This window comes from Pseudopipra pipra, chromosome 10 (assembly GCF_036250125.1).
Source record: "Pseudopipra pipra isolate bDixPip1 chromosome 10, bDixPip1.hap1, whole genome shotgun sequence".
Lineage (NCBI taxonomy): Eukaryota > Metazoa > Chordata > Aves > Passeriformes > Pipridae > Pseudopipra > Pseudopipra pipra.
Window position 1 is genome coordinate 21,763,017 of NC_087558.1, and position 119,163 is coordinate 21,882,179.

General features: G+C 49.8%; 2 long non-coding RNA genes across 12 annotated transcripts; both read right to left on the reverse strand.

The window, feature by feature from the left end:
* Positions 1 to 6,453: 6,453 nt before the first annotated feature.
* LOC135419816 (uncharacterized) lies at positions 6,454 to 68,432 on the reverse strand. Of its 11 annotated transcripts, none has more exons than XR_010433172.1 (8): positions 58,613 to 60,519; positions 32,932 to 34,449; positions 32,543 to 32,730; positions 28,931 to 29,025; positions 28,672 to 28,805; positions 19,514 to 19,734; positions 7,772 to 9,195; positions 6,454 to 6,669 (listed from the first exon to the last, which is right to left on the reverse strand). It is a non-coding gene; the product is annotated as an uncharacterized LOC135419816 (long non-coding RNA). The 11 variants fall into 11 exon arrangements; XR_010433170.1 differs by having other exon boundaries at positions 32,543 to 32,744; XR_010433171.1 differs by having other exon boundaries at positions 32,543 to 33,661; positions 34,294 to 34,449; positions 58,613 to 60,518.
* A 9,069-nt stretch (positions 68,433 to 77,501) lies between these two features.
* Positions 77,502 to 83,166, reverse strand: LOC135419817 (uncharacterized). The gene is made up of 3 exons (XR_010433176.1): positions 82,807 to 83,166; positions 81,512 to 82,683; positions 77,502 to 77,804 (listed from the first exon to the last, which is right to left on the reverse strand). It is a non-coding gene; the product is annotated as an uncharacterized LOC135419817 (long non-coding RNA).
* Between the last annotated feature and the right edge of the window lie 35,997 nt (positions 83,167 to 119,163).

Sequence of the window (119,163 nt, forward strand, 5' to 3'; positions counted from 1 at the left end):
GTTGATAAGGGTTCAGTTTTTTGTTTCACAGAATCACAGATTGTTTGGGTTGGAAGGGACCTTAAAGCCCATCCAGTGCCACCCTCTGCCATGGGCAGGAACACCTTCCACTAGCCCAGGTTGCTCCAAGCCCCATCCAACCTGGCCTTGGACACTTCCAGGGATCCAGGGGCAGCCACAGCTTCCCTGAGCAACCTGTGCCAGGGCCTCCCCACCCTCCCAGCCAAGAATTCCATCCCAATATCCCACCTAATCCTGCCCTCTGGCAGTGGGAAGCCATTCCCCTTTGCCCTGGCCTTGGAAATAATCTCCCCCCATCTTTCTTTCAGGCTTCTCTCAGGCACTGGAAGGCCTCTCCAGGCTGAACAATCCCAACTCTCCAGCCTTTCCTCCCAGCAGAGCTGCTCCAGCCCTCTGACCACCCTGGGGCCTCCTCTGGACTCTCTCCAGCAGCTCCATGTCCTCCCTGTGCTGTTCCCCAGGGCTGGAGCAGCTCTGCAGGGGGGTCTCCCCTGAGGGGCACAATCCCCCCCTGCCCTGCTGCCCACGCTGGGGGATCAGCCCAGGGCACGGGGGGTTCTGGGCCGGGCCATGTCCAGCCTCTCCCCCACCAGCCCCCCAGGCCCTTCTCCCAGGGCTGCTCCATCTGCTCCTCCCCAGCCTGGAGTGATCCCAGGGCTGCCCCGACCCAGGTGCAGCACCAGCCCTTGGCCTTGTTAAACCTGAGGAGATTCCCAAGGGCCACTTCTGGAGCCTGTCCAGGTCCCTCTGGATGGCCCCGTCCCCCAGGTGTGTCCCTGCACCCTCAGCTCGGGGTCAGCTCGTGGTGCAAATCCATTGAGGGTGCCCCCAACCCTCTGTCTGTGTCATTAATGCAGATATTTAATTACCCCCAGTCCCAACCCAGTCCCCTGTGGGGCACAACGAGCCCTGGGCTGAGGATGAGCTGGGAGCAGCCCCTGCCCACACTGCCCAGCCTGGCCCCAGCACCCCCTGTGCTTCTGTGCTCTCCTGGCACAGACAGGTGTGAAAAATCTGGCAATCACAGGTGGGAAATGGGCTGTGGGAAAGGCTGTCACTGCTTGGAGGACAATGGGAGGAATGACAGGCAGCACTGCAGCTGCTGAGAGCTGGAGCAAGCTTGGGAAGGCAAAGGGGTTGCGTGGTGATAAAGCCAAAGTCGTGGGTTCAGTCCCCATATGGGCCATTCACTGAAGAGTTGGACTTGATGATCTTTGTGGGTCCCTTCCAACTCAGAATATTCTGTGAATATCTGTGGATCCACAGCAGACTGTGCTGAGCTCTGTGGAAAGGGCTCCAAAGAAAGGTGGGAGCATCTTCCCCAAAAAGCCAGGAAGAGCCAGGGCCATGCCTGGGAAGGAATAGAGCTGGGACAATGAAACCAGGGGACAATTGCAGCCAGGTTCTCCCAGCTGTGAGCTCCATGCAGGCACAGCCTTGCTGCTCCTGTGCTGGCAGAGCCACACAGGGCTGGGCTGAGTCCCAGCCAGCCCCCAAAGGTATCCAGTGCCTCCCCTTGTGCAGCACAGGCGTTCCAGCAGGATGGAGTGGTGACTAACCATGCCTGGCACCCTGGCAGACCCCAGGAAACCTTGGGGAGCAGAGGGAACCTGCAAAACAACAGCATGCATGAGCAGCTGAGGGGCGGTCAGAGGTGCTTTTGGTTTCCAATGATGATTTATTTGCTTTACACCTGGTTACCACCACTAATAAAACACAATTTGCAGCAGCGTTTTTCACTCCCCCTTTTTTTTCCAGGCAGAATTAAAAAAAATTCTCCACTTCAAGAGAGATTTCCCTATCCCTGTCATTGCAAAAAGCTCCTTAGGAAACCTTTTTCACAGAATCCCAGGATGGTTTGGGTCAGAAGGGACCTTGTTTCATCCCCTGCCATGGGCAGGGACACCTTCCACTAGCCCAGGTTGCTCCAAGCTCTGTCCAACCTGGCCTGGAATACTTCCAGGGATCCAGGGGCAGCCACAGCTTCTCTGGGCAACCTCTTCCCCACCCTCTGAGTAAAGAATATCACCCTTATATACATTTTATTTACATTCAGACAAACATTAAGGTGGAAAATTCCTGCTGGGTATGTCTTCTCTTCTGATGGCCTCTCTGCTGTCCCTGCCTGTGGCTATTTCTTGTCCTGCTTCCAGCTTTTCCCTGTCTCGTTTTGCAGGGACACACAGGAGTCCCAGCAGTGCAGCCCTGGGAAACTCAGACCTGGAAGGGATTGATTCCAGGGGCCATGTGTGCTTGGAAAATGGTGTGTGGGTGGGAGAGGGTTAAGCCCCACACAGGCAGCACTGGGCTGGCTGGGAAGTCTCTCCAGAGGGAGCAGATGCCCAAGCTGCAGGTTGGAAGGAAGGGCTGGGAGGAATCTGCAAAGCCAGGGAAGGACCCAGCCTGGCCCAGGGCACTGCCAAGGCTGAGCTGCCAGAGCACCCATGGCACACACTCAGTGCCAAAGGTGCCTTCAGGCTCCTCATCCTCCTCCCAGCCCCTCCAGACAATGGATCCCAGGGGCTGCAGGGCAGGGGCAGAGCAGGCTTGGGGTGTGGGGGGATGAGGATCCAGGTGATCACAGCATCCCTGTGTTGCTCCAGAAGTGGGATCACAGCATCCACGAGCTGCTGGAGGAGTAGGATCACAGCATCCCTGTGTTGCTCCATCAGTGGGATCACAGCATCCATGGGCTGCTCCAGGAGCAGGATCACAGCATCCCTTGTGCTGCTCCAGGAGTAGGATTACAGCATCCCTGTGTTGCTCCAGGAGTGGAATCACAGCATCCACGGGCTGCTGGAGGAGTGGGATCACAGCATCCCTGTGTTGCTCCAGCAGTGGGATCACAGAATCCCTTGTGCTGCTGGAGGAATGGGAAGCTCCCAAGATGACACATTAGGCATTTCTGAAGGTCTCCTGCCCCCCTTCCCTCTCCTCCAGCTGTGCCCCGGGATCACAGACACTGGGATAATCTCTAACACATCTCTCTCCAGACATCCACACCTTCCCAGGACAAACTTCCTCTGCTCTGGAAGGTTGGTACCAACCACCCCCTTCCCCATTTTCTACCTCCTTCCAGGGATAGGCTTGGAAACCTGTGTGTGATGAGTGGCCTCCAGCTGCTGCCCAGCAAGCACAGGGCTGTGTTTCTCCTTTGCCTGGATCGGGGGGATGCCGAGATGGTTTTGCACGTGGTCGCAGAATCAGGAAGCTCCAGCCAAAGAGGTTTTCCCCTAAAATCCCCACGCTGTTCCAAGACACCCCCTTCTCCCCTTCTTTTTTTCCACGGGCTGCTCCGAGGCTGCAGAGATGCCACAGACCACGAGAGGACACCCTCCTACCTCCGACGTCCCCGGCGCTGAACGGCTGGGTAAAAATATCCGTAATAATATTACAGGGACCGACTGGAACACACACGTCGGAGAGAGCAGCGAGAGCGAAACAATATGTTTATCCTCCTGCTCTATCCAGCCATTTATTTATGCAGCAAGTAGCCCTTTAAATATCCAAATGGCAGATCAGGCTGGAATAGGCAGAGCAGGGATTAGGGCCCTGCCTTTGGGGATTTGTGAGTGTGAGAGGGTTCGTGTGTGCGTGTGTGCCTTGTGTGTGTGTGTGTGTTGGGCGACTTTAAAATGGAATAAACCACATTTAGCAGCTAGGTAGCTATGGAAACATCACCAAAATTGTTCTCCCACCTTTCTGCCGCACTGCTTTCCGCAGCCCTGCAAATACTGTCAAGGGAGGACTGAACATTGTTTCTTATAAATAATGGAATGTAAAGAGCTACGGAAAGAATCATTAAATCAGGATCTTGAAGTGGGGATAGTTCAGGGAAAAAATTGTCCAGTAGCTCTAATATTAGTTTCTGATGACTTGGCAGTGATAAGGGATTTCATTTTAATATTTTGTCTGGTTTTTTGCAGTTTATGGAGCGATGCAGGCTGAGCAAATACATGGATCCTGGTGTGTGCACCTGCGGGGAGGGAAGTGTGTGTGTGTGTGTGTGTGTGTGTGTGTGTGTATAAATACATCTGCACAAACACACTCCAAAACGGGTAAGCACAAACAGAAATGTATCCACAGCATTTCCATGGTTAAAAAGCAAAGGACTTCACCTGCTTCCCAGCTTTTCCCACACGCTGCAGCCACAACCGGAGGCAATTCCAGCTCTGCCCCAGCCGGGCTCCCCAGTTTCTCTGCTGACCTCTGGATTTGCTGGTAATCCTGCCCATGGCCCTCCTGGAGCACTGCCAATCTTGTTGAGGTATTTGGAGGCTGAGAAGGCTGGTTATATATCACAGCTGATTTTTAAAGAGCCTTTAAAACTGGGAATTAAATCTCAGCCCACCGGACTCAGCCGGAAAACGCTCGCTTGTTTTCGCTGGGGTCAGGATTTAATCCCTGAGATGCACGGAGATTTTCCAGGGCTGAGGAGGCAGGTTGAGTCCATTTAAGCCTTGTAGGGCTGCAGTTTGTCCCCAGGGTGACAGAATGATGTACAATGGCACGTTCCTGCTACCTGGCTTGAAGGACCCTGAGCCGGAGGGGCTGGCAGGGAATGGCCAGGACAAGGACAGGGAACACTGGGGGCCTTGCTGTCTTACAGTGGCCACGGGAGTCTGGTCAGGTATGCCCTGACGCCCCCAAATTGATCTACTTTTTGGGTGCAAACTGTCAAATGCAGAGCCCCAAGGCTGGGGTGTCTCTACAGCATCAGCCCTGGTCGAAACAAAGGTCCCTCCAGCCCCACCTCCACCTCCTCCAAGCCACCCACGACTTTCTGCCTCTCTTTTGCTCCTTCAGCCCTCTTAGATCAAGGTCTCCTGGTCACTTGAGGTCCTGCTGCCACCACAGGCAGCTGTGGTTTCCTCTCACACCTCACCTTGTGCCTGAGACACTCCCAGCACCTGAGCCCTGTGGGGTGCTCTGGGGACTGACCATTCCCATCCCACCAGCTCTGCTTCCCCCCTCCGTTCCTTCCTCTGTAACTCCCTGGCCTCTGTCCCCAGCCTCTCCTGGCACTCTGGATTCAGAGACTGGGAGCAGATCCCTCTCCAGCCCAAAGTGCTGTTGCTTTGACAAACCAGAAGGATGGAAAAACAAAACCCTTTATTGTCTATTGTTAAACTTTACTGTCCAATGTTTTAATAAACAGCCGAGTTCTTCCTCCGCTCATTAAACCCGCAGTAAAGCAGGATGGAGGCCGGTTTATGAGATTCTATCTGCACCACCAACATACAAATGGGAGGGCTTGGCAGCTGCAAACAGCTACTCCCAGTTCCATGGCTTCCTGCCCACTCCAAGGGCTGGATCTGCTGCTGCTTTGGAAGCACAGCTCATTCCTGCTCCTGGGAGGGACCTCTCCAGGGCCCTCCTCAGTCAGTCCTCCACTGAACTCCATATCCACATAGTGCCAATATGTGGATATTCCTACTCATTCTGCTCCCAAGAATGAGTAGGAACTCCTCCTGGAGAGGACCAATGGCACACAGCACCCCAGGATGGTTTCAGACAGGTGAGCTGAGCGCTGCTGTTCACTCCTGATTCTCTGGCAACTCCTGGCAGTGTTTTAATGCCCACGTTGGGTGGGCAGGGGCACACTAGAAACTTTAATTCCCCCCCCTCCCAGCTCCTGTTGTCCCCACAGCAATATAGGGGGTTCATGAGGAGCCTCAATAATTCACTGCATGGGAACCAAACCAGCTACAGAGAGAGTTTAAAAATAGTGACCCCCCCGGGTCTGGGGGGACAGGGATGGGACAGGTCTCACCCAGGTGGGTGCAGTCTGATGCTCCCCCTGCAGCAGCAGGTTCTGCCTCAGCTCTGCAGCACCAACCCTGGGACACTGCTTGGTGGACTCAAGTGCCTGGAGAAACTTAATCCCTCTGTTATCTCTGGGATGACTCATGTTTGCTGGAAAGCATTAGCACCCTTTAATCTTTGTTTTCCCAGGCCTTCAGCTGTTGGTCTTGTGGACTTGAACATGAGCAGTCATGGTGGTCCATCACATTCCCTCTGAGTAGCACCGACTTCTAAACACCTTCCAAAAAGCTTTCAGCCACTTTTGCTCTGAAAGAAATAATGATCATCCAGCCCCCCATCCCCAAAGTAATTTTAATAGCTCACAGTTGTTACACCAGCTTTGATTATCAGCAGTGAGGGTCTCTCTCCTCTGCTGGCAATACATCCCAGGTTTCCTTCTCACCACCATTTGGGGGCTGTTCCAACCCTTTGTCCAGTCATAAAATTATTAGCACATTATCCCTGGGCAATGACTTGTAATTGTCTATTTTTATTACTCAATAAACAGTTTGAAAACCAACCCCCAGAGTGAGAATAGAAACCAGCTTACTACTTACACATTCAGAACCGATGCTGCAAGTAGAGAGGGTGAAGGAACACTGAAAGGTACCAAAAAAGCCAGAAAGGTGAGGATTTTGTAATTTATTTTTTTTTAATAATTAATGGAAAACGTGGTGTAGGACATTTGCAGGAGAATGGGAGAGAAGAGGGAAAACCTTGAGAAAACCTGCAGGGGAAAGTTGCTGGAACAAATTTCCTTGATAACATTTTCATGTTGGAACATCACACCATCATACCTGGCTCCCAAATGTCAATATTCCCACGTGAACACACCTGGAAAGCCTTGGAAAAGAAAAACACAGCAGTTACCTGACACAGTACAGCCATAGTCATTCCAGCTCTATTACAGCTCTGTATTCCCAGCTAGAGCCATATATTCCCAGCTATAGCTGGGAGAAGGGGCTTTGCTGGAGGAAGGAGATTGTTCTAAATGAAATAGAGATGCAGTTTACTGAGAGCAAAAACTAGTCCTCAGTCTCAGCCTTAATTGCATTATAAATAGCCTGGATGCTTTCCTTCCATCCACAAGCTCGTTAAACCTCCAAATATATGTATGTACAACCTCACGTTCTCTAAACATTTCTATTCAGCTTCCTGTTTCAGTGTGACATTTTCTATTTCAAAGTTGACCTATTTTGAGGAGTAGGAAAATTAACTGAATTCCCCCAAATCAACACGCTTCACTAGGGGTTGAATAAAATGGTGGGAGGGGTTTTTTTTTTTCCTCCTTTTTCCAAAGAAATATACTTCTCTCTGGGAACTACCAGAATGGATTTTATTCATTCATTTGAATTCTAGTTCAGCCATGGAACAGAAAAAAAAAAAGCCCACCCCCTACACAATTTCCACAGCAATGATTTCCAGCCTGCTTTCACATTTCAAATTAAGCTGATCTAATCTATCCCATGGATTTGGGATACAGGAATCTGAAGTGTGACTAGGGATTGATAAATCGAGCATTGGGTTTTGTCTGAAACAAAGGTTTCTTGGGGAAATGTCCTCAGCCAAAGAACTGTCCCCAGCCTGCTCTGTCCTGCTGGCCATGGATTTCTCTGGATCTCCATCTCTGTGTTCATTGGCAGCTCTGGAGATGAAGGGGAGTAGAGAGTTTGTAGCACAGGCCAGTCTGACAGGCCAGTCTCTGGGTGAATTAGGTTGAAATTGGATATTGGGAAGAAATCCTTCCCTTGGGAGGGTGGGGAGGCCCTGGCACAGGTTGCCCAGAGAAGCTGTGGCTGCCCCTGGATCCCTGGGAGTGTCCAAGGCCAGGTTGGAGCAACCTGGACTGGTGGAAGGTGTCCCTGCCCATGGAGGAGGTGGAACAAAATTATCTTTAAGGTCTCTCCCACCCCAAACCATCCTGTAACTCTGTGAATTCACTCACAAGCTCTCATTGGAAGGTCAGGGCAAGAAGACACAGCAGGAGGTTTTCAGGGTTTTTTTTGAGCTATCCCAGTGCCATTCTCCTATTCTGCAACAATGGGCTGGAAGGGGAAAAAAAATCCGTTTGGATTCCTATTTGCACATCTCAGAGCTTTTGCTCCAGGCTGCCTGAAGGCTGTCGGACAACTCCGTGCTCTCACCAGGTTTCCTTGACAATGCCTACAAGATTTTGTTTCTAAAGCCAGCCTCCAAGCACAGATCTCCCCTGCACAGCAGCCCCTGCAAACCAGCCCTCGTCTGAAGCCTCACTCGCCAGGGCGTGTGAGGAGCGAGATCTGTGCAGCTTCCCGAGCGCAGAGCTCTGAACTCGCCCAAACTTTTCACAAAAGGTTGTGTTGGGATCGCTCGGCAATCAGTGCATGAGCTGCTAATGTGCAGCTCGTGATTGCCGGGAGCAATCACGGGGGCCGGGAACAGCGGGATTCAAAGGGAGATCAGCCACTCGCACAAGGTAACAAGGACATCTCCAAACGAGCAGCTATTGAATTGGGACCGGGAGCTAATTTCTCCCGAGGGAAGGTTATTTGTTAACGGCCTCTTGAGGAGTTTCTGATAGAGCCGAAGGAAGGGCGACGATTCCTCCTGCCACCAGCCCCCGAGGATTATTCATTCTCCTTTGGAATGAAAACTAAAGCTCCTTACAGGAGAGGGACAAGGACCACAGGCAGCAGCACAGATCACAGAACAGGCTGAGCTGGAAGGGACCCACAAGGATCACGAGTCCAACTCCCAGCCCTGCCCAGGGCCACCCCCAGATGCTTCAGGTTCAAACCCCTGTTGCCTGAGTGAGACAGAGGTTCTCCAGCCTCAGACCAGGGCTGACCCCTCCCTGTTTGGGCTGTCCCAGGGTTGTCCCCCACCTTGCTGCCAACCCAGACCCTGAAGGAAGCTCCATCCCACCTGCAGCTGCTGTACAGGTGCTCAGTGCCAGTCACTGGTACCCACCACCACCTCCATTCCCACTCAAAAATGGCTCCAGCCAAGCAGTAGGAGTTTCAGAGACAGAAAATCCTCTTATTCAGGCAAAGGTGCTGCTTCTCACTCCACTGCCACTCACACCCCTTGTTTTGATAGACAGCTCTGTCACTGGGGACTTGCCAGACCCTTGGTTGGCCAATTCCCAAGACCAGAAACATCACAAATAAGTCAGTCTTTACTTCTTTCCCTTTCCCAGTCCTTCTCTAAATACCTCTGTGAGACCATCAGGCTGAGACTCACCCAGGCCCTGCTCACCTTCGGGCACTTCCATGGGCAAAGTGAGTTTACACATGGACACTGTTCCACTACCTTGGGAAAAGAGTCTCCTTGAAGCCTCCTGGAAGCCTGAGGACATGGCACAGCTGGTCAAATGGAGTGAGTCAAGTCCTGTAAAAGATCAATGACACGAGGTTGAGATGGAGAGGTTCGATTTGGCTGCAAAATGTCCACATCTGTGACTGAGGAGCAGAGTTTTTCCCCCTGGGAAGTCTGATGGGTCACCTCCTCTCCCAAACCACGAGGCCACTCACTGCCCAGGCAGAGCTGGTCAGCCCCCAAATGCAGGATGGAGAGAGTTTAACCCCCGAAAGCCCCAGGTGAGGGGAGCAGAGCCCTACTCTCCACAGGCATCACAACAGGAGCATCCAACCCTGGGGCTCTGCTCCAGACACAGAGAACACGAGCAAAGGCAAGAAGGAAGCTCAGACAGAGCAGTAAAATAAATCAGTGACAGAATCTCAAAAAGAGACAAATGAAGTTGAAATTCGTCCTTGTTTATTTTAATGTTTGGAACGTTTTCCAGGTGATTTATGCCCCCGCTTCAATGTGCTTCTCTCTCTCTTTGTCTCTCTCTTTCTCTCCCCTCACTCTTTTTTTTCTTTTTTTTTTTCCCCTAAAACAGGAAAAAAAAATATTTGGGGAGTTAATTGGATTTCCAGGCTTCGCAGCCAGACACTGTAATTGATCTCTGAAGAGATGGATTTGCTGGTTAGCTGGGCATGAATTTGACAACAGGAGAGGGAAAGGAAGAAAAATTTCCCCCTGCACACAGAGCAAAAAGGGGTCACATTGGCAGGGCCAAGTCTCCCCTTTTCCCAGATTTCCAAGTTAAATAGTGCTTGTTACTTTGGGCCCCTTCCAGTAGGAGGGCTGGGAGATCTGAGCTGGCTGGGAAAACCCCCTTGTTTAGAGCTGCGTCTCAGAGGAAATGGTTTGGCTCTTATTTTATCCCATGTTTTTGAAGTTACACATGGAAAAATGCCTGTTTGCCTTTAATCTGTGTCATGGGACACTCCTTGCCTTTCCATACCCCCTGTTTTTGTGTCCTGCCTTGGAAGTCTATTATCTCTGGATGCCTCAAGGAAGATTCCCTGTACCTGCAGCTCCTGCCACTCCACACACACCCCAGTCAGTGTTGCTCCTCACCCTAGACCAACCTTCACCCCAAACCTACATCTTTCACCCCTACTCTCCCTAAAAGGCAGGTGCCAACTTAAACCTCCTGGAGTTTCCTGTCGGATGGTTCACACTGTGAGGGGAAGAGGAGACACTGAGCTGGGGGGTACAGAGATCCACCTGACCCCTCAGATTCATCTTGCCCCCATCAAACCAAGTCCACACTGCTGGGCAGGAGGCCCATGGGCAGCACAACAAACCCTGACCCTGCAACAGAGGCTCCTCCTGCCTTGTACAGAGCAAAGAAATTTATATTCACAGACTCACAGCGTGTGCTGAGCTGGAAGGGACCCACCAGGACCATCCAGTCCAACCCTCAGCCCTGCACAGGAACACCCCAAAGAGTCACCCCTGTGCCCCAGAGGATCAGCCAAACCCTCCTGGAGCTCTGGCAGCCTTGGGGCTGTGCCCACTGCCCTGGGGAGCCTGGGCAGTGCCCAACCAGCCTCTGGGGGAAGAACCTTTGCCTGAGATCCAACCTGAGCCTGCCCTGGCACAGCTCCAGCCATTCCCTGGGTGCTGTCCCTGGTCCCCCCAGAGCAGAGCTCAGTCCCTGCCCCTCCTCTGCCCCTGCCCAGGCAGTTGGAACTGCAGTGAGGTCTCCCCTCAGGCTCCTCTGCTCCAGCTGAACACACCAAGTGCCCTCAGTGTCCTCACCTGGCTTCAAATCAAGGCCCTTCCCCATCCTTGTTGCCTCCTTTGGACACTCTCCAATGGCTTCAGATCTCTCCCATATTGTGTCCCCACAAACTGCCCCAATATTGCAGGTGAGGCCACTCTGGTCTCAGTTTAGCTGCTGCAAGAGGCTGGATCCTGCTGTGCTGGATGGAGCCATCCTGGAGGATGCTATGCCTGGAGGTCCCTCCCTGCAGCCTGTCCTGGTCCCAGCTCCACAGCAGATGGGAAGCAGCCGTTCCCGACAGACGGCCGCGCTCCGGCAGCGCCCGCAGGGAATCCAGGCTCCCACACATCTCTGCAGGTAAACCCACCTGGGAATTTGGTGCAAAATGCACATAGCAACAGATTTCCAAGAGTCATCACTGTGGTTTAGCACTGTCTGTCTCCAGAGGGGGTGAACAAGGCGTTTTTGGGAATGTGGCCACACGGTGCAGCAGGGCAAGATCTGCTTTCCCACCTGGAGCATCCTCCTCCCCCCACAGAGCTGCCCCCGTCCCTCCCTCCCAAAGCTTCCTAAAGACTTTGGTTGTTTTGGAGAGTGCCACATCCCAGGAAACAGCACTCTGCAAAATTCCTCTCTTCATCATGAGGCTCTTCTTGGCTTGTTTCACTTTTTGGTGCACATTTATTCCAAAGACCAGCCTGAGGATTCACTGGTACAGCTCTCGAAGAGCCAAGAAAAATCCACAGCCTTTCTGAGACAGACCCCCCTTCCCCTCAAGGGTAACTCAAAGGATGGTATCACATTCCCATACACCTGCCAACCTGCCCAGGAGACGTGGAATTGCAGTCCTTTTATCCATTAGAGACCTCTTGGAAAAGCCAAGCACAACCCAAGCCTGTGTTAGTAAAGCCGTGGTGATGTTTTCCTGCTCAGAATCTACCCTATAACAACTGACCCAGCATTTTAGGGCTGCTGACACCACCCTGGCACAGCCCTGCAGCAGGAAACGTGGGGTTTGCACAATGAATAATTAAAGCCTGGAGCCAACTTCCACGGGAAGTCGTCGTGGCCAAGAATTTGTGACATTTCGGAGAGGAAGCCGGCGTGTACACGGGGAACAAGAATAGCTGGAGTTACAACAGCTAAATACCAACATCTCTGCTGAAAGTGATATTAATATTGCAGGCAACCTCCAGCTATTGGAGATGATGAGCAGATCTAACACGAGGCAGCTTCGCCTTCTGCTGCATTTCCCTTTGCAGCACCCGCTCCCGGCCACCCCTCGGAGCGGATACGGAGTCACGTGGATCCCATCCAGCTCCTGCAGCTCTTATCTTCCACTTTATTTTTTCCACAGCCTGTGTCAAAAATACTAAACAGCCTCATTTTGCCGTGGTTTGCTCTGGGTATAAAGCTCCGTGTAACGGGAGACTCCCGGAATTGCAAAGCAGGTTTGCGGCGGGAACGCTGCTCCTGCAGGTGGGAGATATCACTCACTGCCGAGCTCTACAGCTACTCCAGCCTGTGACAGGGAAGCAGCTCACAAATGGCCACGAGAAGGAAAACATCTGTTAGGAACTAGCAGGTACACAGATCATGTGCAAATTGCACAGCTTGGGCCCGGGTCTGCCGTGCCTCGCTCAGCAGCTGGCGGAGGCGCGAAGGCAGAAGGGACCTCCACGGAGCAGGGAGGCAAGGCAGGATCAGGCACAGCATCCCACCGAGCCTGCAGGTCGTGCTGCAGGCATTAGTGACCTCGGGATCGCTCCAGAGAGTCATAGAATCAAAGAATCTTAGAATCATAGAATCATAGAATCATAGTATCATAGAATCATAGAATCATGGAATCAGCTGGGTTGGAAGGGACCTCCGAGATCATCAAGTCCAACCCTTGATCCAACCCCGCTGTGGTTCCCAGCCCATGGCACTGATGCCACATCCAGTCTCTTCCTAAAAACCTCCAGGGACGGAGAATCCACCACTTCCCTGGGCAGCCCATTCCAAGGGCTGATTTCCCTCTCTGTAAAGAAATTCTTTCTAATATCCAACCTAAACCTCCCCTGGCACAACTTGAGACCACATACCCTCTTGTCTTTCTGAAAGTTGCCTGGGAAAAGAGACCCCCCCCTGGCTCCCCCCTCCTGTCAGGGAGTTGCAGAGAGTGAGGAGGTCTCCCCTGAGCCTCCTCTTCTCCAGGCTGAACAGCCCCAGCTCCCTCAGCCTCTCCTCACAGCACTTGTGCTCCAGTCCCTTCCCCAGCCTCGTTGCTCTCCTCTGGACCTGCTCCAGGACCTCAATATCCTCCCTGAAGTCAGGTTATGCTTCACAGCAGCACAGTGCCCCTGCCCCACAAAGCCAGGTCTCTCCCGCCCGGAGGATCCCGCTGTCCCTCCCACGGGCTCCTGGCGCTGGCAGCGCTGCCCTTCGCCTCCACCTCACACACAAAAGAGTTCCTGGTCTCTGCTAGACCTTTACATCTGCTTTGTGTTATGGGGCTCAGATCAGGAAACAGAAGGATTCTGTTTCCATCAGGCAGGATCTCTGGTTGGTCTCCAGCCAGCCTCGGGACTCGGTCGCAGTTCCCAACTCCATGTGCTGTGGCTGGAGAGAAGAAGCACAGAATCCTACAATGGCTTGGGTTGGAAGGGACCTTCAAAGGTCATCTATTTCAACCCCCCTGCCATGAGCAGGGACATCTTCCACTGATCAGGCTGCTCAGAATCCTCCTCCCTGTGTTCCCACCTCTGTAAAAGGGTTCAGACACCTCAGATGCAAAGCAAAGCACCAGCTGTGTCCAAAATCCTGCTCAGGATTGGCCTCTGGAGCCCTTCCCAGCCTTACACAAGCTCTGCCCCAAGGAGCCAAGGGCACGATTTCGCCTTATTCTTTCTCCTTCTTTAAAAAGAAAAAAAAAGAAATTACATTATTTATATGCTCTTTATTCCTTGAGAGAAGCAAAAGGAGCAGGAGAAGGGGATCCATCCCTGGCACTGCACTTCCATCACCTCCTCTGAGCTCCTGCTGCCCTCAGCTCCCTGTCAGACACATCAACGCCTCTGGCACGGGATTTATCATGTCAAGAGGAGTTCACCACTTCTGGCACTGAGCAACAAGGTTTATTAAGTCCAGGACACACACCTCAGCAATCAATGGGAATTTCAGCTGCGACTTCACTGAGAAAGGGATCAAAGCTTTTAAAATCACATTCCTCAAACACAGAAGTCTTTTGCACAGAGGCATTTTGCAGAACTACAAGTAAACTCGTGCTTCAGGTGGGCCAAGAGTTGCTGTAGGGAGTCTGGTGACAGTGCATGTGAAGCACCGTGCAAGCCTTGTCACCCAAAATTGGGGTCAAGGACAGTGAGCTCAGCCTGGGACTGGCTCCAAGGATCATCAGAGCAAAGGTGGCCTTTTTGCAAGAGACAGCTGCTGGGAAAACCTGACTTGTTAGTCAAAGAAAATGAAGGTGCAGAGGTGGTAAAATTGTTCTCTCTCCGTGTATCAGGAGGTTTAACATGAAGGAAGAGAAAGTGCTGTTTGAGGTGAAAGGACAACATCAGCAAAAGGTCACAACTCACTCATGAATAAATTTAGGTGAGAAACTAGAATAAGGCTCCTGGCTGTCCAAGCAATTAGGGGGAAAGGCAATGCAACAGGAATGGTTTTGCAGCCTGGGAGAGGGATGAGTTGTTTCAGGGGCTGCATTAGAAGAGAGCAGGACCTGGGGTCCTGGTGGTCCTGCCCCAGCCCTGTTTTGGTTGTAAAGCAGCATCTCCACAACCCTGCAGACAGAGCATGTCAGAGCCAAGGGGTGCTGGGACAGACAGCTGAGTCAATTGGAAAAAAACCATGACAAGTCTGAGGTTTGAGTCTGAGACAGAGCAGTACAACCAAGGGAGATAGAAATCAGAAATCTCCACTCGTGCTCAGAAAGCAGCTGCCCAGCCTCTGGGACGAGAGGGTGAAGCACGAGCAGATGCTCTCTGCTGACAAACCAGCCCTGCCTGTCCTGCAGCCCACACGGAAATCCATATAGAAAATCATTAAACAATTACAAGCTCCATCGAAAGGAGATCATCCTTTGAAGACATTTCCCCAGAAAGCTCCGTTTGCAGTTTTCACACAACCCCCTGCTCATCAGAATAATTGCCAGGAGTAAATGCTTTGTACATCAGCAAACACTGAGCAGAAGGAGAGAGAAGCAAAATGTGCCCCAGCAACCCCACGAGTTCTGCCTCTGTGCAAAGTCACAGCCCTCAGACCAAGAGCCCCATGGAGATGTCACCAGCAGAGCATCCACCCTCACCAGCCCCAGTGGTCTCCAGGGAAATGGGCTGTTCCCAGCAGAGAGAAAGGGCTTTTTTCCTAAAATAATCCCTCTGTGCCAGCTCAGCGGTTTGCCAGAGGAAATGATCCACCTGAAAAAATTACCCAGCCAAAAAAAAAAAAAGTGAGTTCTAATACATTACCTGATTTAACAGACAATATTATCACTCCCCACAGACAGGTGCTTAAGCACCTGATTTCAGTTAGGCCTGAATACTGCTCAAAAATTTGGCCTTTCATGCAGAACCAAGATAATCTTTGAAGACACAGCAACTCAACTGGCTTTGCTAAATCAATCTCACTGTTATTTTACTCAGCGCAAAAGAAGTTCCCAGGGATCCCATTTCCACTAGAACTTGTTAACAATTTAGAACTATCACCTTGATCATTAAAAACAAACAATGGGAAAGAAAAAGAAATCATTAAATTAATCCTTGAACTGGAATCCCAGAAGAGAAAAGGAATTATTTTTCAAGACTGCAAGAATTAGGGGCCGGATTGGGTAAAAACCACAGAGAGCAAATGCATGGATACAGTGCCAGGCAGCATCCAGGGCTGCTGGGGGTCACAGGGGGGGCTGCTTTGCTTCAGAGCTCTTGGATTTTGTTCTCTACAGAGCTTGGCAACCACACTGTGTCACAGCAAGGCGACATTCAAGGCAGGATGAGCCTTTGCAGCTCCCAGAGTGATTCCTGGTGGAGCATGGGCTGTGCTGGGGGGGGACTGGGAGCAGCTCAGCCTCAGCAAGGAGAGCCAAGCCCTGCAGGAGCCCCACGAGGACCGGGACCACAGCCTGTCACCCCTGGGCTTCTGGGGAAAGCACATCAGGCCTTGGGAGCTCTGACTGTGCTGCCTCAGTCAGAATTCCCATCCCTCCCACCCAGTCGTGTTCCTGCAGCCCAGTGGGCTCCTCGTCCCAGTCCAAACTCTTAAATTAAGGCAGGAAGGCCTGGAGGAAACATTGGGAGCTTTTCTTAGAGCAGCTGATAGAGACAGAAACAAGGACACTTCTTGGATGCAGAGGCTGCTCCTGTCTCCCAAGATTCCAAGCCCACACACTTGCCAGGTTTGGGTTGGATTTTTTGGGGAGAAAGGATTTTTGGACTAAGAAAAGCATTAATTATCCTGTAAAAGCCATAGCTAACCACACTTACAACCCCACCACCACCGAAAACAAATGCCTATATTAAATGCAGAATAAGCAGCGTGGAGGCAGGAGAGGGAAGCCTCTTTCCATGGGAAGGCCAGGCGATAGGATCCTGGCTTCAATCCCATGCCAAGGGAATGCCAACGTGCACTTCATGTCCTGCATGTCACAGACTAATTGTAGGTGATAATGGGAAGGGATGAACTGGAAGGAGAAAACGTTCCCCAGTTACCTGCATTCATTGCAGCCACAGAATCCCAGAGTGGCTGGGGTTGGAAGGGACCTCTGGAGATCATCCAGTCCAACCCCCCTGCCAAGGCAGGGTCACCTGGAGCAGGTGACACAGAGGAACACATTCAGGTGGGTTTGAAATCACAGTGTGCTGAGTTGGAAGGACCCACAAGGACCATCCAGCCCAAGCCTCAGCCCTGCACAGGAACATCCCCAAGAGTCACCCCCTGTGCCCCAGAGGATCATCCAAACCCTCCTGGAGCTCTGGCAGCCTTGGGGCTGTGCCCACTGCCCTGGGGAGCCTGGTCAGTGCCCAACCAGCCTCTGGGGGAAGAACCTTTTGCTGAGATCCAACCTGAGCCTGCCCTGGCACAGCTCCAGCCATTCCCTGGGTGCTGTCCCTGGTCCCCCCAGAGCAGAGCTCAGTCCCTGCCCCTCCTCTGCCCCTGCCCAGGCAGTTGGAACTGCACTGAGATCTCCAGAGAAGGAAACCCTGTGCCCTCCCCGGGCAGCTGCTCCAATGCTCTGCCATCCTCGAGTGAAGTTCTTCCTCATGTCCAGGTCCCCAGTGCTGGACCCGGGTCATGAAAAGCTTGGGAAATTGAGGATTTTTTTCCCGCTTGGCTGAGGGAAACATCTTTCCTCACCGGGGCAACCTGTCCCGGCTGAGCGGGCTGGTCCACCCCCCGAGGGCAGTGCCACCCTGGCCACGGGCCACCAGCCTGCCCTCTGCACCGCTGGCGACCAGCCCGCTGTCGGGTGCCCTGGCAGGGGCTGCCACGTCCCCACCCAACACAAATCACTGGGGCGTCACCTCCGCGGGGCCGGGACGGGAAGGGACCGTCCCAGCGCCGGGACAAACCGACTTCCTCCATGGAAAAGGGGCTGTCGCGGGGAACGGCGGTGGAAAAACCTGGATGGGGGCGGTGGGGAAGCGGGGGGCCTTCGTTTTTTCAGGCTGTTAACTGTAATTAGCCTGGTTTCTCAGATGTAATTATCCCGCGAGCTCAAAGCAAACACCCTGGAGGAAATTGCACAGTTAAAGACGGCGTGGCATTAAAAATAAATTATGAGAGTCCTGCTCGCTCTCGCTGCGGATCTGTCAGCGTTTTCCCTCGAAAAGCCCCGGCTTGGGGGAGCTGGAATCACCCAGCTGTGACTTTCCCTGCCAAACTGTCTGCCTAGACACGGGATCGCCGCGGCTCTCAGGATGCAGAATTCCAAACAACCCCCCCCCCCCCCCCCCCCGCTCCCGGCTCGGGAGACGTTCGGCTTTGTCACAGCCCAATTACGGCATCGCTGCACTTTGGGGGTGGGGAGCCTGTTTTGTTTGGGGTTTTTTCCCAGAGGAATTAAATTCTGCAGGCTACTTAATCCAGCGCACGAACAAAGCGTGTGAGGTGTTTGGAAACAAGGCAGCCGAGAGCAGATCACAATATTCCTTCCTCTGGCACAAGGAGCTCCCGAGCCTCCTCGCCACTGCCCTTTTTGTTGCTGCTTGAGCGGTTCCCGTAATGAGGGCCGTGCTTTATCCCAAATTTCTATCCCGGGAGGTGGAGGAAGCCAGGCAGTTCAAGAGTTGGAGTCAACAGGGAGCTGGATCAGCCCGGAGGCTCGTGGCTCATCTTTTTGTTGGCTCCCACACACGGAGCTTTGCTCAGCCTCCTGCTCCGTGGCCACTGCTCTGAGATGTGCAACCAAATCACGGGGGAAGGAAGGAAGGAAGGGGGAACTGGGGAGCAGCTCTGAGCTCCTCACACAGCATGTGATGAGGCCACCAGGGAAGACTCAAAGCTTTCTGTTGGCTGACTTCTGATTTTGGAGTGTCTTTTCCATCCGCTGCTGTAAGACAACACCAGCCCAGACTCAGCCAGACACTTGAAGCCAGCAGAGCTGTGCTGGCTCAGCTCAGCAGGAGACCTCCCAATGTCATCCCAAAGTGCCTTCCCTCACAGCACTCCTGTCCCGTGGCAAGTCCCTTCACACGGACAAAACCTCAGATCCCAAGAAGATGTGGGTGACCTTGAGGGAGGAGGTGGTGAAATAAAAACAGGGTGGTGAAATAAAAACAGCCCAGGAAAAAAGTGGCACCTCAATGGCTTAAAAAGCTGTAAGAGACATTCACACACCTTCTGAACACCTGCAGAGAGCTGGGATATGGAACCACCCCCAAACCTTCCCTTTCATCACCAAACACCACTTCATTCATCCTGCCACAGCTGAGGTGGGTGAGACACTCCCAGGAGCCCTGGGTAAGATACTTTCTCTACAAGAGACAACCCATTAAAGATCAGCACCGTGCCTTTCATCAGAAAAACAGCTTCCCTCAGGAGTCCTGCAAATGGGCTTCTCCAGAGCAGCCCCTTGCCCTGTGTTGTGGGTAATTAGTGGCTGTTTCTGGAGAATGAGATACAACCTCCAGCAACACCAAGCCCCACTTAGTTAAAACCCTAATACTTCTTAGAGAATGAATCAATCCCAGTGACTCTGCTCTCCACAGATCCAGTCACTCACAGGATGCAGAGAACACGTCTGGAGAGCCCATTAAAAGCCACTCGACTGGAAAATAGTTTCTGGCCTAATTCTAGCGCCGGGGTCTGGGTCGGGGAGAGGAGTCTGACAGTGAGAGCGTGTCTGCAGGGAGGAGAGGCAGGGCTGGCAACTGCTCCACCAATCTAATGTATGGCGCTCTCCAGGAGTAATTAATAATTAATATTGGGAGCCCGCTGAAATCTGTTGACTCTGTAAACCACAGCCTCTCACTTAAAGGCCTCTGGGCGTGCTGAGACAAACTGCAGAACATCCCCCACGGAGGGACTCGGCACAGCCCAGAGCAGCAGCAAGTCCCAGCTGCTCAGCCCCAGTTTTTATCCCTCTGCTTCTCCTGCCCTCCTTGTCCTGTTGAATTTAGCACCATTCCTTACCTCTGAGCAGAGGTGGATGCAGATGTGATGCTCTCTGGTCACTACAACGCTGCTGCTGGTGCTTTGGTGGGAGCAGGAGGATCCTGGGTTAGCACAGGACACTGAAGTCACCAAGTCCAACCTCCTCAGAGGGTCTGCTCAGATGTTCTCAGGCCATGGACCATGTGTTCCATGCCAGAGGATATGCAGGACAGCAGTGGAGGGTCCCCAGGACATAAATGCTGCCAAAAAAACAGTGGTCTTGTCTCCTTTCAAGCACTTGGGGTTGATTGGAATGGTAGTTAACTCAATTCCTTTCCCCAGGTCGAGCCTGTTTTGCCCATGATGATACCTGGTGAGTGATCTCCCTGCCCTTACCTCAACCCACAAGACTTTCTGTTTTCCCTGCAGTTGAGGAGAGGAGTGATGGAGCAGCTTTGGTGGGCACCAATCCAGCCAAGGTCACCCCAGCACAGTCCAGGAGAGATTATCGGATTTATAGATAGATTTGTCCAATTCAGGAGCTGGGTTTGTTGCCCCAAAGATCAATTAGAGCTTTCTGAAGGCTGAAATGCATCATCAGGGCACTGCAGGTTGCTGCCTTCGCTCCAACCAGCCCTCCTTCCTAGGGATCCAGGCAGCCCTCATTCCAAGCTGTGGGTATCATTCCCAGTCTCCCTGTTTTCCCCACTTCCCATCCCTGTCACCATCTCAATCTGAGTTTCAGCCACCAGAAAATGCCTGATCTCTGGGCACTGTGGTCACAGGATCTGTGGGATCAGCATTCTGTGAGTTAATAATAACACAGGGCTGAGGATCAGCAGCATTCCCAAATCCAGCTGTGAGGCTTCACAACCCACTTTGGGTTACACCCTGAAGGGTGGAACGGGGCAGGACAGGTTTTCTGGATGGGAACCACAACTCCCAAGGAACAGGATCTTCTCCTCTAAATGTCACAAACCAGAAGAACTTGAGGGTCTGGGCCAACAGTTTGTGAATCTGGGCTGTGGGATCACCCAAATCTCTGCAGCATCAGCTCCAGGGACAGTCTGACTACCCCAGAGATCACCTTTTCTTTTGACTTTACTCAGGATTCAAAGACAACCCTTAATAACTTTTAAGTATCACACGGTGGGATAATTGGATACACACAGGTTGGGGTCATTCGTTATATGTGTCTATTATTACTTCTGCTGTGTTCCAAGTTTGGTAGAAGACAGGAAATGCACTTTTCATTATAAAAGACATTATTCTATCCCCTGCATTACGAGTTATATTTTATCACGGCTACAATTTAATGGTGATGATAGTCTGCTAAGATACAGCAAATACTTTAACTCAGTAGGTCACATTTTATACCTTATTCCCCATGTAAATTTTAAATTCTGTTCAGTTCCTTTCATCAGTATTCAACAAATACGATCCCATTGAAATTTGTTTTTCTTTCCAAAGGGTAATGGAAAAAGGCCTGCTCGTAGCATTCAGATGGGAGCACACCTAAAAATACCTAATATCAGGAAACAATTATACATCTTCACTTGAATTAAGAATTTGCATTTAGAAAGGAGGCAAATATGCCCATAAATAATTTTTCCCCAGCTTCCTGTAAAAAACAAGGGCAACCAATGTGAAGCTGGAGTTAAAAAGTACCGAGGATGTGGTTGTCCTGCAAGGGTGTAAATTTGTTTTAAACACTGAGAAACCAAACCTTGTGAGAAGGAAACATGGGAGAATGTGGCAATTCCTGCACCGTGGTGCAAAAGACCAATATTTTGGGGGGAAAAAAGCCAAACAAACAAACCTTGTTTCTTACTTTCCTCTGTTTTTGTGACTATTGTGTTTATATTCCAAGCCATTAAGTCTTTCCTTCTGGAATCCCTCAGTGAGACGGAGACTTAACAGTTCTGGTTCCCCAAAAGTTCAAAACCTGAAGGAAAACGGAAAAATTAAGAAACATTTTTCTCTTTTTTCCTTTTTACTATAATGAGAAAAACAATCACTTAGGTTTGAATTAAACCTATTACTGAACTTCAACAAAAACACTTCATTTGGTCTCCAGGTCTGTAAAGAGTTTGGTAAAATTTCCAGAAAAACGCAAGTGAGGTTTGAAATGTGAAGTTCAGCATTTTCCTTAGGAAAGGTGACCAGAGGGCAGGTTTTTTTGGGGAGCACAACTTCCCTCCCATATCCCATAGTCAAACTATTTGCTACCTTTGCTGCACCCCTGAAATGTGGGAAATCCAAAGGAATTTCCAACTGTGTCAGGGTTGCCAAAGGCTGGGAGGGGATGGCACGTTAAAAAAAATACTCTTGTGGAAAAACATAATCTACCCATCCATCTTTTTTTGTGGTTTGTTTGTCAGGGGAGACCCAGCGGGTCCAGAGTCTCTGCTGGGGCTTCCAGATACTGAGATGGGCATCACTGTGCAGGGAATGGGAGAGACCCAGTTGTGGTGGTTTGAGACCCCTCAAAAATCCAATTTCCAAATCCAAGCCCCCCCTCCCACAATTTGCTTCAGTGTGAGAGGGTTTTCAGACAAAACACAGCTACTCAGCATTGGGGGAAGGGCAAAATACTTACGAGGTTTATTTACATGCATATATATATATATAGGTAACAACTTGACTATCCTTCTACGGTGAAATATTATATTTACATTACATCAAATCTATATTTACATTACATCAAGTCCCTTTGTCACTTTTCAGGTCACAGTTCCTTCAAATTAGTTTCTGTGGTATTAGTTAGTGTCTTTTATTTTTTAAGGCAGCAGGTTTGAGTGTTGCAGTCAGAATTTTTCTGTTCTTACTTTGTGAAAATCCCAGTCCCTCGAGCCCGAGCCTGTCCCAGGACACCAGTGGATCCCTGCTAGCTGGTACCACCAGGGCTGCACATTAACAGCAGCTGCCAGCTGAATTCCAGCCTTTTCCCCTTCATCCACGGATCTCCAGCACCAGAGGAAAAGCATCTCTTCAGGTCCAAGCAAGATGGATTTAAGGGGAGAGGCATCAGGCTGGACTGCCAGAAACAGAGCTGAGGCACACAGAGCACAGAAGGAATGCAGGGAAGTGGCTGTTTTGCTCTGATTTCCATGGATGTTGCCATGAGCAGCATCCCTGAGTCCCCCCTGCTGACCCTGCCACCCACCAGCACTCCCTCAAAACGAGTCTCTCCGTAACCTCCATTCCCTCTTCTCCCCCTCAGGTTCAACCCTGCTGAGCACAACAACATCCCCCTGGAAGAAGGATGGAGCGTGGGAGGTTGGAGAGCATGAGCCTCCTCCCAGCAGCAATCCCACAGCCAGCAGCTCCAGACAACAACCTGCATCTTGCTAATGACTGGAGTAATGCTGGCATTCCCGTTGGGAACTGTGGAGACAACAAGGCAAACTCTGGTCCTAACTGTTGTAAAAATGCACAGGAGGCAGTTTAGGGTAATAAATGTTTGGAATGCAGAGAGCACACCCTCACACACAGGGGAGCCTGCTGGGAGCTGCATCTCCCTGTGCTGAACAAAGTCCCTCCTGATTGCTCTGTCTGGAGCAACATCTCCTGTAGTGATGCCCAAGTTGAACAATTCCAAGTTCCCCCTGAGTGATGGGTCCTCTGCCTGCAAGGATCCTGCTGCCTTTCCAGCCAAACCACACCATATAAAGCTCCCAGGGAAGGGAGGATGAAGTTTGTACTCACAGAATCATCAGACTGAAAAGACCTCCAAGGTCATCAACGTTCCTTCATGGGAAGGACAAGCCCAGAACTGCCAGTGTTGTGTTGGCAGTGGCCTTCCTGCCACCCCTTAATCTCTGGGATGCTTAAGCTCTGATTGAATCTGCACAAAGGGAAATACAAACCTCCTGCCCTGCTCAGGCTTCCAGCATTCCACTGCCTCCACCCAAGTCTGCACTCTCCCTCTGAGCCTCGTTGGGAGCAGTGCTGCCAGCATGAGTTCAATTCCTTAGAAATGGGATCCAGTCATTCTGGATCAGCACTCTGCCTGTACCTATTCCATAGAACTCTACCATTTAAACCTGGAGAACAACCTGCAAACAACCTGTATTTTCAAATTTGAGCAAGAATAGCTGGTAATAAGCATATATGTCAGTACAAACCCAGGAAAGCTCAGCTGCCTTTTCCGTAGTCACTGGTTTGTAAAGATTTTAAAATACTTATTATGCTGTTCTTTAATTCTCCATCTTGACCACTTGTTATCCGGAATTTTATCAAAGCCAACAGTGAGAAAAATAACCTCTAAATGGACATTGCCCAAGAAAGAAAAGCACGAAAACTCCCATCATCTTTACCTTGTTTACCTTCCTGGAGCTGACAGTGCAGCTCCACAGGTAACCCTGATAGTGTTTTCAGCACAGGAAAATTCAGATTTAATAACAGGAATAACAATAACTATGAAAGAGACACTCATTAAATAACAAATGGATACGTGTGGCTCCTCAAGACATAGATATTTATTCATATGAATAAGAATGCCTTTGAACAAAAGGTTTCCATGCATCCAGCTCCCATGTTCAACAAGTCTGCTGTGGGACAGGGACATCCCATCCTGGTGGGAGAAGGGTGGTTGCCCAGGTGGTTCCTTGCTCAATCTTTGCTCTTAATCACATCAGCATTTGAGGTGCAGCATGATCACAGGCAGCAACAGGAGATGAGAGGCCAGGAAAGATACCCAAGGGAGCAGCAGGAGGATGGAGAAAGAGGAGGGGTCCAGAGGAGGAGCAAGTGCCAAATGCTGGGTCCTGCACTTTGGCCACAACAACCCCATGCAGCCCCTCAGGCTGAGACAGAGTGGCTGGAGAGCAGCCAGGCAGGAAGGGACCTGGGAGTGTGGATGGACAGGAAGCTGAACAGGAGCCAGAGTGTGCCCAGGTGGCCAAGAAGGCCAATGGATCCTGGCCTGGATCAGGAACAGTGTGGCAGCAGGTCCAGGGAAGTGATTCTTGCCCTGGACTCAGCACTGGTGAGGCCACCCCTGGAGTGCTGTGTCCAGTTCTGGGCCCCTCAGTTCAGGAAGGACATTGAGGGGCTGGAGCAGGTCCAGAGAAGAGAAATGAGGCTGGGGAAGGGACTGGAGCACAAGTCCCATGAGGAGAGGCTGAGGGAGCTGGGGCTGTTCAGCCTGGAGAAGAGGAGGCTCAGGGGAGACCTCCTCACTCTCTACAACTCCCTGACAGGAGGGGGGAGACAGCTGGGGGTTGGTCTCTTTTCCCAGGCAACTTTCAGCAAGACAAGAGGGTCTTAAGCTGTGCCAGGGGAGGTTTAGGTTAGATGTCAGAAAGAACTTCTTCACAGAGAGGGTGATCAGCCCTTGGAATGGGCTGCCCAGGGAAGTGGTGGATTCTCTGTCCCTGGAGGTTTTTAAGACAAGACTGGATGTGGCATCAGTGCCATGGGTTGGGAACCACAGGGTTAGTGGATCAAGGGTTGGACTTGATGATCTCGGAGATCCCTTCCAACCCAGCTGATTCTATGAAAGGGGCTGAGGAAAGCCAAGGAGGAGAAGAGGGTGCCTGGGAGACTCTCACTGAACAGCCACGGCTCCCTGCCAAAGCAAACAGTTGGACATGGAGGGCTCTACATGGCTCTGCTTCGCTTTGACCATCTGGCATTTAGTGAAATTGCCTCCCTTTGTGTTTTCTCCAATGAAGTGGTTTTACATTTCTGCTTTTTCTCCCTCCTTTCTCCTCTCCCAGGCCAACATGGAGCTCCTCTCCTGCCCTTCATCTCACATGTCCTTAACAAGAGCTGCCGAGCGAAGGACACCACCCTGGGGAGCGAATCCCAGGAGGATGGCAGGGATGGGCAGCCACCAGCTCTGCCTGCCCTGCTACCCCTTTCCTGACACACTCTCCTTCCCTGGGCTCTCAGTCTGGGAAAGCAACAGACTGAGGGCAAAGACGGAAAGAGAAACCGGAGCAGAAGTTACACGGGAGAACAGAAAAGCAGGGAGAAAAAAACCCTTCAAAAAGGTGCAACTGCAAAGTGATGACAGGCTGGTGGAAGGGAATTAGCAGAGAGGAGGGCTCAGTTCACCTCCTCCTCTCCCTGTGATTAGGAAGAAGCCAGCAGAGCCATTTTGTGGGGAACTTTGGCACCCACCACTCTCCCGCTCCGAGGGCGAGAGACTGAAATAATCAACATTTCCCGCGGAACAGAAATGCAAACGCTCAAACTCACATCTGAACTGACAGTTCCAGTCAAAATACATCACCCTGACGTTCTTCAATTAGAAAAGATTCACAGGCTCATTTCATGGCCTAGCCTGCAGTCCCAGGCCACATTACACAGCCACACTGCCAGAGTCTCTGTTTCCTGTAAGCCAGAAAGGCTTGGGATGCATTTCCAAGCCCAGCGCACAGAGGAACTTTCGCAGTGGTTTTTCAGGAAGCTTGTCCCAGTGGGGAGAAAATGAAAAAAGGAACACAAGAACGAGGGTGTGGAGAAGTTTCCTTTGCCCTGTTCAGCCTCTGAAACCTCCATCATTCAGCACAAGACCTCACCCAGCAAATTCCCACCCCCGTCACTCCGTGCTCTTCCACGATGCTGGAGGTCCGTGTGGACTCCAAGGACTGCAGGAAGGAGCTCAGCAGCTCTGCTGGCACAAATTAGTGGAGCTGAAACTTTAGATCAGCGACAGAGAGTTTTCCTCCTGGGAGCAGTAAATTGCTACGCCGGTCCCTAAAGACCCTCCTTGCCATTAAGTGATTAATGAATTCATTAACACCTCTGAGAACGCAGGAAATATGACATGGACAGGCTGCCCAGGCTTTGCAAAGGAGGTTTTTAAGGAACAGCAGTGAATAGGGACTAATTAAGCTATATGGCCCATGGCAGCACTACTTCATTTATCCAGAGGGGATGAGCAGAGTGGTGAGATTCCCTGTCTCATTCTCTGACCAGCTTTGATTTGACCCATAAGGAGATGTTAAAATCAAGGGTTTATTGCTATTATAAACCTTTCATTTAAAAGGAGGGTGTGGGGGGAAAGACTTTTTACTGTAATAGCTTTAATGACTTTCCCAGTGTTCCCAGTCCAGGGGTGGAATGGTCCCAGGGTAACTGGGGAAATTGTGCAATGGTCTCTTCCAGCCCTACAGAGAGCCTTAATTCTTGCCCTAAAGCCACGGTCACATGCTCAAGACTGTTTCACTGACAGTTTTATTTACCAAATGTAACATAAGCAAGGGACTAAACACTTGGGGTGAAGTGTGAGCCGGGCTCAGTGTGTGACATCCGCACTAAATCAAGGCACGGGATCACCTCCCACTGTACATCAGCAGGACACTCCTGCTGCTCCCACGGCTCCAGCCAAGCAGTGACAGGAGCCCATCCATCCATCCCTGACAAGTGCATCCCACCCCACGTGTCCCAGGCCTGGCTCCCCGCTGAGCCTGAGATTTGACCCCACCAGCCATGGTTGAGGGTGCCCCAGTGCCTCACTCGGGGGGGGGATGCCAGTTACCCTCTATGGCTCAGGGTGGGATGCCCAGTTATCCCCTGTGGCTCAGGGTGGAATGCCAGTTACTCCCTGTGGCTCAGGAGGGGATGCCCAGTTATCCCCTGGGGCTCAGGGGGGGATGCCAGTTATCCCCTGTGGCTCAGGAGGGGATGTCCAGTTATCCCCTGGGGCTCAGGGGGGGATGCCCAGTTACCCACCCTGAAGGGACAAATAGCTGCTCCCTGCAGCTCATTTCTCTTCACTCATCTTGGTCCTTGTACTCGTGTCACATATTTCACAGAATCCCAAAATAGTTTGGGTTGGGAGGGATTTTAAAGCCTCCCCCACCCCGTGCCAGGGGCAGGGACACCTTCTACTAGCCCAGGTTGCTCCAAGCCCTGTCCAGCCTGACCTTGGACACTTCCAGGGCTGGGGCAGCCACAGCTCCTCTGGGCATTTGCTGAATTGTTGCAGACAATGTTGGGTCCATCTCCACAGCCACCGATTACTGCGGGAATTCCTTTCTATAACCCAAGTGGGACAAGCATCCTTCACCCCAAAATGGCACAGCCTGGCTTGTGCCTTGGTTTTCAGTGTCCTGTAAGACCTTCCCTGGGAAAAGGAGCTTGGGCTGCATCGCTGTTCACTTCCAGAACAGGCTGACAAGGCTTGTGAAGAGCCACAGCAGCCCAAGGAGACAAGAGATGCTCTGCACGTAACACTTGGTACCACTTGAAGGGAAATGGAGGTGGCAAGGAGCCACCACGATTTCCTGCAGGTGCTGGGGCTTCAGGAAATCTGAAAATTGTGGGGAATCAGGCTGAAAAGACAACTCACTTTTAAAGACAGGTGGTAAATTGGAGAGAGCTCAGAGAAAGCCCCTACAAAGATGAAAGGGCGGGAGGTATTGATTTACGTAGGAAGATCAAAAGAGCTATATTTGTATATAGTAGTTTAGCTAAGTGATGACTAAGTGTTTAAAGGGAAGAGTTTGAAGGACATAAACCGAGGGAGGGACCATCAGGGTGAGTGCAGTGAAGAGAGCTTAACAGGAGCAGTGCAGGGAAAGGAAAGGAAGGGAGAAGAGGGAAATCTCAGCTGCCTGCCCACAGCTGCCTTTGGCAGGGAGATGTCAGCGGCCCCACCGACACCACACATTTGGCAACCCAGCTTCCCAAAGCTTCCCAATCCCCCTCCTGAGCTTTGCTCGCTCCAGCTCCACCTCCAGAGCAGCTCATGCCCTCCCACAGCATCCAGGAGCACATGGGAAGGTCCTCAAGAGGAGCCAGGGTGCCAGCACAGCCCTGTGACTGCCCCCACTCACACAGTACCCCACACAGGAACAGCAACAAGGCAACTGCATATCTCAAATCCACTTCTGAGGACCCCACTGTCCTGCTCCATCCGCTCCAAAGCCTAAGGAATGCATCCCCAGTCTTTAAACTTATTTAAACCTGTTTGGAACTATCAGTTCTTGCCTGGAAATAGCATTTGCAAAGCGTTAACCTGAGTATGGCACAAAAGCTAATCCCTCTGCATGGTCCAGTGACATCCCAGACTGCAGGGGACCTTCTGCTTGATTGTGCTCTGCCTTGGCTGGGTTACTCAGGATTTGCAGGGCGAGGGCTGGGACCACAGCCAGCTTAGCCAAGGCTATTCTGTTCCTCCAGATAATTCAGACCCAAGTGACAAAAAGGCAGTTAAGGTGACTTTTTAAGAAGTGACTTACCCTCAGCCTCCCTCTGTGGGCTCAGGTTGGCAGATGTCTCCCTGGTGACAAGGGACTGACTCCTCTCCAAGAAGAGCAGCAGCCAGGAGCATTTCAGAGGCTGGTGCCTTGGAAATCCTCCATGGAGAAGAATGCTGTGTGCATAAAACACATATTTCCCATGCTGGGGTGAGCCCCAAGGCATGAGGGTGTGCAGGGCTGGGGCTGGGAAGGATCTGGAGGCCACATGCTTCATTAACCAGCTGAATTCTTAAGTTACCTCATAGTCTGGTATCTGCTTACTCTGCTAAAGGCTGCAGCTCTCCACCCCAGTAGTGCCAGTCCAGCCTTTCAGAGAAGGCATTTCCTACCCTGCTGGAGAAGGGAAAGGAAAGATAAGTGAGAATCTGATAAGAGAGCCTGATTGAATCACTCTGCCACTGCCTGGGATACCCTGAAAACTTTATGGCCTCACTTAGCCTGAAAACATCCACAAAAAGCTTTTGCTCCAGGATGAGCAGGGACATCCAGGCAGTTTAGATCAATTCCAATGCTCTGCTCTCTGGCCACATCATTCAGCATTTTATCCACCATTTGCTGGAGTGATTCTCTTAGCTGGGAACATTTATAGACAGCAGAAAGGGAGGTCACACAGTAAGTAAGGATGAGAACAGGGCGGGTTGCACCGGAGGTTAAACGAGATCAGATACCAGGGGCAGGATTCACGGCCCTTATAGAGCCACTAAATACATTTTTCTCACCCCATCCTATCAGGTGTCAACAGGGTCTACCCCAATCGAGGGCCCCCTGATCCATGTGGCCAAGCACGGATTCGGGAGGATAAACATTCCTACGTGGTTGGAAAGGATGACACAACACAAGGGGTGTTTTGCTCAGCCACACGTGGTCCCCTGACCACGAGCTGCTCACCCTGATCTGCACTGCCTGGGCACAGCACTGTGCAAAAATGAAGCCTGATGCAACCAGATGCAAGATAACACCCCTGGGAAGCAGGAATGCAAATTACAGCTACTTACAACGTGAGAGATTACCTCAGAAAGCACCACTGCAACAGGACTAAAGATGCTGCAGTAAGTGAACATTCATCCAAGCAGGGACAGGAACTGGGTTTTCCCTGACCCTTTGCATTTGCTGCCTCTCTTACCTTCCATTTTCCTCCTTCTTTTACCCACATTTACATGACTTCATGTGAAGAAACCCAACCCCCTCCAACATTTTACAGGGAGGCTCAGAGAGCCCTTGTGCAGAGCTCACCACAGCTCTGCATTTGCAGAGCTTTTCCAGGAGATCTGGCGTGTCCACACAGGGAGGGGACACACCAGGGAGCATTCCAAAGGATTCCATATACTCAGCTGGGGGCTGGAAAAACTCCTAACTCAGCTCAGCTTGTTCAGTTTGTCAAAGAGTTGCTTCAGAGATCCCAAGATGTCTAGACACCTCCAACATGGAAACATCCTGGGTTACAGGGGACTTCCCAGGGTTTTGACAGTGACACGAAGAGATTCAATGCCTGGAAGTTCAGGTCAGATAAGTCCCAAAATACAGTGCAACTTCCCAGCAGGGAGGGCAAGTGAACACTGGAGGAGCTCTCAAGGGTGTGGATCCTCCTCCTTTGACACCACTGGCCCAGCAGGAGACAACTTTAGGACAGTCAGGCTTTAATCCAGCTCCTGGGAGACAGGATCCAGGCTCAGGGGAGTGGAGCTGGATGGTGCAGGGCACCCCCCCCCCTCCATGGGAGCCCCTGCTCCCTCACTTGTCCCCTAAACCACGACAAGAACAGGAAATTCTGTGTAATCTGCTGCTCAGCCTTGGACTCCTCATTAAGCCACTTGCTCTCATCCAGTCTCACTCCCCCAGAGCTCAGCTGGTTGCTGCAGACATCGGGAAGGAACTCATTTGTTTGTTCTCCTCCTCCAAGCTCATTTGGCCGGACAGATGTTGCTCGCTGTTTCTTTTCTTTAATCTCCTCACCTTCCTCTCAATTGCCAGAGATTGGCTGTGGCTGGAGGCACAGCCAGGGTTTGTGGATGTGCCAGGAGTGGGGGGTCACTTTTTCTGTGCCCTTTGGGCTCAGTCAGTGCCACCTCCCCCAGTCCCCAGTGCCGTGGGTCACACGGAGCTTCCACGAGGTTTGGTTACAATGGTCGGTACCACACACAGAGTTCATAACCTGGACATCACATGCTTTAGCCTGTCAAGTGACACCTCTATTTAGAACCTTCCAGGACTGCCTAAATAAACATATGTAAGAGTTTAAATTCAATCTCTCCCCTGCCCTGTCCCCTGTAAAACTCTTTGATGACTAAGCCCATTAGGGGAGGAGCAAATGGCTTGGAAATGTCACAGCTGATCTCTGCTGACCTTATCAAAGTGCAGGATCAATACACTGACCCCTTCGGAGCAGGAAACCTTAAGCAAGAGCCAAAGAGAAGCAATTAAAGCAGAATTTCAAGAATGGGAGTGAAGGAGATAGAAATACCCCCCTGTTCTGGCTCTAGAGAGTGAAAAACAAGTGAGCCAAAAGTAACGGTGATGCTCAGAATTATCATATACATAATTAGTATGTGATAAAGCAGCAAATAAAACATAACATCCATTCATCATGCTGACAGCTGCAAAGCCACACTGCCAGGCCCTCAGGAGTTAGTGGGGAGGGGGTGCCTTCAGCACTGCAGGTACTAATCCTCACTGCCAGCTCAGGGAGCCCAGCGTGCCCGCGGCTCCACAGGATGCTGGCACATCCCAGGGACTGGTTCCGAGCAGGCAAGGCAGGATCATGTGCTCCTGCCTGCCTGGATTTGAAGGATGGAGAGGTATCAGTCTTGGTAGCAGCTCAGGAGTGTCCTGTGTGTCTGTGACTTGAGGCAAAGGGACCTTCAGACCTCCTGGGGAGCTAAAGTGGCTTTCCTGACATCTGGAACTGGAGCAGCTCCACCATCCCCTGCCTGCAGCAGTCCCTGCCATGGCCTTGAACAGGCAAGTTATCACCACTCAGAACAACACCTCATCCCATCCTGGGAGACAGCAAAGCCAATTCAAAGAGCCTGCAGCCACAGGGCACTTGGTGTGTTCAGCTGGAGCAGAGGAGCCTGAGGGGAGACCTCACTGCAGTTCCAACTGCCTGGGCAGGGGCAGAGGAGGGGAAGGGACTGAGCTCTGCCCTGGGGGCAACAGGGACAGCACCCAGGGAATGGCTGGAGCTGTGCCAGGGCAGGCTCAGGTTGGATCTCAGCAAAAGGTTCTTCCCCCAGAGGGTGGTTGGGCACTGCCCAGGCTCCCCAGGGCAGTGGGCACAGCCCCAAGGCTGCCAGAGCTCCAGGAGGGTTTGGCTGATCCTCTGGGGCACAGGGGGTGACTCTGGGGGATGTTCCTGTGCAGGGCTGAGGGTTGGACTGGATGATTCATGTGGGTCCTTTTCCAGCTCAGCACATTCTGGGATTCTGAGTGATACTTTGGAGGAGGAGCATGGAACAGTCCTGGCTACCCAAAGAGGTGCAGCCAAAGGGTTTATGGTCAAACACAACCCACCTCGGCCCCTCTAGACCATAAAGCAGCACCTCCACCACCTAATTCCTGGGTCCTGTGATTCTCCATAGGATGGAAAAGTATTTTCAGATAAATTTGCTATTTACTTTCCCATCCAGAGGGCAGTCCACGGGGTAGAGGAGCAAAGAGGAGTTATGGTTCCCATGAAGGAGAGTTTAAAGGAGCAGGTGACAGAGAAAACACCCATCAAAATCAAAGAGAGGGGGATTAAAAGGTGAATAACTTGTAGGACTGGGGAGTCCATTCAGAGCAGCTCTCTTTACAAGGTTTGGCCAAAAGAGAGATATTTTTCCTTCTTTTTGCAGCTATTGTTCAAATTTACCTTTCCTCACCAGGGTGAACACGAGCCATTTGAAAGCAACTTGGTGACAAAACAAGAAGGAATCAACTTCTGCCTCTCCAACAGAAATATCTGAGTTCCTGCTGCCAGAGCCACACCTTGTCCTTGTTGTGCCATGATTTCCAGCTTGGGACAGCTCCCTGTCCATCCAGGGGCACAGGATCATTTCACTGGAAAAAAAACACTAAAAAAATTCCCTGGATTGCTGCAACTGCCCCAATTCCCACGTGATCCATCTCATCATCAACCACAAGCTGGTGGGAGGAACAGGAAGAGCTCCAGTCCCAGCCCTTCCTCCTTCCCTCCCTTTTTATTCATGATCCCTTCTAATTCCACCAAGTTTTTTTATGGCTGGTTCTTCATAAACTCACCTTGTTAACCCAGCAAAAGGCAGGATCCTTGGCTCTCCAGCTGACCACCTTTTCCCAGCACCGTGAACCATCTCTTTCAGGGGTTATAAAAAAAAAAATTATACAAATAAAGCAATCAAAAAAAGTCTCTGCTGTCCTGGGAAATTCTCTGTGCACTGGGAAGCTCATCAAACCAGGGGAAAGAAAGCAATAGCAACTTTAACAGTGCCATCCACAGCAGCCACAGATGGCTGCAGTTCCTAAATAAGCATTACATTAGTGCAAAAGGAGAGGGGAAAAAAAAAAGATAAAGGGAGAAAGGAAAATATAACAGCTGTATCTTAAGCCTGGAGGCTGATGCTAAATCTCTGTTTGTAGATGCTTTCAGCACTGGCAATAAATGTCAAGTTGCTTGCCTGGTAAAGGGGCACTGCTGAGTGTTTTATGCACCATCCTGGACCTGCTAATCATTTGGTGGGAATATCCTCCAGCTGTCCAGCAGCACGGGCAAAACAAGAGATGGGGGCAGAGAGGGAAAGCAGTGGGGAAAAGCATTAATATTTAAAGAGTATTTTACACTGCTTTGAATGGAGTCTTCTGCTAAGCAAACAAAAAAAAAAAAATAAAAAAAAATCAATAGTGCACAGTGGCCTCCACTGCACTGACAGAAAGATCATTCGTCCCCTTGGCACTGCTGTCATCCCAAAACCACAGCTCGAATCATCTCCCCACCACACAGCCTGGAATTCTGCTGGATGGACAAAACAGAGGTCAGTGAATTGAGGGCCTTGACTTGAAATCTTGACCCTTCCAAAAGAGAGGAAATCTCACTCTGCAGGGAGCCAGGAGAGAAGGTAGGGTTCATAAAATGAATCATGGAATGCTTTGGGATGGAAGGGACATTAAAGCTCATCTAATCCCACCCCCTGCCACGGGCAGGGACACCTCCCACTAGCCCAGGTTGCTCCAAGCCCCATCCAACCTGGCCTTGGACAATTCCAGGGATCCAGGGGCAGCCACAGCTTCTCTGGGCAACCTGTGCCAGGGCCTCCCCACCCTCCCAGGGAACAATTTCTTCCCAATATCCCATCTAGCCCTGCCCTCTGGCCATGGGAAGCCATTCCCCTTTGTCCTGTCACTCCAGGCCCTTGTCCAAAGTCCCTCTCCAGCTCTCTTGGAGCCCCTTTAGGCCCTGGAAGGAGCTCTAAGGTCTCCAGCTTTCCCAGCCTGTCTCCAGAGCAGAGGGGCTCCAGCCCTTGGAGCATCTCCATGGCTGCCTCTGGACTTACTCCATGTCCTCCTGATGTTGTTCCCCAGGGCTGGAGGCAGCTCTGCAGGTGGGGTCTCACCTGAGCAGGGCAGAAGGGCACAATCCCCCCTCACCTGTTGCCCACCCTTCCCTGGGCACAGCCCAGCACACGGGGGGGGTTCTGGGTCCCAGCAGCCATGGCCATGTCTTGTTGAGCTTCTCCTCCAGCAGGGCTGTGCAGGGACAGCTCTGCTCTCAGCTGGGGGCTGCTGGAGGATTTTCTCCACGATCTGGAAGGGAAAACATGAGTTTGCTGCCAGGAAAGATCACAGTTGACACAAATATTGGAGGAGCAGCAAGTGATGCCATGGCTGGGTTGGTTACAGCAGACAAGCTGTGCTGGCACAGAGGCAGTGGGCTCTCAAATACCCACGTGCCAGGCTGGGCTGGAGAAAATTATGGGTGCACTTAAAAGTGCAGGCAGTTTGGGGAGAACCTCCTGGGGCTCGGGGATAACCCCACTCTGGAGGTGCAAAGAGATGCCGTGAGGAAGGAGCCACCCCAGCACTAGGCAAGAGCAGCACCACGGTCCTGAGTCATCCTGCTCTCCACACTGGGGACCATGTCCAACCTGCAGCCAACTGAGCACTTGAGAGGAGCGTTCTCCTGAGCCAGAACCTCTCCTGCAGGGATGGGGAGTGCCAAGGCCCAGCCTCTGGAGTGGTGCACAGGCAGCTCCCCAGGGATGGAGCTGCTCTTCATAAACAGAGACAACCTAAAGCACTTCAGATCCCCAAACACCGAGCTCAGAGGACACACCTGTGCTGGCCTCCAGGGGAAGGGCTTTCTTGCAATCCCTCACCTCCCTTTTCCTCTCCTTTTCCTTCTAAAAGGGAGGTTTCTCCTCACATTTCCATTAGTCTACGACAAGGTGCAAAATCTCCCAAGCTGTGGAACCTTCTGCCTCTTTTTGACCCGGTCACCATTTGTTATCATATCCATTTATTTTTTTTTTACACTTCATTATAACATTCATGTCCTCTAAGACACCTGGGTTCTTCAGCAAACCATGGGTGCCCTCTGTGGCTGCCCCATCACTCACAAACACGGAGGATTATTACTGTTTTACCATCCTATTCCCACTCCATCCATGAATTAGCTACGCCAATTAATTACGAGCCTTTGGGATTCCTCCTCGAGCACAAGCCTTGAGGCTGAGGAGTGAAAGGGATGGTATTACACAAGTGAGCAGGGTTTGGCTGCTCCTCTCTGAGCTCCTTGGGGATTTTCCATCAGAATGTTGATTTCTTGCAAAAGGAACAACTCACCTGGGTGTGTCAATACCAACACAGCCTTGTTTCCAGACAAAACAATGACCCGAGTGTTTTGACAACATCAAAACATCATGTTTCATTATTCGGAGGGCACAGAAAACCTTGATTTTAATTCTAAAACAACTTTTCGCTTAGAAGTTTCTCTTACCTTCCAACTGCTTTGAAATGCCAGAATCGACTCAAAACATGTAAACAATTTTTAATGGTTTCACAGGGACATTTCGAAACAAAAAGTACATTTAAATTAAACTCCATAATGGGAAATGCACTTCTTGCTCAGCTCTGAACTCAGCATAACACCTGGATGGGCTTCAACGTGGCTGAGAGAACCCGCCCGGGCTGGATGGAGAACTGGGGGGTGTTGGAGGGCATGGAAAAATGCAGGCTGAGCCAGGAGAGGAAAGAGGCAGAAGGATGAGCTTGGAATAACACTGTAGGTCAGGGAAATGGGAATTGGTGATGCCAGGTGGGGTATCTGCACATGGGCCAGCTTTCAGACAGCTTGGGGGATGTGAATGGAGAAGCTGCCAAAGGAGGACATTTCAGAGCACTCGTTCCTAGAACAATCCACTTTAAATCCCACCAATAAGTGAAACAACCCCCTCAAATTCCCTTTGTTCCCCTCCAAAGCAGACTCCCTGCTGTGCCCAGGCAGAGCTGCACTGGGTGCTCGTGGTGGCACCGAGGGGGAGATCAGGGAGGATCATCTCCACCAGCCCTCTGAGCGTCAGGGAAAGTGGATCAGTGCTGAGTGGGTGGCTGGGAGAAAAGCTACAGCCATGCTCTGAAGCACATTAATTGCTTATTAATTACCCCATTAATCATGGTGACACCTTTGTCTGCATTCCCAGTGGCACACTTGCTGTTAGCTGGGACTGTCACACTGCTTTGGGCAAACTGAGAGACTTTTACTGCCTCCCTCCACACCCTCCTGGGTCCCAAAGGGTGAAAAACAACTCCAAAAACCCCCACACCTCGGTGAGAATCCCAAAGGTGACGTGGCAGGTTGGCAACTTACCCCTCACTGGCAACAGGCAGGCCAGGAAAATGCAGATGAGAGAGGACTTGTAGGCCAAGGATGCTCTGGAGCCCTCAAAAGTTTGAGATTTGTGCTACAGTTTACAAAGCATCAGCTTACAGGGCCCATCCAGGGCTTTGTGCAGCTTCCCACAGGCAACTGCACATTCCCATTAAATCACAGGAAGCTGTAAACCAATCACCGGGGAAAATTTCTGTTCCATCACCGGTGCTTTTTCTTTATTTCATTATTTATAGCACTCTCTGATTTCCAGCAACTTTTTTATTATAAAAGAAAAAAAAACCCCAAAATTATTTTCTTTGTCTGAAAATTGATAGAAAAAGAAATCCATCTCTCAGCCGTCATTTCTCCTAATGATGTTTACATCAGCAGATGGGGAAAAAATCACTTTTTAAACAGAATTTATTACCCGCTGACCCAAAGCTTTCCCATACATCACTGTGGTTTCACAAAGTTAGTTTCCACAGCAACATGATGTAACTCTCCAGCGTGTTTGGGAGCTGCTGGTGTTAACTCTTCCATTCCTACCCCTATTTCTTTGGGAGGGGGTATCTGGGCCATGTGGAGACCTCAAAGTTAGATCATGGAATCTCTCCTGAGTTGGAAGGAACCCACAAGGATCATCCAGTCCAACTCCTGGGCCTGCACAGACACCCAATAATCCCATCATGTGCTTGAGAGCATTGTCCAAATGCTCCTTGAGGTCTGGCTCAGGAAAAATCCTGGCTCTGGGAAAGCTCAGGCTCAGGAAGCCTGTGCAAAGAGGGACATCTTCAAGTTGCCTCATTTAATGGGACCCAACAGCTTAAAGCAAGAGTGGAATCCTGCAGGTGTCCCAGGCAGAGGGACCAGCAGCAGCTGGGGAGAGGCAGGGAGAAGATGGATGTCTGAGATGCCAACCATAGAATCATGGAATGGTTCAGGTTGGAAGGGACCTTAAAGCCCATCCAGTGCCACCCCCTGCCATGGGCAGGGACACCTCCCACTAGCCCAGGTTGCTCCTAGCCCTGTCCAACCTGACCTTTTCACCAGTGCAGCTGGAAGCAAGTTCATCAATCCCCACAGCCCTGTAAGTGTTCCTCCTCCATGCCCACCTCCAGCAGCAAGCTCAGGATGCCAAGAGAATCAGGGAACAAGCTGTAATACAGGCACTGGGCTTCTTCAGAAAGACAGAGAGGACTCCAGGGGCTTGGTGAAGGTGGACAAACAGACAATTCAGACTTCAAAATAGGGGTGAGGACAGACACCTCGCCCTGGGGGTCATCTCTGCACAGTGTCTTGGTGCCCAGACACTCCCTGGCTGCTGAGTGACCCCTGTGGGAGCATCTCCAGAGCCCTCTCAATCTGCAGAGACTGACAGAGCAGGGACAGTGAGCCCAGAGCACCGATCAGCACCATCCCGAGGAGGGGAAGGGCTCAGGACAGCACAAGACAGCTCTCTGCTCCTCCAAAGATCAGCTCCAGGCTTTGGCCCCACAGACACAGCCAAGCCTCAGGCCCAGGTGGCTTTGGCAGCAAATGTGGCTCCTTAGCAATCAAGGTTCAGCTCTGAGAGAGACAGTTGCACCTATCACTGCATTTATTGATTGCTGGGATGTTGATAAACAATTGATTTTTTTTCTTTTCTGCAAATGTCACCTGGAAGGAGTTTTATACTTCCCTCTACGGGGAGCGAGAGCCTAAGAAACACAAAGAAAGCAAACTCTCTTCTGCTCAGGCAGATAATTCCTGCTAGAAAGTGGCTGAGTAATAGGAATAAGTTGCTTCTTCGGGGATTTGGGAGACTACCATGGCAGGAGATGGGAAAAGCATTTACTCAGTGCTTTGGCTCAGATATCAGAATGTCACTTTGGCACCTTATCAAAGCAATCCAACATCTCCAGCCCCGTGGCTTGAGCCAGTTACAGAGCAATCATTGATCCACCTGAGCAGAGATGGGAATCAGCTCTCAGCACATGCCTGTGACAGATCACAGGCCAAGGAGAATAAAGGTTGTTGGGATCATGGGAGGTGTGTGACAATCCACAAACTGGGCAGAGGAGAAAGCAGCCCCACATAAGCCCTGTTGGGAGAACTCCATACAGAGAGCTCTTGAGGAAAAAAAAAAAACAGCCAGCCTTTTAGAGAGGACAAGAAAAATGCAAATTACCTGGGTCTATGACCACCTGAAAATTGATGCTACATATATCACATTACAGACCAGAAATCAGGGAGCAAAATGTGAGACAGGCATTGGGGTTCTTCAGAAGAAGAGGATCTTGTAGTACCCTAACTTGGGAAAATTTTAAGTAGCAAAGCAACTGGGCACACTGGAAACCAGGCCCTGCCAGCTCCGATCTCCCCAGAAATCCTCAGGTGCTGCAGAGCTCTGCTGGGAGAGTCCTCTAAGGAATTCCAAACATGCTCTGTGGATCTGGGCACTTCTCTCTGGACACCAGCCCTGTATGTGCTGTCAGGACCTACAGAGAAAGAGCTTCTTTCTGCTCTCCCTTGAGCATTCCCCAAAAAACACACAATGGCCAGAAAACATCTCCAACACATACAGCTTCAAAATCCATTGCCCACAGACTGGAGGGATGTGGTGAATCCCTGTGCTGAACCACCTCCCACCTTTTCCAAAGCACAGCTTCCTCAGTAGCTCCAAAAGAGGGAAGTCCTGGTCCTTCTCTGCCTCAATAAAAGGATTTGTAGGATTTGAAGATGTTTGCTGAAACAAGAGCCTCCATCCATAAATGCCCCTTGGCCTCTGTGTCAACTGTGTTCTCATCACTACAATAATTCATCAGCAAACACCTGACAGGTTTGGGAAAGCTGACTCAGGAGACTGAGACCAGATTTAGCCAAAAACACTTGCTCTGATTGATTTTCTTCCTAAAAAAACAATTTAAGCTTCCTTTTCTGCATTCTGTGTGGCAGCTCTTGCACAAGTTAAAGTCTCCAGGAAAGCTGCTCTGTGCTAAGAGGCATCACTTCTGCCAAAAAGGATACCAGCCCCATTTTCAGTGAGATGAGGAGTTCACTGATGGGGTTACTATCATTATGAAAGATCAGAGCCAGGATTAGTATCATTATCAAAATCAGCCTACCAATGCCATTTCCTCCACTTATCTTCAAATCCTCGACTCTATCAGAGGATGTTGACCTTTATATCAAAAAATGTCGAGCAGCCTATTTATTAGAAAGCTCCAAATTAGATGACCTAGAAGGAGAAGCTTTTCCAGCAGCACTTCCCGCCCCCTCAGCAGGCTCCAGGCACTGCAAAGTGCACAGGCAGGTTGGAGCCCAGGGCTCAGGGACCCAGCTCCAGGCTCCTCACACCAGCCTGGCTGGTTGAAGGAGATGTGCTAATCGATGGGGCAGCACAGCCAGGAGGGGTTGGACAGTTCCTACCGAGGATTGAGGGATACATCCATCATCCCAGTGGGCTGTGATGGGCGGGAACTGCGAAACCTCGGCCTTGCTGACAATGAGGGAGGGATTGGGATTGAGTTTGGAGCAGAGGAAGCCTCAGCAGCACCTCCCCAGGCAGCACAACAACCCCTGACCCTGCAACAGAGGTTCCTCCTCCGTTGTACAAAGCAAAGAAATTTATATTCACAGACTCACGGCGTGTGCTGAGCTGGAAGGGACCCACAAGGACCATCCAGTCCAACCCTCAGCCCTGCACAGAAACATCCCCAACAGTCACCCCCTGTGCCCCAGAGGATCAGCCAAACCCTCCTGGAGCTCTGGCAGCCTTGGGGCTGTGCCCACTGCCCTGGGGAGCCTGGGCAGTGCCCAACCACCCTCTAGGGGAAGAACCTTTGCCTGAGATCCAACCTGAGCCTGCCCTGGCACAGCTCCAGCCATTCCCTGGGTGCTGTCCCTGGTCCCCCCAGAGCAGAGCTCAGTCCCTGCCCCTCCTCTGCCCCTGCCCAGGCAGTTGGAACTGCAGTGAGGTCTCCCCTCAGTCTCCTCTGCTCCAGCTGAACACACCAAGTGCCCTCAGTGTCCTCATACGGCTCCAAATCAAGGCCCTTCCCCATCCTCACGGACTCCTCTGGGCACTTTAACAGCTTAATATCTTTCTTATATTGTGGTGCCCAACACTGCCACGATATTCAGGGTGAGGCTGCAATGGCTGCAGGACTCTGGACCAGGATGTGGATGTGCATCCCACAGTCTTTTCCCAGAGCTTTCCATATCCATTGTTTGGGTCAGGCTAAAGCTCATCCCCAGCTCTGACAGCAATATAAGGAAAAAATGAATCTGTTGGAAAGAGAAGAGCGGGATACAAAAAGCATGCCCACAGCAGGTGACAAGTAGGAATGGGTCCCAAATCTTTGGGATTCCAGCACCCACCTACCACAGCTTGGCAAACATCTGGGCAGGATCTAGCCCTGGTCATCTGTCCATCTTCACACCCAACATCCCATTTCCAGCAATCCTGAGGTCTCACAACTCACCCACACTGGGGCCACTTTGGACCTTATCACTTCACACCAAGAGCTGCTCCTTCCCAGCCTTTCTGCCCCATATTTTTGCCAGAGGGATCTGTCATTGAACTCAGCCCCAAAGTCCCACACTGCTCATGCAAAACTCCCACTGGAATCCAAAGGAACATAAAATAAAACCAGCTGCTCTTGGCTGTCACAGCCTAAGTGCATTAATGTCTTTTTATCTTCGTGGGGGCACTGCGGCCGACCCCTGTTTCCATGCAATTGGTGTTAATAAAATCTCTCTCTGCAGAAGTGACAAGGGAAAGATACACTTCAATTGGCATGTTTTATCTGAATTGAAATTCGAGTGCAAGTCTCGTGTTTCATGAAAACCTCCGTTGATGGCTCTCATCTGCCACCCTCCTCCGAGACCGGCCTTCGGGCTCATTATTCCCCAAGAAAACATCTATATAAGGCCTCCCCCAGCTTTGGCTTGCAATCAACAAGTCGGCTTTGAAACACTTATTTCAACCAGCTCGGATAATTCTCGCTGCAAAATCAAAAGGAAAAAAATTGTCCGGAGGCAAAGCATTACCCAGAGCACGTGGGAAATAAGATACGGAAGAGATCTGGAGCCTTGGCCAAAAACTGGTTAGTTTGGAGTTAGGGAAGAGTCCTTGGAGCTGAGAGGCAGTACCTGAAGGGAGATCTGAGGAAATGAAAGCAGCTGTTGCGGCCTCCTCAGCGAGGGAGGACAGGAGCTGTGGGCTGGAGCTGAGCACAGGTGTCCAACAGCTCCACAGGAGGAAATAATGCTGCAGAAATAGGAGGGAAAGAGGAGGAGAACCAGCTGAGCAAGAAACACACCTGACTGCAAAGCCAGCAAGGGTTCCTGGCTAACTTCAAAAGCAGGAGGTGGGAGGAATAACTCCCAGGCATAAAGGGCTGGATTGCCACATTCCTGAGCCGTGCAGAAAGCCACCGGCGTGGAAGGGAAGCCAAGGGATGCTGAGGAGAGCCAGGGAGCAGCGTCCTCTCGTGAGGCTGTGGCCATTGATCCCTATTCCCTGCCATCCCAACAGCCAGGGGTACAACACGTGTGTCTCTCTGTCTGTTGGAGTGTTGGTGAGCTGAGGGTGATGCTCCCACGTGCCACCTTCTAGTTCAGCCTGGATGGCCACATGAAACCCTTAAGCCACGGAGAAATTCATGGAGGTCTTTCACTGGAGCCTTGGTGGCCTAAGAACAACACTGTCCCACTGGCTTCTCCAACCTCCCCAGCTATCCCTTTTTCCAGCCCAACCTTTTCCCTTCCCTATCTACAAAATAATTTCATCCTGCTTAGATTTTGCTCTTGAAACCAGAGATTCAGGCAGGGTTTTCTTTGGTTTCACGCTGCCTCTTCCCTGCAAATCACTCCTTCTCTCCTCAGTTGATATTAACCATTTCACCAGCAGCTCCTTATCTACACAAGCTGCTATTGAGACCAACTCTATCTGTCCACGCCAAATGCAAAGAAATTATGAATGTGCTCCATCAGTCAAGGCAGGAAAAGTGACAGCAATGCACAGAGACAGTAAATAAGCAAAACATCCACAGAGCATTTCAGACGTAAATCAAGTTACGGAAACAATTAAAGGAAATAGAGATTTTGTCTGCAATTACCATTCCTATTGCTGCTCCCATCCATACAGACAGTTCTGCAGCAGCAAAATGAAGAAGTGACTTGCATTTTTAAAGTTTCAACGTTCCATCAGCAATGGAACATTATTTTTTTTCCAATTGGGAGAACAGGTGTAAATCTCCCTCTCTGCTTTCCCATTTATCCAGCTCTGCTGAGAGGGAACTCAGCTGGAACTTGAATATTAGAGTCAAAATCACGGCAGAACTGAGGATAGTGATGAAACCCTGCCAAGGCCACCCCACCCAGAGGTCCAGCAAAACTTTCTGCAGGAGGTTTTGACCAAAGAGCCAATGACTGCAGCCTAAAAGCCCCCTCTGCTCAGCAAACCACAACTGAATGAATTGATTAACCATTTTCTTGGTGCATTTTTCATCATTTCAAGTAGCAGCAGGTGAAGCCCACTCTCCCCAGTCCATGTGCAAGCAATGACAACAATGATTTCTTAGTCTATGCCATTCCAGTACTGCTGCCTTGGTATTGGAAAAGGATAAAATATTGACTGGCCCTGTCTAATTGGTCATGGAAGGCAAGTGATTATAGACTGGGACAGGGAAGGTGGCGATTGGTGTAAGTTTTACAATTAATTTAATTAATAATCCACAATTAATTTATTGCTGCGTCTCAATAGGCAAAAAGGAGAAGTGTGACTGCTGGGGATCAAGGCACAGCCCAGCAGCTCTGCCAAGCACTTGGTGACAGCTCGACCTTGGGAGGTCCCAGGAACTCACCACTTCCAAATCTCAACCCCCCTCGGAGATAATCCCTGACAACGAGTCCTGATGTGCTCAGACACGTGGGGACAGACGCTGGGACAGAAGGACACGTCTCCCTGCAAGGCACTGGAGCGGAGCAGCCCAGCAGGGTCTTGCCTTCAGCCAGGAAGATGCCCTGGGAACGTTCTGCTTGTGAAAATCTTGCACGATCTCAGCTGCCTGCAACTCCTTCCATCCCGGGCAAGCCACTTCCAAAAGTCAAATCCTGTGGCAGAGATACACAAATTACAGGAAATAGAGATTTTGCCCTCAGTGTGGAGTTTGTGCAGGGTTTGTTGGACATTTCCACCTGTCTGAATGGATTTTTCCATGAAGTCTTTGTTGCAGATCCGAGGAGAATCCTCGCCCGGCCCAGCCTGCGGGAAGGGTCTCGCTCCCCACAAGACCCCAGTCCCTTCCCTCTCAGGGCAGGATTTTCAGGAGCAGGAGCAAATGGAGTTCCTTTCCCTGCAGCCAGGATGGAAACAATGATCTGCACAAGGTGGAAGCTGCCTCAAGAGGAGCCCAAGCCCGGGCTCAGTTAAGACCTTCCTCCCCTCCACAATCCCACCCTCCCCTTTCCTACCTCACTGCAACCTCCCGTGTGCTCACCTCGGGGGAAGACCCAGGTGGGGAAACACAGGGTTTCACATCCCTGCCTCATTATCCTGATCATTTAATCACCTCATTAGGCACCTCACATTTACTCCAGCATTGCTTGAGGACAGAGATGAGGTGCCTTTCTCACCATCAGGCTCATCTCACCTCTCCTGCCCTGGGGCAGAACAGGGACAGAGTCCTTCTGGATATGCAAAGAGAGCCTCTAAAAGGCAGAAATAGAAGCCAAAAGTGGCTAAAAATCAGGGATATTGCAGCAAATTATGTGGGATGCTGTTGGACACACATGGCAGTACCAGGCTCTGCCTGCAGCTCCCCTATCAGAGGTTTCCTTCCTACTCAAAGAAATGTGTCAAATTAAAACAGGGATTAAAATTAAAATTAAAATATAATTGCTGTCCTGCGAAAGTGGAGGGGAGTTTTTATGTCTTTCACTCTCAAAAGTCAGACAAAAGGTCAGCAATTCCTACAATTTGCAAAAACACACAATGAAGAAAACAATAGAGAAGAAATTTGATTATGGTGCTCCAGTCTGAACCAGGGCAAACTGGAGCTTTAATTTAAAGAGAATATTTTAAACACCTCAGATTTTATGCCTCTTTTTTTTTTTTTTTGGTTTAATCAAATGAGAAAATTAATTTTTAAAACTGCTCCCCTGAAAAAAAAAAAAAGCAGGTTTTCAGTGGAAAGCAGCTGAGATGAAAAATTCTTTTGCAGGTTTCCCCCTGAAGAGGAAAAGGCATTTTTTCATTGAAATGGATGGGATCTGCTTTCTTTCCTGATGAAAGGGAATGGTGCTTCTGCACAAACCCCTGCAAAGAGGACAGTCCATGCCAGGGCACTGAGCATTTCCATGGCAGTTCCTCCAAACCAGCCCTGGCAGCTGCTCTCCACTGTTGCATTGGCTCCTGACTGCAGGTTTCATTTAAAGCAAAGAATTTGCCTCAACTCAAAACAAAGCTCTTCAATTTGGACTTTTCCCAGTGGTTTTGTTGTGGTTTTGAAAGCGGAGCTAAAATCAACAATTACAGAAATTGCTGGGCCTGTGTAACGAGCAAGGCAGTGGAAAATTCCCATCCAGCTCTGGACCCAAACTCAGAGCAGACCCTGCACACAGGACTCGCTTTGAATTTTCCTCTGAGTTATCAGGAAGCACCAACGAAATATCCTCTCCTGGAATAAAACCCACTCTGCTAACTTCCAGCAAAATCCCAGTTAAAAGGGTTCACTAACGAAGCAAAACTTGCCCTGCCAGACAAGAGCAGTGGTGCCCTCCTAATGCAGAGCCTTGTCCCTGGAAGTGCTTAATTCCATATGCTTCAGAGAATGGAAGGGAAAAAAAAATAATTAAAAGGCTCTTAATGCATCTGGCCAATTAAATAAAGCTGTAAATGGTGAGGAAATAATTCCTTCCTGACCCCTGCAGCAATCAGCTGCTGACCTGAAGCATGAGAATTGATTAGCCTTATCTTACCATAGCATGTAGGACTACAAATGTTATTATTGGCCATAAAATCAGCCAGCCCTTCATGGAACCCACTGGTGGCATTTGGCTCCGTGACCTCCCTAACTATGAATTTTGCTGGCTGGAAGGAGCACCCTCGGGGTGGGAAAAGCCTCCTCTGTGGAATTAGGACTGGAGGAGCTGTTTTCAGAGGGTGGGCAGCCCTGTCCCAGTATGCCCCAGTCCAGCCCTCAATAAATTTGGTGCTGTGAGGGGTTAAATGCTCAGAATAAAATAAAACTTGCAGCTCTGAGCTGCTGGTCTCATCCTTCACCGTGGGGGCAAGAGGAGAGCCCAGGCCCCTCTCACTCCATTAATAACTTGGCTGTCAGCACCAGGATAAGGGAAATCTGCACCTTTTCCTCGGAGACAGCAAAGCCTGGGGTGAGATCTACCCTTGTCTCCCTCCCCAAAACAATCCCACCCTGTTGATGCTCACTCAGACCTGCCCTGGAGCGGAGCCCCCCCAGCCAAAAGCCGCTTGCAAACGTTGGGACTTCACCTCTGGGGCTAATCCATAAGGAATTCCTGGCTCTCCCACAGCACAGAGCACTCTCTCCATCTGCCATGCCTCTTTCCTCTTCCTTTGTGCTGGACTAGACCCACAGGGAAGCACGTTTGGTCTCCAGGTCTGGGAAGCAAAGTGCCAGGTGACACTGGGAACAGGGAACAACTCATCTCCTGTAGGAGCAGGAGCTGTGTTACCTGCTGACCTCAGTGAGGGATGAAAACACTGACTGGGCTGCATGGGATGTCCACAGACTCTGGATAAACAACAGCACGTGGTGACTTCGGTACCCAAAGGGTGTGGAGGGGATCTCAGTAGAGTTTTGGCCCCAAATCTGCTGTCCATGGTGATTTTTTGTCCAGTTCAACCCCCCAGGTCCATCAGGGTGCAGATATTTCCTGTGTCCCAGACAAACCTACAACACACAGGTGTCTGGAAAGGGGTTGCTCCGTGGCAGGACACAGAAGGCCCCAGCAAACTCCAACCATCACTCCAGCCCTGGAAGAAGGAGAGGATGCTCTGAGGACATTATTACGTTTGCACTGCACTGACAAGGGAATGGGAAAGAGGAATGACCAGCCCTGAGCACTCCAGGGCAGCAGCAAAGCCCAGCCCAGTGCTGAAAAATTACTGAGATGGTACAAATGATCCATGCACAGCTTTGAGGATGCCTCTGAGGACCAGTGGCAGGGGCCAAGCAGGAGCAGCCCATCCTGTTTGGGGCACAGCACCACAGAGTGTCTTCAAACGAGGAGTCAAAGGTTATCCAAAGGGATGCTGAGACACAGACTGGAAGAGCTGGTAATTGCACCACGTTTCCAGCCTTTTCAAAGGGATTCCCAGCCTTTTGTAGAGGGCTGCTGTGGAGAGGGGATGCTCCATGCTGAGGAACATGCCCCCCACCCCCTCTTCCTGACAGTGGTGTCATACTGTCCCCTCCAGAGCCCAGCACTGCCCGTGTGCCTCTCCAGAGTCACTTGGAGCCTGAGAGACACCCCCCCACACACACACACACACACTCAGGGGAGCACATTCCCATTCACAACCTCCAAACAAAGCCTTTCTTTCCAAAAGGAAAAGAAACAGAAGGGAGAGAGAAGAAAAAAGAAAGGCAGGAGGGGAAGGGGGACAAAAGGGACCGGGCAGCTGCACACTTCAGAGCCAGACCTGCCTGAACTCAGCTCGCCTGGAAACTCATTTCTTTTGATGACAGCCCCAATTAGTGTGTGCTGGCAACCCAGGCAGCAGGGAGCTGGTCTCTATGGAGAGCTGGAGAGGGAGGGAAGGTTTCATTCACCTGGATGGCTGAAATCTTTTAGAAAGCTGCCTGTGTGTTAATATTTAATGTGTTCACATGACTCGAGCTGAGAGGTATCTTGAGTCGGTGTGAATATGCAGCATCCCATCCCATCCCAGAAGGCTCCTGCTCCAGCTCTTCCCTCACCAGCCTGTGTTGTGTCATGGGGTGACACAGATTTACAACAGAAGGCAGGACCTGCATGAGCCCTGTGCTTTTATGTGATTTTTCCAGGGATGTCCCTGTGATGGCCAAGACTGATCCTCCAGAGCCTCACTCGTCCCCTTCCCCTAAATAAAGGGAAAGAGGAGCAGAAACAGTCAGAGCTGATAGTCAACCTGGTTGACTATTAAAAGCCTGAAATAAAAAATAACTAGTATTTTGTTGGCTGCATCTTCCCTCCCCAGCACCAAACCTTCCCAGTTTTTGGGCAGGGCCACGTTCCACGGGGATTGTGGCAGATGGGGACCCTGCAATCTGGGTGGCAGGTGCCAGAAACACAGGAGTGAGAGGGAAATGGAATAAAGACAGCAAAGAAATGGCAACAAGGAGAAAGGCAGCAAAATAAAGAGGTGAGTGGGCACAAGAGCATGAGGCTGAATCCATTAGAGGAACAACTCAGCAGCTGCTCCCAGCCCTCACCCTGAGCTTTGCAGGAGCTTTGCAGTTAAGTCCAACAACAAATACCCACCGTAGCAGGGAGATTATCAACATTTAAACAAGCTGGAGGGGAGGGAGGCCTGAACAGAGAAACAAGCAGCATTCCTGAGGGCAGAGCAGGGCATTCCAGCTCCTGGATGCTGCTCTTTGCTGCACATCCCATCCCTGGGAGCACCATCCCTGGGCAGCCCCAGCCCAAGGCTCTCCCCCCTCTCAGGTTTGGGTGGCAGGACCAGGATGGTGCAGCCTAATGCAGGACCTGGCCAAAACTGGTTGATCACCTCCACAAGCTCTTCATTCCAGCTTGTTTTACCCACACGTGGCTGTGCCTGAGAGCTTTGACATGTGTTGGTCACTGCGGTGAAAAGAAGCATCATTTTGGTTCACATCCATATCACAGAATCCTGGAATGGTTTGGGTTGGAAGGGACCTTAAAGATCATCTCATTCCACTTCCTGCCATGGGCAGGGACACCTTCCACTAGCCCAGGTTGCTCCAAGCCCCGTCCAACCTGGTCTTGGACACTTCCAGGGATCCAGGGGCAGCCACAGCTGCTCTGGAATTCAACCTGTGCCAGGGCCTCACCACCCCCACAGGGAAGAATTTCTTCCCAATATCCAACCTAAATTTATTCTCTTTCTAAGCTGAAAACATCTCCCAAAGCCTTATCCTGTCAAAAAAAGTCCCTCTCCAGCTCTCCTGGAGCCCCTTTAGGCCCTGGAAGGGGCTCTCAGGTCTCCCTGGAGTCTTCTCCTCTCCAGGCTGAACAGCCCCAGCTCTCCCAGCCTGTCACATGCCCAGATGAATGCTCTATAAATACCTTCAGCTGCCTAAAAGAGATCCTTAGAAGAGCAGCACACGTAGAAAACCAGAAAATTCAGTAATGAGGTGGTGCTGAAAAACCCCTGGAGGAGTCAGGACAACAAATGAGATGCTACAGTCAGAGTTAAATATCATAAATAACCCTGGCTCTGCCTTCCCTTGTCAAGCAAAAAATCAAAACTCAAGACAGGCCTACAAGTACACTGAGATGTTTGCAGGAAGCATGAAAGCTTGGAAAAGTGGCATATGGATAACAGCACCATTGAACCAAAAATAATGGATCTCCCTTATTAAATCTCTGCCTGCAAAATCCATTGTACAAAACACATGGCCAGCCCTTCTTATTCAGTCTCTCTTCAGCTTAAATACATCATCCACACCAAGGCAAGGCTCCAGCATATAGATTTCAGATAAATTTAAGTGGGTTTGGAGTTTGCCAGCCAAGCAGCTTTTAGGATTCTGAATTACAAACCAAGTTAGGAATATTTCCCAGAGATTAATTAAAATCCTTTGCTAGACTCCTTAATAACATGCACCTCAAAATAAAAAAAAAAACCAAAAAAACACCAAACAAATAGAGGAAAAGGAAAAAAAATGAAAGCACTGTTGCTGCATAAGCAGGTACAACTGGATGGGATGAGTATGTTCAAATACAGTAATTATTTGAAGTTCTGTTCATGTTTCTGTGTCTCCTCATCCTCACCGTTGCCATGTGAGCATCAGACAACACAACTTCCCTCTCATCCTCCTCTTCCAACCTCCCCTTTCCACCTTTCCCCGCACACAGAGGAGGAAAACTGTGCAGTGTAGTGTGTTCTTTCAGTGGATTTTTGATTTGGTAAAAGACTTTTTACTCTTCTAATCTGCTACTTGACTGAGAAGAGGGGCAAGGTATCCCACTCCTGGTGGAGGAAGAGCCAAAACATAGCACTCCCCTTCTGAACACGTGATTTTTTGCACAATGCCATCTTGAGTCATTCTCTTCTTGTCCTCTCAGTAAACACCAGAAGGGAATAGAAACACCTGAGGCTGAACAAAAGGGCTCCAAACTAACACATAACAATCTGCTTTTCAGAAGAGTTGTGTGAGCCCTTGGAAAGAATCCAGCAGTCACTTGACTTAATGCTGGAATCCACTAAACCAAATGTTTTGGATGTACCCGTGCGTGTTTCCAAGCAGGAGGGTGGAAATACGAACACAGGCACAGGAAAGCCCTCACAGGCACTGTTTGATGGGACTGTCAGTCCTGTCCTAGTGCCCCTTGTACAGGACACAAAGCACTGGCCAAGTCCAGGCTCTCCCTGGTGGCCCAGATCTGCTCAGGTGGTGTCAGAACATGTTTTATGCCGAGTTTCAGCAAACATAACCCATTTCAGGAGATCTGGATAATTCCACAGAGGTGTGCCCATGTGCCACCCTCTGTTCTGAATCACATGTAAAGGTCACCCGAAAGTTCCCAGATCATAGAATCATAGAATCAGCAGGGTTGGAAGGGAACTCAGAGATCATCAAGTCCAACCCTTGATCCAACCCCACCGTGGTTCCCAGTCCATGGCACTGATGCCACATCCAGTCTGTCCTTAAACACCTCCAGGGACGGAGAATCCACCACTTCCCTGGGCAGCCCATTCCAAGGGCTGATTACCCTCTCTGGAAAGAAATTCTTTCTAATATCCAACCTAAACCTCCCCTGGCACAGCTTAAGACCACATGAAACCACAGCTCCCAAATTCTCCTGAGCCTTAACCCCTTGCACTTTGCTGAACTTCCAAGAGGTAAAGAGAATAAATGGCACATCATGGAATCGCTGAGGGTGGAAAAGATCTCCAAGATCAACAAGTCCAGCCAGTACCTGATCCCCACCTAGTCCCCCAGCCCAGAGCACTCAGTGCCATGGCCAGGCCTTCCTGGGACACCTCCAGGGGTGGGGACTCCAAACCTCCCTGGGCAGCCCCTGCCAAGGCCTGACCACCCTTTCCAGGAAGAAATTCCGCCTCATGTCCAACCTGAGCCTCCCCTGGCACAGCCTGAGGCTGTTCCCTCTCCTCCTGTCCCTTGTTCCCTGGGAGTAGAGCCTGACTCCCCCCTGCCTCCCCCCTCCTGTCAGGGAGTTGCAGAACCAGAACGTCCCCCCTGAGCCTCCTTTTCTCCAGGCTGAGCCCCCCCAGCTCCCTCAGCCCCTTCCCAGCTCCGTTCCCTTCCCTGGACACACTCCAGCCCCTCAGTGTCTCTCTTGCCATGAGGGGCCCAGAGCTGGACACGGGATCCAATCAGCTCATCTGAACTCAATTATCAGCATAAACATGGGATGTACTGAGCACTTTTAGGAGATTCCTCAGAGCAGACCCAGCTTGATCACTCATCTCTCCTGTTTCAAAGGCCAACAGAGACACACCAAATCAGTCTGGGGTGCAGCAGAACTTACAGAGCAGCACCCTGGCACCACAGCCAGGTACTTGGGTTTCCTTTCCCTCCAGTGGCCAACATACAGCAACCTATTCATTTTATTTTCGTTAAAACTAATTGATTCTAAGCAGGAAGCCCTTTTTAATTTCCTTTAGCATTCGGAATAACGTGAGCCACCACAAATGAAATGAAAGACACCCCCCAAAACGCATTTTCAAATGCACCCTAAATAGCAAACGACATTGAAATCAGCTGCAGCCAGAACTGTAATTGGAAGCTGCAGAGAGTCCTCTTTCAAGACTCATAATAATTGGCATTTTGCTGAAAAGGTTCGTGTAATAGAAGTGTTTGCAAATAAGGGCCAGCTTCTCCAAAACATTCAGCTCACTCTGGTCACTCAAGCAACACAAAGTACCCCAAAACTGGTTTTGGCAGCCAGCCACAACTCCATGGATGGTGACCCTGCAGAGCTACAGGGGTGCAAAGGAGAAGGAATACAGCAGGAAAGGTTCATGGAAGGACAAAATGTATGATATGAGGTCTGGAATGACTTCTCCATGAAAAAGAGCTCAATGGGTTCGGATTCTTCAGCCTAGAAAAGAGGCAGGTGAGGGGAATCGAAAAATCTTGAGTCCACTGGAGGAGTGGGTCAGAATCCCAGAATCCATCAGGTTGGGAAAGACCTCCAGGATCACTGAGTCCAGCCTGTGTCCCATCCCCACCTTGTCCCCCAGCCCAGAGCACTCAGTGCCACATCCAGGCCTTCCTTGGACACCTCCAGGGGTGGGGACTCCACCACCTCCCTGGGCAGCCCCTGCCAATGCTTAACAACCTTTTCAGTGAAGAAATTCCTCCTCATGTCCAACCTCAACCTCCCCTGGCACAGCCTGAGGCCGTTCCTTCTTTTCCTGTCCCTTGTTGCCTGGGAGAAGAGGCCAAGCCCCACCTGGCCACAACCTCCCATCAGGTAGAAAATTACTTGTTAATCATCTTGTCCAACCCAAGAACCAGGAGTGGCAGAGGAAATGAATCAAAGAGATCCACAGCAAATGATATAAAATGCTTCTGAGAAGAAGGGGGTGTGGAAAGTTTACAGGGGGTTCAAGGTAGGGCTGGGCAAGTACTTAGAAGTGAGATCCAGCAAGGATCATTAGACAGATGAGTCCTACCAGACAGAAAATATCCTAAGCTGGAAATAATTAGGGCCCAAGAGAGTACTCAAGGAAAAGTATCATGACTTTACCTCTTCCTCCTGTTCTCCAGGAAAGCAATTATGGCCACTGGGTCTCTGCAGAGGGTTGTTTTCTTTTTAAAAACTGCCTTTCCTGGGTCCTCCCTGCAGTGCCAGGGGTCACCCTGACCAAGGCAAACCTCAACACTCTCCTGGGGCAGGGGAAAGCTATGCAGAGAGAGGAAAATGCAGAGAGAACTGCTGTCAGGGGACAAGAACTGCAAAAATGTGGGGCAGAGCGAGACAAACACAGATGTAGGTGGTTGTATGGGCTGCTCCTGTGACTCTGATCCTGGTCCTTCCCACTTCAAGTGAGAGGGAGGAGAGGGCTGAGCTGCTGGACTTGGGGGGGCTGGAGCTGGGCTGGTTTTAGGAGAAGAGGAAGGTGAAGTTTAGAGGGGAAAGCAGCATCAAGTAAGGCAGGTGCTCAGGTGGGGAGAGCAGTCTGGAGATGCAATCACGAGCCTCTGAAGAGACCTGTAGTGGTGCTTGTGCATCCCAAAAGTTCACCTCCTTCACTGCCACTCAACCACATCACACTCAACCCAATGAAAGATCCGACCCTCCCTCCAAATGTGGGCTCCCCAGGCCTCTCACAAAGACAGATGATACCCAACTAAGAATCAATAACCAGGCTGGGAATAAGGCAAGATGTACGACCCAGGGAATGGGGACTGAAAAGGGCAAGGCCAGGGGAGGGCTGATGATTGAAAGAGGGGCTGCAGTGGAGCAGAGGAAATCACACTGCTCAGCTCCTCATGCTTCAGGAAGGGAGGGCTTTGGAAGAAGAGATGTATCCAAAGGAATCCAGATGCCAGTGAAAATCTGTTGGCACTTCCAGAATCCTTCCCAGTGTTACAGGGTTTAGGTGGCAGGAGGGACAGATTCAGAAACCAAGAAGGAGGTAGCAAGTTACAGAAACAGGGATGTTTCACCAAGGTAGAGGTTTGTGCTACTAACAGCTCAAGAAGGGATTGGGAAAAAACCCAATCCACTCACCTCAAAGCTCCTCTCTACCTCTCCTATAACACCACACTCTCATTTCCTTCAGTTCTCATCTCCTTCCAGCTCACAGCCCTGTGCCCAGCCAGGCAACCCTCACACTCAGAAACCCATTCCTTCAGTCTTGTGTCTCCCCCAGGATGTGGAGGGAGGCAATAAACACACCTTTTCCAAGAGCAGCTGCACAGCTTGCACCGAGCACGGGGTGCTCAGAGCAGCGTTACCCCCGAGGAAATTATTAAAAGAATCGGCTGATTTTGTAATTCACACCTGGGCTGCAAATGTGAAACAGCCTGCAATAATCTCTAATGAAATATTACATTGTTTAAAGAGTTCCCAGTGAAATTCGCCCTTAATTGATTTTTGATCTGTGAAAAAACACTGTGGAGAGAGAGAGAAGGTATTAGTCATACTCCTATCACTCCTGCGAGCACTTCCCTCCCTTTGTTTCCTTTGTCCCCAAGGAATCAACGTGACAGTGAAGAAAACAGCCTGGAAGATACTGCAAAACTAATAAATAACACTCGAGTGGGAATCCTGAACAGCACATGCTCTTAAATCATCCTGAAAAAGGTGAAGGAGTCTCCTAGGACAGCTCAAAAATTTGAGAATATGGGTTCGCAGCAAGCACTGTCCTGGGCAAACCCCACGGGCTGAGGGCTTCTCCACCCTTCAGGAACCTCCCCAGCAGGCCCAGGCTGACCACTTGTGCAGATTCATGTTCCACCTCACTCTCAGGAGAGCCTGCAATATGAATGACATGTAGCAATAGCCAAAAATGTTGACAGCAAAAAGCTGACAGAGGATTCATTGCAGCGTGAGCGTCCGGCTCGGGATGCGCCAGGGCAGGAGCAGCTGCTGAGGCCAAGGAAGCAGGTCAGCATTAAATCCCGAGATAACTCACTGAAAAGCTCTTCCAAAACCCAGCAGCAAAGTATCATAAAGCAAATGTAAAATATAGCTGGAAGAGATGAGAGGAAATGCATCTATAAACATCACTGGGGACCAAAATAAACTGCTGAACCAGGCGGCTGTAAAACACCAGCCACTCAATAAGGTTTTAACTAACATTTACAACAGCCACTTCAGACAAACCAAAGCTAAGAACAGAAAAAGGAAAAAGAAAAAAAAAAATAAAATTAAGAAAGTGATGTGCAAAGGTTTTCCCAAGAGCTGCTGCGAGGAGCCACAGCACAGACTGGCCAAGAGAACCAGCACAGTAACACCTTCCACAGCAAACAGGCTGTGAGGGCTGTGACAGCAGGCTGAAAAACCTGGGAGGCTGCCAAGTGAAGTGGAAATCCCTGGACATGCTGAACATCATCAACAATAAAACCTCTGATAAAATAAAGAGGATATTTATGAAGGAATTAAGGGGAGAAGAAGAGCCCTCCCAGTTGCCATGCTCAGATCAGCTGCTGCTCAATAACGTGTTTCTGTGTCTGAACCTGGGATAACAGACAGTGCATTGCCTTCATTTCATAGCACTAATAAAAGTTTTATAGCATAACCTGGCACAGGTTGCCCAGAGCAGCTGTGGCTACCCCATCCCTGGAAGTGTCCAAGGCCAGGTTGGATGGGGCTTGGAGCAACCTGGGCTAGTGGGAGGTGTCCCTGCCCATGGCAGGGGGTGGCACTGGATGGTCTTTAAGGTCCTTTCCAACCTAAACCATTCTATGATTTTATTATTATGATTCTATGGTTCTTATGGGAGCAATCAGATCAATTTTGCATTCTGTAAAGCATGTGTTGGTTTATACCCCCAGCAAGGGGTTGTGCTTTTCAGCTGCTGCTGGAGAACTTCCCTCATCATTCAATCAATATCTCTGTAAGATCCAGTGAAATGGGGGAATCAGCCAGATGGGACTTGAATGGAGTGGTTCACCTGTGACTGTGAGCTTTATCCTCAAGCAGGACTCAACTGGGACCAGCCTCTGCTCTCCAGGAGTGGACAGGCAGAAGCACCAACGGGAGGCTCTGTGTGGAACTTGTCCATCTGAAGGGCTTTTCTTGTCTGTACCTGTCAGAGGAACTTCCTCCAGCATCTCTCCCTGGGCTGCCTTGTCTAGACTATCATGCTGAGAATCTGGGACATTTCATAACCTCCTTAAGAATTGTCACCTTCAGTTCTGTGTTACAGAGTGACCTGAAAGACTGTCCAAGAAAAACATGAGCTTGACTTCTCAAATACACAAATTCCTCCAGCTCAGCCGTTCCTAGGCTGGTCCAAACCCATGCCACAGTTTCTCACATCTGCCAAGAGCTGCTGTGTGTGAACTGTATTTCTTTCACCACAGTTTTTTTTGGGTGTAATCACGCACAGTTACTTTTTAAAAACTCAACAGGAGCAAAATAATTTCACACTTTGCCTTCGGGGAAAAAAATAAGCAAAAAACCAGCTGCATGCAATAGGTATCAGTGATACGCCTGGAAGATGACAGGGGCCAAGGCAGTCCATGCAGAAACCTCCTGCTTGCTCTTTTGGAGCTGGTCACATCTGCAGATCTTAAAAAGCACCTTGCCTTGGCTCACAACACAGAAGCTGATGCACAAGGACCTAAAGTGATCTGGGCAACAACATCCAGTGGCAAGGACACAACTGGGAGCCAGGACTCCCATGTCTATCCACTCTCCTGGAGGTGGAGGTGCTTGTTTTGTTGTTTAAGGCACAATTTCGTGCACTTCTTACCTGCTTCCTTTGAATCTAATGATCTATGCTCTCGGTTTGATTTTTCTGCCTTCGAAGTCTGCTCCTTGCTAATTCACATTCATCCATCTCGTTTTCCTTGTTCCCTGCACACTGACATTTTTCTGACTGCGACGTGTTCAGCTACATCATCCCAGGCATTTTATTTGTGTGGTTCTGCTCTAACAGCCACCGTGGCTGCTTCAAATTATGCCTTGCTTTCAGTTTTGCTCGAGTGTAAAAACGTCGTGTAAAAATGAACTGCCCTCTGATGAAGGCTTTCAGACTTCCCATCTGAGGAACAGCATGCAGCTCTATAATTTTTTTTTTTTTCCTGGGAGCAATGGGAGAAGGATCAATCCAGCTTTTGTTTTACAGATTGCTGCAATAGGTGGCTTCCCTGTAGGAAGTGCTGCAGCACTATATTATGCTTATGTAAAGGGTAATCACTGGGGACTTGGAGAACTCCACTTTTAGGAAGTGCCTGACGAGTGAGAACAGCAGGTGTGGAGGAAGAAGAAAGCTTAAATGCTTTCTGTCCTGACTTTCTCTTCTTTTATGTTTGGAGACTGAACTCGGTGTCAGAAGCAAGTCGGCTCCTGCAGGTACATGAAAGTGGAAAGGTGTGAACGTGGCAAGACAGAAAACCCAAACAAACAGTTTGGGCTGAAGCCCAGCCCTGGTCCCTGAGCAGGTGGCAATGGAAGGGGCTGTTCCCAGCAATAGGAGGCTCTTTAGCTCACTGTGGGAAAAGTGGGAAACTACAAGAGGGGCTGGATAAAGGAGAGAACAAAGCGGCAGCAAAAACGCTGCTGAAGTGTGGGGGGGAAAGGCTGCAAAGGCAACACAGTCCGTCACACCAGCTGAGAAAAACACACTGAAACCCTGGATAGGCTCCACAAAGCCGTTTTTGATCCATGTGAACCTCAAATGCTAAAGGTGCCCCTCTCTGCCCCCGCAGACCTGATGTTAAATGCACCTTCGTGCTGCTGAACAGCACAATGAGCCACTGCAGGGAACAAACCTGCAAAGAGGGATCCTTTGCTTTGTGTGTTACAGGCACAAAAGGTGCCAAAGTCCAAAGGGGAGACCCAGAAAACGCCCCCAGGATGCAGGATCTGCTCAAGTCTGAGCTGCAGGGGCCTGCAGTGGGCAAAGGGAAGCACTCGAGGGTCCTGTGTGACAGCAAAGATGAGATCTCATCCAGAGGGAGAAATGAGAGGCAGAAACTGCTCCAAACCATGCCATGAGCAGCTCTCTGCACTGAAGGGGAAAATACAATTTACCTGGTTTACTCCTCATCTAGAAGGTCTCCCTCCTCTTGTCCTGAGCCTTTGGGCATCTCAGAGGCTGAGTCAGAGTTGCCAGGGGGGCTTTCCCAGTTTTGGGGGTCACGTCTGTCTGGGTCACATCCATTCCTTCCCCTGGTGCGTGTCCAGCTCTGTGAAGTCCAACTCCTGGGTGGCCTTTGAGAACAACTGGAATAAACACAATGGAGTAAAAAGCAGCAGGAAATTCCCTGAGTGGAGACTCGTGTGAAATAGCTGAGGAAGGAGAAAACCCCTCTGCACTACCCTCAACACTGAGAGCTTTGCTAAAAGCAGCCTAACAAAGGGGCAAGAAGCTGCTGGGCCAACACAGCAGTGCACGTGTGCTCCGAGTACGGATCAGGACAGCCCAAGGATATGATTTGCATCCCTCTCCAGGCTGAGCTTTATGAAAGGAGCAGCTCACAAACAAGCAGGCAGAGGGCTGGTGACGCATAACAGCAGTGAATGTGCTGGACAGCAAAGACCTCCCCGATGCTCTGCGAGGGAGGAAACAAAGCTGAGACAAAATAGAGCCAAATTAAAATGACTCTGCCAGTCACAACAGCACAAAGACAATACGAGTTCCGAGCTGAAAGCCAAGGGAAAGTGCAGACTGAAATACTAAGTGGCACAGTCAGCACAGAAGATGCTATGTGAGCCTAAAATACAACTTCATCCACGAGGCTGTGGTGCAGAAGCTGCAGGAGATGAATATACAGCACACACACAACGAGAAATGGAGAGAGGGAGTGACCTCCACAATCCCCACATCACCTCTGCAAGAGAAAACATCCAACAGGGTTTGAAGGAATGGGATGGCTCTCGAGCACACAGCAACCAGGACTGGGGGAGAGGAGAGGGATACAGCAATGTATTCCACCAGCAATATATCCTGGGAATGCACTGTATAAGAAGAATAGCATTCTGAGAGCAATAGACATTTCTGAGGCAGAAATGTCCCCATCACAAGGGAAGGTGTAAGGCAGAGGAGCCTTACAATAAAATCAAACATTTACATGCCACTGAGGGAATTCCCTCCTTCAGAGAGCACACATCCAAATACAAGCAACAGAGGAGACACTAATTCCCTTGGCAAAAGCAAAAGGAAGCAGCAAACTCTAGCTCTGGCAGCAGGACACACACAGAACACACCCTTTGGAGCCAGGGAAGTGGCAGCCTTACCGTAATCTCGATGCTGGCTCTCAGTGGTGCAGGAATGGGAACGTTCCCTGGGATCCAGGCTGCGGGGAAAGGTCTCCAGTGCCACCAGCCAGCTCCACAAACAAGCAGGTAGGATCCTCTCTGAAGCTGCTAAGCTGTGTTTGAACTCCCCCAACATGGTTTTAGGTCTGGAATACAAGGACTAACCCCTCTTTGGCCACTGGAAGCAGCCAGGAGGGGAGAGGTAACACCGAGACGAGGCAGAGAAGGGATCACACACAAGTGATTTCCCATCTTCAGGTTCCAACCCCATCCCACGAAGCAAAAGCAGCACAGCTGATATCCACAGATCCTAGAGAGACTCAGAGATTATCAGGGCTTGGAAATGATCTCATAAAACATCTTCCTAGTCCTGCTGTGCCCCAACGGCAGCACCTGGACAAACACACATTACAGCTGCACTAAGACAACACAGCTGCTCTGCAGCTTTCTCTGAGATGCCACGATGGGAAGGAAGGTGAAATCAACCCACAGGATGGCAGGGAATGGGGGCCTAAGCCATCCCATCTACAAAAGGAACAGCTGATACCTGAGGCACAACAATCCCTGGAACAGGTCTGTCTTGCTGGAGAGCCCGCTCACAAAAACAGACGCAATGTATATTCAAAGTCAGAAAGGCTTTGAGAAGAAAGCCTCAAATCACTGCTGAGTGGGTTTTTTTAAAGCCACAGTTTGCAGTCCAAAATACCTCCTGTGCCTCCCACTGAATGTGAAATCCAGGAGCTTTGCCATGTGCTGCTGAAGGGAGGGTTGTTTTCAGGGATGGTTCCCTCCCAGAGCGTCCTCCCAGCAGCAGCTGAGGTGCTGGGATATCACCCCAAAATAAACACAGAAAACTGCTCAAAGGCATAAAAACCATCAAAACAAGTCAGACACTTGGCCAACTTCAAAGCCAGGCTTGGAAAGCCTCCAAGAGCTGTCCAAGACCAAGCTCTCCTCTGCAGGAGCTGCCATCCCTCACCCCAGCAGGATGGGAGACCCCAGTGCCAGTGCCACCCTGCCCTCCCTGCTGCTGGGAAAGGCTGAGCAGGAGCTCAATGCTGGCAATGCAGGCACAGCACCGGGGATAGGACACAAAGGGGCTCTTGGATTAGGTCAGGGTGTCTTGGAGGAGCTGGGAAGCCAAAAAGCTGCAGGAGATAGTGCAGGAGGCTGATCTTCTACCTGCAGTATTCCCAAGAGCTGCTTTCCTACAGGTTAAGCTGGACAGGAGTAGGGATGCCAGAGGTCTGGCAAGTGCCAAACACATGCAGAAATGCTGATCAGGCAGCAGAGAGAGACATACATGAAATACATGCTGTCCTTCAGAGACCTTACAGCAAAGTTGGAAGGAGCCTGACACAGAGAACAACTTCTCCTTCTCGTTGACCTTTGCTTTCCAGCCTCCTGGAAAACCATCCCACAGGGCTGCAGGAGGCACCACAGGGAACACAGCAAAGCCAAGGACAGTGGCTTGATCCCAACACACAGGTTGTGTTCATTCTCTGTGCTTTTGTACCATTTTCCTGGGAAAGGAAATGGAGCCAGGTTGTCAAGCACGAGCCACTGCAACAGCGAGAGCAGGCCCAGCAACTCAAAGAGCTGGGAATTGGCTCCAGAAAAGCTGCAGGAAAAGAACAGGGGAGCAAGGCACTGTCACAGGGACAAACAGCCCTCCTGGGCAATGCCAGATGTCTACATCCAGCATCTCCCATTCCCCTGTGACTCCAGAGAGCTGTGGTGGGAAGAGGAACAACAGGTAAAGGGAGAAAGGCCTTAAACTTAACAGAGGAGAGATTTAAATGGGATATCAGGAAGAAATTGTTCCCTGTGAGGTCGGTGAGGCCCTGGCACAGGTTGTCCAGAGAAGCTGTGGCTGCCCCTGGATCCCTAGAAGTGTCCAAGGCCAGGTTGGACAGGGCTTGGAGCAACCTGGGCTAGTGGAAGATGTCCCAGCCTGTGGCAAGGGGTGGGATGGGATGATCCTTACTGTCCCTTCCAACCCAAACCACTCTGTGATTCTGTGATAAAGACAATACACAAATGAACTAAAAGAAGCATCCTAAGAGTCGCAGAATTACAGTCTGCCTGATCCCAGGCCAAACAATCCTTTTCCTTGGGAACAGCCACCCATGGGAAGCAAGCTTAGACTGAACACAGAAACCCCCACTCCCTAACACCACCAACTATTTTATGTACCTGTTTAGCCACGTAATTCAAACATTTCCATGGCTAGGACAGTGGTGGGGATGATTATTCCCCTTTGGCAGGTGCTGGCAGTGTCCTCACTGAAGCCAGAGGCACATGGAGGCAACTGGAGAGGTGCTGGAGTGGTTATTGATTTGCTGCATGACCTTGGCTAAGTCATTTAACCTCAGTTTCCTCATCTGTATATTGGGAATTATGGGACTTGCAGAGTGCCACAAATTCATCTGAGGGAACTACTTAAGAGCCCTATTATGACTTAATGGGATTTCCCACTTCAGAATGACTCCTGTGAGGATTGAGGCAGCAGGACTGGGATGTTCACAGCCTGACTCCTACTGGAAGTGCAGAGCTTTTTTTTTTTTTTTAATATGGTTTTCCCCTCTCGAACTCCCATGTAAATCTTACAGCTCAGGAGCACACAGCCTAAAAGCGTGTTCAGCCTTGACACTCTTTACAAACAGTTGTTTAAATGACTTTGGCCTCATCAGCCATCCACACTAACAAGCCCCTCTCCTTGACTGATCCATGCAGGATCAAACACACGGACTTTCAGCCCATAAGATGCTCAGCTGGGTACTTGTGGTGTGAAGTCTTCTCAAAATAAGCTGCAAACTGTCACATAATGGCTCCCTGGAAGAAGTGAAAATCCAGAGGATCAACTTAAAAGCTGAAGGTACTAAGAGTGCCCTGGTTCTCTGTGGAAGGCCAGGTCCAAGGTCCAGTTTCTCCTGTGGTGCAAGTAAGTGCAATCCCACCATCCACAGCAAGGCTTAAATCCCTTCCTAACCCCCACAGAGCCCAGCCTATCTCCAAGGTACATTACAAGCCACTGCCCAACATAAAACAGGCAGTGATGTTTCCTAAGAACAACCAGAGTTCCACTGGCAAAGCAGCTCCAGACACCTGGAGGACGATGCAGGCCAAGTGTTCGGAAGCTTAACACAAAATTCTCCTCTGCAGTGAATTCTTTCCCAGGGAAGGTAAAATAAAAATACCCAGTGTTTGTGCCTCACTCCAACCAGCACTTTATAACCACACTCACAGACCCACACACTCAGCCGTGGCACTTGGAGACCAGAGGGCTAAATCCAAAGATCTTTCCTATTCTGACTGGCTCTTCCATGGGGAATGAAACACTTTTACAAGACTGAGGAATATCTACTTGTGCCCTGTCACGCTCCCTTGCTCCTTCCTCACCCTTCCCCTCATCACCCACACAGTCACTTGGTATTTATTCTGCTCTGTTTTATTTGGATTTCCTCTAAGCAGCCTCATTAATCTTCCCTGCAGATGCACAGCTCTGACAGCTGGGTCTTGACACCTCCAGTGCCACTGAAGGACATTCTCATACTCTTCTCTTCTTTTTCCCCTGCTCCTTTCTCCTTTTAAAGAAACCCTTCATACCTCAGCAGCCACAGGGGTTTTGATTAGAAGGTCATGTGAACTGGAGACAAGGGGGCTGTGGGGGAGGAAGGCAAGGGAAGAGGATGCAACTCCCACAAGGAACTCCCAAAGTCCCACTGAAAAGGTCAGTGTGCTTTTGAGTCCTCTGCACTGCTCCTCAACACAAAAACAGATACTCAGCCCAGTGCAGAGATACTTGATAAAGAGACTAATGAAGTGGAAAGAGTGTTGTAGGGAAAGAATAGTCCTCTCTCATCTCGACATCCCATGATGCTCCATCTAGTTGCTATGGAGACTTAAAAAGAGAAGGGGTTTTGTTGTCTTGAAGGGCCTTCTCCCATCCCAGTAACCTTGACCTTTTCCAGGTTGGTGTGTTTGTGTGTGCATGTGTATGTGTTTATAAAAAAAAGAGATAAGGAATTCCATTTCTTCTTATCTGGTCATGGCTCACTGGCTGGCACTGATGCATGTGGGGGGCCGTCAGCCTGTGTCAGCCTGGAGACTTGGAGAGGATAAGAGCAAGAAAATACAGAGGGGAGCAGTTAATTAAGGCTGATATTGCAGAGGACATTGTTTGCTGGATAATGAATTCCGTGCGCTCCAGACACACAAGTGCAATTAAAGGTGTGAGAGATGAAGGGCAGGAGAGGAGCAGTGGGTCATCTATTACTGTACAAAATGGCCCCTCTGGTCCTCCAAAACTGGGGCTTCACACAAAAAAAACCCACCATGGAACACAAGCAGAGATTATTTCTTCTAAACGAGGCAGAGGAGTGGCTGCAGGTTCCCCCGGGTGAGGAAAGGCTCCCAGGAGCTCACAGCATTAGAGGGATGGCAGAAGCATTTGACAGGTTGAAAGGAGGCTGATCCTCCAAGCAGGATGGATATGGGGCTAGGAAGACAGGCCAATGCACAGTTAAGCTGCTCACCAAAAGTCTGTGTTCATTCCCCCCCCATCACCTGGAGCAGGTCTTTAGTTCCCGTTTTCTGCCAGCCCTCACAAAGGTGCTCAGAGACAGGGTTGGCACCAGGAGCCCACTATTTTCATCCTCCACGGTCCCTCCCAGCACCCAGCCCTCATCTACATCTCACAGAGACACCCTCCACCCTCCCCATCTCCTTCTCAAGGGAGGGAGGGACACTTGGCACCAAACTTTCTGCTCCAGCTTGGGTCTCCTCCTGGCTCAGAGGCACCACAGCACCACAGACCCTTCTGCTTGCTCTCCATCTCAGGCCATGAGCTTCTGTGTCCCACCTCGTCACAGGACAAACAAGTGAGGAAAGATGATGGAAAATCATGTTATTTTGTGGGATAGAAGTCACAGAGCTTGGCCTGGAGAATGTTGATACCGAGAGCGGAATGAAGACATGAGGTGTTCCTGCCACATCCTCTACAGCAAGAGCAAACCAGGCCACAGATTCCAGCCAAGAACACAACCCCCTCTGGGAGTAAAACCTGGATTTGGATGGAGTGCTGCACAACCCCATCTTTAACTAGTGAGGGTTATTCATGTTAGATAAAGAATCCAACACAGTTTGGCACCTGGATTGCTCGAGCTGTGGGTTAATGAGACTCTGCTGTCCAGGATGTCTTTGGACTCCTCTCAATTACCAGCAGCAGAAGCGTCCCAGGGTCAGATTTCTAAGTGCTTTAGGGATTGAGCTTCTCTGTCCCTAGGGAGATCACGGATAAGGTTTATGGTCACCACTAACCCTCTGTCTGTGCACTCCCTAAATTAACCCAGCACTGACCCAGGCAAGATAAGGAATTCATCTCAATGAACTCCCTGATCAGTGACCTTGGCTGCTCTCCACCCTCCAAGCCTGGCTAAGCTTTCTCAGATCCTGACTGACTTGAAGCAACTCTACTCCACTTGCTGGTCCTGACAGCTTTCCATATCATCCTCTCCAAGGGAGAAGAGAGTACAGAAAGAAAAAAAAAAAATCATAAAAATTTTATTGGAAAATATTTCTCTTTTAGCTGAGACTGCTGTTGATACGATCACCTTTTCATTTTCTGTGTGCCTGTGTGTGTGCCTCTCCCCTAAACCCATCTCTCAAGCTTATGATCTGAACTTGTTTGTCCATTCCCAGCCTGCCAAACCATTTTCAATAATAGGATCCATCTCCTCCTGCTCAAGGCTGCATTGTCTTCATATCCTTGGAGATCAGATGTCTGTTCTCCCTTTTATCACTTGAGCTGCACGTGTTTTGATTGTAAACACCCTGATAACACCCCTGTTAGCCCCTCACAAGTGAAATAATAAAGGATAGATAACATTTCTAGACGTGATACTTATACTGTCATCCTACACTGAGATAACAAGAAGCAGACAGCCCGTGAGTCTGTCTTACCCCGATAAAGATCTTGTCACCATAGATACAAAAGAGATAAACTTTCTAAAATAATATCCTTCTTCATGTCACTTTGCTGAAGTTGGAGAAGTGCAATTCCTCTCCCTCCTCCCACCAAGTTTATTTGCAGCTCCTCCCATCCCCAGCCCCAGTCAGACAAGCCCTTGGCACCTTATAAGACAGGAGTTTACATTTCTCACCCAGGTGAGAGCAGCTGACAGATCTCATCTCACAGGGCCACGTTCTGGGAGCAACCAGCCAGAAAACATCCCTGACTGCCAGCACATTGCCTGGAAGATTGGAGAACACACCTGACACTGCTTGGAGAAGAGTGATACCCATCACAGCCCAAACAAGCACCAGTTATCCCTACACACAGACCCGCTGCACCTCCCTGCTCCCAAAGAATCCCAAAGCATCCGTGTGGTCCAGGGAAGCAGCAGGAGCAGGATGCTGCTCCCTGCAGCAAGTGCCAGCATTCCAAGCTTGCCTTTCTCCACGAGAACTACAAGAGCTGCTTGACATTTCTGTGTTGAGGCATTTCAGACTGAAAAAGGGGTTTGCAATCCAAATGAACACGTGTGCAGAAAAACCTCCGATCGGGCTGCAAGGCTTGGAAAGTGGGAACTGAGCGTTTCTCTAATAAAGCAAACTAAAGCACAATAAAATTCTATCAGTTAGTCAAGAAATACATCTGGCAATCCAAAACTGCTGTTACCCTGGGGAGCTGCTTTTATTGTTTGTTTGGTTGGTTCTTAAGAAAGTACCTTTAAAAGCCTCATAAAGCAATTTGAAGGACAAAAATATCCAAAGGAAACGTTACTAAATTGACATTTTCTCTTAAAAACAAAGTGAAGTACCTGTTGGTATCTACCACATTTAGCTGTCTTACTGAAGTGGCAGCAGGCAACACCAAAGCAGCTGATGTTTAGTGGTGACTGGTTTCCCCATTTCAGAAAATACCAGAATTTATTCTCCTCGTGGTGAGTATTGACCCTGGTTTTGCTTCACTGAATATTTACCTCTCGGGTCAATAAATCATCATGTTCATCTCAATAGAAGTCAGTATCTGCTTATTATTATATTAACCTTTACAAGGCAGATAACAGTCCTCTTTTCCCTCTAATAAGATATTGCACAAATTGAATAACAAGAAAGATTCCTTTGTGATTGTACTTTTTTTTTTTTGCTACCAGCATTTTTGCTCAATTTGAGGCGTGTGAAACAACACTCAATTAATACACCACATGGAGCTGCCTTTCTCCTACAACCTGCTTTCAGAGCACACACTGAGCCCTAGGAAAAGCCCTGGGATATCTGGGAGATACACATTCCTGAAGCCCATCCTCTGGCCAACAATATTTAACAAAAAAAAAGCTGCATCATTTGGTTCTTGCGGGCACGGGCACGTGGTCAGGGTTTCACCCCGGCCAGGTGTCAGCACGAGGCTTTACAAAGCCCCCAGCACAAAGACAGGGAAGCTCAGCCAAAATTTGGGAAGCAAAGACATGTGAATTTGTGAGGAAGGACAGATGGAAGGCATGAGGATGAAGGCAGAAGGAAAGGAGCCTGGCACACAGGGAAAAAAAAGAGTGAATTATGGAGAGGAAAGGCCACGTGCTGAAGCCGAGCCCAGCCCTCCATCCCCAACAGGCAGGGAGGGCACAGAGGAGATACCTGGTGAGGCAGAGCCTGCTCCCCTCCTGTCACCAGCCTTTGGGGATCACAGACAGCGTGGCACTTCTTCAAAAGTGCACAAGACAGCCTTGACATCCTGGCAAATTCATCCCTTCAATAAAAAGCAGTGACTTGCAAGGCTGGGTGTGAGATATGGCGACACATATGGCTGGCACGTTGTCCCACATATTGCCTGAACTGCCACTGTCACCCTGCACAGCTCCCAGATACAGCTCCTCAGCTATTAAAGGCACAATAGAACATGTAATTTGCCTTTATATCTTAAGCTCAAAAGCTCCTTTAAAAATGATATATGCACTTCTTCCCTGAAATCTGGATTTTAACTGTGCTTCTTTCACGTGAAAGTGCTGCCCACAGGTGCCAGCCAGACTTTCTACGGAGGGGAAACCGATAAAACTTATGATAAAACATTTATCATGTGTTTCATTAGACTAGACTGGAATGGAAGGAAATATGTGCCATTAATCTGTTATTCTGTGCTTATCTGTCCAGTGAGGGGTGGTTGGCCTTGGGTACCTGCTGGCAGTGACATTGGAGAGAGCTGAAGAGGAGGGGGAAAGTTTGAGCACCATGAAAAACACTCAGCTAGAGGATGTTGGGCCAGAGGGCAGAGCAGAGAAGAAACAGTACAAAGTCATACCCATAATCCGTGTAAAACACCACTGGAGTCTGCTGATGGATCCAAATATGGTCCCAAACATCCCTCTGTTTATAAACACTCGCTTCCAAAAGCTTCTGAGCTGCTGAACAGAAACAAACACCAGCCATGATATGAGATAAACAGGAAAGGAGCCAGAGTAAACACTGCAGTGGGAACAAAGCCTGGGATAGCAAATACAGAGCCCCAGGGGACAGAAGCCACTGAAAACACAGGGAAAGGATGCTCTCAGGAGTGGAACCAACACCTATGGACAGGCAAAGCAGGACGAGCTCCACCAGGTTTTCCAGCAGCATGGAGAACCAGGATCAGCACTGCAGCAACCTCCTGGAAAGACTCGGGGCTTTTCCCCTTCAAACCCCCACAGAACTGCAGTGCCAGGCACCTGGGGAAGTGGTGCCCACCATGAAATCCAGGTTGATCCAGGCAGGTGCTGAAGCCCTGTAGTTCCTCCTCTCCATGCCGGGAAAAAGCCTGGCTTTGGAGACATCCCACTTCACCCAAGGAACCAGACTTCTGCACCTGGGAAAAACCTCCCAGACTAAAATGTGTCTGGCTCCCTTCCCCAAGGAAAGGACTATGGCCTTCTCAGCCAACCTGGGAACAATGTGTATCACCCACAGAGTGGAGACAGTCAGACACCATGAGAAACCAGTTGGGGACAAGCTGCCACTACGTTGTGCCAGCCCAGGCTTGCTCCTTGGAAAGATGCTGCCAGACATGCCCAGGGACAGGGGGAATTCCCACACAGGGGGTGGCATCACCTCACCAGTTCCCAGTTTTTGGAATTCACCCATCTTACCTCCAAAATCCAGAGCTCAGAGGACGAAGGACAGCTGTGCTCAAGGACATGTTTCATGATGATGAGGAGGAACCCAATCCCACATCCCAGGGACAGGAGGCTTCCCTCTGCAGCAGGAAGGAACTGGCAGGGCAGCCCCTGCTCTGTGGCACACACACTGCATGGGATGATGGGCTCACGTCCAGCCCAAAAACTTTGGGCTTTTTCTGCCTTGTTTTTCATATGATGGAATTGCAGGGTTTCCTGCTGTGCTCTGAGAAGGGCAGGAACAATAACCTTTGCAATTAGCACTTGGCAGAACAAGCTCCTGTCCACAATAAATTAACGGAATCAATTAGGCAGGAGGGAAAAATAAGCAGATGCCATAAGGCAAATCCTGGCTCTGCCAGTGTATGAGCAGAGGCCGTTCTGGAGCACTGGGATATCCTGCTGGGTCCAAGGAGGGACAGGCAAAGGCTTCCTCCCAGTGCCCAAGCCTTGTCCCAGTCAAGGAAGGGGAGGAAAGCCAACACAGGCTCCCTTTTAAAACCTGTCCTGTGGAATTTATCGCCCTGCTCTCACCTCGCTCATGGCAACCACACCCCGAGGGGCCTGTCCAGGTATGGGATGGACACAGACCAGGTCCCTCAGGGAATGAGGATCTCAGCTGGGATGTGATGGGTGGATGTGTTACAACCTTTTCTCATAGCTCTGTTTGCCCAAACCCCTTCAATTCCTCCCCATTGCACCTTGTGTCTGTAGGACACAGAGGTTCTCCACCTCCCAACTCCCCCAGACAGCCCATCCCCGTCAGGAGGACATCGAGGGGCAGGGCTGCCTGTCCCTGTCAAGCCTCTCTTTGCTGCTTCTGGTCAGGGAGGAGCAGGTTTACCTGACCAAGACACAGAGCTGTTGTCAGGGCCACTCACTGAGAGCAGAGACCAGCAGCATGGGCACATGTGCCATAAAAGCTTCCTCAGCAGGTTCCACAGCAACAAACATGGCCTGAAGTAACAAGAACACTGATTTTTCAGCCCCTGCCTAGTCAACATGCTCTGGCCTTCCATCCAACTGAGATACAAAGCTGTATTTCAGCTTCAGAAAGACACTGGATCCAGCATCCCAGGAAAGATCACTCTGATGCTCCCTTCAAATCAGCCTGGACATGAGAAAAGGTGTGTGCTTCAGAAAGGCAGGAAAGCCCCATAAACCAGGCAAAGTGATAAACAGCAGAGTGTCAAGATGGGGAGATGTGCCTGGTGGGGTTCAGCAGAGATCACTCACACCCATCTTTTGTCACCTCTTCATTAATGTCCTGGAAAAAGGAGTAAAGAGCAAAGAACAGAATTGGCAGCCCAGGCTATAATTAGGAGGTGTTGTCATCCTGGTGAAGGACAGGGACATAAAACAAATGGGGAGACAGGTCACAGATCAGGGGAGAAAATAAAGAACAGCAAGAAAAATGTCTGTCCACACAGATTTACAGAGGGGAGCAAAAGCATTCCAGCAACCAGAAATTCTGCTCTTCAGGGGGTTCTGGTATTTCAGATTTGTAGGTGCTGTGAGTGCCTGTGGTTCCAAGAGCCAGACAATTATTAACTGTTTGCTGGGGGGGATTCTGTCTGGAAAGGAACCTCTCAAGAAGTCAGAAGCTCATGAATATTTCAGACAGCAAAAACATGAAGATCTGCCTCCATGGACATCTCCACAGTCACCCCGTGGGAATCCAGTCCCATCCCTCACGATCCAAAAAGCCTAAAGATGGGAGTTGGGCTTATTTCATAGCCTCAGAGTACATCCAACATTTACCTCCCAGGCTTTCCTTTTTCCTTTCTCCTCAGAATCCCTTTTTCCTTCAGCAGGAGTTACATAAACACTCAAGTCCCAGAACCAGAGCTGTAAGGAAACATGAATACTCATAAGAGCCTCCAGCATCCCTCTCCAGTCAGCAGCACAGGAACCTCAAAGGAGCCAAGCAATGTATTCATGCACCCAGAAATTCTTCAAGAAGACTCCATGTAAAACACAAACCTGCAGAAGTAGGTCCATAAGGAGCTGGTTGGAAGGGCTGTTCTTAAAGGCACACTTCAGCTGTAAGACCCAGAGGTGCACTGGGAGTTCATTCAGGTGTCTCCTGCAATTCACCTGGTGTGGACACGAGAGAGAACAAGATTTAAGGAAGACAGATGCACCCAAACAGCCAACAGGAGCAGGAGGGCTGAATAAATCCACAGCTCTGGTGTTTTAGTGTGTACATACATATAGATTTATTTCCTTTTAAGTACATCCACAACATTAAGATGGATATGGAGATGCTCAGAAATCTTTGAAGATGACATGATGAGGACTCAGTGTGAAAGATCACCCTCCCCAGAATTTTTACTCCTTCTTCCAGGTGCATTAGAGAGCCATCACACTGGACTACAAATGAATCCCCAGCAGCACTGGCCTTCTCCCAAGCCTTAAATTGTTTATAGCCCATTCGATCTCCACTTACAGCCTTGGATCTGCTCATCAAATTGCATCTTCTTTTTATAGTTGGACTTTTTTTTCCCTCTTAAACACCATCTTATCTAATCTGCACCATTTAGATTTTGTGAAGCCTATACATGGTACAGGAACCCAGTCAATCAGATTTAATACAGCAAAGAGCTTTCTCTGAAGCATTTTTTTATTTAAGTGCACATACGTGTGCTCAAAGCAGGGATTTGAGAAGATTCTTCATGATCATGTTTTCTTCTCAAGATTTAGGGAAAAACGTGATGCTGAACTGTGGCTGAAGTGGAGTTTCTGTGTTTATGCTCCGTGTTTTCCTCTCCACTTCCCAACCCATGGAGTGGAGATGCTGCTGTGAACTTTCTCTGCACTGAGGTAGAAGATTACCTGGGACAGGTGTGGTTTGTGTGATGGCACAAGGACAGCTCTGGGGATGTAGAGGGAGCACAGATCTTTGGAACAGAGTGTAAGACACAACAGAGGCATGGTGAGAAATCCAGGAGGGCTCTGCACATCCCCAGGGCCTGAACAGCTGGTACAGAGTGATAGGAGGGGTACCAGAGTGATGGCAAGAGGCTTGATGGGCTTGATGCTGCTCCTCCCTTCTCAGCTGCCTTCTGCTGCCTCAGCCACTCCAGGTTCCCAAGAGGCCTTTAGGTCACTTCCAGGCTGCTGCAACTCCCTGTTTCCTGATTTATAAACACTTTTCTCCTCCTAGTGCTTATTCATGCATCAGAGAACATTTCTTTTCCCCTCTGTGCAATTACTGAGCACAAACATTGGCTTTTAATTGCAAGATTAAAGTTCCCATTAAAAAAAAAGAAATTCCTAGAGACTTAATAACCAAAGATTTTAGGAGGGGACCGTGTTCCTACTTGCAAAGACCTGCCACACAGACCCTTTTATCTTGGCATATCAAACTGGACACACATTTACTGTTGTTCTCCAGAGAGTCCTTCCTCCAAGCCTGCAACTTCTATTTCAATTTGATCTCTACTTTCCCTGGACCGTAGCCACTGCTGCAGAGATGCAGATGAAGTGTGCACATTGTGCTCCAGCCCACTTGTAAAACCTGTTGGGGAGCAAATGTGTCACCTCAGCTTCTTCTGCCACTTCCCAGCTATGGGGGACATCAGCCATGAGAGGATTCAGAGGTGTTTTGCCCAATACTCACACAGAATCCTTTGAGAAATCCACCCAAATCTGTATCAAAAAGCAGATTTCTGCTGTTAAGACATGGCATGACTAGACCAGGGCCATCTTTTGTCCTGGACTTCATCCTGCAGGGTTTGAATTAGGAGCAGTGGCTCCTAAGCTGCCACCTGCCCTGAGACTCTGAGTAGCAGCAAATTAGAGTCAGGATGAGGCCAGAACAAAGATCTGGATCTGTTTAGTGCTATTTTTCCTATACCAACAAACAAAATAAAAAGGGGGAAACACCCACATCTATGACTTACCCACAGACTCATTCACTCCTCCAGTATTACTGCTGAAATAATGGCATCCCAAAGACATCCCAACCCCACTGCTAAAACAACATCTCAAAGACATCCCAACCCCACTGCTGAAACAACAACATCTCAAAGACATCCCAACCCCACTGCTAAAACAGTGACATCCCAAAGACATCCCAACCCCACTGCTAAAACAGTGACATCCCAAAGACATCCCAACCCCACTGCTAAAACAGTGACATCCCAAAGACTTCACAACCTTCTCCTGCTAGACCAGCTGAGTCCCACCATGGCACGGGACAGGTGTCCTCCTCCTCCTCCCGGAAGAGCTGATTCTGAGCTTCAATTAAAACAGGTTTCAATAGACTTGAATCCAACAGGCTTCACAATTATTCCCTTTTTCTTTCTGTGTGTGTTTGGTCACTGAGTCTTGTTTCCCTCCACAGGGAAGTCTGCTCACTAAGCCTGCCTGCTTATTTAAAACTCAGCAGTCTCAGTCCACTGCCATTTTGCCACCTGAGACCAAAAACTTGGAGTCCTCGAGTCGTCAAAAAAGATGCAATTAGCACCAACACTGCCTGGCTCACTCCCTCCTATTCTGTGCCCATGTCTGAAGCTCCTTCCTTTGTGAGCTCTAATGCGTGTTTAATGTGCAACTCAATTATTTGATTACAACAGCGTAATTATGTAATTGTAATGTATTGTGCAAGTTGGCTGGAAGGAGATGGGAGACATTTGCTGAGTGACGTGGAATACACAGAATAACAACAGCATAAAACAGGAAACAGAATAAATCTAATGAGATGATCATTTGGAGGAATAGTTAAGAAAATGGGCACTTTGGAAAATGAAAATAGCCGGGCTTTTTTTTTTTTTTTTCTTTAATCTTTTTAATTAATTTATTCTTCCCTCTTGTCCTTTTGTGATCGGCAAGAAATTTCGTTCTTGTTGCCAAAGCACAAGTGAGCACGGCTGTGCTGGAAGCAAATAGCCAGGCAGGCTGGCCTGGCCCTGCCACAACCCTCAAAGGAAAACTGAATTTGTTCTGGGCTGGCCCTCAAAAAATGGTAGCACAGCAAAACACACACACACACACACACTTTACTGGATTTACAGGCACCCACGGCCCAGACACAACCACGTGCAAGCCAACGACGCTGAATAACCTCCCACTTGCCACAGAAATATGAGTAGATGCACGGAGTGGTTCATGGCTATTCATCACAGAGCAGTAATTCAAGTACCTGGATGAGCCCTCAGGGCCATCTCAGGGTGACACACTTGCTCTCCAACATCTGGACTTTGGATCAGAACGCTCATGTCCGTGGGCTGAACCCAAAAACGAGGGGAAACACACTGGAAGAACATGATCGAGGTAAGCAACAGGCACAGGGGAGTTCACTGCAAGAATTGCAAACCACATCTTGGAGAGCCATTTTGAGCCCAGCTTTGTAAGCTCTCCAGTTTCTCCTGCTCTCCTTCTAAAGGCTTTAATGACTCCCTGTCCCCCAGCACCAAGCACATACTGCAGGAGACCACAGCAATAAATAAAAGCAGCAGCAGGGAGACAACCAGTCCAGCCAACTCACCCAGCTCTGCTGAGCTGCAGTCCACCAGGTTTCTGTGGGAGACACAAGCTCGTGGCAAGTATTTTAGGGAGACCTCTGAACCTGTTTCTCATCAGTAACTGATGGATAGCTGGCTGAGGGCTTGGAGCAGGAGAGATTTCCACAGCCAGGGTTTCTCCAGTCAGAGCTCCTGCAGAGCTGGCAGCCAGACATGAGCCAAGGCCAGGAGAGAGATTTGTACCCCTGACTCTTGGCACTTGCACACACACACTGTCAGGCTGTTCTACAGGTGACACGTTTATACACAACTGGGGTTCCACTCAGGGCTATTTCAGCCAAGTTTCTCTCTTGCAAAGCCGCCTTCCCAAGCCAAGCTTTGGCAAACGTGGGGTTCTGACCCGTTTCAGCAGCAAAGCTGCAGCCTGATCCTGTCTGAGCACAAACTCCAGAGTAAGTAATACTGAAACTGTGCTGATGTTAGCAAAGCAAAGAGGGCCAGTGGCTGCCAAAGTCTGCTGCTATCCAAATAAGATTAGCCAAGGAGCAAACTCCATGGTGTGGAAATGGTCCCTCAGCCAGGCAATGCCAGGAAGAGTGAGCTCCTGTAGTGATGCCAGACAGGGAGGGGTGAATCACAGGATATGCTGAGCTGGAAGGGACCCACAAGGACCATCCAGTCCAACCCTCAGCCCTGCACAGAAACATCACGAAGAGTCCCACCCTGTGCCCCAGAGGATCAGCCAAACCCTCCTGGAGCTCTGGCAGCCTTGGGGCTGTGCCCACTGCCCTGGGGAGCCTGGGCAGTACCCAACCAGTCTCTAGGGGAAGAACTGTCTCCTGAGATCCAACCTGAGCCTGCCCTGGCACAGCTCCAGCCATTCCCTGGGTGCTGTCCCTGGTCCCCCAGAGCAGAGCTCAGTCCCTGCCCCACCTCTGCCCCTGCCCAGGCAGTTGGAACTGCAGTGAGGTCTCCCCTCAGCCTCCTCTGCTCCAGCTGAACACACCAAGTGCCCTCAGTGTCCTCACACGGCTCCAAATCAAGGCCCTGCACCATCTCTGTTGCCTCCTTTGGATGCTCTGGCTTAGTGTTTTTCTTATTGTAGGTATAGGCAGCCTCAATTCGCCAAAAGTTTTATCAGTAACTCTTAGATAACACCCAATTTCAGTCCAAAGGTTCTGTTTCTCCCTGGGTCTTCTCCACGTGATTCACTGGATTTCACACACAATTACAGTACAGCAAAGCTTCCCTTCCCAGTTTGCCCATGGAAAGAGCTGCAGAAGCTACTGGGAGGCTCCATCCTTTCCCAGAAACACACATTTTGGAATCTGAATCGTAGACCACAACCCTCAAAACTTCTGCCACCTCCTGACTTGCAGTGAGGCAATTAAACATCTACCAAAATAACAAGTCAGCACTCTGAGATGGTACTTCAGGATAAAAGTGTTTGTTTGGTAGAGTTTACTTTTCAAAGAATGTCATCTGAAGCCAGAGTGAAAACATTTCTGGTTTGCAATTAGAGAAAAAGATTTGTATGTTCTCTCAGTTTTTAAAAAAAAAAAAGGAAAAGGCAGCACTTAATGGAATCCTAACAAAGCAGATTTGGCATATCCCACACATTCCCCTGCTTTCCTTTGGAATAAAAATGACAAGAAAACTTTGTGTGCTGAGGCTTTCTTGCTGTTTGGCTGAATACAAGGTAGAAAGAGGCTGCAGATTGGCCTGTGCCACCAAGGATTTCCAGAGCATCTCCCTCCAAAGCAATCAGGGCTATCAGCTTTAAAACCTACCACCGATTCCTCTGCCATTCCAGAAGAATTCATTAACATTTTGCTCCCGGACAAAACAAGACAGGTCTTCTCCTGTGGATCTGGGCAGCTGCTGGGCCCCCCAGCAGCATCCATCACCCAGCATGTGAGGTCTAAAATTCCTCTCACTGCACCAGAGTATTTGTATGCATTTCTGAGTGCTTGAGAATTATTATGTTGTGCAAAGGCTTGTCTAACTCTTCAGGGAGGTCACACAGACATGTTATATATTCAGCAGACGTGCAATAAACACAATTTAGCACCATCTACCCACCTTCAAACACTCCTGCTCGCAGGAAGAGGAAAACAAACCCAAATGTTAATAATGCATCAGCAGTGGGGCTCACTGTTATTAGATTTGTGGATTTGCTTGGGGTGGTGTGACATTCGTGTCCCAAATACACGCCCCGAGCAAGGCACAGTCCTGCCAGCCAGGGACAGATTGATGTGGGGGAGAAGAGCAGGGCACCCAACGGGGGATGAGCCTGAGTGTGACCTCCCTGCATGGATGCTGCCAGGCTGAGGGCTGGAAGGCTGCCTGCAGGCTGCCTGCTAAACCCAGCCCAGCCCCAGTCTCCCATCACAGCTGCTGCCCGTGCTGGCTGACACAAGGACAAAGTTTGGGATGCGTGGAAATTCAGGGAGCTGCTTTTCCAAAGGAGCAGCCTCATGTTCAAACACTGGCATGACCACTTGCAGTGTCCCTGCAGTGAGGGCTGGAGCCCTCTGTCAGGGAAGAAAATCTGGATTAATGTTGCTAATTAAAAGGGACAGAGGACACGGTGCTCGGGACCAAACATCTTCTCGTCAGTGGAGAGATAAACAGAGCATGTCACAGAATCCTTGAAGGGGTTGGGTTGGAAAGGACCTTCAGGTTCATCTCATTCCACCCCCTTACCATGGGCAGGGACACCTTCCACTAGCCCAGGTTGCTCCAAGCCCTGTCCAACCTGGCCTTGGACACTTCCAGGGATCCTGGGGCAGCCACAGCTTCTCTGGGCAACCTGTGCCAGGGCCTCCCCACCCTCCCAGGGAAGGATTCCTTCCCAATATCCAATCTAAACCTACTCTCTGTCAGTTTGAAGCCTTTCCCCCTTGTCCTGTCACTCCAGGCTGTTGTAAATTGTCTCTCTCTGCTTTTCTTGTAGGCTCCTTCAGGCACTGGAATATTCCAATAATCTAATTACCATGATATAACACAAGATGAGCTACAGTCTGAAAACATATACATGGACACTCAGCAGTGTCTGTACCCCCATCACACATCTTCACATCCTTTAGAGCTGACCACAAACTGCTACAGTTGGCACAGGACCAGGCCTTCATCCCCCTGGCCAGGAACACTGTCAGGGGAGCTGCAAGGCAAAGAGACAGGGATACAAGGACAAGAGGAACAGGCAGGAACTGATGCCCAGGAAGTTCCACCTGAATGGGAGGAAGAACTTCTTTGCTGTGCAGTGACCAAGCACTGAACAGAGACCAGGCAAGGTGTAGAGTCTCCTCCCTGGGGATATTCCAGAACCACCTGGATGCAATCCATGTGCTCTGGGATGGCCCTGCTGGAGCAGGGAGGTGGGACCAGCTGACCACTGTGGTCCCTTCCAACCTGACCCACCCTGTGATTCTGTGGGGTTCAACTCATCAGTTTTACCTTTAGGCCAGGGAAGACCATTGGGATTGTGGACTCTGATGCCCTGGGAACACAAGACAGGGAGTTCTTTCCCATCAGGCTGATTGGGCTGGAGCAGATCTTCCAGATAAAGCATCCAACATTGCAGAGGTTCCACTGCCTCCTTCAGGAAACACGCCAAAACTTTACAAAGCCCAGAAAAACTGTTCAGGACAGTCAAACACAAAGGTACCTCCCTGACATTGATGCCAGGGCTGGAACAGGACACCAGGAGAAGCACCACCACACCCTTACCATGTTCCCTTTAACTTCTCACCAAGTGTCACAGAGGACATCAAATGGATTAATCCCTGCTCTTGTATCACCCCCCAAGAGAAGTTGGGTTGTTGTTTCTGGGTTGGATATTTTTTTTTGTTCTTTGAAGTTTAGACTAATGAGACCTTTGTCCTCAGAAAAAAATCCCACTATCTTTCCTCCTTATAGGTCCCAATCCAGCTTTTTTATCCCACACATGGCTATGAAATATTGATGTTTTCCCATCTCCCTAGGTCCTGAGCAGTTGCATCCCATCCTCTTCTCCCTTTTTCCCCCTGACTGGACAAGCCCCTTGGCCTCTCCTCTGCCCAATCCACAGGTGAACAATGGGAAAAAATCAACCCAACACTGTTTCTTACAGACAACCAGCTTTCCATGTAAGCATTAAATATCAATTACACAAGAAGCCATGCAGTGCTTTAATTATAGTCATGAAAAATATTCCCATTAATCAAGTTTCTAATCAGTTAATTTCTCATGATTACATGAAAAGTGGTATTTTATCGATTAACTCTTAACAGTCACCCGGATAAATCCATTCTACATTTTTTTGCACATCCCCTGTTTTACAACAGGAAAAATTCTTCCTTTATCAGAGACTTGCCTGAGAATAAAATAAGTTTCTTGCTGCTGGTTTCTGGCAGTGCTGTGCTTCCCTCTGGGGCTTGTTCATCTTGGTTGGAGTGTGGGCTCCTTCCTCTCACACCCACCATTCCAGCACCCACCATCTCCATGGAATGGGCTCTGTCATCTTTCAAAGCTGTGATTCAGGAGACTGGGCCCACTTTAGATCAAAAAGACCTGCAAAAACAAAGGGTGATACAAGAAACAGAGAGCTTTGCCTTTTGAGAAGAGATGAAAAGAGCTCAGCTCACTTAGTCTGGCAAAACAAAAGCCAAGAAGGGACATGGCTGGGGTCTAGAAATACATGGAGGACTGGAGGAGGAAAAAAGGGAGGGAGGAAAATAGGGTGAAAAAGAGCCATTTCAGTCGATGAACAAAGCAGCTGTGAATTAATATAAGCTGAGTTTAGAAATACATGCTAAGAGGCTCGGGGGAAAAAAGACTTTCTAACAGGCTTCCCTTGGGAGTTGCTGGGCAAAACCTAAAAAAAAAGGGGTTTTTTGCATAACTGGAGCTCCTTCCATGGTTAGGAATGAATGTCCTGTCTTCAGAGAGGGTTTTCTGGGCTCCACATCCAGGCTAGATGTGAAGCCACTTGATTAATTATTGCCTTTGCTGACTTTTCCCACCTACTGCTCCGCTCAACCCCAATTATTCAGGATCAGCTCATAACAACCTATTGAAGAGGTACAGCTTTTCATTTGCATAAGCAGTTTCAGCCAACACAGTCTGTTGAGACAGAAAATATACGCTGAATATTTAGCAAGTCTGATGGCATTTCAAAAGCATGTGATGGCACACAATTGATGACATCATGCATTTCTCATGTTTCCTGAAGCTGAAGACTAATGAGGCACAGAACTTCACCCAAAGCTGATTGGCTGAATGTTTAAAAAAAAAAAAAAAAAGAGAGAAAAAGATGCAGAGTGTTTCTAGATTTAGATACAACTCCCAGAGAATACCATCTACTGACATCAAAGTTCACACAGAAACGCAAAATTACACCCAAAGCCCTTGAGCAGGGATAAATATTTAAGACAAGTATCTCTCTCCTCCTTACAGAGGTGCAACCAGCTGCTCTGGTGAGGTCCCAGTTGGGTTTGACCCACAAAGCCACTGTTGGATCAAGCCCCACCTAATCCCCAGCTGCTGTTCCAGCCTGGCAGGTGGCTGTGCTGCAGCTGGAGAAGCAAGCCCAGGTTTCAGAGAGACCTGTTCCTTGCTGTTCAGACCTCTCTTCCCACAAAATGGTAAATGTGGGAAGAGATGTGATGCAAAAGCCTCCATGTGTCCTTTCCTCTGTCCCAGAGCTCCTTTCCTGGCTCTATTCCCCACGTTCTGCAGCACTTGGAGCAGTCACTAGTCCATTAAAGGATGCTACGTGCTCACTGGTCCCCAGGGAGGGCAGCCAGCAGCACGTCTGCCTCGTGTTATGTGGCCCTACACAATCCCTTTTCAGCTCTCAAATCACAGAATCCTGGAATGTTTGTCTTGGAAGACACCTTAAGGATATTCCACTAGCCCAGGTTGCTCCTGGCCTTGGACACTTCCAGGGATCCAGGGGCAGCCACAGCTTCTCTGGGCAACCTGTGCCAGGGCCTCCCCACCCTCCTAGGGAAGAATTCCTTCCCAATATCCCACCTAACCCTGCCCTCCGGCAGTGGGAAGCCATTCCCCCTTGTCCTCTCACTCCAGGCCCTTGTCCCAAGGTCCCTCTCCAGCTCTCTTGTACATATCTCCCAATCCTATTTATTTCTTACAAATCTCCCAATCCTATTTATTTCTTCCACCTATTTGGAGCTAGTGCAGAAGAGCCCAGAGCTAGGACAGCAGCTGGGATGGGGAATTGCCAGTGGGAAGGGGACAGGATGCAAAGATCCTCTGCTGCCTGAGGGACACCCCCACACCCTTCTCTGCTCCCAGCCCGGTGTGTCCCATGTGTCTGACAAACCTCATGTAGGAAGGAGAGGCACCTGCACTGAACAGTCCCATCAACAGGCCTTGGGAAAATCCAGAAGGAAAAGGATTTAAGGCTGGCCCTGCTGGCAGCCTGCTCAGTGCTTCCTCAGGGCAGTGTGTGTGAGGGATGCTGGGCATTGACAAGCTCTGCTTGGAGCAAAATAGAGATTATCAGCAGGCTGAGAAATACAACAAATCCCTGACTGAGTCTGCAACATCCCAGCCTGCTCCCAATATCCTCAGATCCATCCTCTCACCTCTGTGTAGGTACAGACAGGTCGGGGGAAACTTTAGCTCCTTGCTGTTCATCCCAGGCTGGTGTGTTTACACCAGAAGGTGTGTTTATACTGAAAAAAAAAAAAAGCATCTCCACACCACCACGTGCCCAGGACAACAGCCCTGGCCACTGATCTGAACTGATACAAGGAAATATTTGTAAGGAAATATTTCCTAACAAATAGCTGTTGGATTGAGGGAGAAAGGACAGCAAACCTCCACCTGCATGCACTGAAGCCCTGCCATGTGCTGCAGAGCATCCCTGCACACACCTCCCCCTTGGTGTTCCCAACGTCCTTCAACACACCACGAGCAAGGGGAGGGAAACCACAAAACCATCCCAGAGCAAGTTTTCTCCCGAAGAGTTCAGCTGCCCGAGCCTGTAAAGACTGACAAATGGCTCCCCTGCGCCGTTCCCACCGCCCTCCCTCCCTCGGGGAATCTTGTTCAGCCTCGGGAACGCTTTCACGTGTGTGGCCTGGGACAGCAGCCCCCAGCAGGGAATTAAAGGAGGGGGCAGGTCCGCGGGCCGGCGCTGGGGAGGACAATGGGGAGCGGGAGGGAAGGGGGGAGAGGGGAGGGATGCTGCGCGCTCTGCCAGGCACCGCTCGGAGCCGGAGAAAGGGAGAGGAACGAGCCGGCTGGAAGCGTCAGCGCGCCCAGAGCCGCTTGATTTATTCCCCCGCCGCGGCGATTATTTATTCATAAATAAAGCAGAAAGGGGAACGAGGCCGGATGCTGCTCAGAGGTGGCATTTGTGGGAGGAAGGAAGGTACGAGGACCCCACCCAGGGAGGGCTGGCTGACGCTTCTCCTCCCCCCGCCCGCAATCGTAACCTATCATTTAATTATCTTAACAAGGGGTGAAAAAAATAGAGAAGGCGAGAGCAGGCACTGCTTTCCCAGGCAAAGGCTTCTCCCGGCGCCCAGCAGTGGGCTCAGGCTCCCTGTGCCTGCTGCCCTGGACGTCCCCCTGCCCCACATCCCTTGGGAAAAGCCACACGCTCACAGTCCCACTATTCTTCTCCCGGCAGCAGAAAGGCTGGGACGTGCAGCACTGCCCACGGGGCTGATGGAGGGATGTTCCCCTCCCTGTGCCCTTCTTGGAGATGCTTCCTAGCCACATCCAGCCATGCTAGCAAGGGAGACCCCCCCCCGGGGATACTCTCAGTAAGGCTAGACCAGCAAGGACAGGCTTACATGTCAAACAATGACTGAAAATGCCCAGGGAAACAAAGAGAGAACAATTCAATGGAACAGCTCACTACCACTAAGATCAATGCCACTGAATAATAGATTTTCAGGCCAAGCCTTGTGTGTCTCAGAGACAGCCTGAACAAGCCAGGAAGAATTTGGGGAGATGTTCAGTACCAGTGAACCCAAGCACAGCTTCCCAAAGTGCCAGGTTTGGCTCTGGGATCTGAAGACAGCACACTTTGGGGAGTGGGTATTTGCCTGCTGGCTCTTTGACACTCAGGAATCTCATTTTCCAGGGTGTCAACAAGGCCAGGAGAGCCAGAAATGTACATTTGCTTTTTAGTGACAGCTGAACTACATGAAATCTGGCTCTGGGGCTCTTGGAAAACACACTAAATACCGTTAAGACTTGCAATAAAACTACTCTGCTTGGCAACAGAAGGCTTTTCTTACCCACCACTCCTCCAGGCTCCGTCATCTCCTCTCCCTCCTGCCCAGCAGCTTCATTTTTGCTACCAGGAGCCAGTGTTTGGAGCCCAGCTTTGCTCCCATATGTGAGCAGATCAGCTTTCTGCCCTGGGAGAAGGAGAGAATGAGGTTTAGCAGAGCCCCAAGAAGCTTGACCATGACAGCATGGGGCAGAGGAGCCCCTCTCTGCAAGGTCTTCCCAACCCTCTGGCACCGCACAGCTGAGAAGAGGCTTCATCCCAGTCCCACCAGGCATTAGTCTGGCTCCATGCTGCTGCACAAAGGGGTCTGTCAAGAGTAAATGGATTTTGCCTTCTCAGAAGGGGAAAATAAAGAGGTGGGAGAGCCCTTGTGGGTCAGCAATCCCAGGTCCTCACTGCACCAAGTGACACCTACCACAACTCCATATGGATGTTAGATTAATGCAGCCCCAGACTGCTGCACCAGCCACCCTGACCCTGCCTCGTTCCAGCTGGAGCAGCCATCAGGAGAGACTCTTGGCAAGGAAGAGGTTAATCCACCCCAGCAGCAACAGGACAGTTAAAACCCTTCCCCCTCTGTGTTCTCCCAGTGCTGCCTCAGGCTCAGCAGCTCTCCCAGCTCCAGCTCTTCCAGACTGTGTGATTTAAACTTGGACCACGTTTAAATATTAAATGGGAGAAATTAATAATAAATAGAACGAAAAATATTATTTATCCCTAAACGGGGACATCACTCACAAAAACAAAAGAGGCAAAGGGAGACTGTCCCCAAGGCTGCAAAATGTCACAGCCTCACCTCCACTGTGCTGCCACAGAGTCCTCCTCAGAATTTGTCAGCAACTAAACCAGGAAACAAGGTGTGTGATGAGAGAAGGGTCTTCTCTCCAAAACCACAGCAGAGTGCAAAAACCCTCATTCCCAGGCCCAAGAACTCATCCCACCCAAGGCTGCACCCAAATCTGGTCCCTGTGCGAGGAGGAGCCAGGCAAGATGGGATCCCCAAGGCCTCCACACCAAAGACAACCCACAGCAGCTAGAGGAGCAGGACATGTTCTGCTGTATCCTTAGGATGGTACTGGATGCCTCTGAGTCATCCTGAGACATTCCTGAAAGCAGGCATGTGAGTTTTCAGGATCTCCTCTTCTTGGTCCAGTCACATCTTCCACGCTTTCATTGCTGGAGAAGACAGTGAGAACATGTCACTCCCAAATATCAGACAGTCTCCCACACACACACAGAGTGAAATGCAGTTTTCAGCCCATTTTGAAGCACGACAGAGATGGGAATGTGCAGCCTCACCGTGCCTGGAAGGATGTCTCTCCAAAGCTCCTGCAAACAGGCTCCCCAAACTTCAGTGACAGCATAATTGTACATTATCTCCTGCAACTTCACTCAGACGGTTTAGGGGACGATACAAAGAGCAAAGAGACTGTAATATTCGTATTGACATTCCCCCAAAATGCCTCCTTTCCTGATAAAGCCGCTGTCTGATGAATATGGAAGGCTTGCCTGGAGGCTTTGCTCAGCGTGTCAGTGTTTAATCAGAGGAGGTGGAGCGGGAGCGACCCCTGCACAGCGACAGCCCAGCACTTTTTAGGATGTGCAAGACGTTTTCCATTTTCATGGACAATTCTGTTTACAATCCCTCCTCTAAAAGGGCTTATAAAAGATTCACTCTGCCTCGGTATTTGAAACAAGAGTTAGGCAGAGAACAAGATTTTGTCTGCTATTCCTTCCCCCTGGGGATTTCTAATGAAAACCATTTTTTTGCGTCTAAACTTTTCGATAAGGAACAAAAAGGTTTTTTTTTTTTCCTTCCTTGGTAAAAAAGGAGTAAAAACTGAAATACTTCAGCCACAGCCCAACATATCATGAATTGAAATGATTGCCAGGGTGTCTAAGGAGAGCTGCAAGGGAAGAGCTGGAGTGCGGAGGAACAGTATCTTATGGACCGAGGGACCAGCTACCAAAAGTGATGCAATGTTTTTGTTGGAAATCCAGTTTCTATGATTTTCCTCAAGGATAAGAATTCCAAAAGCTGTCTGTGCCTTTGAATGCTCATCTCCTAGGAGTAAAGCAACTGGATTTTCTGAAGGCATCTGCTGAAAAGCAAAACCCCTGACAACCCATAACTGGAGTGGAAGGACAAGTAAATGCTTGAAAACTTGAAGAGAAAAAGGCATGTCCTCGATTCTCCCCAAGGGTAAAATCCATGGAAGCCTGGGGGATTTCTGTCCAAGATTTCAGCAGGGTCAGGACTTCACCCATGTGGTTTCTCTTCACAGTTCATGGATCTGTCTCCACTTCCCTGATGGACATCCAGCTCCACAGCTGAAAGATGCTGACAGCCATAAGGAGGACATTCCCCCAGCCCCCTCACTCACCTCCTTGCATGCAGATCCTGGCAATTGATTTCTTTCCTTCAGTGCTGCTGCAGAGAAGAGTCTGATTTTGACAGATTTATATTTAGACTCACTTTCTTTTATTTTTTTTTTAAATTTATTTAGGGAATTCTGTTTATCTTCTGGGTAGAGCGCCAAGTTCACCCATTGAACCATGGAAAACAACACAAAGTAAAGGATGTGCTGAAAACAATCCATAGTATTTGTAATACCTCAATTAAGGGAGCATAAGTATTGAAGCCTTAAGTATCTTGAGAATCTGAAGCATCAGTTCTGACAGCAGAAGGTGCCACTACCAGAACTGGGAAAAAAATCTTTGCCTTTCAGCTCATGAGCAGGAAATATCTCTTGCCCTGAAAAGACAAAAAATAATAACTATCTAAAAATATTAAGTTCTGTTGAGTTCCACGTTTTTGGTTTGACATTGTACCTTTCAGTTTCCTACTGGCAAAACTGGATTTTCCTATCCATGAACATTCTGATTCGTCATTTATTGCTGGAGAGGTTTAAGAGGAAAGTTTGTTCCATTCCATGAGCTGGCCAGTTGACAGAGATTCAAGGATCTTGAGTATAAAAGGGGCAGGCAAACGTCTGGTCATGGTCCAAATTTCAGAGAGTAAGGCAAGAAAATCTGTTCACAGATGACACCATTGAACTAGAAAACACCTTCAAAGATGGTCAAACACTTGTCCAAAGAGGCTGGGAATGGGAATTATGTGAAACAGTCGTGGTTCAGGGAGCATTTTGCTGGCAGGTGCTCTTTCACTCCAGTTCCTCCCTCTGAGGAGCAGCAGAACGGACAGCACTGGTATTTGGAAAGCTTTTTGTTTCTCCACCCACGAGTTCCTTGGACAAGCCCCCTCCAGAAGCTAAATCCTTCCATTTGATATCCTTCCAGGTCACCGGCCAATCTGTCACATCCCTGGTGTGACCTGGCTTTTTAGGGAGCCAGGAAGCGCTGGGGAAGCGCCGCTTTCATGTGTGCAAAGGGCAGCACAGCAAAGCACGTGGCAGTGCCCCTGAAAGGCCCAGCCACTTCCTCAGCCACCCGAGGCTTTTGTCCCTGTGATTTCGTGCTGGAGGAGGGGTTTTCTTCCCAGGCATGGGAAGCAGTTCAGGAGGATGCAGTGGGTGTTTCGCTCGCCGGCTTCAAAGACGGATCCTCCTGGGAAAGGGCAGCACATGTCACTGAGACCACGGAACTGCTCTCAGCCTCCCAGCAGCCAAGAGCTTGGCAAGATCACCCAGACCCGGCTGAGCCCTGCCAGGATCCCCACGGTCCTCACCTCCTGCTCTGGGCCATGACTTCAGCCCGGGCAAGCACCATTGTCCTATGGCTGTGCTGGACCTGGAAGGACCTTTTCCCAGGTCACACTGTACTATTGTTCTTCCCAAGGAAAAGGGAGGGATTTTGCCTCTTCTCACGCTGGGCTGGATATTGGGACCGTCCACCCGAGCGCAAAGCACAAGCTGGACCTGCCCAAGGCCCATATGTCAGAAGTGGGAAGGACATTCCAACAAACTCACCATGGAAATGGTCACAATCTGCCTCCTGGGCACGAATCACACGCTCGTCCAGCACGAGCCCCAGGGCTCCCTGCAGACATCACCTGCCAGCCAAGGACACAGGCTCCATTCCTTCAGCCAGTGCTTTCCATTTCGGTGAAGGGCTGAAACCAAACAACCAGCAGGAACCCACACCAGCAGATTCTTCTGCCACTACCCAGCCTTAATGCAATGGTGGGCACTGGGGGCTCCTTCGTAGGGAACAGTAACAGCAGCCAAGCCCTGGGCATCTCCAAGGGACTCCATTTGGGCACCCAGCACTGGGAGACAAATCCCTCATTTTGTTGGCACAGCCTCCTGGTGAGGTGGAAAGCCCAGGTTTTGCCCAGTGATGCTCCCACCAGCTGAGCACGTCAGGAAGCACCGCCTGGCCCCGAGCCACGAGGGTTAGTGCTGCATGATGGAGGATGAACTCACGAGCCCAAAGCTTCATTTTATTGCAATAAAGAAAATCAAGTAATGACAAGCCAAGGGGTGAGCGACGGGGTAATGGGCGAGCTGCCACAGAGCAAAGCCAAAGGAGACCCTCTCCTCCTGCTCTTTGCCTTCCTCCACTCCCCACCCGCTCGTGGTGGCCTGTGGAAGTGCCAGACTGGGCCGGGAGAGCTGTCGGACAAAGCTGTCACCGAGGGACTAATTCATGGGCAATTCACAATTTATGCTCAGCCTTTCAGCCCCATTGCTTCCTCCAGCTACAGCAGTTAATGACAGCCCCCCCTGCCCAGCCCGGCTCTGTACCTGCCCAGCCAGACTGCACCACTCCTCTGAACTCCCCACATCATCAATACTGCATTAACAGCAGTTGTTATAGTCACCACTAAGGAATATTGCCAAGTACAGTGCATTTGCTTTTATGGCAAGGAGAAAATGGTCCTGCCTGCACAGACACTCCCCCCCAGACCTCCAGCACAGCTCTGCTCCAAGGGAAGCCTTGCAACGGGATAGGTGAAACCCTGATGTTCACTGAGAGGGTGAAGTGGTGCCCCCAAGGCAGGTTTGGTTGAGCTTGGACAAGCTGAATGTCATGGCACCACAGCCTTGACCCTATAAACAACCCAGGCAAGCTCAGGTGACCACCTACCTTAAATCTCCTGTCCCTCTCAGAAGCAGGGCCCTAAAGCAGAGTTGAAGAAGCGTTTGGATGATCCCCTGGGGCACAGGGTGTGACTCTTGGGGATGGTCCTGTGCAGGGATGAGGGCTGGACTGGATGATCCCTGTGAGTCTCTTCCAACTCAGCACCTTCTGTGGTCCTGTAAAGAGTATCCCAATGTGTCCCAAAGCAGTACGTGCAGAAACATGGGAATGCTGGCAGAATTCAGGGTGAAAACCCAGCTCCACTGCCTCCCAGATTGTTTCATCCAGGATGCTTCTTGAACCGGAACCACAGAAATAATTTGCCAGTGAGAAACTCAGACCTTCAGGTGCAACCCAGGTATCCATCCTAATTCAATTTTCCCGAAGAAGCAGAGTGCACCAGGACAATCAGAAAAGCAATATGCAGTTTGCCTCAGATGCCTCACCGCAGACTTAACGGGAGAACCACAAATGAGACATCCTCCCCCACACCAAAACGAGCTTTCAGTGAGCCCACCCCCACAACACAGATTAATAAATAGGCAGATGGTTCGTGTCAAAAATCCCAGATCCAAATTCCCTTAGAGATGGGGGAGAATGGAATGAGAACACACTTTGTAACTGCTGGGACTGATACAAGTCTCTACAAAATGCGCCAAAATTCAAAGGGTTTGAGAGAGGATTTGACCCTCCCTCTCCCCTGTCATTTGTGTGCACTTCCAATTTCACTCCCACTGAGGCATCCAGATGGACAAACAAGAAGCTAATAAGCTTGGGCTATCACTAGCTTACTGTGACAATCACAGTAGGCCTGGTCTACCAAGGAGAAGGACCACAGGGAAATCATCTCCCACGGATCCTGCGATGGAAAACTGTTCTCTTGTCTCGAGCCTTCCCCTCTAAATGGGATAATGGCACTGCCAGGCTTCCACAGACCTTGGGAGGATGGGGGAACACACTCAGCGTGGGAGCTGCTCAGGCACTGTGATCACAGGAGCCGGGCTGGACTTTCACCCAAGCAGCGCATTAAACATAAAAGAGAAGTCACCATGGATGTTAATATATAGCATCAGGATTTATCCCCCCCTCCTGCTCCCAGTATCATGTGACAACGTTAATTAAACGTGTTTCTGACCCTGCTGCGCTTCTTTAAATATTTGCCATTCTCCACAAGCACTGTTTGGTTAATGAAATGAAATTAATGAGCTCATTAGATTGTGCTGTAATCTTTCAGATGCGAGCCCGGCGCTCGGAATCACCGCTCCCTTTCTCCGCTCTCGTGCTTTAACTCAACACATTCAGCTCCAGAAGCGGGAGCTGAACAGAGGAGTAATCAATTAACAGGGCAGCCAGCCACGGGAAGGGGAAGGAGGGAAGACCAAGGCCAACGAGGCGCAGCTCACTAACTTTCCCACGGGAGCCGATCCCGGGATTCCGGGCGGTCGCTGGCACATAGCTTTGTTTGGCGGATGCTTCACCAAGGTGAAGATCAGCTACAGGAGCTGAATCCATGGCTACACCCACCCCGGTCTGCGTGTGAAAGCCAACAGACCCTGGCAAAGAAGAGCTGGGCTTTAAAACTTCTTACGGGCAGCCCCGGTAGTGGTGAAAGAGAAGGGGCCTCACTCCAAACCAGCAGAGGCCACGGGGTTGTCCCCCACCACTCTGATCTCTAAACCTCCTCCTTGAGCATCCTAGGGAGGAAAGCACTCATGGCCTACATCCCTCCATCCAGGCAACTCCCCACACTCACTTTGATAATTACTTGCCCTAATTCCACCCATTCTAACACAAAACCCCTCCGGCATCCAGCCTTTCCCACGTTTTCCCCCAGCCCAGAGCAGTGTTTGCATCCTGGTGCCCACTGGTAAAATTAAACCCTGAGAGCAGCAAACGAGGCTCTTTGCCTTCAGGCTGCACCACCTCACCAGGCGAGCACAATTCCCACCTTTTTATTTGGAGCAGGAAGGATTCTCCCCAGAGCAGTGCTCCGTTTTCCTATTGTCTTGTGAAGCTTCATCAAAGAATTAACTCAGATCAAAGAGTCTCCACAGCAGCACAAAATCCCCCAACGGGGAGGAAAAGAAGGAGGGGGGTGGACAATAAGACAGAAAAACGCTTGAGTAAATCTCTTTCCAAGAAAGCAAATAGGTGTAGTTCTGCATGCACATGAGCCCCACAGTTCAGAGCCTGGGTTAGCTATGGTGACTCCTAATAGCACCAGAGGAATTCGGGGTAGGAAATGTATGCAAATCAAATTCTCTCCATGGCTGTACTCACCAACATATGGGATCTCCAAGCTGTATCAAGCTCCCAGTCCCTGGGCTTTTGCAATTTACCTTTTAGCCCAAAAGTCACACGGTGCTGAACTGGGCCTGCTCGGATAAAACAAGGGGGTGATGAGCACAAACCAGGGGGAGCAAGAAGAAAGCATTCCTACAGTGAGACACTGAAAATCTTCAGGTCAAAAAAAAGGAAGTGATAGCCCAAATCCCCACAAAAACCTTGGGGAATGCAATGTCACAGTCACTATTGCAGAGCACGTAAGAAAAACGTCTTTCCACTCATGAGGAGCAGGACTAAAGCTGCAAAACCCAAATTAGCTGTATTTCCACACTCATTCATTGCACCACCACTCCCCACACCCAAAAGATGCTCTCAGAGGACTCTTGAACCATGCCCCCTCTGTATCTGAAAAAATTAAAAAGCCAGAATCATCTCTAACTGCTTGCCCAAGTGGGTATCACACCAAAAAGCCAGGCTCTGAGCTAAAATATCTCCAGGTCAGCCAGGTCTTTCACCACCCTTCATGTCCATGGCTCAGACTCCTTCAGTGAGGTTTGACTTTCCTCTTGTTTAAATGATCCGAACGTCACTGCCTTCAGTGAGTGATGATTAAAGCAGAGGAGAAAAGCACAGCTATCATTTATCCAGGACCTTGGAGGGGCTGCAAAAAATACTGGCAGGGCCAGAAAGTGGAGGAATGGACATCAAGGGCAGCAGAGAGGATAAATAAAGAGGCCAGGCTGACCTCTCCCTCCCACTCCGCCTGCAGGAAGGAGCTGCAGACACCAGGGCAGGGAGGATTGGAGAGGGAGAGATCACTTCAGGCAGCAGGTATCACACAGGAGATGATGCACAGAGGATGAGCAGGTAACTGAGGATGGCAGGGATGGAGTTACCACAGCTCTTGGACAACTCTTGCCAGATCTCTGATGGGTTTTCCACCAGCAAACTCAGCAGCAATGATGTGGGAGATTCAACACGGGCAGGACACCCTCAGAGATGGTATTGGCTGAGAAGTTACTCCAGAAGGGAAGACAAGTTAGTCTTTCCACCTCAGGACTCCACAAACTGGTCACCACATTCATACACATATCCCTGGGTTGCACAGCTGGATCCTGCCTTCCATCTCCCTCCAGAGGCAGCCATCTGCAAAAATGAGGTATCCCCAAGCTCCCAGAGCAAACGTTGCTCTTTGCCAGCTGTGCAGCACACACCAGCAGTGAGACAGAGCCTGGCAAGCAGGCCAGCAAGCTGGGTTATACACCTGGAAGGGTTCAACACCTGAATCCATCTCCAACCAGCCAGCACCAGCCCTTCCACTGATCCCTTCTGTGGGCTTGGGGTCCCTGCACCATCCACACAGAGCTCCTGTGACTTGTGTCTTCATCCTGGCTTAGCTGGTGTAAGCACTGCTGCTTCCACAGGGCTGGTTTATTCAGAGTGGGTGAACAAATCTTCCATCTTGTCTAAAAATCAACTCAAAATTCAGATTCTGGCTCAAAACCAGCCTCATAACAGCCCGGTTATGCTTCAGTCAGCCCAGCCCCTACAGCAAGAGAGAATGAATGCCCATGTCCCCATATGCCCCATACACCTCACAGGTCCCACAGACCTCATGGGCCCCATAAGCCCTCTAGATCCTACAGACCTTATGGTCCCATAGGCCCTATAAGCCCCATACACCCTCTAGGCCCTATAGACATCACGGCCCCACAGGCCCTATAAGCACTGTGGGCCTCTGGAGTCCCCCAGGGTCCCTGGGAGTGTCTCTTGGCAGATGATTTGGCCCTCCCACCTTGCCCTTAGTTCTTCCAAGGGGCAGTGCCCACGGACAGGGACCTGCAGGATGCAGGGATGCGAGGCAGCCCATGCAGGAGGTGCCTTTGTGCAGCTGGAAGCGGAGCCGAACCCCACGGGGCGGGTTTGGGAACACGTCCTGACAAATGCAACTGCATTTCCGAAGTGTATTTATATCTTATCTGGGCTGTTTACCCATATGTTCAATAAATCATTATTCATTATCTGATAAGGTGCTCGCAGTGAATTCCTGAGCCAGGCTTACAGTTAGCACAGAGCGGGATGCACTGGGAATACAGATGGAAAAATAAATAGAGCATCCATCTCCAACCAGGCTGCCATGCCACCAGGGGATGTGGTGACACTGCCAGCCATGGCACCAAAGCTTGGGTCACCCAGCCTGCTGGGCTGGGGACGACAGGCCTGTGTTATGCAGAACAGCTCCCTTTCAGTTAATTACACTCTGAGATCCCTTCTGATGACAGAAGTGACATTACAAAGCCAGCCGTGTTTCCTCTCTTCTGCACCACATTCATCTCTGCCCTGCCCAGAACCCCAGAACAGCCAAGCAGAGACAGACTCTGCTGCTCTTCAGCACCCACAGAAACCCTGCAAAAACCTCAGCTTGGGAGCAATGAGGGAAAAACAGGGAGTTTAGGTCTGAGACAGCTTGAACAGACAGGAAAACTCTCGTTTGTGCTGTCTGTGGCCCAGCATAAAACTAGAGGAGCAAGATTAAAGCAAATCCAGAGGCTTCTCTAACCCTGTCCTCTCCTTTAGTCTGTTCCAGCATGAAATGCAGAGATGGGAAGCACTAAGAGATCTTGCTCAATGGCACATGGACCCAACTCCTCCTCTCTCCCCTTTGAGGCTCCCTCCAACACCAGGAACCCAAAGTGGCCCCACTGAGGCCAGGCAAAGTTTTAGCATGGCTTTCAAAACACCCATGGCCTCTCTCACATCTCACATCCAAGGCTTAGCTGCATTGGATGGATATTTCCACAGGGAATAAGGGCGAGAAGGTGGAGGGAGAGGGTGGGGAGTCAGGTTTGAGTCATGTGAAAACCAGCTCCAGCACATCTTAAAAACAGGCTACAGGGAAGTGTGACATCCAATTTCTTGGGAAGGGGAGGCAGAACAGTAATTAAATTTTCTGATCTTGTTAGCCAATTTCTCCAATCACTGCCCCTGAACTGGAGAAGGGGAAGGGAGAGGGGAGACGTTTGCGTCAGCGACGGTTGTGAGGGAAATTAGGTTTTCACGGATTATTGGGTTAGTTCCACTTCTCCCACTTTTTAATTTATTTGTCTGTATGTGCTGCCGAGCTGAAAGGCCGAGAATTCCCCCCCCCTTTTTTTTTTTTTAATTAAAATCTGTAGTTTTGGAAGATGAAAACTTTGAAAGGGGGGGAAGACTGTAACAATACAACCATGTCAGCCAAAATCTGTTTCTCTCCCAAACTTTCGTTAATCCCTCTTCAAAACAAGAACCTAATAAGATCTCTCATTAGAACTCTAGATAGCCTTTGGATACTTTTACAGAAGGAAAAAAATTATCAATTCACTTTTTTCTATATTAAAAAAGAGCAGAACTTACTTCTTACTGCTACTTACAGGTTGAACTGTGGGTTCTTCCTTTTTTTTTTTTTTAATTTTCCCTTAATGCTACAAAAGAAATTTAAGAATTGCTGCCTGTGCAACCCTTTGCCTCTATTATTTCTCAAAAGACAGTAACACTGCCCCTCTTTCCAATTTCTTTAGAAACAGAAAGAGAAGACTAAAATGTGCCTGTGGGCAGTGTTCAAGTAAATTATCTGTATGATTATTTCCAGCCGCCTGGTGAGTGGTTTCCTAGGAACAATGCCAAGGGGCTCTTTCGTTTAAGGTTTCTGAATTTGGGATAAAAGAGAAACAATGTAGTTCACACAGTGCCCGGACTTCCAGTTTCATGAAAGCTTTAGAAAGTATGTAATGGCTACACAGATCATCATTAGCTGGGGGATGCTTGCAAAGGTCTCTGGGAAGCCAACAAAGACTGGAAATAATAGTTTATGGAAAACAGAAAGCATAGGAAAGGAAAGAGCAGTAGGAAAGAGCTGGGGAAAGTGCTGGTCCTACAATCATTAAGGTTGGAAAAGATCTCCAAGATCATCAAGTCCAACCTGCAACCAAATACCACCATGCCCACTAAGCCACATTTCCAAGTGCCACATCTATTTGTTTTTTGAATATCTCACAGGGATGGGGACTCCACCACTTCCCTGGGCAGCCCCTTCCAACCTGGACCTCTCACGGCACAACTTGAGGCCACTTCCCCTTGTCCAGTCATTGGCATCCTGCAATAATCAGGAGTGGTGTATCAATAGACTGGTTGGGATCAGGAGCCTTTGGGATCATTTCCCACACCAGAGCAGCAATGGCCAAGCCCTGTGAGCTAACCCAGTTTGTAGACTGTGCTCTCTGAGTTATACATAAGTCTTTTGCCTCCTGGGTGACTTTAAGTCTAGACCAGAAGAGTCTTCTTTAAGGTCTGCCTGTCCCTCCCTGGAACTATTGGTTCTGAAGGCAGGAATCACTCTGCCAGTACAGTTGCCCAGGTCAGCCAGATGGAATGTATTCCCACAGGCTGCCCTGCTGCCCGTTCAACCCATGAAAGATCTGTACAGGAACACTCAAGACTTGTCACTGAGCACAGCACACAAGAGCCATCTGTTCCTCAGGCCACCTACATGTCTTCTTCAGCTTCCAGCTCTCCTCTAGTCCAAGAGACATAATGACCTTCATGGCACTGGGTTATTTGTTCCTATACTGAACCCAGGTAGAACAGAATCACAGAATGTGCTGAGCTGGAAGGGACCCACCAGGACCATCCAGTCCAACTCCTGGCCCTGCACAGGCCCATCCCCAAGAGTCACCCCCTGTGCCCCAGAGGATCAGCCAAACCCTCCTGGAGCTCTGGCAGCCTTGGGGCTGTGCCCACTGCCCTGGGGAGCCTGGTCAGTGCCCAACCAGCCTCTGGGGGAAGAACCTTTGCCTGAGATCCAACCTGAGCCTGCCCTGACACAGCTCCAGCCATTCCCTGGGTGCTGTCCCTGGTCCCCCCAGAGCAGAGCTCAGTCCCTGCCCCACCTCTGCCCTCTCAGGGAAGTTGTACGAGCCCACAAGAAAACAATGCAGGGAGCAGAGGAGGTGCCAGGGTTAAGCTTGGAGCTCTGCTGTCGTTCAGCAATCCTGTGTGCTTCTCTCAGCCAGTTTGACTCACAGCTGTCAGGAGCTCACTGCTCACCTTCACCCCATCACCTGAACTTCCCCTTGGGGTAGGACCTTGTCAAGGGCATTTGGAAAGCAGGGCTGGGCTGTTTCTCTCCGCTTTATCCACTCAATGTTGGGCATCACATCCACCCACCACGCTGCCCGTGAGGGAGACCAACATCCACCTCACACTGCCTGTTCACAGGCAAACCACATTCATACCTGGGAGCTTTCTCAGGGAGGTACCCATGGATGAGAAACCCCAGTTGGGATACTGAAGAGCCCAAGCCAACATCACACAGACCTTCTGACCAGCTCAGTACAAAGGCCCAGATTTATCCCACCCAAGTTCAGTATACACAGTTTGGTCCATTTTCCTCAGAGAATGGAGGTGATTCACCCCCAGGCAGTGGCAGAGGGTTCTACCTGCAGAGCTGGCCAGAAGCGACTTCTTGAAAGGCTTTAAGCAAAGCAAAATGCACACAAAGGCAGCACCCCGTTCTTCCTTCCCAATCAGGGTAAGAACTCTGGCTGGAGCCCTGATTAGGATCCTCATTATGGATGAGCTCCAAGCTGACCCGCCCTCATCAGGCTTTGCACTTTGGAAAAAGCTAATTCCGATGGCAGCGAAGAGGAAGGGAATTTAGGCTGCTCTGCCATGACCCAGACTTCACAGCCATTCAAAAGGAACAGCAACAGCCATTAAAAACTTCACTCCATCCACTAAAGAGGCTCATAAAGAGAGTGTGAATTCACAGAGCAGTGGCTCAGAAAGCCCATTCCCTGCCTGTCCCACAGACTGCCTTTGTCTGAAATATGGAATAAAAGGGAGGTTCATATTTTACTTCAGACTCGTTTCACTCTTCCCTTTTTTTCTCTGCGGGCTGACTAAAGAGGAAGTGATTTATCAGAGGAAAACAAGGGAAGTGGTTCTAATTAATTGGCCATAACCGTTACAGCTGTACTGGCATCCAGCAAACACAGGGCAACAGTGCCGAGACAGAGATGCAGTACCACTGAAAATTCCACAATAATCCTGCTTCAAGCCAGAAAAAAATTAACTTTTTGCCCTGACAGTGCTGGTGGAGACACCTTTACAAGGCTCCTGGCACCTGAGCTGTCACTTTACACCCACAGTCAGCAGCAGAGGGGAACTGAAGGGCATTTTCCCAGATTGAACCTCTGCTTGCAAACCCTCTGTTGCATGTCCAGAAAGGGCTCAGAGTTCATTTGCACATCAGTGTAAGTTCAGGGTGTAGGCAGCAAATGTAGTTTAAAAAATCTCAACTCCAAGCCTAGGATGAGAAGCTTTAACAAAAGCTAAAGCCCCTCACTCCATCAGACCCTGATACCTGTGACACGCTGAAAAACACCATCTCACAACTGGGAGGAGAACATGGGCCTCCTGGTGCACTGCAGAGCCCAGGGGAAAACAGAAAGGCTATTTTGTGTCCAGAAACAAATGTGTTTGTTCTGCTTTCAGCAACATTATAGCCCAGAGAAGGGGCCCCCGGGGAGCAATAGATCACACAGTGCAGGTGCCTGGCTTTAGCGGGGGGAAACTCTCCAGCTTTCCTAACTGCGTGTGCCAGAAGTTCTGTATCCAAAGTTCATCTTGACCTCAGAGGGCTGCTCCCCAGGAGGAAACAAAGCCTGGGCATAATCGGAACAGGCTCATAATTAAAAGCACTTTAGCCTTTTATGAGCTCCCAGATCACAGATCTGTGGTGGGAGAAGCTGTTTCCGTTTTCCCTCATTACACATGGAGCTATGGTAAGGAACAGCCTGGCATGGGCCAGAGCCTGATGTTTGCAGAAAGGGCAGCCCTGCTCCAATCCCACAAGGTTACCCCCCCTGTGAGTCCCTGCAGGGGGATTTTTATGGGTAGAAGGTGTGGGGAGCAGCTAACCAGGACAGCCTTTTAATACTGGAATCAAGTAAGAGTGGGGGAAAATGTGTAAAAATCAAATAAGGATGAGCATTCCCATTTACCCCTGAGGCATTCTGCCCTAAAAGCCAGGAAGAAAGCCAGGCTCTGGCAAGTCTCTCACAGGAGAGGACACTGTAGCTCACAGAGCATGATAAGCTCCAGCTTGTGTAACAAGTCAAAAAACAAAGACACTAATATTTGCCCAGCACTTAGCACTGAGCTGGGTTATTCTGAGCCATAGGAGACTAACACAAACAGATTGCTTTGTGGACTCACCACTTACCCACGTCCCCAGGCAGACATTCCTCTGCGTGCTTTGCTAAAGGTCTCGGGATGTGAACCTGCATGCAGCAGAGCTGCTCGAAAAGGCCCCTGTTTCCTCTCCACCCGGGATCCAGGCAAGCTCAACCTTTCCCAGGGAGCCTGTCTGGTCATCTGCTCCACCTGGGAGCACGGTGGCTGCAGGGCTTCGTGTCTCCAACTCCCAGGGCAGCCTGATGTCTTCGGGAGGTGGTGGACCCCTCTTCCAGCCAAGAGTCTCAGGAATTCCCAGGAGTTACTCATTTGCAAAACAATTTCTGTGCCTTTTGGCAGTTTCTGCTGTGCCAGTTGGAAAAGCAGCAGCCAAACAAAAGCAAAGGCCACTGTACCTGGCTGGTGGGGTGGGATGTTTCTGCAGGGATGCAGGTGCTGCAGGATCCATGGGGAAGAGAGGAGCTTCCTCCAAATGGAAGAACCCCAGGCAAGTGCTGAGGACACTGGCACAACCACCACAGCCTATGCTGTGCCAGCTTGAGAAAGAGACTTCAAAACAGCTGGGGCCGGGGGGGAGGAGATAAAAATAATAATTAAAAAAAGGAATAATCACTGCTCCCCTTCAGGGAGAGCCCATTGCACCCTGTGTTGTCCAACTGGTGTTGTGCCAGGGTGCAACACACAAATTACCACCTGTCACCACTCCAGTTCCCTGATTTCCAGGGACAGCCCAGCAATGACTCCAGAGGCAGACTCACCATGGCACAGAGGGACAGGGGACAAAGGGACAGTCAGGGCAGGCACTTGAGGAATGCTCAAGGAAGAGGCAGGATGGGGCTATATTGGTGTTTGGAAAACAGTGATTTACTCCAGAACTGGGAGACCAAAAACAGCATAAAACAAGCTGAAGGACAAGCACTCCTGTAGGGGTGAAGCAGCTCCACATTGCCAGCTCAGGAGCAGGGGATGGAGACCTTGTCTAGGCAGAGCAGTGGTGCACAATGTTAAGCAGACATTAGACAAAACCCACTGCTTTTGGACATGGCAGACAGGCCATGTTTCAGACAGGTGCAGAGAGGAAAGTATTTAATCCCATTTTCCACACAAAACTCTAACTGAGTGCCTCTGTTGACCCCTCTGGGGAGAAGCAACTGGCCTGTTACCAAACCCAAAGTATCCAAGTCACAGATCAACTTATACAGAGGGACGGGGGCTGAACAGAAGTCAGGAATACCACGACTGGTTGCTCTTCTGTTTCTGCAGCAGGATGGAGCAGCAACTGCTTCTGCCAGGGACACTCTGTGTCCAGAGGCAGAGACTCCACCACCAATCTGAAGACCTGAAGTCAAAGCTGGCACCGCTCTGGAGCCTCAGCTGGAGGGGATGTGAAGTGCTGAGGAAGGTGCTGACGGCTGGGCCGTGCTCCTGTGTTTGTACAGCTGGACCCAGCGTGCTGCTGAACGGCTGCCGGGGGGAAGGGGAGACCTTTTAGCACGGGATGTTCATTGGGATGTTCATTCCTCATCTGTCGAGCTCCAGGCAGAGGTTTCGATCACTCAAGTGTACACTTGAGACAGCACCTGGGGAGGCCTCATCACCCCATGCACAGGGAGGGAAGACAAGCTCTGCCAAGATCTTGTTCTTGCTCCTCATAGCAAACGACACAGTTCAGCCACATTGGGATGACTGTTAGGAAATAAGGAGCCAAGCACACTGAAGTTGTGCTTTCCTGGGCTGTGAGCAGGCTTTGAACCCACAGCCTTCACTAGGCAGTGGTGACCTTCAGTATAAGTTCCCACCATGTTGCCCTCTCCATGCCAGCCCTTGCAGTGCTGGGATTTCAAACAAGCAAATCCCAACTCCAGCCCACAGGTCCCTTTACACAGAGGGCAGGAGGAGTTCAGGTTCAAGAACCATGCAATGGGAATGCAGACCAGTTTCTTGTATCCCATCCCTGCCTGCAGCTCAGCATGCAGCTCCCAGGACGAGCCAACCACACAAGGGTCCTCCAGCACAGGGAAGGCCCCATTTCTTCCCAAAGAAAGCAGTTTTGGAAAGGATTTGAAGATTGCTCTCATGCTAGAAAACAACCTGGAGCTGTCAGGTGGTGGCACGAGGACACATCAAGATGTGAAGGCTCCTGTTCCAAAGGCACTGGACAAGAATGGACCACAGACACTCATCCAGCTCTCTGCTCACACCAGGCTGCTCTCCCAGCATCTGAAGCAGCACAATAGCGTCAGCCACAGGTACACACACTCCTGAGAAGCAACTGGAAGTTATGCAAGGCTCTGCTGTGCCAAAATTAAACCACTGGGGCTCAGACTCCCACCAAAAAAAAAAAAAAAAAAAAAAAAAAGAGATTCAAGCATCAGATGTACCCTGGGTAACCAAGTCCTTGACCTGCATGCCCCTCACTCCAGCAGAGCCTCTGCTGTGTAGCACTATGACTGCTATCACTGCTTGCATGCTGCAAGTACCTACGAGAAACCACCCTTATGGTGGAGCAAGGGTCTGGTCTGCATGATATGAGCAAGAAAAAGCTGCTCCCAAGCTCCAGGAGCACATGAACAGGCAGGAAATTGGTGACAGACCTCCAGGACCTTGTACTGCAAGGAATCATGCTTTGCTCCTCTTCATCAGCTCCTGCTGATTGTGCTGCTCAGAGGACCCTCGAGGAGTGGCCCAATCAAATCTCAGCCAGCATCGCTTATTTTTTGAAAGGTTTTAGGCATTTAATCAAATTTTTGATCTTCCACTTTTCGAGCATTTTCCCAAGTTCCTGGAGGCTTTCATTTCACCCTCACTGCCCCAGCAGAAGGGTGCATTTTCACCTGCCACAAGCCAAGCACAGCCCTGAGCAAACTCTACACAGGATTTTATAGACAGCAAGCAGGGAAGGTGCAGGATCTCTCAGTCTGATGCACATTTATAGCTTTTTAAAACATCTTTTCAGGACCTGCTTATATCAGCCCAACTGTGGTTATCAAAATACACAAGCCACAAGGCAAAACCAAGGAGAAATACATTTAACTTCAACTATCTGGGAAGCAAATGAGTGCACACAGCAGAGGAGCGTGATGCAGCTTGTCTGGGGAATCTCATATTCTAGTCCACAGAGATTAGATACTGAAAACCTAAATCCCAGAACCAGCTTATTCCCAACCTCTAATGAGGAAATAGGATCCCACCCTGTGCTCAATTTTCTGTTACATGCACCACCACCAGTGCTGGCAGTGTTATCCTCCAGCCTGACACTTCCTTATCAGACTTCTCTCTGTGCAATCACTGAGCTGGAACTAAGAACAGTTCAGCTGTCAGGAACCTACAACCATCATCCAGTCCAAGAGCCTGACCCAAAGTTAAAACATGACCTTAAGGGCCTTGTCCAAACACCTTTTAAACACTGACAGGCTTGGGGCATCAACCACCTCTCCAGGAAGGTTGTTCCAGTGCTTGACCACCCATATTCAACTCTCTGAACATCCTTTCCAACTGATGTGACCCAGAACTGCACACAGCACTCAAGGGGAGGCCACCAATGCTAAATACAGAGGTTTACTCACCTCTTTTGACCTCTTGGCTACTCCTGAGCTGCCAACCAGCACCCCCAGATCCCTTTCTGCAGGGCTGCTCTCCAGCCATCCCTCTCCCAATTTATACTTAGAACTGCAAGTTCTCTTGTCTTTCAGCACCTCCCAGTTTAATACCATCAGCAAACTCACTAATGGTGCATTCAGCTCCTGTACCCAGATCCCTGATAAAAATACTGAACACAGCTGGGCAGGACTTTCCCTTTGTGAATCCATGCTGACTGTGGCTGCTGCCTTCATTGCCCTTTAAATACCTTCAATAGTGCCCAGTATGATCTTCCCCATTTTATTTTTCTGAAGTAGACTAACAGGTCTGTAAGGCTCCTGGGTCCTCCCTCCTTGTAAACTGGAAAAATGCTGGGTGGTTTCCAATCAGCTGGGACCTCCCCAGACTCCCAAGGCCTTTGGTAAAAGATTGAGAAGGATCCTGCTGTGATATCCACTAGCTCCTTCTGTTCTCTGGGGTGAATCCCATCCACATCTGTGGACTTATGGACAACTGACCATAACTTGCAGCTCTTAATGTGAGGGGTTGGTTGATCTGCCCTTGGTGAGAGCACTTGCACAGATTCCTCCTCCTCTATCCCATCATGTCCTTTGCCTACCATTCCCAGAGCATCACACCTGGTTCTGTGCAGGTGGCTGAGAGGGCAAGGAGGGGGTTCCTCTCACAGCTGCATGCAGGAACTTGCTTCCACCCTTCCCTATCCCTCCTAACACTACCTTATTCCAGACACAAAACCTGTTGGACCCCCCATGCTCAGCTGTGTAGCAGAGATGGCAAAGCACAGCTCCATCATCTCCATCCCTTGGATGACCCTCATTCTCCCACCTGCTCCAGGAAGAGCAGCTCCTCTCCCTGTGCATACGGGGGAAAGAGGGTGGGCTCACAGCACACGGAATTCCTGGGCTTTGTGTGCTCAGCCCCCGTGGCAGGACACATCTCCCCATCCCACACTACCACCCACAGAAGAAACACTGATTTTTCTTCTGCCTAGGAAAATCTGGAAGCTTTCCTAACCTGCAGTCAAACAGGCAGCAGAACAGTGTCCCCAGAAAGGTGGTTTAGGGCACTACTGATAGACCTGTTTTAAAAACAACGTGAAATACAATAGGGAAGCTCATCCCTGGGCAATCTCCATGGACTACAGCAGGCCCAGCAAGATACAGCCAGAATTTGTGGACACTGAGTGCTGTGAAGAGCAAAGCCCTGACTCTGCAAGGTGTCCTTGGAGCCCTATTATTTGTGATTAATAAGGCATGATGCAAACACTTAGTTAAATCGGATTAGATCAATAGTACACCATGAATCACTTCTATAGGTTTCCCATAATATTTATACACACTGCAGTTATCAGCAAGACTCTCCTGTAAAATTGTCCCCGTTGAAATTTATTTGAAAAAGTACCTTTTATACTCTATTAAAAAAAAAGCAAGCTGACTTTTTTATTCTCTCACAGAGCCGAACTTACCAGGCGAAAGCTGGGGGAGCAGCATGTGGCTTTGCAAAACAAACATTTGGAGACTGTGCTGCCTGTTTTATCACCTCCTGGAATGGGAATTCCACCTCTATCCCTGTTCCTCCTCAGCCTCTCAACCACACACACCGGAAAAGAGATGCTTTTGCTATCTCTGGGTTGCTGTTGGGAGGACACAAGCAGGAGTGTGACAGGTAGAGAGGGGTGGAAAAGCCAGCAGGGCTTCCACACTGGATCAGTGATGGCAAAAAAACCCACCATGGCAGAGACTTCCAGAGGGTTTCAGAAACTCCTTGTGCACTAAATCAAGGCAGCGAATTTACAGCAAATTAATGAAACTAATTTTCTGACTGGAATCATCATCTGTGAATTATCATGTCTTTACTCATTAAATAAATTATCTGTGTCTTCCAAGACATTACGAACGCACCATAAATTACAGCCCTTCATAAATAATTTGCTTTTTGCCTGGGTTTAAATATAGAGGGAGAATAAAGTGAGGGGAAGAGAAGAATGCAAGAGATGAGGGAAGCAAAGAGGCAAAAAAAGAAAGCACAAAGAGAAGGGAAGTGGCTGAAACAGAGAATGACACAGGCAAAGAGAGGAAAAAAAAACATGTGAAAATGGAGACACTGATGTGTCCAGCTCAGAGGGGAAGGAAATGAGGAAGAAAAGAGGAAACAAGGGGATGAAAGAGGACAGGCAGGACAAATAGCCCTGTGCAATATTCCAGGTCGGTGTTAATTGTGACTCAGTGAACACGGCAGGAAATGAACCGTTAATACCCAACCCCGCTCGTGACTTTTATAAATGATTTCATTCCCCTGGAGCTTGTTCCATGTCAATGAGTACAAACACTCTGCCCAACACATCTCTGAGGAGGGATGCCAGTGAGGCAAACACACTTTGTCATGCAGCAGTGACAGTATTTACTGAAAGGGGCCCCAGAACTTGTAAATGACAACAGAACCCACGGTTTACTTGTCAAACAGGGGCAAAGGAACAGCACGTGGACTTCTGCTGTGAGATCCCTGCTGCAGGCTGTGCCAAAGCCTGATGCCATCCCTGCTCTGTCTCCCATCTGGCACAGCTCAAGGGCACATTGCTGAGAAATGCAGCACCTGCACACAGATGAAGCCTCCTTGGGACAAGAAGGTGACTCAGCAGTGCAGTTCTCTCACCCAGCAGGATTTCTGAGCAGGGATCACCCGGGACAGCAGTACCAATCACCTTGCTAAGCATCACAGCACCACAGAACAGCCTGGGCTGGGAGGGACCCACAAGGATCATCAAGTCCAACTCCCAGCCCTGCACAGGCACCCCAAGAACAATTACAACTTTTTCTCAGAGGCTGCAGAAATACCAGCTAAACTGATGTCCACAGAGTGACCAGAACAGCTTCTTCCTCAGTCAGACCCTTGGCTACTTCTAGTTTCCTCCCTCAATTCTAATGCCAACAGGACTGACACAGATGGGCATCATCTCTTGCACCCCCTTCCAGCCACAGTGAGAGAAATGAACTCAAATCCTGTGAGGAGCAGGGTTTGGTGCCTGTTTGCCTGCACACTGGGAGAGCCCCTCTGCATGGAGAGCATTCCCAACGTGCAAGACCCTTGTCCTGAAAACCACGAGCTCTGGTTTAGGGACATTTCTGAGAAGCTGGACAAAATTTGGCAGCCGCAATGGTGGTGAAGAGGAAATTTTTTGGTCTTTTCCATGGGACACAGCAGAGCCACGTGGCTTCTACCAGCAGATATGAGCTCATCTGAGAGGGCCAGAAGTCACACAGGAAAACCAGAACAACTCCAAGCCAAGTATTTTGCTTCTTGGTGGAACTCATTAGCTCAGCACTGGAGAACTGAAGCCACAATGACTTTTTTCTGGCCAGCTCAGAGCACAGGCACACATCTGCCCTCAAACCCTTACGTGGCCATTCCCCCTCTGAGCCTCCCAAGCCAGCTGTGGTTCACGCCCTTGCTTGGTGACGCTCGGTCTCCTGTCCTCCATCCCAGGGTTTGGCTGTGTCAGCTCAGGGACCAGGCAGGGTCACAGCAGCTGGCTCACCTCTGGCCTCCCAGCTCCCAGAAGGGTGTTTCTGCAGGAAGCTGGAGGGTGGCCAGTTCTAGGAGCTCTTGGAGAATGAGCACAATGGCAGCTGTTTCCTATTTGGAAGTGGAAGGGCTCTGATCTCAGCCCATGCGAGTCACTAGTCAGGACCAAAGGAATGTTTCCCCTCCTCTTCCAAGTCAAAACCCAGCCTAGGGTACATGTAGGCTCAGAAATTCTGCTCTGCAACTGTCAGGTCTGCTGATTACCAGGTAACAGCAACACAAAGGCAACAACAACGTGAAGCCACGGCAGGGTAAGACCCAACATCAGTCCAAGAAAACATCTCTGGGAAACCCTTGGCTCTGTGACAGCACCCATGGCCTTACCACAGAGTTACAGAACAGGCTAGGAGGGACCTTAGAGATCATCTCATCCCAACCCACTGCCGTGGGCAGGGACACCTCCCACTAAGCCAGGTTTCTCCAAGCCCCATCCAAATCTCTGGGCTTGGGTTTAACAAGTCCATCTGAAAGACCTGATTTTGAGAGCTCACCAGCTGTACTTGAAGCAAAACTATAAAGGCAGAGGAATGTGGTCTTTGGTGCCAAAGGGCCTCCCTGCTGTGAACACTGGAGCCAATGTACAACATTCCTGTACATCCTTCCCAGCACCAGCAAGTTTCCTGCTGACTCAAGTGCCTTCTGCTCTCACCTGCAGGTGCTGACCTCCCTGTGTCATGCACAGGACATTCCTAAGCTTGAACCACTTTGGCATGGCCTGTCCCACTGTTCAGTGTTATCCAGTTTGAGGCTGGAAATGGTTTCCCCCAGCTCCTTTCACCATTAACACAGCAGCCTGCCAAGGCTCCAAGAGCAGCAGCAGCAGCAGGGGCTGGTGCCAGATTCACCACCTCAAGTCCCTACTTGGGGATCCTGGATGCCAAATCAAGCCATTTGGGTGGTCAACAAGTTCCTGAGCAATGCATCCAGTAAATGGGAGGCAGGAGAGGAGGGGAAAAAAGAACAACAGAAACATCATCTAGCAGGAAAAATGACATAACTCGACCTCATCACTTCTGGGGGAGAATTTATGTGGGGAGTGGCTTCCACCCATTCCCCACAGCTCCCCACCCTGCCTGCTCACACCTCTGAGCAGAGGGGCTGCTGCAGAGTGACATCCTCCTGCAGGACCCAGCTCTTCTCTCATCTCCAGCAGCCTTCCCCAGCAGAACAGTGCTCATAGAGCACCATATAAACTAGGGGGAAAAAAACACCTTTCTTTTCTCTGTCCACAACATCCACAGGGTCACATCACACAGCCTTTTCACACCTCTTAAACAGCACAATTCCCTCCTGCTTCCAACTTGGCTGCTTCTCAAAGAGATGACCCCAAACACTGTGCAAGCTGCAGTATAACCTGAGTCTGCCCTTCCCATCCTTTCCACCCCTGATGCCAGCAGAACACTTCCACTCCAGCTGCTCTTCCCAGAGATGTCCAGCCCAAACTCTCACATCCTCCTTCCCCATGCTGTCCTGATGTTCCTGCACTCAGCCAGCCCTCAAGGGAGGTGATATTTCACCAACTCAAATAACTGAGAATGGAGGCTGGTTTGTAATGGAAAAGCCTTTCCAAAATCACTTGGAAACTGTTATGGGAAAGGACCAGAGTAGCCAGCCTGGATCCCACCACCTCTCTGCAGCCAGCATCATCCCTGGAAACATTTACCTCCCTCTTCCTTGGGTAAAGGACTGTTCTCTTTCTGTACTCTGCCCAAGGACTCTGCAGATGACTTTTTCCACCGCCAGCTCAGACTCTTTTGAAACCCCATTCAAAAGAGGGGATTTTCCATCAGTTCCTGAAGCAACAAGTGAGCCCAGCCAAGTGTGAAGCAGGTCACTCTCCTCCCTCACAGCTTTCCACACCATGTGTTTCGTGTCAGGAGCGTGACAGGAGCCGGCCCCGGGGGCGTTGGAGGAGCAGCTGCCGCAGCCTTTGTTCGCCTGCCCCGGCTCTCGAGCCAGCACACATCTGCCCCACAGCAGGCACACCATCCCTTCCTCCCAATCCACCAGGATGGAGAGCCAGAGATTTATGTACTCCGCGATTTTTATGTGCTCTCAAGGAGGCTGCGGAGGGAAAACGCCGCCGCTCACAAAAGCCTCCATCTGTGAGTTTATTTATCCGTGCTGGGAAGGCTGTTTATTCTGTTTCTGGGTGGAAACTACACTGGGATCGCAGCTTAATTGTATTGTTTGTTGAATTAATTGCTCTGTTTGATCGGCCTTTCTCCCATAATGCCTGGGAATGGAATGGTTTTGCTGCAATGTGGGAATGGAGAAGGTTGAAGCTGTTTCTCCCTGGCAGACGAACACAGCCAGCACACAGCAAGCAAGAGGGGCTGGTCTGGGGACAGCACGACTTGCCTGATGCAAGTATTGTTGCAGAGGGTGTTCCATGAGGTTTGGCATCCTGGGAAAAGGGTATGGGCCAAAGGCAGAGAAGCATATGGGTGCATAGGATACAGGGTTGGTCTTTTGCTTCTTTTTTCAGCTGATACCTGCCCAGCCAAGAGAAAGGACCTGCTGCCAAGGGTCACCACTCACTGACTGGTGGCCTCTAATCTCCTCTCCTGCAATGAGAACGAACACTGTGGATTTTCCAGGTCAGCCTCAGCATTATTTTCATACTGGAACATTTTTTCACTTCACTTTCATTCCCAGCTTTCCCCCCACCACCACTCCTTTTCTTTTCCCCTTCACGTTTCGCCAGCAAACACCCATCTCAAAAGAACCCCAGCTTGCTTCTCACTCCTTTTTTCCGCTTCCACAATCACAGCCCTCAACTTTTTAGGCTTCATTCCTGCCTCTCCCACTTCCCACACACACTTCCTTCTGCCCGCTGGCCCTTCCAATGAAACACAGTAACGAGCAGCCGAGTCCGATGTGGCATTTCCCACACACACACACTTCTTTGCTTCCCCTCTTTCTCTCTGCAAAGTGAAACCAGAATCAGGACTCCCACGGGATGTCACCATCCCAGATGGGACATCTCTCCATGGGCCATTCCTATCTGTAGAACTTTCTCTAACCAACATTAAATCCAGGCACTAAAGGTGAGCAACCAGATAACCAACATCCCAGCACAGACAGCAGACTGATTTCCCCCACTAATTAGACATCCCAGTAGAGTTCAGGGAGCATCTCAGGCCAGGAAGACAAGATCCCTGGAAGACCAACCCTCCACACTTAATGCTGCCCCTTTCACTCCCATCTGCAGGCTCTGGGAATCTCCCTTCCATGACAGATAGTGAGCTGCTGGAGACAGCAAGATGTTTCAATCAGCAGATCTCTGGTGTCTGAGTCAGCCCCATTCCTTGCTGATAAGGAATGAATACTGTCTGTGTCTGTCCGGGTGCGTCTCTCTCTCTCTCTCTCTATTTCTCTTTTCTCCTTCATAAAGCTGTCAGACCAAGAATAACATATTAGTGGAAGAAAGGAATGTCAGATGTAATACAATAAGGAGATCAGGAGGCTGGGGGAGTGTGTGTGCCTGGCTGCTGTGCCAGAAATCTCTGCACCGGTGATGAACAGCCACAGCCCAGGAGGGTCTGTCCCTCCTTCACAACCTCTTCCCCTGCTGTCCCCCGTCAGACATGGAAAATGGGATGATAAACAGGAGGGAGTGCTTATTCAGCACCCTTCCACTCCCAACAGCCACCTGTGTTTGACGCTGCAGGACGATCACACATCCCCCCAAGCCAGAGCCTGAGAAATACCAGTCCACTGATATTCCACCTCTGGAAGTGTTCCAGGCCAGGCTGGACAGGAACAACCTCATCTGAGCAACCTGGTCTAGTGGGAGGTGTCCCTGCCCACGGCAAGGGAGTTGGAACTGAATCATCTTTCAGGTCCCTTCCAACCCAATCCATTCTGTGATTCCATGGATATGGCAGGAGTGGCCAGACCTCACCAGGCTGCAGGCTGGGCTACCCTGTGCCACATCCACTGACATGGGGCACAGCCATGCCCAAGGAGCTTAAAAAATCCAGTCCCAAGTGTTGACTGGAACAGGGTCTGGAACAAAACATGTCCCTACAGAACACTGCTGAGGTCAGCTCTCGATTTTAAGACCAGGAGGGCCCTGATCATGCTCTCTGGCTTATTTAACTGGTTCTTGGCAAAATAGCCTCTGTGGAAAACCAATGACATCTGGTGGAGCACGTCTTCCACATAGGTACCCAACACCACCTGAATGGTTTCCAGCAACAGATCTGGTTGCATCTACTGGGTATCTGTCCCTCTAAGTACTTCTGCAAAGAAAAAGAGGAAATGCACAAAGAAGAAAATGCCTCTTGCTCCCACACAGGTCTCTGATCTTCAACCTGAATGGGTGGGTCCCATCCTGTAACCACAAGGTGAGGAGCCCTCAGGTATCAGGTTCTTCTCACACACCTTCCACACTTCAGGAAACAGCAGTGCATATTTCTACACACCCCACAGAGCCAGCCCAGGGCACACCACTATCACATTTCACAGCAGTGCAGATTTTCCACCCCCAAGCACTGCCTTGAAGGATGACATTAATTGAAATGGCTGCAGAAGTGCCAGGGCTGGGATCCAGCTCCGTGACCCGCTCCCAGCACAGGCTCCTGCGTGGCTGGTGCAGCCCTGCTGGCCTCCAGCCCACTGGAGATGTTCCTCCTTGCTATTAAGTGCTCTCCCTCCTGCCCGTTCCCTTCCATTTCCTCCACCTCACCACCACAAATGCAGGACCAGGGGAGCTGACAGGCAGGAGCAGGCACATGGACATCTTGTCCAGTGTCCAATTTGGGGACGTGCCAGCCTGAAGTATAAGATTCCTACCGACAGCACATATGCAAATCAGGGCTCCTTCTGCAGTCTTTAATAGCCCCAAACTGATTTAACTCTTCAAACACAAAGACCAAAATCCCTTTCAAAACGTGTGTTACTGTTCCAAAAATTCTGGCTACTTTTGATATGCAAATACCAACCCAGCCTCCTTATAAAACTTGCCAAGTCCTTTATTTCATTTCCTTGATTTCATCCAGTAGCACTGAGCTGCACAGAAAGATGCAAAGTGTTTCCTTTAGCGGTCACTAATTAATTCAATGACCAGTCCCTTCCATGTGCTGTTTTCCATCCCTCTCCTTTTCAGCCTGGTCAGTTGTTGGAGGTTCCTGAGGTATCCATGGAAGGTAATGGGGCAGGAAAGTCACTGGGATGATTCCTCAATTAGCTGTACAAGGATGTGCACCGTCACGGAAAAATGTTTCTCCTGCTAATGAGAACTAACGATCCCAGACCTGGGGGACTCTGCACTCTGATCAAAGCAGTCCAATCAAAACCTCTGCAAATTTCTGATTAGACCAGACAAAAGAGGGGAGAAAGGCACCGAGTCAGATGCTGAATAGATAATAAAATTCCTTTCCACTTTTCCTTCCCAGAAAATGGTAAATCTAATGGGCATGACTAAGCAGCTGTGAGGGGAGACGTGAACAAATTCGTGAAGCAAAGGGGAGTTTAAAGTTCATCTCATTTTCCCCTCCTGCAACATCGTCTGCAATCATATTATGATTTAAAGGCCACCTTTCCCCCAGTGGGAAGCGGGTGAGAAGGGTGTGATTCAATTTTGCATGCCAAGTGTGATGGGAGAAGGAGAAAGGCCAGGAGGCACAAGCGGAGCAGCCACATCCCTCTGGCACCATTAAATGTGTGTTGCTTTTTCCAGTTCCTCGAGGTACAGGGGAAAAATATAATAATGGCACGGTGGCATTTTCTGTCTCAGTTTGTACGTGGAAAAACCTTTCACTGCTGGGAACAAAGCCAGAACAAACCCTGACTCAACCAACACCGAGCTCAGGAGACCCTGGTCCACCTTGAGAAACCCCCTGGAAACCAAATGACAAGCCTGCCCTTTTCCAGAAGCTGTCACCATTCCCTGCTGCATTTCCAGCTCACCAGAAAATGGTCCTGCTGCTCTTGGCTTACACCTTTCTCTCTTGCCAGCAGGATTAATCTCATCTCCGTGTCAAGGCATCCAGGGGTGGCAGCTGGGCTGCTCTGATTTGAGGGAATAGGAAAGGATTATCCCAGAGGCTGTAATGGAATGAAGCAAAGCACCCCATACCTCTGCCTAGGCGTGCTCTGGCTGCTCCTCCTGGCCTGCAATTCCATGGTAAATAACTTTATTTCCAGCTAATGTTCAATTCCAAAGGGTTCATGTCAGGTCACAGTGGTACTGAACCACAGGAAGGGAGGCAGAAATGGAGGAAAGGAGTTGTTTGCAGCATTGGGAAGGAAGAGTGTCAGTGAAACAGATTTAAGAGACAGTTGGCCCATTTAAGAATGGTGCAGATCTGGATGCCAGGAGGCCTCTCCACCACCTAAAAGGAGGTTATAGCAAGGTGGGACTCAGCATCTTCTCCCTGCAACTAATGACAGGACAAGAGGACGTGGCCTCAAGCTGTGCCAGGGGAGGTTCAGGTTGGACATCAGGAAGAATTTCTTCACAGAAAGGGTTGTCAGGCACTGAAAGGGGTTGCCCAGGGAGGTGGAGTCCCCATCCCTGGAGGTGTTCAAGAAATGACTGCATGTGGCACTCAGTGCTCTGGGCTGGGGGACAGGGTGGAGATCAAAGGCTGAACTCAGTGATCCTAGAGTTCTTTTCCAAAGTAAATGATTCTGTCTGGACCCTTCTGCCACTGACCTTCTGCAAGTCCACAGGTGTGGGGTGATGGATAGAGTTAAACCTGGAGGGGATTTGCAGTTTTAAGGTAAAAAGCAGCTGCAACTCCCTGGATGGACTGAGGTTGACGTGCTGCCCAATACAACAGTAAACATCTGCTCAGAGAAACATAACAAACGTGGAACAAAGTGGAGACTCCAGGGCCCCTCTCCATTCAAATGCCAACAGAATGGGGAAACATTGTGGTCCTGAGACAGCACAGGTATTGTACAATACCTGTCTGATAAGGGACAATCAAGGTGTTCTGCTGCTAAAGCCAACTACCATGTCAAACCCCCTCCTCAGGTGCCAAGGATGACCACTACCCCCCTCTCATTAGGTACACCAATCAGAAATAAAAAGTATTTATGACTAGAGCCACTCAAACTCCACCCAAACATAAAGAAAATAGTATAAAAGTAAGTTGGGGGTAGGGGGAAAGTGGGAAAAGACCTCCATCAAAACTGCTGGGATCAGTTGATGGGCTGGGTCCATCTTCGCCCCCCTCCAAGGGGGGAGAAGATGCCTTGGGTGAGAAATATGCTCTACATGCATTAAATGCTGCTTTTAGGACTAGAGTTTGTGTTTGTGCTCACCCCATAGCACATTAATTACATTGCTTCCTATCAGACCTTGTGCTTGCTGAATATCTGTGTCAGTAGATTACTTTCAACATGTTTTTGCAGAAGACACTCTCACAGACAACCTTCAAACCTTACCGACCTGTCACAGTTTGTATTAATAAAAACTGTTATTCCATGAACTGTTCAGGTGAATCTTTGCCAGAAAACACCTTGGCAGGACCCACTGAGAGGTCCTGGCTCTGTTGAGTTTCCCCTAACAGGGGAGGCTGAGGTACCCCCCCCGACCTTATGGATCTGTTGGTGAAGGGTGTCCTTACGAGACGCTGACAATCTGTGGGACACCAGGGTCTCAACGTCCCTGGGGGGGTCGAGGAGCAAAAAATCTGAACTCCCCCTTTTCCTGTGACAACAGGCAAGTCATTTTTGCTTGGCTCTGCTTTTCCCTCCCCTCCTGTGGTGGATGGATCTTATCAGCTCCACGGCCCAAGGCAGGGATCCCTGCTCATGCCCAGGCACAGCCTGGCTTGTGCAGACACACAGTGGTCAGTCCCCAGCGCCCACCACCCTGATGGGATGCCCTGAGAAGTCACCACTGCCCCACCAAGAGGGCAACACCAGCAGCCAAGCATGGGAAAGAGCAGCTCCCACTCCCTGGCTCCACACACTTGTATCCCCCAGTTCAATAAAACATCATAAAAGCAGAGAAATTTCCCGATAAGCACAAATGGATCAATAGCATTAGAGCTGCTCTTAATAGCTGCCTCAGGCTTTTCATACTACACCTTCCAAAATGTCCAGGAGTGAGTAATTAATGACCAAACCAAGTAATTACTTTCTTGATTTTTCTCAAAACTGGAATTCACTGAAAGAACTTAGAGCTTTACTAGTGCTACACAGTAAATTAATTCAGTAAGTGCTGATATTACAAGTCTGGGCTGCCTGTTAAAAAAAACACAACGGTGCCGTAGAGTCTTTCCTTGTTTTCTGATGTAACCCTTTACTGACTGCTCCAGATGCCTGGGAGGAAGCACCTCAACCCTCTGTCACCCTGTAGGTTTTGTTCTTGGGCCAGGCAGCAGGGAGGCAGCTCATCTTAGGGGAGATGCCAAGACCTGTGTCAGCAGCTCACAAGCAGGGATTAAGGCAAATTCTCACCTCACACCTTTACCATCCCAACAAACTAGCAGGAGTGGGAACAGGAGCATAGGGGCTTCCCTGAAGGCACACAAAAGCTGGAGTTGGGACCACAATGACTGCCAGACACCTTTGAACTCTTTTCAACACATTCATTTTCATCAAGCTGGACAGGACACTTCCCACACCACTGGCAAGTCCAGCCTAATCCAGGGATTTTTAACCCTTGAGGAATGGTAAGAGAGAAACCAAAGGCAGTTACCAAATAGCAGCAGATGAGGAACACAAGGGAGGCAAAAAGGCAGAGATCAGTGAGCCTGCCTGTGAAGGCAAGGACCACTGTTTCTCCAGCACAACACTCTCCTGGAATAAGAGGACAGATGTGTCTCCAGTTCCTTGCCACATCTTCTATCCATATTCTTGATTTCTGCTAAGAGTGACACATCTGAAAACAGCCCACGGTGTCACCTCAGAGGTGATCCATCACTTGTCATCTGTGCTTACTAATCCACTCCAGAAGGCCAGGACAGGCTTGTAAGAGCCATGGCCCAGCCTGCACTCAGCTGAAAGGAACCTCTGCAGGGTACTTCCAGCAATCCATTTTAACTTATTCATGGATTTACATGGCTGCAGCCACCAGCTAACCCCACACATGGGAGGAATTGCATGTAAAGCTCTTCCACAGGCAGTAAATGGAGGCACAGAAACTCAGCTCTGCACTCAGACTGCCTGCTTGGGATGCTCACACAACCTTAGGAACCCATTGCAGCATCAAGAGGCAGAGGATGATGAGCAATTCAGGCCACCCATTTCCTGTGACTTCCAGACACCCCAGAGAAAAACACACACAGAACTACAGGTCCTCAGGAGGGAAGCAACTCTGGCCTTCCTCACTTGGCTTGCCTTTTTTGCCACAAGGCACCTCAGACACCTTCTCTGAGGGAAAACTACCTCAACAACCCTAAATTTCCAACACCAGCAGCATGAGACACTAATAAAATGAGTGTTGCAGTTGTGTGCATGTGTGTATGTGCCCACATGAGAAAAAACACGAGTCAATAAGCAAATTACTGAAGAAATCCTCCCATCCCCACCAGTAATGAATTATTGTTTCCCTGCTCCCAAGAGTGTGGCTGTAGCCTGGGAGCTTAACATTCAGTCTGACATGGACCTCCAGCACACACAGCTAATCCTCCTAAGCACAGTGACAACCAACAACAAACCCCTCAAGCAGAGGAAGCGCCGTGTTTCTGCCCCAGCTTCCCATTACCATATTTTTAATTGCCTGAGAATATCCTTTTTTCTTTTGTCAAAACAAATTCTGCTAAACCACCGCTTCAGATACGAGCAGGGGAGCCAGGAATTGTGAGAGAGAAGCCAAGAAAATCCCTCTGTAAATGAAGATTTCTGCTGATGGAAGCAAGGCAGGGAGGAGCAGGAACAGGGTCTGCTCATCCCTGTCAGCATCCAGCAGTCCCCAGCACTGCAAGTGTTCTGAGGGTTTAATGCAGGGCAGGTGATAAAGAGGTTCCAAGACAGAGGAATCTGCTGATTTGGTCAGAGGGAACCTGAGAGAAGAACAGAAATTTTTAGGGTAAAAAGAGTATTTAAAGAAAACCCAGAGGTAAGAGTCCACCTAGAAGCTCAGAGGCCAACATGAGTGAGACAGAGCTCAACAGAGTATGATAAACCAAGAGCCACTGCTACAGAGAAATCAATTTTAAGAGAAAGAGAAGGCCCTGGAATGGAGATTCTGTCAGAGGGAACATGGCAAGAGCAGAAGGAAGCAGAGGGAAACAACACACAAATCATGCTCATGCACAGAAACACCTGACATGAGTTAGATGCTTTTCCCTTGTTTCCTCTCTACTCCCTCTCAAAGGAAAATGAGGTTTTGACAAAGCCTAAACTTCATGAAAAATCCTCCAATTCTGTTTCTTGGGTTTGGTTTTAAAGAAAACTCTTTCCTTTTTGACAAAGGGGGAAAAGACAAACCTCTTTTTTCCTAAGTGAAACGTTTTTCAGGAAGATGTGATGGATACCAAACCAAGCAGAAGCCGCTGGAGAGGTGGGGGAGGCAGGTTCCTACCCAGTGCTGTGTTCTCTGTGTCCTGGATCTTCAGGCTGACTACTCAGCACGTCCAGCACAGAGTGCAAACACAGCCCTGAGCAATCTTCCTGCATCCACCTTCACAGCTGAGGTCAGTGAGGAAAAACCTCATGGATCTTGCAGGCAGGGAAGCTGGGACACGGGGAGAAGTTGTTTAAATACTCTTCCACCCAGCAAATCCCACTGCAGTCAATGGCACAAGTGGTACATGGAAACCTCTCCCGTGTCCCAGCATCCCAGTGAACACTTGCCCTTGCAATGGGGCAAGAAGGAGATGCACCCGGTCTGAACAGGCCCACCATAGTTTGGGAAGAACCAAGATGGGATCAGAACTCCCCGTGTTCATCCCAGGACAGACAGCATTGGGTCACATCTTGGTTTGGTTTCCATCCTTAACACATCAACCGAAAGTCAGCATTTCCCTCCACCACAGCCCCAGGGACACAGGGGAAGTTCAGTCCCTGATTTGCTTCCTGCACTGCTGGACACTCCATGGCACAGCAGAAGCTGCTGGATCAGCTCACAGAGCTGCAGAGAGGGGGCTAATCCAGGAAAGCAAACCCTGACTTCATTCACACACTTAAATGGGGGGGAAACACATGTAGAAAGAACCTGACAGTGCAAGAGGAGGGATTCAAGGCCAGGTTAGGTGGGACTTTGAACAACCTGGTCTAATGGAAGGTGCCCCTGCCCATCCCCATCCAAGCCCATCCCTGTAGGGCAGTTGAAACTAGACGACCTTTAAGGTCCCTTCCAATCCAAACTATTCTCTGATTATCATCAAGCACAGGTTTCCAGAAGCTTCACTGTGTCAGCTCTAAGTCCAGGGAGGGTTGACTTTGCTGTGTTCAAGCGGCTTTTTTTTATTTTTTTTTTTTTGCTCTTGCTTTGTTTAGTACAAAATGAGTTCTAAATAAATCAGCAACGTACAAGATGTGTACAAATGGAGCAGCAGAGCCTGCTCCACAAAGGCTCTGACAGGCTCTGTGTCCTCAGGGATGTGGCAAACAAGCTGCTCTGCCAGCCTGCTCCATCAAGGTAATTTCCCTGCCCTTTTATTGCACCAGGCAGCCCCTGCGCTCGTTTGTGCTATCATACAACAAGGACTGTGCACAATAATCTAGGCTTGGAGAGCACTCAGTATCCCTACCCTGGAACTGGGCAGCAATATGGGAAAGACCTGAGGATGACATCCCCAGTCAGGTGGAGTTCCCTGCTCCGTGAGCCCTCCCCACAGCCCAGCACCAGCACAGCCACGGGAGAGCCATCAAACATGGGCATAATCCTCCTAATGTCTCCAACATTTAAAGGCTGATTAGTGCTGCTTCTAATAGAGCTGGGCCAGGGAGTGAAGTGGCAGAAGGCATCTGGCCCAGGATTTCAGTGCAGGTGTCAAAGGAATGCTGCCAGCACAGGGAGAAGGCTCCACCCTCTTCCCTCATCTCTTGGCTTTGGCCCCAAGCCACCAGCAGACCCAAGGGCAGCATGTACACTGGAGACATAAATCCCACAGATCAGCTCCTGACCTCCTCCATGCTCACAGTCCTCCTAACACTGTTTGGCATGAGGGCAAGTTGTCCAGCCAAAAAATTAGAGCAGTTCCCATGAAGCTGTGCAGGTGAAACCCTCCACCACCCTTGTAGCCACACAAGGGAAGGTGCAATGTCACCTGACCATGTGACACAGCTTAGGGTAGGTCACACCTTGCACATGCCTGATGGAACCAGAGAGTATTTCTGAGCACCAGATCTGTGCCTCTGGGTGCAGAGTTAGACATGTTTGGGTTCTTTCCCTTGAGATAAACCCAGAAAGCTGGGAAGATGTCACAACACCCAGAGCAAAGAGGACAACCAAGCCTCCCTGGAGACTGCTGCAGAGCACACCTCCACCTGCAGCTGAATATAGAAATGGGATATAGAAGTAGAGAATAGAAATTGGATATAGGAAACTTCCCAGCACAGAGGACACTTGTCATCAGCTGACATGTCACCCACACAAAGTTTCTTGTCCAGGTTGCAAGCCCCTGAATGAAAACAGGTAAAGCCAGTGTGTAACTGGTTGGATCTGCCTCTTTCCAGAGTTGCCTGGAACAAGGACATGACTTCACCAGCAGCTGTGTCACAAAGCAGACAGCGTTTGCCCTGCAGCAAAAGACTTAATACCCCCTCATCGGAAGTGCAGGCATCTCTTTTGAGGGTCTCAGCCCTGCAAACACGTGCAGCCCAGGCTGGCAGCCATCCCACACCTACCCAAACACACATCTGCTCTGCAGCACAGCTCCAACACGTGGGTCTGGTTTGGATCTCAGGGACTGCCTGGGGAGGATTTCCCCTCTGGGAGCCTCCTCTGCTCCCCATGGAAAGCCAAGGCAATGGAGCTGGGGTGGGTGCACCTTTTGGAGTACCCCTCCTGGAACAGCAGAATGTGAGCCTGCAGGACAAGAAGCTCATGCTCGAGGTTTCTGGTCAAGATTTCTTTTTTTTTTAACCAAACCCAAGGCTCGGCTTCTAATTCTGAGAGTTCAAGTCCTTGGAAATTGAACCCCTCGTTGAAGCCGAACACAGAGAGAAAGCAGCAAATCCTTCCCACACTCCTAACTGGGCCATATCCTGATCCCACAGAACTGCTGAGCACAGCTCACCCCTGACCAGGAGCTACTGTGCCCACACCCACACAGAGAAGTCATTCCCAACTTTTCCAGCATCATCCCAATCCTCTGCCATAGCCACACAAGCAACCAGGAGGGAGAGTCCTGCATTCACACGCTTCCCACTCCGACAGGACCCTTTGTGCATCCCACCACCTGCTGACAAAGCTAAAGCAAGCCACTCTCTGCACAAACACCCACCCTGGCATTGCAGAAAGGGGGTATTTTTTTTGGAGATGCCAGGGACAGCTCTGTGATGGGCACAGCCAAATTGCTCTGCCACTCAGGAAGGCAGCTGAGGGAGCTCAGGGGTAAAAAGCAGAGTGCAGACATGACCCACAATCAAGGCAGTTATTCCCTCGTGATTTTCTGCCTGGTATCCAGTGACAGGATGCATGGGAATGGTTCAAAGCTGCATTTTATCCTTTGCAGCCCCCACTGCTCCAGGGCAGTGAGGACTGCCAGGGATTTCAGCACAAACCCAGATGAAGAAGCACCAGCGGGGTCAACCAAGCACAACACAAGACATTCCAGGTCGGGTTTAGTCTAAGTATCCAAGGTCTTGCCATCCACCCAGCCCTCCCAGGGGAGTGTGGCAGACAGATGAGATGGCCCCCAACACTCCAGCTACATTAGGAGCTGGGAGTTTTTAATGACACCTGGATTTACCTCAGCAAAGCTGCAACAAGTCTGAAAACTAAGCTAGGATGTGAGGCACAGATGAAGCCCAGCAGGCAGGCCATGGAGAGAAACACCCAGAGATAACATCCTGTTATCCCATGGGAGTCCTTCCCATGATGTTCACCACCCTACAAGGTGAATATACCCCAGTTCATCCAGTTAAATCCAGGTAAAAACCAACTACCAAAAGATCCCAGGAATAAACACAGAGGGAATTCCTACAGGTTTGTTCTTTGTATTTTATCCAGATATTTAGATATTTCTATACCATGCTCATTTCTACTCTGAAAGGCTGAGAGGCTTTAGGCATGAATTTTTCTAGCCCTGGAAGACATGAGGTTGAGAGAAATTCTCTGTGCACAGGAAAAGGAAAGAAAACCCACTGTCAGCCTAACACACATTATTTTAGCCCCACTGTAGAGGTGCAGGTCTCAGAGGATAAAGACTGGCAGCCAGGCAGGCCTTGAGGTTTCAGCTGAGATCCTACAAAGGGAGCATGGCAAATGCTGCACACCAAGTCTCTTGTCCTACCTGCTCTGCTGCAGTTGGGCTCCCTCTTCTCTTGCTGCCATGCATTCTTCCATCGCTTCTTCTCCTTCTTTCATGCCTAAAATACAGCTTCAGTTTTCTGCCTTCTGTAGTTCAAACATTTGGCTCCTGACCCTACATCTTGCATCTCCAAACTACAGTCACCTCCTGCCTTGATCTCAGCTTCCCAAGCCATTTGGGAACTAATCTGTGCTCTGACAACAGCAATCGTGCACCACTTGCTTTCTTGAATTTATCTTCCAGTTACTTCCCTGAATTTGCTCTTCTGGAAATCAGCTTGCATCTTCTTTTCCTTCTTCCTCCTCTCCACAGCTGCTCCAGGCTGCTGTAGAGACTGTGCCCACCCTTTCTGCTCTGCAGTCACATCCTCAAATCCCGGCAGTTAACCCTGAGGAGCCCCTTTCTGCCATCTGAACGTGGCATTCCTTGGAGCCAGGGCAGCTATAAAACTGATTTCTACGGTCCCTGCCTGCAAAATACAGTGAGCCACGTCTCCCCATCCTGCTTTAAGCACCTGGCCAAGGGCTTCCTATTTATAACTGATGGAGATGGGCAGCACCTGCCCAGAACCCATTTCCCCCTCAGACATAAATCACCACAGCTGTGAGGCCCTGGAGCAGTTGCCTCCTCATTTCAGGTGCTCAGAGGCAGCCAGGAGATTGAGTTTGTACAAACCACTGGTGCCCACACTTCCCAGTCTGTGCTCACATCCCAGAGGTCCTGACCTGCCTTCCTGCCTGTTGGTTTGCAGCAGATGGAACCAGCTCAAGGTTCAATCCACGCTGTGATAACCATGGTGGCAGCTCCCACCACTGTGATAAAATAAAGTAAAATAAAATAAAATAAAATAAAATAAACCTACTGAGTCGCTAATATGGGTGCAGGGATAGAATTCACCACTGTGCAGACTGAGACAGGCTCTCCTCCTCCCTCAAAGTGCTAAATCTTCCCCTATCTGCCATGTCCATCATGCAGGCTCTGGGCTTCAGCAGCCTGAGATCCATTTCCTATAAATTTTCTGCACAGTGCCTACAACACTTGTAGTCTCTCTAAAATAATGATCGGAGGGTGGATAGAGGAGAACAAACAGTTCAGATGCACAGTTTATCTGATGAATTTAGCCTCTTCTCCTGTTCCTGCAATATCAGGTGGACAAATCCAATTTCCTCAAATGCATTTGTTGTTTGAGTTTATTTGACAAATACTTACCCAAACAATTCCCTCTACATTCACTTAGCAAATATTTAAAATATGAACTGTGCTGTTTAGTGAATCCCCTGGCGCTACACTGGTCCCTGGTGGAGCAGAAAAGTTAGTTTTTCCCCCCAGTATTAGTTATTTCTGCATTTCAAATTAAATTTTTTGCCAGCTCTCATTCTTTCGCTGATAACACCAGATGATTCCCTGGTGCTTAATAGGAAAGGAGCTGGTCAGTTTTCTCCTGATGAAATCGAGTTTTGCTGGGAAGCAATAACCCATCGGAGCAGACACATTTCATCAGAAACCCCCCCACAATCAAATGACT